A 144,084-nucleotide genomic window follows, 5' to 3' on the forward strand; every position below is an offset into this window, starting at 1 on the left:
AAAGAAACGCACCAAAATCATCTCTCCCACGCTGCTGCCAATTATACCTGCACAGTCTGGATGCAAGCACACCCTACAGATGATCTCCTCCACTGCAGTGTCGTTTCCAAACAGAATTTGCTCATGGATTCACTAGATGTGTCATTTCAGAAGCCACAGTTCACTGGAGAATGGGTGTGAATAAAGACAGGGAAATGATTATTTCATGAAAATGTACGGGTTCATCCTTTTTGCCCATCCCATGGTTAGCTGTCCCCAAATCCTCTCAATGCACCTAAATATCTTTCAAAGTTGTACCCTTTCCATAGGGAATGTAGTGGGTTGAATAGTGTCCCCTCAAAATTCATATCCACCCAAAACCTCAGAATGTGACCTTATTTGGAAAGAGGGTCTTTGCAGATGGAGATAGTTAAGATGAAGTCATACTGGATTAGGATGGGCCCTAAATCCCATAACTGGCATCCTTATAAGAAGAGGCGAAGACATGAAGAGACACACACAGAGAAAAAGTCACGTAAACATGGAGGCAGAGATTGGAGTGATGCAGTTACAGGGCAAGGAATGCCGGGGATTTCTGGGAGCTGGAAGAAACAAGGAAGGATCCTACCCCAGAGCTTCAGGAGAGAGAGCAGTCCTGCCAACACCTTCATTTCAGACTTCTCCGGAACTGTGAGAGAATCAATTTCTGTTGCTTTAAGGCATCCAGTTTGTGGTCATTTGTTACAGCAGTTCTAGGAAACTAATATAGGAACTACCACATACAATTTGGCCCAAGCCCTCATCATCTTTTGCAGGGATTCGTTTTAGTGAATTAATAGCAATAAAAAATTGGAAGAAATTCAAATGACCAAATGTTGGAAAATGGTTGAATAAATTATGGTATATTCATATAGGTGAACATTATGCAGCCATTAACATTATGTTTTTGAATTAACTATGTGTGAAAATAACTGGGATATAATACGCTACCTGTTAAAGAAGATAAATAACTCTGTATAATATAATTTCAGTTTTGTTTTAAACATATTTGTATAGAGAAAAGATTAGAAAAAAATGTATCATTTGGTTCTCTCTTAGGAGTCACAACAGGATTTTTATCTGATCTTTTCATATATCCTCATGTTTCTATAATGATAATGTATTATGTTCATAATAAAAAAATAAGCAATATAGCTTACTTGAAAAATTCAGAAGACTTCCAGTTCAGTGGTTTTCAAGCTATTTTGACCTCATCTCCTAGTAACAAATATGGTTTGCATTTTGACTATAGTAGACTGAGTAATGCCACTCCCTCCAAAGATGTCTATACCCTAATCTCCAGAAGCTGTGAATGTCACTGTTGGCAAAAGAAAAAAGTTCATTCTACCCTTTCTAGGTTCTTCTGGCTGGTGAGAATTAAACTGACATAAGACACTTTAACAGGAAAAAATCAAATTTAATTATGTATATACAGGGACCCCATAAGAAAAATGAGGGCCATGGACAAGTTAGTAATTGAGGCTTATATGCCATCTGAGAGAAGGAGAAGGGGGTAGGGGTTTGGGAACCTCAAAGGGGAGAACGGAAATTCATAAGGAGATGGAAAAACAAATGTTTGGTAAACAAACGTTTGCTATGCCATGCAAAGGCAATGGGACCCAGAGAGAACTTTGGTCTTAAGGCCCTGCTGAGTCCCCCTACCACACCTATAACCCATATTCTTTGTAGATATCTCTGGTGATGGTGCTCTTCCGGGACCAGTATCTAAATTCTCTTAGGCAGCTTAAGGGAGAGGCTAAAAAAAAAAAAGACTTCCTGAGTCTTCTGTTTCTTAAAGACAATCAACCTAAAATAATCCTCATGCCAAAGAGTAACATTTTAGGGTGGCAAATTTTGCTTCCCTACAGTTATGCCTTTGAAACTTCCCCAAGAAGTTTCACAGTCCCAAAGTTGAGTTGGTAGATTGTTCTATCTCACTGAACCAGATTCTTAGCCCTGACAATAGGTCACTTTGGCTAAACTCATTTCAGGAGGTGGTGATGCAGGTGAGCTCCCAGAGTCAGGACTATGGTGCAAGCAATCAGGTGTTTAATAAGAGGCACTTCTGTGGAAACAAAGTAGAATAACGGCTAGTGATTGGAGCAAAACATAATCCCAGCTTCTGAGTTCTGAGGGTACCCAGTAAATATTTCTAGATGTCTGGCTCAAAGCGTTTTCAGATAGAGTGAGGGCAGGTAGTGGCAAACTGACAAATTTTCCTAGTTTGCAGTTTGAATGTCTCTTGTGATCTTTCTGAGTGGCTTATATGGCAACAGATATGAAGACTATATATGAGCTATCATGGTGATTTCTCTGAAGTTTATATCAGGTTGTCCAATTTTAGCTTGCATGGCTTCAGAAAAAGGACAGTTTTAGTTCTTAATGATTTCAAGCCAAAAGGGTGGGAGAGAAAATTAGAAATGTCAGCTTGGAGAGTTGTAGCCAAATATTGGAGGAAACTGGAAGAATTCAGGATCCAACCCAGTTTATAGGTAGAAAACAAACCTCAAAGACAAGGGACAGTATTACAATCTACAGCCACAAGTATATTACTAAAACATAATTTTTCTCTCTAAAATCATCCTAATTTTTACCAAAGGTAGACAAATTAGGACTAATTTGTTTGCAAAACAAATCTAGTTTCAAAAAACTTGGCCTGTTTATATAAGTGTAGCAAGAATAGCAATTGACCATGTAACTCTTTTAATCTGCTTTGTTGGAACTTTTCTTAAGAAATTTCAGATTGGACTTTTAAATGCCTCTTCAGGCCAGGAAGCCAAGCTAAGGACTTGCCATCAGACTCACGTGCAATACCTACACATTTCAGTGAATTCTTCTCTTCTCAAGGTCCCCCAAATACCTTGAGGTTCCTGTACCTTCCAGGAAGTGACCATCCTTACACACCTGGTAAGGCTGCCAGGAACCCTGTAAGTGAAGTACCTAGAAGGAATATGTCATGGGGTTGGGGGTTATGTGTTGTTTTACAGAGTACCTCATTACATGGAAATTTTCTTGAGGTTGGCAGGTGATCTAGTGTTGATCTAACCCATTCCGTGACCAACTTATCCTCTCATGGGTGCCTTTTTGAGGTGGCAAGCACCCTAATGGCTCTTAATTGCTCGATCCATGTCAACCAATTTTGTGGCTTTGGCTTCCAAGATGTCCCTTAGCAAGAGCTTTTACCTCATGTGCCTATTAATCCACAGCAAAGTTTGTCTAAACAGATGGCAGTCTGCTGAGAACTGTGAACTCACTAGTCTTTGAGGCTCAAACTGCAGGTTCTAGGGCCCTATACAGCCTATGCCTCTGTAATTATTCTGTGGTTTTTCCTCCTTACGACAAACATAAAAGACAAGGACAAAGAAAAAACACTGACTGTCTCTGGGAGGAAATGGATCATTAAAGCCATTTGGTAAATACCAAATTGACCAGAGTCACTAAGTCCAAGGTATTGTAGTTCCACAGATATTTTCTCCTACTAATCTATATTTAGAAAGAGAGAGTGAAAACATTCACACCACTTTTGCTCTACCAAATCCCACAGACAGAGATTCTGGAAGGCTGATGTAATAGGAAATCTTACCTTCTGCCAGCTTTTATCAGATGTCCCAGGATCTCTTTATCTGCAGTGGTCTTCTGGAAAGCAGTTTTTCCAGCCAGTGAAGGATCCTGCTGGATACACCACCTATTTAAAAAAAAAAAATTTCCTCATACTTTTTCTAGGATCTTCTAGCTTGTCTAAAAATTAAATTGACCTGAGACAGATGAACAGGAGAAGATCAAATTTAATTACATACTTACAAGGGCCCCATGAGAAAAATGAGACTCAAGAGACACACTTTGGGGTGGCAAATTTTGCCTCCCTACACCCTGGATTATCTGTTGGATTATCTGTTGGGCCCACTATAAGAGAGAGACAGAAGGATCAGAACGATTAGTAGGAGATGTGAGAATGGAAGCAATGCTTGGAGTGATGCAAGTACAGGGCCAGGAGACAAAGAATGTGGGCAGCTTCTAGAAGATGAAAAAGGCAAAGAATCATATTCTCCCCGAATCCTCCAGAAGGAATGCAGCCCTGCTGAAACCTTGATTTTAGACTTCCAACTTCAGAACTATAAGACAGTAAGTTTGAGTTGTTTTCAGCCACTAAACTGTGGTAATTCGTTACAGTACCAACAGGAAACTAATGCCATGACACATATGTACACACACTGACACAGTTTCATAACACATGATATACTCTGATGTTTTCTTTCCCATCTTCATGGATTTAATTATGTCCCCTCAAAAAGATATGTTGAATTCCTCAACCCCCACCCCCCGGTACCTCAGAATGCAGCCTTATTTGGAAATAGGGTCTTCACAGAGGTAATAAGTTAAATGAGGTCATTAGGCTGGCCCTAATCCAATATGACTGGTGCTCTTATAAAAAAGGGGAGCATCCTATGAAGACCAAGGCAGAGATTAGAATTATGATGCCATAAGCCAAGGAGTGCCTGGGGCTACCAGAAGCTGGAAAAGGCAAGGAAGAATCCTCCTACTACAGTGGGAATGCGGCCCTGCAGACACCTTTATTTCAGACTTGAAGGCTGCAGAACTGCGAGACAACAAATTTCTACCGTTTATAGCCACCCAGTTTTGGGTACTTTGTTATAGCAGTCCTGGCAAACACATGCTCTCCTGTTCTGTTCTATTCTATCCTATTTCATTAAGAAAACTGATTTTCCAGTCTACTAATTCTGAATGTCATCAGACTTCATTCAAGCTTTTCCCACACCAATTTTTACCCTCCATTTAGCCAACCTCTGATCCATCCCAAATGCATCCAGTAGCTCCAAACAGTCAGTCATTCCCAGAACATAGCATCAATTCACAGACGGCATGCTATGTGCTTGTGCTATACCCTTTCCCCTCAATGTCTATTCATTATTTTTTTGTTGTTTTTTTTGCGGTACGCGGGCCTCTCACTGTTGTGGCCTCTCCCGTTTCGGAGCACAGGCTCCGGACGGACGCACAGGCTCAGCGGCCACGGCTCACGGGCCCAGCAGCTCCGCGGCATGTGGGATCCTCCCGGACTGGGAAACGAACCCATGTCCCCTGCATCGACAGGCGGACTCTCAACCACTGCGCCACCAGGGAAGCCCAATGTCTACTCATTTTTAATGCCCAGCTTCATGTCACCTCCTCTGAGGGGTTTTCCCTGGCTCCTATGCAGAGTCAGTTGGTTCTCTGTTCCTACAGCGATTTTAATAGGCCTCAATGATAGTACTTAGCATTTAAGTGTCAATTAAAGGATCAATTTAAGTGCCTCCCTCCACCTGCCCCCCCAGCTAAACTCCAAGTTTCTTAAAGACTGGTAAACAACAAGGGTCTGCTGTATAGCACAGGGACCTATATTCAATATCCTGAGATAAACTATAATGGAAAAGAATATAAAAAAGAATATATATATGTATAACTGAATCACTTTGCTGTATAGCAGAAATTAACACAACATTGTTAATCAACTATACTTCAGTAAAGTATCCTGGGACTGGAGCTTACTGGGAAAAAGGGAAGTGGCTGCAGACCAGGGGCTGGAGACCAGCTCTCCCTGCATCACCACATCCAGGTGCAGATCATCAAGGAGTTTGTATCTGGCCTTGCAGGTCATTACAAAGGTATATTTGTCAAGGTAGGAAGGTTGCACCTATTTTATTTAATAGTTTGTTAAGGGTGGTCTGATTTGGTCTTAAAGGAAAATTTTTTCCCACCAATAAATTTTTCTCCATAAAAAGATAAGTGTGTAGAATGTACTTCCTTGCATAGTGTATGATGGCAGATAGCAATGGCTGCAGCCACCCAGCACACACTCTGGGCCAGATGACTTACATTTAGTGTCCACCACAACCCAGTAAAGTAAGTATTTATGAGAAAACTGAGACTCAGTGACATTAAGCAATTTGTTCCAGATCCGAAAGTTAATGCTACAGTTAGCCTTAGTGGCATAACAAACTCCCCCAAACTGAAGTGGCTTAAAACAACAGTGATTTTTTTTTTCCTTGATTGGTGGGCTGCCCAGGCTGTTCCACTGCTGGTTTCACCTGGGCTGGCTCATGCAGCTGCACTCTGCTGCAGGGTGGGCTGAGCTGGAAGGTCCCAATGGCTTCTCTCACCAGTCTCCCAGTTGGTGCTCCTGTCTCTGGGATGACTCGGTTCCCCTGCACATGACCTCTCACTCTTCAGGAGCCACACCTGCTTCTTGTCATGGTGGTCCCAAGGCAGCTGTCTCAGAGCAGAAGCTGCAAGGCCTTTTGATTCCTGGGATAGAAGTGGCACTTGCTCACATTCTAATGGTCAAAACATGACACAAAGCCAGTCCTGATTCAAGGGGAGGGAAGAGAGACTTCACCTGTTGATGGGACGAACAGCCAAGTCACCCTGCAAAGGAGCATGGTGACGTTGTTTTGGCCACCTTTAAAAACAATGGATCAGAGCTAGTAGCTAAATAGCAGAGCCAGGATTCAAAGCCAAGTGGCCTAGCTGGGATGCTCTAATAACTGTGCCTTTTCTGAACCACGGGACCTGTTGGGGACTTAGACATGGGAATGATGACACTCCTGTATTTTGTCTTATCCCCTTGCTCTTGCAATCTCCTTACCTATTTAGTCTTAAAAAACAAAATTCAATCAAGTAAATTTGAAGATCTAATTGGCTTTGTTAAGTCGTGAACTGGGTAGAATCCCATCTGAATCTCATCTAGCAAATAGAAAGGAGTCCCAAAAAGCTGCAGAAAAGGAAAAGTTTTTAAAGGCAGTGGTGGGGGTGGGATAGGAAGTCATAAATGGAAAAAAAAAGAATTATTTTAGGCCATTTCAGGCAACTTCGCCTTCTTTTGGAGGACAAAGGGTCCATCACGTGAATTACCTCACTGGTGCTGACCAGGAAATTTCAGACTGACTGGTTAAGATTATGTTAATAGGGAAGGCTGGAATTGCAATCAGGTTAGGTATTACGTCTTGGTTTGGTGACAGGGGCTGAGCACAAGAGACCCCATTTTGGGTCTGTTGTTTCTTTTTTTTTAAACAAGTCTCTGTCTTCCTCCAGTGTCTGGCTTAGTGGCCAGCACCTGGTGGTGGTTAATACTACCTACTCAGGTAGGTCACTTATAAGAGATGACCCTGAATGGGCTCCTTAATCTCTCTAAGTCCCAGTTTCCCGCCTGCAAAGTGAGGATAGTTATAGCACAGAACACATCGGGTTGCTCTAACATCCCGATGCAGTAAGGCAGAGAACGCACTGGACACAGTACTGGCTCTCAGTGTGTCCCCAGTGTTAGCGCCATTACCATGTGTAATAACTATCCAGGAATGCATGTGGGCCTTTTAAACAGGGGGAGTAAAACCCCACTCTGCTTCCAGGTGCAAACACCAGGCTTGCAAGCACGGGCGTGGGGACATTATTTCAAAATACGGTGGAAATTCTAAGATAGCAGCTTCAAAAAAGCAGGCGAGGACTTCCCTGGTGGCGCAGTGGTTGAGAGTCCGCCTGGCGATGCAGGGGACACGGGTTCGTGCCCTGGTCCGGGAAGATCCCACATGCCGCGGAGCGCCTGGGCCCGTGAGCCATGGCCGCTGAGTCTGCGCGTCCGAAGCCTGTGCTCCGCAACAGGAGAGGCCACAACAGTGAGAGGCCCGCGTACCGCAAAAAAAAAAAAAAAAAAAAAAGCAGGCGAGAAAGTCAAAAGGAACACAAAGGAACAAACAAACCAAATGGAGCTGCACCGTGGTCAGTCTTTCTCTGTTCATTTTTAAGATTTCACTCTAAGACTGCTGGCTTTTTCCACGACGGAAAGCGCTGACCGGGCGCGGCCAGGTCGCGGGGAGAAATAGGTGGGGACTTACCTTTGGCTCCGTAGGTGTAGGTCACGTGGGTCTCCTCCTCCTGAGAGAAGCACTCAAAAACTCGCGGTCTGCAGGGTACGCGTGACTGCGAGGGGCGACGAAGGGAGACCGCCTCACTCTTTCCGGACTCGGTCCCCGCGCACCGCGAGGCAGGGAGGAGCGCCGTGTGCCCTGCGTAAGTGCGCGGCTCCGCGGGGATTTCTGGGCCCCGGACGCACGGAGCGTAAGGAGGGCGGTCTCAGAAGCCTTCAGCACCGTAGAGAAAGCAAGTCCGGTGAGGTGAGATTGGGGTCAGGTGGTTTGGGCCGGCTAGTAGTTTCCAAATCGGAGTCCTGGTATTCTGCTCTGTGTGCGCCCAGCCCGGAACGTGCTCCCGAAGGCTTCTGGCACAATCTGAGTAGGTCGCCTCCGGGCTTCTTCCAGGCCAGGCGCCCCTCCAGGGAAGCGCGAAGCTGTGTGGTCCGCCATAACTCTCAGTGCGAGGGGTGGGCGTCGGACACGACCTCCTTCTCCTTCACCGAGTCCCTTTGGGATGTTTTATTTCGTGGGTGCTATGGAGGAAAGCGGAAAATGCTTTTAATTAGTGCGTGTCCCGCAAAAGGAGACTTGGCTTGAGTGAAGGAAGGCACACGAAAAGGCTGTTTTTCCCGGAATGTAGGATTAGAAGAAAACCAGGGGCATGGCACAGGTGGAAGCAACTTTCTGCCAAGTGGATTAGGTCCTTGCAGGGGAATTCATAGGAGCCAGAGGGACACGTAGAGATGTGTGTAAATGGACACATCCAGTGTCTTTCACGTAAGCTTGGTGTCCTGAAAAAAAAGCTACTTTGGCATATGTATGGATTTGAATCCTAGCTCTGCCTTTGGCGAGTTGGTGACCTTGAACAAATTATTTAAGCTTACTAAGCTTCAGTCTCCGCATTTGAAAGATACTTGTACAACTGCTTTTTACTTTTTTTGGTGAGGGATGAGGAAGAACAGAGATGTAAGGAGAAAAAAAAAATCCAAGGAGCATTTTAGTAACTTGAAAAATAACTTTCAAGAAAGCTGTTCAAAATAGGAATTGGAATGCTTTTGGAAAAGTAGATTGCACTGGCTTTGCTGGCATATGAAAGTCTGAAAAGTTGTCAAAACCCCTTAGCTGATTGGGCTTTCTAGAATTGTACTGCAGGCTAATCTAAGTCCAGTGGAAACCCTTTATAATGTGATGCAAGTGTTCTTAGCAAGAAGCTGTTTTATTCTTCTTTTATAGGAGTCGGTTCTTTTGGAGGGACGTAATTGGCCCAACACTACCTATGAATCCAGCTTATAAACCAGTTTACAATGGGGTTCTATTAGACTGATTTTATAGTCTGAGAAATAAGTGGGCTTTGACTGACAGGCAGTTCAAATGACTTAGAAGAGTGTTTAGGAAGTCCACTGGGCTTATCAGTTCACTGCCCTTGGGGGGAGAAAAAAATGCAAACAGCATAACAGTATTTTGTTAATGACTGTTTTTGTTTTGGAAAGTGTATGATTTGTTAGAAGAAAAATTGTGTTGAATATTACCCTGGTGTGCATGAAACTAAGACAGTAAGAGAGGAAGAGCTTAGTTACTGCCCCAGCTAACACCAGATACCCCTTTATCTTTTCCCAAATACCCAAGGTAAATAGGTAATGACCCATTCTTAATAGGAAGTATAGTTCATTTTAAAGAGCAAACATGATTATTTTTGTTTAACATTCCCAGCGGTTTAGAAGAAGAACTTAAGAAGGACAAGTTTCCCATAATTAGAAAGGTTCCTCTAGAATTTGTTCTAGCAGAACAAATCATTAATATCTATATTGATTCGGGAGAGGGGTAACCTGGACAGAGGGCTAAGAACTGTACTTGGTCAAAACAAGTGATGGAGTTTGAACTTTCATGCTACATAGTTGCAAGTTCAAAGCTTTAAGCAATAGACTCAGTTCACAGGACAGTGATCAGGTGCTTTCTTCATAAAACCTATGCTCCTGAGTATAACTGAACCAAAGAAGATATTGCAGGTACTACCTTGGACATGAAACCACATGCTTTTCTTTTACTGCTTTAACCTTAGAATCTGGGGAGCAAGATCGGGGTGGTGGTAATAAGTCTTGATGTCCTTAGATCCATTAGCCTGAAAAAGCAAATTCTTAGCATCACATCTTTCCAGTATCCTTAGGTCTTACCTCTTAACCTTCTCTTTGTGTTCTGATTCTAGTTAGTGGCTGTCTTTAAATTGCTAAGGTTGCTTACTGGCCAAAATATTTATTTAGGCATCTAGGGGCTAGCTCTTCCTCCTTTCCCTTTTGCGACTCCATATTCTGTTACTCATCTTTCAGAAAGACCCCTTGACATATCTTCTTGTACCTGTATCTGGGGAGGATAACCCACCTCCCAAGAGATTCATTCTTTCATCCTAAATGGACTAATATTTTTACTGATGTTTGATTTTGAAAATTTTCAAACATTCAGAAGAGTTGAAAGAATTTTACAGTGTACTGTATACTCCCACCTAAATTCTATTATCATTCAACTGATATTGATTTAGTGCTTACTATTTGCCTGGAGGTAAAAACATAGAAGGCAGAGTAAAGTTGGGGAACACAAAAGGGTTTGATTTGGCTGGAACATAGCGTTTATGAAGGGGTCGTATCACTTTGCTCTGGAAAGTTATGCCAGAGTCACATTGTGGAAGACATTGAATTACATGGCAGGAAGTTTATACTTTATTCTGGTTGCAGTTGGGAACCACTGAAGGCATTTGAGGAGGGGAGTGTCTTGCGCTTTAGAAAGCTCACTTCAGCATCAGTGTTAGGCTGAATGGGTGTGGAGAGGACCTGAGGTCTGAGAGACAAGTTAGGAGGCTTTGCAAATGTCCCCAGGGCAAGTGAGGGTTGACTTATGAACCAAAAGGGAAAAAAAAAAAGAAGAGAGGTGGGATTTTGTGAATGACTTAACATGAGCCTTGGGTGTCATTAGGAATCAGGAAGTTAGAGGAGGGGGAAGTTCAGGGGGGATGTTGATGTTTTGTTATAAGACTCGATGGGTTTGAAGAACCAACTGGGTACCCATGCAAAGGAGCCTTCTGAGTGTGGGGAGCCCCACAGCAAGGTCAGGAACAAAATTCTGGACTAGCAGTTAGTGATCAAGGGATGGTTGAATGAGAATGTACAGAAGGAGAGAAAAAGGGCAGGACCTTGAGGAAAATCTGAATATATAGAGTACTTGAAACAGAAAAAAAAAATACGTGTTAATTGTCAGTTTGTATATTAATGATGGTTCTATCTACGGCATTATTGAAGCCACAGTTCTCCTTGATAACTTATAACAAACTAAAAAATGTACCCATGTGAATGGAGTGGAGTCTTTCCTACTCCCCCTGTAGGAGGCACAGGGGGAGGGTGTGAAAAGAGGATGGAGAATAAGGTGGCAGAGGGCAGGAAAGAGGGAAACTGAAATATTTTTTATCTTGGACTTTTAGAGTACACAGAGCTTTATCCATGTCAACCAAATATCAGGAAGCCAGGTAATTTAATGAATTTGTCTATCTTTTCAGAAGGCAGTGCCTACTTAATCTGGGAACCATAACAACCTGATGGTGGCCATATTTTCCGAATGAAACCTCAGGTGGGACACATTCTGAATGCATGGTCACCAAGCCTTTATCCAAATATTTAGCAACTAAAACTCCCCTCTCCCTTTTTATATTAATATTTTCATATATGCTCTATGTGTTGAATAAATATTCAGGTCTGTAAACCCATCTTATTATAATAATTCACTGACAAGGCAAAGGAAATTAGATTTAATTAGCATCTCTTCTGTGGTCAGGGACTGTTCTAAGGTCTCAGAAGGTGAGGGCAGGGACTGTCTTTCATCTCTCTGCTATACCCGGTATGAGTTTATGTATGTACGATATCATTGTCACCATAACAATGAGTGGTAGTGTGGGTCCACTCAGTATACCAGTACTTTGTCTAGTGGTACAGAGTTTTTAAGTGACAGAGCCACATTTGAAGCTGTGTCTAAATTCTTTCTGCTCCTCCCATTGGACTGTATTACCTTCCCAAATACTTGCTGACTGTGTGCCAGGCATTATATCTGGTGTTTGCACATGTGGGTTCCTTCATTTCATCCCTCTGGTTTGGTAGGTAATTCCAAGGAAGGCTCAAACCAAAATTGCTCAATTGGTTATTATTGGTGGGGTATCTACCCTCTTGCCCTATTTTATTTTCATTCAACTTCTTTTTTTAAAATTTATTTTATTGAAATATAGTTGGTTTACAATGTTGTGTTAATTTCTGCTGTACAGCAAAGTGATTCAGTTATGCATATATATATGCATTCTTTTTCATATTTTCCATTATGGCTTATCACAGGATGTTGAATGTAGTTCCCTGTGCTATACAGTTGGACCTTGTTGTTTATCCATTCTATATATATTAGTTTGCATTTGCTAATCCCCCAATCCATCCCTCTCCCAACCCCCCTTACTCTTGGCAACCACAAGTTTGTTCTCTATGTCTGTGTCACTCAACTTCTTTAACTCTGCAGGAAGAGTCACACCCTCTCAGAAATGCCACCCGCTAAGGCTGAGTTTAACAATCACTTCATTAATTCTCCTGAAGATCACACCTTCAGTCCTCTGCTGATTTCTTTTTAAAGTGAGCTAGAGAAAAGCTCTCTTTTTTATTTGTTTACTTGCTTGTTTCACTCCATCAATCTTCTGCTTTTCCCATTGTCCCACTTGTTTACATATTATGTTCCTCTTTTTCCTTACACGAGCCCGGAACTCTCTTCTCCCTAGATAGTCACTTGAAATTCTCTAATACCTTCAGATCCTCTCACCTGTCACCACCTCAGAGGGGCCTTCCCTGACCACCCAATCTAAAATAATATCGCTCCTGGGCTTCCCTGGTGGCGCAGTGGTTGAGAGTCCGCCTGCCGATGCAGGGGACACAGGTTCGTGCCCTGGTCCGGGAAGATCCCGCATGCCGCAGAGTGGCTAGGCCTGTGAGCCATGGCCGCTGAGGCTGCGCGGCCGGAGCCTGTGCTCCGCAACAGGAGAGGCCACAACAGTGAGAGGCCCGCGTACTGCAAAAAATAAAATAAATAAAATAAAATAATATCGCTTCTTGACCCCATCCCTCTGTAACCGTTCACCCTGCTTTGATGTTCTTTATAGGTTTCCTCTCTCTTGTCTCCATTGTATGGGAAGCTTCATGAAGGCAGACACTTTGTCTCTCTTGTTTTCTGTGCCTGCATTGGAGTCTAGCACATAGTAGGAGCTAAAATATATTTGTTTATCAAATGAATAACTGGTCCAGTGAACTTGGAATCTGTCCCAGCTCTGCTACTGACTAGAGTGTCATTACCTGGGACGTTGCTCCATCCACCTGGGCCTCTGTTGAAGAGCTGCATTAACTCCTTTCAAGAGTGGTGGTGAAGATCCAATGAGACTATGTGTAGAGAAGAGATGTGGGAAGTACTGGAATAATCTAAGGGAGTGTTGCATGGAGATTACTCCCAATGACAACATTATCTCTTTTGGAATCAAGGAGTTACCTGTCACCTGGGTAAGGTGACAACATGGAGTGATTTCCCAGGATCATCCTCATATAAAATATTCTTATCCATTATACCCAGTCTTATCCTTGTATTTGCCACACTGTGTATCCTGATTTTTTGTATGGAAAATTTAGTCATAGTAGATAGCAAAAAGGAGGATCGTTTTAAAAAGAATAGGGCTACATTTACTTCAGCAAAAATAAGGAATTTCTCAGTGGAAGACATTTCTTTTGCCATGAGGATTGAGGGCTTCATCCATCCCCTCAAATTATTTTCAAAACAGAAGGAAGCTAGATATTCATTTTGAAGCAATCTCTGGTCATGTGAGTTTCACTTCTTTGCAAATAAACGTGCCCTTAAATCACTTGCAATTTCAGCACCTATAAATTTTGCAAATGGCATGCCAAGGTAATCCAGTTTACCCAGAATTCTGCTTTTGTCAAAATTTGCACGGAGGCAGATTTTGTTGTGTTATGTCATTTATATAACGATATATGAAAAATACATGGACTTTGGAATCATCTAGATCTGGCTTCAAATTCGAGCTTTACTATCTAGTGGTTGAGTCGGGGGCTTGAGAACATTAAACCTAGTGCTTGAGAAACTAGTCAACCTAGGATTTAGTTTCCTCATCTAAGTATGTCTTATATAAATCTCGGAACTTAGGGCCTAAGGATAGTGACACAGTCAAATAAACACATGCTATCCAGTAGCAAGTGAAAGGCTCGGAAATGTTCATTCTGTAACCAAGAAACCCGTTTAAGTTTGTTTAGCCCAGATTTTCCCAAAGTTTTGTTCTTATAAAATCTAATTATATATTGCTGAACTAGTATTCCATAAAGGATTCTGTGGGAAATCCTGGCTTACCAGAATGCCAGACATGTCTTAAATACAAACTCAATTTAGCTTCCCTTTCCCATTTTACTGTTGACCTCTCAGAATTTTCGCTTAATAATAACTTAAAGTAGAACTGTTTAAGTTCCACTCTTTGTAATCCCCTCCACCTTGACTCCTTCCACAGTCTTCCCAGCTATCCATGTATTAGTTTTCTAGGGCTGCTATAGCAAAGTACCGCAAACCGGGTGGCTTAAAACATCACAAATTTATTGTCTCAGATTTCTGCAGGCTGGAAGTCCAAAATCAATGTGTTGGTGGGACCATGTTCCCTCTGAAACATGGGGGAAGAATCTTCTCTCATCCTCATTTACCTTCTGGCAAAAATTTTATTTTTGTGTATTGTATTTCCAAACTTACCTGAATAGGGAGATAAGCCCCTGGCACACATAGCACATTTTGGGAGATGCTGATATGGGACTATAGAATGGTCTTTGAAAATTGATTGGTACTGGCCTCAATTCGTTGCTCTACTGCTTTCTAGCTGTGTGACCCTGGGCAAGTAACTTAAATTCTCTGAGGATCAATTTCTCATCTGTAAAATGGGGTGATAATAGTACCTACCTGGTAAAGATTAGAAATAAAAATAGAAAGCAGTTAGCACAGTTCATGTACCTGGAGTGCATTGAATAATTGGTAGCTTTTACTGGTATCGTTCTCATGAGGATGTCCTGGATCATGGGGATGGTCTTTCTGTTTCAAAGCTGGTATTAACATTTTGGGACATGTCTACTTTGTACTTCCTACCCCCATGCCAATTTTCCTTCTGGTTGGAGTGAGATTTCAAGGTAAGCTCCCTACTATAGTGTCAGATAGTATTATTTCCTCCTCTTCCTGATTCTTTTTATTCTCTACCTGCCACGTAACTCGAGTTTGTTTCCCTTTCCTGTGAGCCCAAGGATATGGTGGCAGAGATAGGGATGACTAATTCAACTAGCAAGATTAGACACCACTGTCTGATGCCGGAGGGGTGGCCTGTGGAAAGGAGATAGGCATGTAAGTCTCAGTGATGCTTCAGCAAAAGGTTGCCCATCACCTTGTGTCATGTACTAGTCCTTTCTGGGAAAAGAGTGCTTCAAATATCAATTTTAGAAATGAAAATGATGTCCAAAGGAAAATGAATACTGGATCCTTTGAAATAAAGGTTTTCTTTTACCATTTGTTTGCATGGAAATCCTTTAACAAAAATAGCTAGACTTGGGATTTGGGTTGGTATTTAATTCAGGGTTGCACAATAGCCCTTCATTACAGGATTCAAATGCTTTGGATATACCTGAATAATCTTGTGAGGTGACTGAGTCTTATTTGAATAGAGGGATCACTTTCTTTTCCCTTTCTTTAATTACAGATTTCATGGAAACGTCTGTTACTAGTTGGCCTGTTTTTTGTTTGTTTGTCCAGGGGAATGTTTTTCTTATGTTGGGAGCTATTAAAGCCAGTTAAATATGTGAGGGAACTCCAAATAATTGTTTTAATTGCAGCTATGACATTTATTACATGAACGATGTTTATCCTTTGTTTGGAATAATCTATAATGTAAAATGGAGACATGGGAAGGAGAGAAGAGGAAAACATAGGGCTGCTTGACACGTTTGCTGTTTGTTTCTTTGTCCTCATTCTGGAGTTTTTGTTTCTGATTCTTTTTTTTCCGTGGTAGAACACACACTTTCCAGTGGCTTTTTCAGGTTTCTTTTCTCTAAGCCTTGCCTATCTGGGCGTGTTACTGGTTGCTTCTACACACGGATGACAACTTGCCAGATTTTCCCCTTTTGTCTCTTCTGATCATTTCCATTAGATTGGGGTGTGAGTTGATGGAACGTAGTTTCCAGCTCATTTTTCAAATAAGGAACCTGAGACTCACATGAGCAGGTAAATGTTGAACATCTAGTTCCCTGGGGTAGGGTGGGCAGGGGAAGCCCTGATTTGTGGTGTCTCTGATTTCTATGGTGTAAATACTCCCACTGTGGCTGATTTCAAGCTACGAGATGTTACTGAACAGCAAGTTGGAAAGGAATGCACAGTAGCAAACCATTATATAATCTGTCCATTAGACAAAATGAGAAATATAACTCCAGAGCATAGATGATGGTAAAATGTAGTAAAATAGTTAAGAAGTGATGAGTTTTGAGTATTTATTACTTATGTTTTTAATATAACTTATTTAATGGTAAGCTTTTATAGTTTAATTTTAAACAATGGCTGTGTTGAACAGCTGGCTCTCACAGTTCCTGGAAATCTAACCATTGGTTTTAACACATTGACCGGGACCCAGAAAAGTCAGTGTCCTGCCCAAGGTTCAGTGAATGAGTCGTGTTAGAACCTGAATTAGTACAAATCATTTCTAAAACCCAAATTTCTCTAGAAAGACTTACTTATTAATGTTTCTGTATATTCATTTGTTTATTTTTTTACTGCATGCTCTAATGATCTAATGAAAGGGGTTTAGGACTATAACAGACTGTTACTATCTACTGAGACAATAAGAGTCAAAATATTTGAATATATATAATCATAACCAAAGATGGGAGAGTGGAAAGCAGATTAGATTTAGAGCCATAAGTGAGTCCTGGCTTTGAGTCTTGGTCCTACTGCTCACCAGTGGTGTAATCTTACTTATAAGTTACTTGCTTACTTCTCTAGTTGTTCAGTTGTCTAGTCTGTGAGATGAAGGAATTGAACCATACGAGCATGTACTATCGCCCATATGTCTAACATACCATGATTCACTATTTAGACCCACCAATTCAACACATATTTGCTTAGTACCAATTATATGCACATTCGTTATGGACTCCACTCCAGGCAGAACTAAATATAAATATAATAAGAGTAATTATTATTAGAACAACATCTCACATTAGTGTAGAGCCTTCTAATTCACCAAAGACAGACTTTACTTTGAGTCTCTGAGGTTCTATGGTTTTAGGAGATCAGGACACATCTTCACAGAATGTCAGAGCAGAACTTATTCTAAAAGAACAGACAGAACTCTTACTCCTAGGAAACGCGAGAGGTCATAACCAGGTAGTAATAAGGAATAAGGAACAAGCCATGCCTACCAGTTGCTTCACTGTGTGATAAAAAAGCAAAACCGAAAATAATTTTCTTCTAATTATAAGGTTAATTATTATAGAAAATTTAGAAATTCTTAAGTGTATTAAATAAGGAGAAAATACCATACATCTATTTTAGTAGTCTGCTTTTCTTTACCTAATATTTTAGTATATTTTCCAAAACATTCTTCAGTAGTCATATTAATTGCTGTATATAATTCCATCTTTTTGATGTACAGTAACTTACTTACCTTAAATTGTTTACAGTGTTGACAGTTTTTATTATTCTAAATAACACTTTGATAAATAACTTTGTTTATATCAAAAAAAATTTACATTAGACACATGATTTCCAATGGTAATATTTAAGGCTTAGTAAGACAGTTTTAGTGAATCACATGGTTTTGACCTTTAGCTTATTTGAGTCTGCCAATATTGTTTTGTATCTGCCTAGATTTTATTCGGTTTCTGAACATTTATTAAGAGGAACAGTTTGCCTGAATCCTTCAGTAGGATGTATTTGAACTGGAAATAGCACGCATGTTTTCATATCACTTCAAGTAGACACGTGATACAGTATAGGGTTAATAATTTTTTTTTTCACTCTCTGTGGGCAATAACTTCCAGTACAGGGTTTATTAGTTTAGAAAGTACTCAATAAATATTCAATAAATAAAAAGATTCTGGCTAATTTAGGATAGGCAAAAACATTTGTAAAAGATGTTTAAAAAAAAAGAAACACTTCTCCGTTCATGATATGGCTTTCGTTTTCATTAGGAGAGATGACAGCTAAGCACAGTTCAGGAATTCTGACCATTAAATGAAACAGTGAAATGAAGTATGTTGTTGCTTTAATTCACCTACATGGGAAACCATGACTCTAATAGTTATTTGATTAAATGTCAATGGGAGCTCCTAAATTGACCCAACTCTTACTTTTATGTGTTAGATTTATGTCAGTTAAAACGAGACTGGTTTTACCTTTCTGTGTTTAACATCTTTGAGTCAACATCTGCTTACAGAAGAAGTGCTGTAACTACCCTAGTTATTTTAATATTAATGACTTCCATTAACGGGGGCTGGATGTTTGCAGCAGAAAGATTGAGAAATTAGGTGGTATGATTAGTTTCTTGTTTCTGCCCACGGGAAAAAACCTCTTAATGGAAGAGCTTCTTCCAATATGTTTCTAATACCACAGATTTTTTTTTTCCCTGCGAACCTGTTAGTAAGATTGTTGATTCAAGCATTCCTTGAAAGTAGCTGTTAGTAAAACGTTAGCGTAACAAGTTCTCATAATTTAAAAAAATGTATTATCAGTGCCATAGTGATCATTAAATTACCCTTGGGCTTCTTGGGAACCTAAATTTAGTTTCTAAATTCATTTTGTTCCTTATTATAGTAAATAATAGAGAAAAGCATTTTTTAGCTACATAGTCTATTTGGTTGGGCTTGTTTACATTAAGTCTGGAGGGTTCTATTAAGTTAACCATGAAAGACTTGACAAGGATTATGTATTCAATCAAATTATAAACTTTTATTTTATTGGGGAAATGTGGCTGAAAAGCTTTTAAAATTTTCTACAAGCAATATTTTCCTATTATGCCAAGTTGGGTTGTGATAAGCATGTGATTAATAGATTTCTACACATTTTGAGTTTTTAAGGTATTTTAGTGGCTTTGTATTTTAAAGCACTAAACAGTCAAAAGCGGACATTATATTTGCAGAAATTGTATATTTCTTTTTGTATCCAGAAATCTGAGTGAGCAGAGTATTTAACTAGCAGCAGTGCAGAGTAATGTAATAGCACTGATGTAGGCATTATAATACTTAGCAGAGTCAGGATTAAGGGGAAGCAAGTGAGGTGCCTGCCTTGGATATAAAATTTAAGAGTGCCAAAAAACTCAGTAATCAAGATAAATAGTATTTTAATGCAATACTTGAAAAAATCAAAAATAGTACAAAAAAACCCCACGATAGACAAAGTCTCAAAATTTAAAAAAAGACGAGTTCCCACCCCGCATCTGCACCAGACTCACCTTACCCGGGTCCCGGCCCTGATTGCATACTAGTTCCTATTTCTCTACTTTGATGTCCATGGATAAGGCACTCCTTTGAGTCAAGTTTTCTTTGTCTAAGATTGATGATAATAATCCTTGCTTTCCTGCTTGATTTATTAGGATGTTCAAATCAGCTAAAAATACATGGGAAAGCCCATTGTAAATACAATTCATGTGTTTACAAGTTTAGAGAAATCACCGTAAAATTTTACGCCATTATTATTATCAGCTCAGATGAATAAGCAAACATCAGAGTGGAAGATCCTTGGAAAGCTTTGTGTTAATAAAGTGTGAAGTCTAACTCTTGAGTTCATTTGTCAGCTAGCTATAGGGGCAGGGGCCTGAAAATTGTTGTAGGACCCTCCCTGTCTCTTTCTTTTTTGTTCTTGGATGCAAAGTTTAGTGATTTGTAAGAGATAGAAACGTGACCAGAAATCACATGCAAAATGCCCAGGGACAGCTCAGGTCTCACCTTTTCTCAAGCTGTGCCTCCCACCAATGATGCTTCCCCATTTCTTCTGCCTAGCTGAATTCCACCCACCTTTTATTCACCTCCGACCTTGGTAAGGCCTTCCTAGGTTCTCTTGGCCTGAAATGTGTTCTCAGTCCTCTGCCTGTAGCAGATGACTGTCTCTCCCACTCATTTCATGATCTATTTACAGAGTCCCTGTTGTCTTGATGCTTCATGTAATCCTTCATCAAATTTACTTTCCAGACCACAGTTTTAGAAATATAAATCGTTTCTTTAGTTGCATTGTAAATCCCTTGAATAGCCTTCCATTAGGCTGTTAATTTCAGGGTGAGCAAGGATTGGGTCTTTCTTATTTAGGTTGTATCTAAGGTACTTAGCAAAGAGCTTTATATATATTTTTCTTTGAGTAACTAAATGAATGTCTTGCGTGTAAAGGGGATTGGTAAATTTTTACTCTGTATTTATTTGTGGAATGTTATTGTTTCCATCCTAGGTCTAGACAGAACGGTTGGTGCCATGTGGAAGGCGCTTGCTTTGCTGGCCCTGTTGGTGCTCAGCCCTGGTGGTGATGGGCTGTTTCGCTCCTTATACAGAAACGCCCATGTTTCCACACCACATAAAGGAGATCCAGGACAGCCATTATTTCTAACTCCTTATATTGAAGCTGGGAAGTTTGCAGAAGGTAAGTTTAAATCAGAAACTTACCTTCTGGTATAGTTTCAACAGTTGGTTTTTTTTTTAGCAGTTGTCTCACAGGATCCAAAATACATTCTAGTATTTTACTCAATTGTTTTATTTCAAATATTAATGATTTGGTGTCATATAGTATCAGAGTTTAGAGCTAAAATGAAAGTTCATCAGGGTCAGATTAACCAGTGGTTGAGTCCCTGCATATCTATTTATAAAACTAATATAGGGCCTGTCTACAATTGGTTACTACATGTCAGTTACTGCTTCCATGCATTTGATATAAAAATCATTTTAGCATCGCAGCGAGCCAGGAAGTGCATCTGTTTTACACACAAGAAAACTAAAGCAGAAGGAGATGAAGTTACTTGCCAGAGTCATACAGACACCAGCTGGTAGATGCAGGATTCACACCCCGATAGCTTCATTCCAAAGCCTAGGCTCACAGCCACTGTGCTGGGCCCCTTTGCCTGGTAAGTTGACTTAACATCCTAGGACTCAGTTTCCTCATTAATAAGATGGAGAAAAAACAACCCACCCAAGTCTCAGGGATGTTAAAAGAATCATATGAGGAAATGCATGTGAAAACTCTTTATAACCTGTAAATTGCTCTTTAAATATTAGTGTTTGCTGATGGCTTTTATTTAGAGTTTGTGGGTTTTTCTATTATTAATACAAAAAAAAGTGTCTTCTGATGTCATCAGAGACTAAAAATTATGACGTGCCTCTGCCCTTAATGCTTCTTCATGCTTAGGTAAATCACTGTGTAGGATCAATTATGTAATCTTTCTGGACCTCAGGACACTCCTGAACTATAAACCGGTATATAGGCAGAGCTGTTTGTAAAAGGGAGCAGAGAAATGGGGTGGTGGCTGGAGGGAGTTATGGAGTCAGGAAGGGTCAGGAAGAGAGTTACGGAAATAACTCTCAATAGTGATGGAAATAGTCCAGTAGAGAGGGGAAAGTAGATTGGGGTGGGACGTCTGTTGTGGAACATTTTCTTGAAGGAGATGAGAATCCATGGATGGAGATCTTGGTGTTTGCTTCGGAGTTTATCCCTAGTCGCAGGTGGGAAGGCAGAGTTAATGCTTGTGAGGCTGATAAGTTGGTAGATTTCATGGGAATGTGGAGCTGAAACTGGAAATTTTAGGGAAATGATCATTTTAAAGATCTAAAATAAATGTACATACTCCGTATGGAAGTTTAAAATAAAGCAACTTTTCTTTAGTTCTCATAGTCAATAGGCTGTCATCATTTTTGTCTTTGGTTTGATTTAAAACCAAAATATTCTCCCCCCCCCTTTTTTTTTTTTTTTTTTTTGGCGGTACGCGGGCCTCTCACTGTTGTGACCTCTCCCGTTGCGGAGCACAGGCTCCAGACGCGCAGGCTCAGCAGCCATGGCTCACGGGCCCAGCCACTCCGCGGCATGTGGGATCTTCCCGGACTGGGGCACCAACCCATGTCCCCTGCATCGGCAGGCGGACTCTCAACCACTGCGCCACCAGGGAAGCCCTATTCTCCCCTCTTAAGGGTGCATTGGAGTCCTGCTCATATATCTTTGTCTGAAATATACATTGGCTCCATGTTTCACCATCTCTTTTCTAAGAAAAGATGAAAAACTTTGATAATATAGTCAGTGATAATGTAGTGAGGCTGTGTAGTCTTTTTTTTTTAAGACTCGTTTTTGCTTGATGTAGAAAAGTCATGAAAAGATGGCAGCCCAATGGCATAGGCTGATATCACTAGGCATAAATGAAGAGGCAAAATATCATTAACCCAAATCCACCAAACTGGATCATATGCCTTCCTTTTGGCTTCCATGGATACTGATGACTTAGATTATGTTTATTCACAGTAAATCAAAGCAAATCATTTCGTTTGGAACTGAAAAGGAGTTAAATACTCATAACCAAACCCTGCCAATTCACAGATGAGGAATTTGAGACTCAAATATTTTACATGACTTGCCCAAGGGGACATAGGTAATAGTAGTAGAGATGAGTCTAAGACCCAAATTTTCTGACTTGCGCTCTGTAATTCACCTGCTATAATTTATTTTCCTTTGTTTAAGAAGCTTGTCCTCTTTTGGAGTGACCAGATGCACACACGTGAAACAATTAAGGCATCAGGCAATGCATACTAAAGTTCTAAAGTATTACATTTGAGGAAGGCGTGCTGGAAATTTTTAGAAGGAAGCTATCCCTGTTGGTTGGCATAATCCAGATAGAAAGTAGTAGCAGTAGTAGTAGTAGTGGTAGTAGTAGTAGTAGTAAGAATAATATCAATAAATAGCTAACATTTAGTAGTAATTGTATCCCGAGTACCTGGCACAGCGGCTGTATGTAATAGGCACTCAATAAATATTTGTAGAATTTAAATTTGAGACCTATGTTTCAGACGTTATGCTTTATACAAATTAGCTCTTTTAATCCTTATAGCAACTCTAATGAAAAATGAATACTTATTGTTCCCATTTTACGAATGAGAAAACTAAAGCCCAGAGAAATTAGGTGTCTTGCCCAGGACCATTTAAAGGTAGTAAGTGGCAGATCTGGAATTAAAACCTATTTCTGCTGACTCCAGAGCCTGAGGTATGAACCGCTGTACTATGTAACCAGACTTGAGGGTGTAGGGTAAGATTTGGGCAAATAAGAAAGGGCCTGTGCATACTGAGTAAGACAGCTTAAACAGAGCATTAAGGCAACGTGGCCATGGTGTCTCTGAATCGTACATCTGGTAGAACAAGTGCAAAGAATACAGAGAAATCTGCCTGAGAGGTTGTCCACATCCCTCCCATTCCTGGATTTCTCGCCTACAAGCATTTCACGGTCATGGGTGTCAGCAGTAGTAAAGAAAGATTCTGAGGGAGATAGTTTTATCTTCTGTCCTTTTTTGTGCTAAGCCTGATAGATCACCATCTGATGGGTGACAACATTTAAAATATTAAATCTGGTGTAATGTCACTTTCTAAAGTTCTGTCAAAAATCTTTGAACAGAATTTTGAATGACTAATCCAAAATCAGGTACATCTGGGTATTCAACTGCAGTGCTGACAACACAATTAAGGATAATTGTATTCATCCGCTTTACTGAAAGTTCAGGAAGCTCTGGACAGATGGTCAGCTCACTCCGCTGAATCCCTTTTGTTTATCAAGTCTGTCAGAATCTTAGGAACATGAGTCTTAATATCGTAATGGAACATTTTTGAGATAAACAGTAATTGACAAAAAGACAAGGGAAATTTTAATTTTTTAAAAAATCTCCAACATAAACTAACTGGCTTAGTTTTATGTAACTGTAATTGCATGTTTGCTTTCTCTGCAGCTAGAATAAATCCTCACTCTCTGAAACAAAATGAATGCAGGAGGCCAGTTTTAGCATGTTTCCAGACATTGCCTTTTCACCAACTTTAAAGAATATTTTGCTATTAGGTCTTAATTTATTATTACTTATGGCCTGGTAGTGTCCTGTCCATCCTGATGATGATGCAAGTCTTTGCAAATATGAAGTACCTGATTAACTGGTTCAAGCCCTTCTTTGGTCATACTCTAATCTTTTTGAAAGTGTTTCTATCACAAGCACAGTAAATAACAAGTAGGAAGTGAAGTCGCTTCAAAGAAAACCTTTTTCCTTTTTTCAACTGTTTTCAACATTTGTATTATGAGTCACGGTTCCAGGAAGAAAGAAACTCCTCCATCTTAGGAGTTTATTTTCCACATTCCATTAATAGATTCTAGAAGGATGAACGGGGACATTTGAAAATGCAAAAAATCAATTTAGTTGAAAAAGCTTTTATTTTACTGGGGTTTAGTTAAAGGAAATTTAAAACAGGATGAAACACTTTTTTGTGGGGCAGAGAAAAGTCTTTCTAAATTTCTTGAGATCTTAATAAGGCCTGCCTGCCTTAGGAGGTTTTTGTAGAAGTAAGCTAATCCTAGTGCATTGCCAGTGTGTCATGTTTTAGTTCATTCATTCACATTTATTCATTAAAAAATGTGTATCGAATGTCTTAAGTGTATAAACCAGCATACTGTGTCCCTGGGGGTACAAAGATAAACAAGACAAATTCCCTGCTTCCCAACAGCCCCTGATCCAGGAGGGAAGGTAGAAAGTAAACCCCAGTCAGTACAAGGCAGCAGAGAAACAGCTTTACAACGCTCAGAAAGGAAGGACTGGGTAAGCATCTGAGTCATTTTCAGAGCAGGCCAGCGGACCTTGTGTTGTGCTGGTCTCAGAGAGATAGATAGATTCAATCACCCCATCTCCCACAGTCCATTCCCTCCAGCTCCTTTCTGTTATATGTTTTCTCTTTTTCTCATTCTACTTTGACCTTTCTCATTTTTCTCTGTCTTTCTCAAGTGCTCACTTAGCCCTCTGGGATTCACATCTCACTCATTCCCAATGCTTGAGCCTTTGGTTCTCTGCCCTCCTCGTTGGGGGGGGATCTCTGTTGGATTTTGAGAAGATTAATAGTTTTGTGAAAAATATTTCAAAAGTGTTTTAGGTACAAACTACCAGCTACAAAAGACATAAGTTCCAGGGATGTAATGCACAGCATGGTAACTGTAGTTAATAATACTGTCTTGCTATTTGAAAGTTGCTAAGAGAGTAGAGCTTAAAAGTCCTCATCACAAGAAAAAAATTTGTAGCTGTGTGTGATGAGAGATGTTAACTGGATTTATTGTGGTGATCATTTCACAACATATACAAATATTCAATCATGTTATATATATCTGAAACTAATGTCATGTTGTATGTCAATTACACCTCAATTAAAAAAAAAAAAAAAGGCCAAAAGAAGTGTTTTAAAGGCTGCCCAGCCCTGGAGGTGATCTTTCTGTGGGCTAATTGAGAGTGGAAGCAAAGATGGGAAGAGGGAAGGGTGGGGGATGGGAAGGGCAGGCACATACCACTTTCCCCAAAACATCTCCCTTTTCTTTTCCTTAAAATCTTTCTTTGTTCTTTGCCTTTTTTTTTTGGTGGGGAGGGATAGATCTCATTGGGAAGAGAATGGCGAAGAGGTTAAGAGGTTGGAATAAACAATCTTTCCTGGGGGAACTGGACTGAGCCCCAAAAAGGCAAAGTCTTCTAGGCTATTCTTGGGGTGGCCCACAGGCTAATGAGAATCATCCCTCTCTTTGCCTAAGCCCTTATGTTATGTCCATCTCTGTGCTCAAGGGTCATATGCATGTTTTCATTTGATCCTCACACAAAGCCCAGGGTGGACAAATCAGCATCCACATTGACACCATGGCTTCCTGCATCCTGTCTGTGCTGTCACTGAACGCCGAGTTGGGAAGAGATGTCAATTAGCACTCCAGGGCCCATGGGCTCTGGTACCCCACTGAAGACATCTTTAGTTGGTGGCACATGAGTAGGATCGAGCTTCCCTACCTACTGTCTACTAAACAGTCTCCAACTTAATAAGTCTCAGACTTAAGTAGCTTTTCTTGAACAATTTTGTTTTTATTGGGGACACTTACTTTGTTCCCCCTAAAGGACTCTTCTTCACCCAGACTTCCCCACCACACCCTGCTTCCTACCTGTTTACTGTCCCTTCTCCACTCCTTTCCTAATCACTGCTTCCCCCTCCATTCCCTGCTTCTCATACCTTTTGACTAACTCTCTAGCTGAGATGCAGTGTAGCAGGGTAGGGGCAGGGGCTAACTCCGCAGCTCGACTTCTGGGTTTAAATCCCAGCTCTCCGTTGCTAGGTGTGTGACCTCGGGCAAGTTACTTAACCTTTCTGTGCTTCAGCTTTCTCATCTGTAAAATGGAGATAATAATTATACCTACCACGTAATGTAAAGCCCTTGGTATAGTGGCCTTGTAGGTGTTCCCAGTTCTATTGATAGTAGTATTGTTTACTCCTGGGCGCTTCACCTCTCTGAGCATTCCCTCTTTCCTCCTCCCTGTCCCTGTCCTTTTGCTGCCCTTAGAAAACCAGGACCTCTGCCCTCTCCAGCTGCCCCTTGTCCTATTTGGCTCCTTCTGAGTAGCCACGTGATCACCCATAGTCTCACTGCCTGCCTCTCCCCACCCTCCCCAGCCGGCACCAGTCATTCTTACTCCCCACATGCCTGGTCCGTTTCCCTTAGTGGAAGTGGCATGCCCTTTGCTTTCACCACAAGAAGAGTGTGGAGAACACAGGCCTCCCCCAGGCTGAGAGCTCCTTAGCTGTTATTTCTCTTTCACTCCCCCACCCCGCCCCACCTTTTGGGGTTAGGTGACTTTATCCTGCCTTGGCCTTCCAGGTGGCCCCATGTGAACACCTTGGTTTACTCTTTAGAGTGGAGCTAAGGATAGGTGATTTTCTTTTCTTCTTAAAAAAATTCTTATTATAGTTCATAAGGTATGAACCAAAAAAAAAAAGTTTAAAATGTCACTTGCCCTTGGCTAAATGGTGAATTTTGAATATGTGGAACTGGCCAGGGCAGGCTGGAAGTTGCTACCAGTAAACACCTTTATACCAATCCCCTTGTAGCCTTTCTGATCACTTCATTCCAGACCTGGCCCCTGGGAGAAGTCTGGCCAAGATGGAATGGCTCACCCCGTATTTATTATTTGTCTAATCCTCGGGTAAATTTTTTCCCCCCCTAGGAAGACGGTTGAGCTCGGTGGCTCCTTTCCCAGGATGGAATTTGACGAGTTATTCCGGCTACATCACTGTGAATAAGACTTACAACAGCAACCTTTTCTTCTGGTTCTTTCCAGCTCAGGTAGGCCCGCAACAGCGCCCTCACAGGACACTGATGCTCAAGAGCTGACTCTGTTGCTTCAGGTAGAAACATTGGTCTTCAACCAACCTAAGGGTGCTTTTCTTTTCTTTTAAATCTTTTCGATTTTTTTTTCTAAAAATAAGTGCAGTGACTCTGCGTGGTGTTCCTGTTTATGTGCAGGAAACAAACGTTAGTGGGGGAGGTCCGGCTTTTAAATTCCTTGCAGCCTTGTTCAGAATATTAATGCTGCCACCTTCTTCCTGCCACAGTCTTCTTCCTATCTTTTTGTTGTTTTGTTCTAAAAATACTTGAGGGCAGGGTTGGGCCTTGGGGAGCCAAGGAAGGACAAGGAGTGGGGAGATTCCTGAAGTTCACAGGTGATGCATGTCTAAGCCTGTTTAAATTTAGTCAATTGTAGTCTTATTTGGCTGCTCTGTCTATGGATTTTGCTGTGCCAATTATCATTCTTACACTCACTCCTTCATGCATCCAATACCCATTTACTGAGTAGTGCTCTGTGGGGATGCAGAGGAGAGAGAATTGAACTCACTCTGTGGGCCTTTAGGGGAGGGGTGGGGAGGACCAGTGACCCAGGATGGCTTCCTGGATGAGGGGGCTATTTACCTTCTCACATCCATACAGACACAGTTCGTATATGCTTGTACTTTAGCAATTCTGTTTAGCTCACGTCAAGGTCACACAATTCTTCAGCAGGAACAAACTACTTTAGGCTTATGGATACTATTGGGGTTATTGTAAGAGGTAGTGAGATGCATAAACAAATTTTATCCCAACACGGGGTAGTTTTCTGTTTTTATTTTCCAAATTGAATTTGCGTTAGAAGCCAGAGAAAACAAAAAAATGTTTACCCTCCTATGGAGGGTAGTATTTATATTTGCATGTGATTTGCATATAACAGCATTGCATATGTAATGACTGGGTAAATTGCTTGAACTAAATTGCTTCTCTTGGTACTGTTGGATCATATTTTCTTGATTTTTCATTTCTACTTTTTCAACCATAGCCTCTGACAGTTCACCAGGTAGTTGTGGGTGGAAGGAGGCATATAAGAAATGGGGAGGAATTCTAGATACTTTATAGTTGGAGCTCATAGCCGGTTTCAGGCTGTCACCCACTCTGGGAAGGCTTCTCCTGGACCCCTTACATATTTCTTCCTCATTGTTACTGTTGAGTGAGGCAAGTAAGGTGCCTAGAGCACAAAATTTAAGGAGAGACTCACTCTCAGGGTTGTACAAGTGCAAGGCTGGTACCTGAGTGACCTCTAGACTCTCCTGCTGGCACCTCCCATTGGGGGAACCCAGCTGGAAAACAAAGGGCAAGGGAGTCTGGTCCATAGAGATCTGCCTACCAGGGCACAGAGCAGAGTAGAGACTGGATCTTCAGAAGCAACCAAGTTAATATCCCAATATCCAGCACAGCTATCTTGAGATAAATTAAGCCTAGAAAGATGACCTGTTTCTAACAGGTGGAAATTTTCTTCATGTTCTTGGAAGTCCCTTAAACTCCATGCCTTTCAGAAACCATACTGTATGGTTTGTGATATCACATCTATCCATATCATTGAATACAGGCATTTATCATGAATACAGGCATTTATCATGAATAGAAGTTATATTAGTTTTCTATTGCTGTTGTACAAATTTGCACAAATTTAGTGGCTTAAACAACACAGATTTTTTATTTCACAGTTCTGGAGGTTAGAAGTCCAACACTGGTCTCACTGGCCTAAAATCAAGGTGTCAGCCGGGCTGTGGTCCTTCTGGAGGCTCCAGGGGAGAATGCATGTCTTTGCCTTTTGCAGTTTCTAGAGGCTGCTGGCATTCCTTGGCTAATGGCTCCTTTTTCTATCTCCAAAGCCAGCATCAGTGAGTTGAATCCTTCTTACATTGCATCACTCTGGCCGACTCCATACTCATATAACCTTCCGTGCCTCTTGTCTTTTGCCTCCCTCTTCATTTAAGGACCCTTGGGATTACTTTGGGCCCACTTGGATAATCCAGGATACTCTCCCTGTTTTAATGTCGGTTGACTAGCAACCTTAATTCCATCTGCAACCTTAATTCCCCTTTACCGCGTAGCTTAACGTATTCACGCATTCTGGGGTTTTGGATGTGACATCTTTGGAGGCCATTATTCTGTGCAAAATGGATACTTGAAAATTTTACCTGGATTAGTGATTTGCCGTATGTTCTCTCTCAGTGATCCTCACATTTTATTGTACTTAGGAATGATTTTCACGTTCCCCCAGAGATTCTGACTTGTAAACTGGGAGAGGCCAGCAAGTTGTAGAATTAGCAGGTAGACCACACTTGAGAAACCATCACTCTAGCCTACAGGCTACCACCCTGGATTCAGTGCTCCTGGCCCCAAAGTGGCCCACAGTTCTTTTATTGGAAACACCTAGAGCAGGCAAACCCCAATAGAGGCGGTACGTTGTCCCACTCATCCGCCTAGGATGAGGGCTAGAATGGAGGACTGAGGTGGCGAGTGCAGCCTGTGGGGTCAGCACTCCTAATCCTGCTTCCTATTCCTCTAAGTCCTACCGGGGCTCCACCTCCGCTGCACCCTCTGCCTCTCCCACCTCCACCCCAGCCCTGCCAAACCTGATTCCTTACTCTCTCTTCTGCTTCGGTGGCTGGTTATGATACCAGTAAGTTCGCCATTGACTTCTACATGGTGACTTTTTTTTTGTAATGATCCAGATTTGTGAAAACAGCAATTAATGTTGAGGGAAGTGATCAAATGAAAACCAAACAAAGACCCAGTCTTTTCCCTTTTAGGTTGCCTCTGAGAGGTGAACAGCTTTATCTAGGATATTGGTGATTCTCTGGGACTATAAAGCTAGTCAGGGAAGTGGGCTTAGGGTCTGCTGTACCCACTCCTGGTTTCCAGACTGAAACCCCCTGCAGTAAACAATAACTGTGCTACTGGGGCCCCCCTTTTAATTAAATGAAGACCTACCTATGTACCCCCTGACCAGATTATGTTCTTCTGGGCCCAGAATTATAGCCCTAAATACGTCCTAAGATGATCCCAGAAGACATAAAAACCACACCACCACAGCAGGAAAGAAGATGCTTAAGCACATAGTATTCTGTTGGAAGTGATAGACTGAGCTTCAGGAAGAGGCAGAGATGAAAAGATGGTACCATTGACAGCTGTCACCACAGACAGTACTAGGTGTCACCACATGGCAGCTGGGATAGATTTTTCCAAGACCTCCTTACAGGGAAGCCCACACGCACAGTTAGGTCTCCAAGGCCTCAAGGCAACCATTCCTGCGGAGCCAGTCAGGCTGTAAATTATGGACCAGGCAAGTTTCGGTGAAGGAGATAAAGCATGCGAGAAGGAGAAGCAGTGGTCACCGAGATGGGAGAGAGTTCCTTTCATTTGGCAGAAATACTAGTTCGTTGCCTGTCACAGGGAAGCAGCTGATATGATCATCAGGAGAGAAGTGACCCCTTAAAAAAACTGAAGGTAGAGAAGATGAAAAACCCAAGAAGGATGCCACACTTGTCATATCCTCTGAGTATTTTTTTGGACTGCTGTTTCTGAAATTAATTTTCTTTTCCTGTTATTTCTGTGAGGCTCCCTTGTGATTATATACGAATCACTGCATAATGGGTTCCAGAACTTGAAATCGGCCTGCAGTTAGGGACGCTATCTACAAGAGAAATGAATAGGCATTTTGCATGGAATAAAAAATACAATGAAGGGCTTCCCTGGTGGCTCAGTGGTTAAGAATCCACCTGTCAATGCAGGGGACACCGGTTCAATCCCCGGTCCAGGAAGATCCCACATGCCTCGGAGCAGCTAAGCCCACGCACCACAACTACTGAGCCTGTGCTCTAGAACCCACGAGCCACAACAACTGAAGCCCGCATGCCTAGAGCCCATGCTCTGCAACAAGAGAAGTCACCACAATGAGAAGCCCACGCACCACAATGAAGAGTAGCCCCTGCTCGCCACAACTAGAGAAAGCCTGCGTGCAGCAACAAAGACCTAACTCAGCCAAAAATAAATAAATAAATTTATTAAAAAAAAAGTACAATGAAGCCAATAAAAATGTTAGCAATTAAAATAGCTGTTCCTAACTGAATGTTGACTATGTGCTAATAAAGCACTGTGCATTTTCTTCTTAAGACCGTACTAAAGCCACATGAGGAGGGAATTACTGTCCTCATTTTACAGATGAAGAGGATTACAGAGATTAGATAATTAGCCCCAAGTTACTCAACTAGAAATGGGCAGAATTAGATTTTAAAATGAGGTCTCTGGTGGAGAAATCTTTGCTCTTGATCATCCCATGTTGATCCTGAGAAAACTAGTCATGAAAGGCAATAGATAACAGCTGTGAAAAGTATAGCTCTTGAGTTAGTCAGGCTTGGATAAAACCTTGGCTCCACTCCTTATGCCAAATGTGACCTTCCTTGGGCACATTCTTAACTTCTCTGAGCATTGGTTTCCTTGTTTTAAAATGAGAATCAAAATACCTTCTGAACAATGGCTTTGAGAGAAATGAGATAATATGATAAAGTCTCAGAATGGTGTCAGGTACATAGTAAGTAGAGTTGCTATTAGATACATAGTAAGAGAGAAAGAAGAACGAAAAAACCCCAAAGTTAGCAGAAGGAAAGAAATCATAAAGATCAGATCAGAAATAAATGAAAAAGAAATGAAGGAAATGATAGCAAAGGTCAACAAAACTAAAAGCTGGTTCTTTAGAAGATAAACAAAATTGATAAATCAATAGCCAGACTCATCAAGAAAAAAAGAGAGAAGACTCAGATCAATAGAATTAGAAATGAAAAAAGAGAAGTAACAACTGACACTACAGAAATACAAAAGATCATGAGAGATTACTACAAGCAACTCTATGCCAATAAAATGGACAACCTGGAAGAAATGGACAAATTCTTAGAAATGCACAACCTGCCAAGACTGAATCAGGAAGAAATAGAAAATATGAACAGACCAATCACAAGCACTGAAATTGAAACTGTGATTAAAAATCTTCGAACAAACAAAAGCCCAGGACCAGATGGCTTCACAGGCGAATTCTGTCAAACATTTAGAGAAGAGCTAACACCTATCCTTCTCAAACTCTTCCAAAATATAGCAGAGGGAGGAACACTCCCAAACTCATTCTACGAGGCCACCATCACCTTGATACCAAAACCAGACAAGGATGTCACAAAGAAAGAAAACTACAGGCCAATATTACCGATGAACATAGATGCAAAAATCCTCAACAAAATACTAGCAAACAGAATCCAACAGCACATTAAAAGGATCATACACCATGATCAAGTGGTGTTTATTCCAGGAATGCAAGGATTCTTCAATATATGCAAATCAGTCAATGTGATACACCATATTAACAAATTGAAGGAGAAAAACCATATGATCATCTCAATAGATGCAGAGAAAGCTTTTGACAAAATTCAACACCCATTTATGTTAAAAACCCTGCAGAAAGTAGGCATAGAGGGAACTTTCCTCAACATAATAAAGGCCATATATGACAAACCCACAGCCAACATCGTCCTCAATGGTGAAAAACTGAAAGAAAGCATTTCCACTAAGATCAGGAACAAGACAAGGTTGCCCACTCTCACCACTCTTCTTCAACATAGTTTTGGAAGTTTTAGCCACAGCAATCAGAGAAGAAAAAGAAATAAAAGGAATCCAAATTGGAAAAGAAGAAGTAAAGCTGTCACTATTTGCAGATGACATGATACTATACATAGAGAATCCTAAAGATGCTACGAGAAAACTACTAGAGCTAATCAATGAATTTGGTAAAGTGGCAGGATACAAAATTAATGCACAGAAATCTCTGGCATTCCTATACACTAATGATGAAAAATCTGAAAGTGAAATCAAGAAAACATTCCCATTTACCATTGCAACAAAAAGAACAAAATATCTAGGAATAAACCTACCTAAGGAGATAAAAGACCTCTATGCAGAAAATTATAAGACACTGATGAAAGAAATTAAAGATGATACAAACAGATGGAGAGATATACCATGTTCTTGGATTGGAAGAATCAACATTGTGAAAATGACTCTACTACCCAAAACAATCTACAGATTCAATGCAATCCCTATCAAACTACCACTGGCATTTTTCATAGAACTAGAACAAAAAACTTCACAATTTGTATGGAAACACAAAAGACCCCGAATACCCAAAGCAATCTTGAGATCGAAAAACGGAGCTGGAGGAATCAGGCGCCCTGACTTAAGGCTATACTACAAAGCTACAGTAATCAAGACAGTATGGTACTGGCACAAAAACAGAAATATGTGTCAATGGAACAGGATAGAAAGCCCAGAGATAAACCCACGCACATATGGTCACCTTATCTTTGATAAAGGAGGCAGGAATGTACAGTGGAGAAAGGACAGCCTCTTCAATATGTGGTGCTGGGCAAACTGGACAGCTATATGTAAAAGTATGAGATTAGATCACTCCCTAACACCATACACAAAAATAAGCTCAAAATGGATTAAAGACCTAAATGTAAGGCTAGAAGCTATCAAACTCTTAGAGGAAAACATAGGCAGAACACTCTATGACATAAATCACGGCAAGATCCTTTTTGACCCACCTCCTAGAGAAATGGAAATAAAAACAAAAATAAGCAAATGGGTCCTAATGAAACTTCAAAGCTTTTGCACAGCAAAGGAAACCATAAAAAAGACTAAAAGGCAACCCTCAGAATGGGAGAAAATATTTTCAACTGAAGCAACTGACAAAGGATTAATCTCCAAAATTTATAAGCAGCTCATGCAGGTCAATAACAAAAAAAACAAACAACCCAATCCAAAAATGGGCAGAAGACCTAAATAGACATTTCTCCAAAGAAGATATACAGACTGCCAACAAACACATGAAAGAATGCTCAACATCATTAATCGTTAGAGAAATGCAAATCAAAACTACAATGAGATATCATCTCACACCAGTCAGAATGGCCATCATCAAAAAACCTAGAAACAATAAATGCTGGAGAGGGTGTGGAGAAAAGGGAACCCTCTTGCACTGCTGGTGGGAATGTGAATTGGTACAGCCACTATGGAGAACAGTATGGAGGTTCCTTAAAAAACTACAAATAGAACTACCATATGACCCAGCAATCCCACTACTGGGCATATACCCTGAGAAAACCGTAATTCAAAAAGAGTCATGTACCAAAATGTTCGTTGCAGCTCTATTTACAATAGCCAGGAGATGGAAACAACTTAAGTGTCCATCATCGGATGAGTGGATAAAGAAGATGTGGCACATATATACAATGGAATATTACTCAGCCATAAAAAGAAATGAAATTGAGCTATTTGTAGTGAGGTGGATGGACCTAGAGTCTGTCATACAGAGTGAAGTAAGTCAGAAAGAGAAAGACAAATACCGTATGGTAACACATATATATGGAATTTAAGAAAAAAAATGTCATGAAGAACCTAGGGGTAAGACAGGAATAAAGACACAGACCTACTAGAGAATGGACTTGAGGATATGGGGAGGGGGAAGGGTAAGCTGTGACAAAGCGAGAGAGTGGCATGGACATATATACACTACCAAACGTAAAATAGATAGCTGGTGGGAAGCAGCCGCATAGGACAGGGAGATCAGCTCGGTGCTTTGTGACCACCTGGAGGGGTGGTATAGGGAGGGTGGGATAGGGAGGGTGGGAGGGAGAGAGATGCAAGAGGGAAGAGATATGGGAACATATGTATATGTATAACTGATTCACTTTGTTATAAAGCAGAAACTAACACACCATTGTAAAGCAATTATACTCCAATAAAGATGTAAAAAAATATTAATAAAATAAAAATAGATACATAGTAAGTAGAGTGGCTGTTATTATGTCATTATCATCATCATCATCATTATTGTTAGTTTTCCTCGTATTAACACAAATACTCTACAGAACAAAATCAGACACAATTGGGGAGGTTAAAGAAGCAAGAGATAAGGAGCAATTCCAAATTGGAAGGAGTTGGATGCCAGCCAAGAATGTGGATTAATTGTTACTGGGTAAGGAAATTACAAAGTGAAATTGGGATTTTTCTTGTTCACGAATATAAAAAGACATATGGATTATTATTTTTTGATATTAGCATCCTTTTCATTGGAAAAAGATATCCAGCAACGCGGTCCAGGTCCACAAATCCACAGTGCGGTGTAGGGGCAGTGAGCCACTCTGATGCACATGGCCAAAGCAGAAGGCATTCTCTCTGGGAGCAGGAGAGCAGGTCCCCAAGGGTCCCTGGAAGCCAGTAGAAAAGCCCACCCAGGGAGTGCAGACATGGAATCAGGCTCCACGGGGCCTCTGCACAAACTGAGTTCACTCCCTCCTCTGGGTGTCTGGACTGCTTCAGTAACAGTCAGGGTGGTAGAGAGCAGTAGTTCCCAAATTTGCTACAGCTCGTCAGACATACCTGTGGAGCTTTACAAATATGATAGATTCCCCAGCTCAGTGTGCAGTCTCTCCCAGCAGAGATTCTGTTTCATTTGACCTGGAGAGGGCCCAGGGATCAGTATTTCTATCAAGCTCCACAGTGATTCCAGTGCAGTTGTCCGTGCACTTGAATTTAGGAAGAGAGAACTAGAGGTCAGGAAACTGGGATTCTAGTTGCAGGTCTGCGGTTCCTCACTATATAACTTGGGACAGGGCATTTATACTCTCTGAGCCCCCGTTTTCTCATAGAGAAATAAAGATGTTAAAGTTGATTCCTAAGGTCCCTTCCCAGTCTTACATTCTATGGTATCTACAGTTTTAGTCGGCTTGCCTACAAAACATCCCTTAATGTGCAACCAAAGTTATAAAAGCATCCGAGAACTCTGGTTTGTGAATGAACTCTTGAATTTGTGGCCTCTGTGGTAACTGGCCTTCAAGAGAGTCCCCAGTGATCTTCATTTCTTGGTATGTGTTCTCCTGTGTAGTCCCCTTCCATACTGAATCAAGGCTGGCCTTAGTGACCCACACATTAATAGCAGAAATGATGGTGTGTGACTTCCAAGCCTGGACCATTAAGAACAATGCTGCTTCTGCCTTGGTGTTTTGGACCACTCACTCTGAGGAAAGCCAGATGCCATGCTGGAAGGATGCTAAAACAGCCATATGGACAAACTCTTCTGGAGAGGAAGTGAGGCCTCCACCCTCCAGTCAACATTGGAGTCAGGCCTTCAGACAACTTGCAGCCCTGGTTGATATCTTGACTACAACCTCATGAGAGACCCTGAGCCATAACTGTCCAGCCAGATAGCCCCAAATTCCTGTCCCACAGAAAGCAAGAGAGATAATAAGTGATTATTATTGTCTTCAGCCCCTAAATTTTAGAGACGTGTTATGCAGCGTTAGATAGCTCATAGAGCCTCTTGTCATGTACTTTTGGGCTATGTTTGTGATATCTTGTGACATCTAGAACTTCTGGAGTGGTGACTACTGTACCAGTTTTCTTTTGGTTGTGTGTGTGTTTGTGTGCGCGCTTTTGTGTTTTTTGTACTTTTTTTTTGTTTTTTGTGTTTTTTGCCTCTCGGCTCCAATTCTACCCTCTTACCTGCTCCACAGTACTAGAGTTTTAAATATTTTTCCTGTTCAGCAAACACGATATTTTTTTTAAGACAAAAGCAAATTTATTTACATATTAAATCATAATGTAAAAGCAAGAATACAAATGCTGTCAAAATGTTCACCATGATTTTAGGCTAGGAGGATTAAAAAAACTTGTTTTTTCTGTCTGTTTTATGCTTTCCAGATTGGTTTCTACGAACAAGTATAATCTATTATAAATTTTTAAACAACTTTATTAAACACACCAGATTCCTTATGGACTAGTTCCTGCATTTTTCTCTAATGTAATCTCCAAACGTATTTTCTTATACTCCCTATGTTCAAATAATAACTGATCAACTTAACGTGTATTGAATTTTCAGTGAACACGATATTAAGCTTTGACAGTAGAGGGTGCTGGAGGGACATTGCAGGAGGAAATTGGCTTCTTTTCCTGGCCCCTTGTCCTGCGTTTTGCTTTCTCTTGGACCTGCTGCTCAGTCTGTCAGCAGTGTGTGTGGAGGGACAACCAGTGGCGCTCTGCCTTAGCTGGGCACCCAGACCGCGAAGACCCTCAGCAAGCTTACAGTCTGGACTCTGTCCCAGTGACCACCTGACCATGGCCCTCGCAAGATAGACACCATTCATCCCAGGTCTTGCCAGCGAGCAGGCTTCCTACAGCCCAGCTTTCTCTGGCACCCTCTCACCAGCCTGGACCACCTGCATCCCGGAGAGTGGCTTCCCACAGCCCTCCTGACGTGGACACCGTGCACTCCTGGTTTTGTGCCTTCGTTCAAGCAAGGAGGCTCCCAACATCCTGACTTCCTCTGCACTCCCGGCCCTGCCACCACAGCCCACTATCCAGGAGGCCTTTCCTACTTGCCCAGGGGTTGTTGGCCAGCTTTGCCTGGGCACCTCAATGAACTTCTCAGCTACCCAACAAGGTCTGGACCGTAGCCTTGGGAAGGGCCGCGCCCCACCTTATGAGTTTGTCCATCCGTGGACATTCTCCCTCAGCCCAGAATACACTTTAGAGTTCTCTTTATATATTTATGGTTATTCTCCCATTATAATGAATACCCCTTTATGTTAAAATCTCCCTGTTCCTTGGTGGACAGGAAGCCTACCTAGCATGCTGGCATTTGGTGAACACTGAGGAAGTGGCTCAGGGGGGAGCAGACCCCTCTGGCATTCTGCCCCTACTCTTGCCCTGGGCTGGATATGATACTCATGGCTGATGGGGGCCAGGGCAAACACTAGAACTTGTAACAGAATTGAAGGTCAGTGTTTCCAGGTTGAAAAAATAATAGTTAAAAAAATAGAAAAATTTACTGTGTGTTTGTTGAGAAGGCGTCAGGAGCCAGGGCAGCCAGTCTTTCTGTCTCAGCCTTATTCTGTCAAGACCAATGGATCACTCATCTGTGCTTCATTGCAGATTAATGTGCTTTGCTTCTACAGGCATTTGGCAGAAGATGGCTACCTACAGTTTCCAAGCCTATCTGTCCTTGGATTGTACAATCAACAGAGTAACTAGCACTTCTCCTGGGGGCAAAGTGTGATTGGCCCAGTTTGGGTCAGGTGTTCTTTCTTGGTCCAATCAGCTGAGGCTGAGGTTGCTGGGTCATGTGATAATAAACATGGCTAATGGGCTCTTTCCATTGGTGAATGGAGAATCAATTCTTAGAGAAGGGAATATGGTCTGGACAGATCTCTTAAAATATGCCTACCACGGATGGCTACAAATCCACTAGTAACAGTAAAGCTGTGGAAGTCACAGACATTTATCTTCTTAACTTTCACTGTTTATCTTCTCTTTGCTATGTACTAATGGCATCAGAGACCTAGAAAAGTAGAAGGTAGGTGGAGTGAGACAAATCAAAAAGAAAGTAGCTACAAAAGATAAATTACAGATTATCCCATCCATAGATATATTCAATCTTTGAAGAAACCTTTGCGTGCCTGATTCCCTTTGAGAAATGAAATTTTTTTTTTTTTTCTTTTTTGGGTTCGCGGGCCTCTCACTGTTGCGGCCTCTCCTGTTGCGGAGCACAGGCTCCAGATGCGCAGGCTCAGCGGCCATGGCTCACGGGCCCAGCCGCTCCGCGGCATGTGGGATCTTCCCGGACCGGGGCACGAACCCACGTCTCCTGCATCGGCAGGCGGACTGTCAACCACTGCGCCACCAGGGAAGCCCTGAGAAATGAAATTTTAACATGGAGAAGAAAGCAACCTTTTCAGCAATTTCTTTCTATGCATTAAGAAAGGAAAGTCAGGCCTTTTCTCTAACACCCTCCCCCCATTCCTTCTACTGTCCAGCTTTCTTGAAGGAGGCACAGAGAAGCCAGATTTACCTCATGAAGGAATGAGAGCCAGGTAGAAAGGTTAATGAGGAGAAAGGTAAAGAGAATTCTAGTGGGATGTGAGTTGGCTCAAATTAATGAGACAATTCAAAGCTTGTTGAGAGTCAATGGGAGCTTGGGAGTGATATAAGGAGGCTTCAGAAACAGAAAAAAGTTTGGAAAAGTTAGTTGCCTATATGATAGTGCAGTGGCAACAGTCATTGTGTAGGAAGTTTTAAGTGAGTGGCCGAAACCAACCTCTGTAAGTAAAATTCCCCTGAAAAGCACTGAATGTCTTAAGCAAGTTGTTTGCATGTGTTGGGAGTATGTATGTAGAATTTAAATGTTATTAGGGAGACTTCTCTGGTGGCGCAGTGGTTAAGAATCCACCTGCCAACGCAGGGGACACGGGTTCAATCCCTGGTCCGGGAAGATCCCACATGCTGCGGAGCAACCAAGCCCGTGCACCACAACTACTGAGCCTGCGTGCCACAACTACTGAAGCCCACGTGCCTAGAGCCTGTGCTCTGCAACAAGAGAAGCCACTGCAATGAGAAGCCCGTGCACCCCAACGAAGAGTAGACCCTGCTCGACACAACTAGAGAAAGCCCGCGTGCAACAATGGAGACCGAAAACAACCAAAAATAAATAAATTAATTTAAAAATACTGTTAAAAAATTTTGTTAGGTACCTAGGCAATTCTAGGCAAAAAACCAATTGCTTTAAATAAAAAGCTGTGTCTTGATTAATACCATTAGTGTAGCAGCTGAACTGGGATCTGTGTGGCAAAATGCGAGTCCATTCAAACATACTCGGGGGAATTTCAAAACATTTACTTGGGGTACTAATGACTTCCATTATGACAGAACACATTGCTTAAACCAAAAATGATCAGCCTCTGCATATAGAAGTGTGAAGGGAGCCTTAATTAATTTACTAATTGTACTTCTTATTTTAAGTGGTACATTGATTTGAGTCTATAGTGGTTAAGTTGCTGTTTTCTCTTACGAAGTGTGGTGTTCCTTGTTGGGGGTTCAGGAAGAGGGTGGCTAGAATATGTACCCAGCCCTAGGCATTGGCAGAAAATATTGCCCCAATACTTGTTGGGTACCTAAGATTCCCTAGAGTTGCTCCAGCAAGTCCTCTGTGTAAAGTACAATGTTTTTACCTGAGAGTACTGAAATCGGCAAGTCTTTAGTGCTCCCCTGGCCCTGATGTATGAATGTACTACTTCAGTGATTATGTGTAAGGCCCGAGTAGAAGGTTATCTCTACCACGTGATGTAGAGGAGGGCCTGGGAGGACGGAACGAAGATGGGTATGGTTTGATGGGGAGCAGGGATGAAAAGGAAGACTCAGAACATAAGGGGATGCTACCCACGTGGGAAGCAGTAGGGCAGGAGGGTTGAGTACTGGTTTCATTTCATTAGTGTTCCCATATTGAGTCTCCTCTACGCTCACTTAGAAGCAAGGAGAAAGGAAAAAGCTGGGTGTTTCTAAGAATCTCTTTAAGTATAGAATGTTAAACCAAATAAATGTTTTACTTACTTCGAATGACAATCTATTAAGGCATAGGGTAGATTTTTTCACTATCATAGTGAATAAATAATGGAATCCACTAATGTGAGAGACTGAAATTTACTTCAGTAGGGATCTAAAAAACAGTAGATAACCTGCCTCCTTCTGGGCTGTTCCTTTAGGAACAAACCCTGAGGGAGGAATGTCCAAGTTCTTGAATTGGCCACCAGGGGTCACCAGAAGAATTGAAAGGACTTCTGAGGCAAAGCCATAGTTTCTTGCTCACCAAGAAGAGGGCAGATTTGTGGGACCTGCGTGCCCGCCCTTCTGTTGTTAGAAAGACTTCTCACTTAACTATTTATGATTCCTTTGTCCCTTCTTTTATATTTAGAATTTCCTTGTCCCTTCTTTTTGATCATCGGTTCTTGCTACACTACTCTGACCTATATGTCATTAGTAGAGATTTTATTTTCTTTTTAATTAAATATATAAATTTTTATCAATAGGGGATTACTCACCTTTCCGGTCTCAGCTCAAATGTTAGCCCATCACCAGAGGACTTCTTTACCTGTTCAATCTAACGTCTTTCCATTGCTCTTTCATATCACCCGCTTATTTATTTATTACCTGTCTTCCCACCCTACCAGAAAAGTAATCAGAGCTAACACTTAAGTAGACATGTCAGGAGCTGTTCAATTGCTGGGCGTATATTAACTCTGAATCTGCACAGCAATCCTGTACGATAGACATTATTATTATTATTTTCAAGCAGAAGACACTGAGACACAGAGACATTAAGTAACTTGCCCAAGGTCACACAGCTCTAAAATTACATAATTAGAATTCATACCCTGGCAGTCTGGTGCCAAAACCTATGCTCTTAATCATTAAGTATCCTTCCTGTCCATGAGTGGAGCTGGTCTGAATCCCCAGCCCTAGAATAATGCCTGTTCATGTTATATGTTAAATGAATTAATACATTGTTGTAAATTCAGAGTGTCGGACTATTCAGCCAAATGATAATATGTACTGATACGAAGACATTTCCACAACATGTTGTTAAGTGAATACAGCAAATACAGAATATTATGTATAGCCTGATTCTATTTTTGAAAAAAAAAAGTGCTTGTGTATATCGCATATGTAACATCTGTAAGATACGTGTATATGTACATGTGGGGAGGTGAGGTGGAGTATAGAGAAAAATCTGGAAGACTAAATATTTCTATGATCATCTCTAGGGAATAGGATTGGTGGGGCAAGGGGGAATTTTTTTATACCCTCTTTGGAAAAAAATTAAGAATAAGTACTTTCTTTATAATATGAAAAGCTTTAAGTAAAATTTTTCAAAATTTGGACAAAAATAAACACATTCTCTCTCTTGTTTCATACAGTCTTGAATTATAGTTTCAAAATAATAAGTACTTTAAAAGTCCTGAATTTTGTAAATCTGTAAATGAAGTAAAGCAGTTGTTTCTTACTTCATTTGATCCTAAGTTTTGCAGTGTGGTTTTGTTCAGGCTGTCTTCATTTACTTTTATTCTTTCCTAAATGGGGGTTAGCGAGTGGGAGAAGGGTTTCATTCTCACAACTGAGAGCTGAATATATCACCCAAGGAATTATCACATAATAACTTTATGCCATTATTATTGACATAATTATTGTTATATGTCATGACATTGTGATGTCACAGCATATTACAGAAGTCCGCAGGCTGTGTTATAACTAACTTTTTGCGATGTACACGTGAACCTTTCTTTTCCAGCATCTGACTTTTGCATTTCATTCCAGATATGGGTAGTATTAGTTCACAGGTTCGTTGGCTCATCAGAGTAAGAAGATGTGTGCGTGGAGTTTTCTTTTAAAAAATGAGCTTCTTCAGAGGTTGTTGAGCTCATTCACCTCCTTCAGGAAAGTAAATTTGAGGAGCAGGGTCAGCTGAGGTTGGAGGGGTGTGTGCAGATCTCCTATTATTTAAGCATTCCAAGAATTCAGTGTCCTGTGCTTCAAAGTCGCATAATAAAGATGTTTGGCACTGAGGTGTTAGACTTGACTTTGTAGTGTGGCCTCTCAGGGTCAGCCTATTTTTCTGAGAGCCCGGAGGTCCCATCATTGTGCCAGGTCACAGGAAGGGACATGAAAAGCAGGGGAGGATAGGGTGGAGATCAGAGGGCCCCGGGCACCCAAGAGGGCAAACTCTCTATCACCCTCACAGATTTTTCAGCCCTGCCTGTACATTTAACGACCTGGGAGCTTTTAAAACAGACGGGTGCCTGCCTCACCCCAGACCAGTTGAATTGGAATCTCTGGGATTTGGGCCTAAGCAGTAGTTTTTTAAAAAAAAAAAAAAGCTCTCCGAGTTATTTTAATGGGTGTCCAAGGTTGAGAACCACTGGCTCATGGGTAGCTCTCCAGGGCTTCTAGAAGCTAATGTGCACGATAGGAAGGAAGTGGGGGGCTGGAGGTCCACTGGAATGGATGGACTCACAGTATCTCACACGCCCGGGAGGCAGGAACTACTTCCATCTAGATTCCATCCTGTCTCCACCTCTAATACTCTCCTACTGCTGAGTGAATACAAGTGGAAGGTGGTCCTGGGGAGTGATATTGAATAGCAAGATAGCGGATTGGAGGGGAGATAAAAATCACTTGTTCAAACAAAACACACAGTTGGGGCCAGGCAGTCTAGGGCAGAGGTAGTTATATTTATTCAGCACAGTAGAGTTGACAGTATCATTTCATGATACGTTTTCTCATTAGGGTCCTTGGGCAAGCCTGTGAGGTGAGCATTTATTGCCCTTTGATGGACGAGGCAGCAGAGGGCTGGAAGAATCTGAGGCCCAGGATTACGCAGCTATTACGTGGCCAAGTAGAACCAGCACCTGTCTGGCTACCAGTTCCAGGGTCACTCTGCTTCCCTACAGTGGCTTTAAAAGTCCAGCTTTGATGTTAATTTTTTCTCCCTCAACTTATAAGTTCCTGGTTCTCTTGAATTCTTTATAGACATTTGCAACACTTGAGGCAAGAGAACCAACTAGCGAAAAACTGACCAGGGAAGATGTCCAAAGGAGCAAGAATAAACAGCAAACGACCCACTTTTCCTATTCTCTCATTTATAGATGTTTTACATGAAAACTGTCTATAAATTCCTAGTATTTTTCTATTATGTTGAGTTGGCCAAAAAGTTCCTTTGGGTTTTTCCATGAGATGGTACAGAAAAACCCGAACTAACTCTTTTGGCCAACCCAGTAGCAATAGCTAACATCTGTAGAACAGGCACTATATGCCACTCACTGGGTTTTATGAAAATTAATTTATTTAGTCCTCCCAACCACCACATGGCATAGGTACTATCATTGATCCCCATTTTACAGGTGGGGAAACTGAGGTCCACAGGACTTAGGCAACTTGCCTAAAGTCACACAGCTAGTGGCCCAGATTGGAATCCAGTTTGGAACAGGAGCTCACAAGACTTATCCATTACACTGTGCTGACACTTGGAGCTACAGCCCTGATCTGAGTTCCCAGTCTGACTCTGGGCTCCAACTTTTTCTACCTGCTTCCTTAGTTATAATAATCATTCGTGCTTAATGTGCTTTTTATCATGCATTAGGTTTTGCTCCAAGGGCTTTACAAATATTATATTATCTCATTTAATTCCTTAACACTGGAGAGTGGATCCCAGGTGGCCCCTCCTAGGCAGGCTTTTCTCCAGCTCACAGCTGTTCTGACCGCTGCCACTCTTTCAGCCCGCTCCCTTGACCCCTCCCTAAAGCTGCCAAAGGACTCTGTAGATATTTGGTGACTAGATAAGAGAAATCCCTCTGTCCCTGCTGTTTTCATGGTTAGAACCCTGTAGAATCAGCTCTTCCAGGTTCTTGGCTGTGGGTGCCAGATCCCCTCCCCTTGAGTTCGTCTTGCCTTCTGCCCACGGCCTTCTCACATCATCCAGATGGATGAGCCAATCCACTTTGACCTTCTAATGCAACACTGATTTGTCTCTGTGTGACTGGGCTAAGTAAGAGGTTGCAGGATTTCATTTTGGGCTGAAGCAGTAGGATCCTTTCTTGCCAGACCTGACTGACTGCACATCAGATGAGCCATGACATCCAATGAGGACTCACTATCAGGTTCTGCTTTGAGCCTTGTGGAGACCAAGTGGAGCTTCTTTCAGATTGCTCCCAAGGCTTCACGTAGGGCCAGGCAACCTCCATGCTCACTGCTCTCCCACCCAGTTCTTCTCTGTCTTGAGGATTTCTTCCATCTACAGTATCATTCGCTGGCTCTCCTTGTGGCTGGATCCTTCTCAGCTTCTACGTCTCAATTTCACTCTCAGGATCTCACTGAGAACTTCCCTGATCACTGTGTCCAAAGGAAATGCCTCTTTCTTTGCCCTCACTCGCTCTTTTAACATCACCCTTATTTCCTCTCCACACTCTTTAATCCTCGTATTTATTCATTCATTTACTGTCAGTATTTCCAATGAAATGTCAGCTTGAAGAGGGCAAGGAATTGTCTTTTTCACTCACTGCTCTGCTAGGACCTCCTCCTAGCGTGGTGCCGACCCCCGCGAGGTGCTGCGTGAAAGAAGTAAAGACCACTCTGTCATCAGGGGTGACGGTGTTGACCACTACCAGTGGCTCATTTCCAGCATCCCAACCCTGCCAGTGACCTTTCCTTATTTACATCAGCCACATCTCCTAAATAAATCCATACCTCGTTCAGGGTTTTGTTGCTATTGTTTGCATGGACTAGATGACTCAGGGCCTCTCTCTGTTCTTCTCAGTTTCATCATGTTGAATGAAGTTCCTGTTATCTCCGTGGTCACCTTCTCTGTAAATAAAATCAGAAAGGCAATTTGGGCTCTCAGTGAAAGGGGAAAATTGTCACTGAGGAGGATGGATTCTTTGTTGTGCCTCTTTGGGAATATGTTGGTCAAATGGAAGAGTCCCCAGAAAGTTTAAAGAGCTTTAAAAAAATCTAACCGTGCCCTAGACAGTATGCTGGGTGTCTAGGGGCACACAAAGGCTAAGCTTCTACAATCTGTGGCTTTTATGGCCATTAGTGAGAAAAGACTTAACTGCACAAGATAGATACCGGCATATGAAACAAATACTAAATCAAAACAACAAGAGATGACAGTGGAGAGTGGTCACTGGGGTCTGAGAAGGCTTGATGAGACTTAGATGAGTCAAGGCTGTGAGAGACGGAGGGTTGGGGTAAATTTGCTTGGATGTATTCTGCAGCCTTAGCACTCTATTTAGTCACTGGGTTCTTTGTCCCTTCTAGATAGATCCGTGGAATGCTCCAGTCGTCCTCTGGCTGCAGGGAGGGCCGGGAGGCTCATCCATGTTTGGACTCTTTGTGGAACACGGACCTTATATTGTCACAAGAAACATGACCGGTAAGTGCTGCTTGGACTCTGTTTTCCCATGGGGAGTTTTTCATTTGAACCTTATATCTGCTCTAGAAATAACTTAGAGTGAACAGTGAGCCACTAGTAATAGCTTTACAGTTCCAGATTATAAAAACATAACTTTCTGGCAACGTTTGTCCAAGAAGGAGGAGCCACCAGGGTGCGTGTCCTGGCTGGGCTGCTTTCTCCCTTAAAATTTGGGTGAAAGGTTCCAAGCTTTGTTCTGCCAGTCTCCTACTGACTCAAGCAATCCGGGCTTGTGAAAACAGTTGGTATTTATTAGTATTTGGGTAAGCCCTTTTGCGTAGGACAAATGGGTGGAATTATATCCCTAGTTATTCACATGAACTGAACACTGTACGGTTCAGTCACATGAATGATCGGATATCTTGGAAGCAAGATACTGAGGGCTGGGGCTGGCATGAAGGAAGGAATGGAGAAGGAACCACACCCAGCTCTAACCCAGGTTTACCTCCATCTCATTTTTTTGGTGGGGAGGGGAGACTGTTTACTTTCCCTGGGTCAGAATGTGGAGGGTGAACCAGTTTGTGACTCAGTATATTCACACAATTCTGTTGAAGTTGTGGTTCTCTTCAGCATTGGATGAGAGGAAGCAGATTCTGGAGAATTGGACATTAAGGATGATTCACCCAACTGGGCAGATGGGTTTATTCCATCCCTGGTTGATGGGTGTTTCTGCATGAACCAGTTGCACGGGGTTTTGTTTCCAAAGTTCATCTTAGATGTAGAAACTCTCTGGTTCTGGGAAAAGTAAAGGAGAGGAGGGGAGAAGAAAAAGGTGCCGGTATCTGTTCCCTACTATGAGAGTATAATGCAACGTCAGAGGGACACCAAGGGTTCGCTCACCAGAAGAGGACAGGTAGGCATGTTGGGCTCCTAACCAGAGCTAGGCATTAGATGGGATGTTTTATTAATGACCCAGTCTAAAACCTCTTCTCTGCTTTGCTAGTGCGTGCCAGAGACTTTCCTTGGACCACTATATTTTCCATGCTCTACATTGATAATCCAGTGAGTATCCCCAGGCTCCTGTGAAATGGCAGTGTTGGTCCCTCTTGTCTTTTTTCTTTCATTAAGTACATTTAAGAAATAGAAAAAAATACAGATTTAATTTTTTTCTTTTTAAAATATAATTGTCTATTTAAAGAACACATTTGAAATTTAACTTTTCTAACATGTATCATTACATCCAAGTTTGGGAATTTTAGTTGCTGCCTTCTCTCCTTGCCTCATTTCTAATCTTATAAAATGTCCTGATCACTGAATTATACCATCCAAGATAAGGGATTAGTTTCTTTCTCCTGATGATATGGGTTTCGCTATAGCATGGGTTATTATATAGTATGGGAAGTCCTAATCTTTCAAACTGAGTTCTAGATATAAAAAGTCAACACTGGCCCCCGTCACTTATCACAGTGAACAGAATGCCTCATCTCAGGGGGAGCAAAAGGTGGAATTCTCCTTGGGAAGTTCTTATGAAATTAAATCCTAGAAACTGCAGTATAGGAAAGTAACTTTAGGGTCAGCTTCTGCAGATTGGGAGTATCTTCTTTGTCCTCTAACTAATTCCTCTAACTTCTTTCATTTCCCAGTTGGTTCAAAGATAAAACAGAAAAATAGGGAGAAAAAAGTCCAACATTCTTGCCCTCCCCCATGTTTTGTCAACCATCCTTTTTCCTAGTCTATAATACCATATTTAAATAAAAGTTTAATTAAATGTCCTGTTCTCTTGGGTGTTTGGAGAAAAAACAAAAGCAAAAATATTTACAACTGGTGTGTGTGGAGGGGGTGCATTCCTTATGTATATTATTGACCCAAAATAAGTAGTAGCTTCTTCTATTGATTTACAGCTCAGTTGTCCATGAACTTCTAGGTATAAGGAAATATTAGTTTAAAGCTAATCTTTATTTTAAAGCCCCTTGTCTGCTGAAGGTGAAGGGGCTTAGTGGCCATATTTCCCATAAATAAAGAAATGGGAAAAAATAACTACACACACACACACAACTATCTTTTATCTCCAGCCTAAGTTCCTTCTTAGCAGGCAGAGCAGTGCACCCTCCAGGTTTCAGAGAGGAGACAACTTGGGGTCTTTTGATACTGTAGCAGGAGCCAGGAAAGGTGAATTTCTTGTTCTTAAAGCAACATCTGGCAGGGTCCCCGCTGCAGGATCAGCACAGCTCAGTCACTGACTTCAGGGCAGAGCTTTGCGCTGCTCTTTTGTTTGGGCTTGGAGGAGGGAAGGGGGACCTAGGTGACATGCAGCATCCTCCTGTGAGGACGGCTGAGTGCATGTGGGTGATGGCAAAAATCTGAGGTCAAAGTCATGGCCTTTGGAATAAGATTGATTTCCTTCCCAGGTGGTATCTCTCAGCAGGACATGTGTTTCTCTATGTTTATACCTGCTTATTTATTTCACCTTCAGGTGGGCACAGGCTTCAGTTTTACTGAACATCTCCAGGGATATGCAGTGGATGAGGACGATGTGGCACGAGACTTATACAGGTAAAAGGCCCTGACTCTTTCAGCCTTCTTCAGACCAAACGTTTTTCTATTTCAACAGGAAAATTCTTCCAGTAGTAGAAGTATTATTATTATTATTATTTTTTTTTTTTGCGGTACGCGGGCCTCTCACTGTTGTGGCCTCTCCCGTTGCGGAGCACAGGCTCAGCGGCCATGGCTCACGGGTCCAGCCGCTCCGCAGCATGTGGGATCTTCCCGGACCGGGGCACGAACCCGTGTCCCTTGCATCGGCAGGCGGACTCTCAACCACTGAGCCACCAGGGAAGCCCTAGAAGTATTATTGATTGGTCTTCATAGTCCATTTCCTGAAGATCTTTTAAGAATACTTCTATGTGAGGTGTGTGTGTGCACGCACACGCACACGGCCTATTTTCCACTTTATTACATTATCATTGATAAGTATGAAAGTAGAGAAAGTAGCAAGAAGAACTGACATCTTAAGGCATAATTTTAATTTTGTAAACATAGCTTTTGAAAAACAATGGAAACAGAGCAGAATTGTTCAACCAAAGATGATTTTCCAACCTTTCACCTAGATGCCTAAGAGGTTTCTGCTTGCTTTCCAACATTATATTGAACTCCGCTCTTGCCAGGAAACAACATCTTGGATGTTTGTTTGTTTTCTTTCCCAGGATTCCTCCTTTTGTGGCCTTCACAAAATGCAGTTTTTTACTCTTGTGTTTCTCCTTCATGCCTTTTCCAGGCTGAAAGCTCAGCTTGTTAGCAAGTCTCTTTTCCCTTCATATTACAAAATTATTCTTTTACTAAAAAAGAAATTAAGAAAAATGTGACGTTGTAAGCCTGATCAAACAGTATACGTATAATGTCTTCCTTTCTTTTTCTTACATTCATTATAGCTATTTTTTAGTACTTGTTTTTAAAGTAAGTGACCTTTCTTATTCGGTCACATTTTTTTTTTCAGTCTGTAAATTATTACTAGAGACCAAGTCCTGGATTCTTTCAGATCACTAGGGCACCCCTTTACGCATTGTAATAATTTACTAAAAGAATCCTAGTGGCCAGGAAGAGTTAACTAGCTCCTTTACCCTGCCCCCCACTTTTACCAAACACTCATTCTGCTAATTACTTGGTGAGCAAACCCAACCAATCCCCAAAGTGAAAGTGAATCTAATAGGAGTCAGAGTTTTTTGATCTCTGACAAAAGCTTTCCGTTTTATTCTTCTTTCTCCCCAAGGCCAATGGCTGGGAGGGGTGGGAGTGGGGGAGAGGAAGGAAGAACTTCCGGCCTCTCTCCCAGAGATTTTTCTCTCTTCTCTGCTGCCCCAGAAAATGATATGGTTGTTGTCTGTCTTGCACACTTTCATCTGCCACATGTCCCATTATTTTAACACTTGCATTCAGTTTCTAGGCGGGCTGGATAGGACGCACACTTCTGCTTGCAGATACAATGAATGGGTCCTGGGGGCAGATTAGCCAGATCCTGACAGGAGTCTCTTGCCTGCCCGCAGCTCAGGCACCTCCTTTTCCCCGCCACAGACATAATCCTGCCGGCTGTCTTTTACAAGTTTACTCAAGCGGCATGTCTTTCTCATTTAGCACTGACTGTGAGCTCTCATTTTTCAGATCGAAACCTACTCCCCCATACCCTCCTCCTACTCCAACCCTCTTTTGGCTTAAATCCAAACAACCTCAGTTGTTTAACTAGCAAACACCCTGAGGGCGGAGGGTCTGTATTAAAGAAATGCATCAGCCCCTCTAAGCCCGAGCCTTGCACCCTTGCCCTTCCTTTTCTGGCTCTCTTGCCCCTCCCCCAGAGATGGTCACAGCTTCCAGTTGACCCTCTGAGTGGATATTTACTGCTGACATGTGGTTCATCTCCTCTTGCAAGACATGTAAAGAGAACCTATTTCAAAGCATCCATTGTTTATAGCTGTTTTAGTTCTTTTTGCTTCAGGCTCTTAGAACTGGAAAGTAGTTAATCAAGAGTAGTGCAGAAAACTGATTTCAGCTGTTTCCTTTATGGTTTGCACTATTTGTTTCCCTTTGTGACTAGAGTCTTCTCTCCAGCTGTCCAGATGGGTGTTTGGAATAAGAAGGTCGCTTTGAAACCTATAAATTGTCTACTATTGGTTTAAAGAGTAGAACATTCTTTTTCTCCCTTTGAAAACCATCTTTCTTTTTTTCTGAAAATCCAATTCCTTTTCACTATTATTAGTGCACGGCTGTAAGGAGACTCCTAAAGACATTTGACATTCACATTTAGGCTGCTTTTCTTTGTGTTTGGAAGTGAAACTTTTTCACTAACAAGATGTTTAAATTTTTTTTTTTTCTATTTGGAATGTGTTTAGGACCACAATGCCTCTCTGGTTTAGAAAAATATATAAATTTCCTAAAGAATAATAAATTTTCTAACTGGAGTAGAGCAGCTGGTGCCACTCTCCCTCTACCACTTTTTTTTTTTTTTTTTTTGTGGTACGCGGGCCTCTCACTGTTGTGGCCTCTCCCGTTGCAGAGCACAGCCTCCAGACGCGCAGGCTCAGCAGCTGTGGCTCATGGGCCCAGCCACTCCATGGCATGTACCACTATTTTTTGATTGCCTACTATGTGCCCGACATGGTTCCTAGTGCTGCTGATACAGTAGTACGCAAGCTCCCCAGTCCCCACTCTCCCAGTGTACCTGAAGTTGTCTTCTTAGCAGCCAGACGGAAATGCTGCTATTCTATTCCACGTATTGGTTTGCATGGGAGATAGTATGTATTGCTAAACAAAGCTTCATGGCAATATGACTATGAAACAGTTTCATATATTTAATTAGAACAATACTGCGTGATGGGTGCAGGCAGAGATCATGGCCTGGCCATACTAGAAGTGGAATGAATGAATGCAGAGGATGGCTCCTGATCTGATGCAACAGAACGAAACCACCGAGATTCTTGTTGCTGTGCTGCTTTCAGCCTGTCAGCAACAAAAGCTATACCTTGTTTGGCTTTTGTTGGTACGGAGCTTCTGCTGAGATTATTTTAACCTCAGTTCTCCTGGATGTCTTGTATTTACTATGACCCTGACTCCACTAGAGCTGACCAAAGTCCAAGGTTGTCTTTGGATCTCTAATGCGTTATCATTTACGTCTATCTTCTCTGCCCTGAACCCATCTTCCTTTTTAAAAAAATTATCTGAGGAGTATTTTCTCCTACTCATTCACCCTTGCAATCTGTGTTTCATCCTATTGTCCTTTAATGTACCTTTCTGCCACCAGGTAGCCTTTGACTAAGATTTGACTCAAATTGACAAGGCCTTGGCGCAATGCCAGCAAGGTCGTCAAATGGAAACACCTGGAAGAGGCATGCCTTGTGTGCCATGTGGCGCTTGTGCCTGAGTAAATGCATGGAGTGCACGGGACACACACGTGCATGTATTATGCCTTATGTATTTTGGCATTTCTACTTCTAAAATTTGCAATTTTATGTGAGCATTATTCTAGATATTATTTTGAAACAACCCTTCACCACATAATGGTATAGTCCTTGATGAAAACACAGTTCAATGAGCAAATGATATATGTATGTGCAACTTACTAAATTTATCTATTTTATTCTTCGTTCCCATTTAAGAAAGACTTACTAAGGCCTTGCTATGATTAGCCAAATTTTTGTTCATATCCTACTGTGAAATTAAATCTCTGTGATAGCTTCCTCAAGTGGGACCTTGCCTTGGAAACTTCAGCTAGATAATCCTGCTTTTTCAGGCTGGAAGCAACCTAGGAGATTATCTCCTTCAGCTAAGATTGTCGGATAAAATACAGAGTGCCCAGTTAAATTTGAATTTCAGATGAACAACGAATAATGTTTTAATCTATGTATGTCGCATGAAATATTTGGAACATATTAATACTGAAACATTATTTGTTGTTTATCTGAAACTCAAATTTAATTGTACATCTTTTGTTTTTATTTGCTAAATCTAGCAGCCCTGACAATCCTCCAACAAATTCTTTAAGGAAATAAGCTTTAAGCTGAAGCACAAGGCTTAGTTCAGATTTACTATATTAAAATGTCTATTGCCATTCCAACTAGCAGGCAGAGAGAAAGGCAAGCAGTTTTTAGCCTGAAGTTTGGAGAGGGAAGGCTGGAGAATAAACTCCTATTTTTATATCAGCTCTAAAGCTAGCTCATTGCCAGCACAAACATGGACGCTGTATAATGCAGCTTCCCAGATTTAGTTGCTACAAAGATTTTAGTTACTATAAATAATAAACAGAGAAATAAACTGAAACTCTACAGTAGAGTTTAATGGTGGGTTTTTATGAAGCCTTTGAAAATTAAGTATTTCCAGGATCACAGTGATTGTAATGACCCAGTTTTGCCTCTGGGTGACCCTTGAACTTTCTCTTTCTCCTGGTTTTGCAGGGCCTCCTTGCCTTTCATGTTCACTGGCTGGTTTACGGCTTTTAGTCCCTCAGCAGGAAACTGGAACAGAAACCCTGCCTAGCTTCTCAGGCATTGCAATCTGGGTCAAAACATTCATAAAGCTTCTGAGTTTCACAAGTTTTTGTTTCCTTTCTGAAAGATTTTGTTCAAGTAGAGAATGATTCAATAATCCACCCTTTTCTTGCTTATTATAAAATAATTTCTGGAGGCTGTTTAAATCTATTTCAGCTTGCCAAGGTGGCTGTTGGCATTCTTTCCTAAATGTGATTCTTTTGACCCTGGAGGCCACTGTGCATTTACTTCAATGTCTGTGACCATTTGGTGGTTTTCCCTTAGACTACAGTCATTTTACACCTTTTCTGTTCTTTGGTTATTAAAACACTGAAATGCTGGGAGCCCCGTTAGAATATAGAAATGTTCAGCTTCCCCACAGAGAGAGGTTGGTAAGCAACTAAGGTTCCCATTACCTCACCGCAACCCGAGATTAATGGGGTCATAAGGTTTGCAGAACTAACTCCACAAATTGCTAAGTAATAGGTGAAAGCCTGTAGCACTTTGCTCAAGGGTCCCCTCAACAGGTGGGTGATCCAAGTTGGTAACCCAGGGAATTGGAAACCTTCCCAGAGTGTTGATGTTCACTTGTCTCAACTTTGAGTATCACAAAGTAAGCCCACAAGTATTCTTCTAACCATCCACAGAGTATGGAGTGTTATGCACATGAGACGTTGAAAAAATGTCTACAGGAACTTATAGCATAATAGTATCTTAACTCAAATGTGAAGCCTATTGTCCAAGGGTGAAATTGTGTAGCATAGCATGATTCCGTGTGATTTTTATTGTTGTTCTTCTTTTTGCAGTGCACTTACTCAGTTTTTCCAGTTGTTCTCTGACTATAAAGACAATGACTTTTATGCCACTGGGGAGGTGAGTTGAAGTCATGTTTTCTTGCATGCTTCCAACATCTTCAGGACTGAAATATATTATGACACTTGTGGTTTATTCATTCAGTATACACACACACACACATCAATATTAATTCAACCCATATAAAAAATTCTCCAATTATCCCGCAGATGTCCTCCATAGCATAGATTTAAAAATTCAGTGCCCAATAAAGATTCATATATCACAGTGGGTTGTCATGTCTCAGTACCATGTCTTTGTTGGTGTTGTTGTCAGTTGTGATGATGGTTATCCAGAGTCTAGACAAGGTGCCTTGTAGAATGTCCCATTTCTGACTTTGTCTGACTCTTTTCCAATGCTTAGATTCACTGAAAACATTTGGCAAGAACACTACATAGAGGATGTTGTTTACTTTCTATTCAATCACATCAGAAGGCATATAACATCTTTGTTCCATTACTGGTCACTTAGTCAAGATGGTATCTGCCAGATCTCACCATTGAAAAGGTACCATTTTCCCTTTGAAATTAATAAATAATCTGAGACCATGTGAACATCTGTTTCCCCCAACACACACACCAAATATGTCACCAAGTAGTTCTAGCATCCACTGATGATTCCTGTCTGAATCAGTTATTATACTGGGGGTTATAAAATGGTGATTTTTCTGATCTATCTTCCTTTAGATATCATCTGGCATTCTTCTGTAGAGAACATCTTTCCTTCTTCCTCTTCTCTGATATGTACTTTAAAAATATCACTGGGGACTCATGGATTGTAAATTCTGTTTGCTGTGTTAAATTTTATTGATATCATTATTGTTTTTGATGCTTGTATTTTCCTATATTTGGTCAATGGGAACCCTTCAGGCTGGCTCCTGTGTCCTTTTGACACATTGTCCCCGTTTGTCCCCGTTATCCTTTGAGCATTTCCTTGCTCTTTGGCACAAATTAGTTATAAGTTATAGGATTATCTTGTACTTTCCCTGCCCTAGCAGGGAATTAATTCTGGTTTTTTCCAGGGTGATTATGTTACAATTTAATGAACAGTTCATTTGCATATGTTGGTTTCAATCTTAAGGTTTGCTATTTTTCATCCTTTTAAATTTAAGGTTATTTTAAAAATGTATAGCAGCCAATATTTTGAGAACACAAAAATTCTTAGGTGCTAGGAGTACAGTTGTGAACAAAACAGAAAAATTCCCTGCATTCGTACATTCCAGAGGTGAAAGCAGTGATAATGAAAGAAATAAATATGTACCAGATGGTCAGGCAGCGATATGTCTGAAAAAAGATGTCATGAAAAAGATAAGCAGGGTGAGGGCTGGAGAGTGATGGAAGTGTTATTTTGGATAAGATTGTCAGAGAAAGTCTCTTCGGTAAGGAGACAATTGAGCAGATTCCTGAGTGACGTAGTGGAGTGGTCTCTGCAATATCTGTGAGAAGAGCTTTCCTGGAAGAAGGAACAGCAAATGCAAAGACTCTGAGGTAGGGACGGGCTTGGTGCACTCAAGGAGAAGCATTGAGCCACTGTAGAAGGAGCTTAGATGGGAGAGGCAGGCTGATCGTGTAGGGCCCTGTTGCTCATGGCAGAGTGGTTAGACTTTATTCTAAGTGTAATGGGAAACCATTGAAGGGTTCAGTGTTCCCTGAAACAGTATTGAGAATCAAATTCAATTCAGTTCAACACACATATATTGAGTATGTACTATGTCTGAGGCTTTGGACAAGTATTAGAAAGTCAATGATTCAGACATTAACTCTACTGTAAATCTGAGTCTAACCATACAGAATGAAGAGTACAGTTGGAGAAGTAGCTGTAAAGACAAATAGTGTAAGGTGAGCAAATAGCTACCTCTCAATATGGGATCCTCAGGAAAAGTCAAACAGAGGAGACAGCAATTAAATTGGATTTTGAAGGATAAACATGGGTGTATTAGTCACGGCTCTTTTGCTTGCAAGTGACAGAAACCCTATTCAAAGTGTCTTAAGTAAAACAGGGGATTGAATTGTTGGCATCAGGTGTGGCTGGATCTGGTTGCTCAAACCTTATCAGGATCTTGTCTCACGTTCTCTCCATCTATTCACTTGGCTTTGCACTTCACTGATTTCATTCTCAGATAAGTTCTTTTCACCTGTGCCCTTGACTCTCCAACCCACTCCAGGGCTCTAGGTATAGCCTATCAGCTCAACTTCTCTTTCCCAATAATTCCACCATGTACCTGAATCTCATTATCCATTTGAATCCCATGGCCATTCTAGAACTAATAACTGGAGTCAGGGGGATGGAGGAAGTGACACTCCTGTCATTTTGGTAGCAACCCTGGAAAACACCCGGTTCTCCACCACCAACAAAAGAGTGATCTGCTTAGTGTGTAATTCCTCGTCTTGCAAATAATGTGACAATGTTGTTAACCATCATGTTGAACTTTCGGCAAAGCTACCAAATACCAAATGAAAAATTTGACTTGTCTATCTCATGTCTGCCTGGTGGTTTCATGCATGTAGTTTCTGAATGTGTGTGGCAAAGGACAATTTTCTTTTTATATTCTCTGCTGCCAGGATGAATACTTTTAAGGAAACCTGTGCCTTCCAAGTGATGAAGGAAGATGGGAATGAGGGCAGGCAGAGCCTGGGATGGAGATGCACTTGCCAGGCAGCAGCATCTTCATGAGAACTACACAAGATACATTAAATCTGGGGGCACATCTTTTTCTAAAAGGTAGAGCACTAAATAATGCCTTGATGGTTTATTATTGGCAGAATGCTGTGTTTCTCTAGTCTGCTTTGTCCCACCTGGTCTTTCTGTTTTAAGGCTAGAAGGCAGAATGGAGAAGTGGAAGGAATTTTGGATTAATAATCAGGACACCTGAGGTTCATTGCTGGCTTTGCCTCTCTCTGGATGATTCCAGACAAGTTCTGTGACCTCTCTGGGCCTCTGCTTTTCATCTTACAATCAGAAGGGTTGGTTTTTAAATTAGATCACTTCCGGGGATATTTTACTTTACTGGATACTCAACTGTAGTTACCTAGACGTACTCTTAAAGCATCTGTATACAATTGCAGTTTTAACATAATACCAACCCACCCTCCCTGTGTCCGCCACCATAAAAAATGTTGTAATAGATTTTTCAAGAAAAGGAAATCTTTTCTCTTGTGAACTCTTAATTTCCTGAACAAATAATGCCGCTAGATTTGTAGAATTGTTCTTGGAAAACAAATGCATAAACTCAGAAATGGTTTTCTGCTTTTGATTGCAAAGGTACTAGACCTAAATATCCTCCACATTTGTGTGCTATGAATGAGGGTAGCCTGGTGCTCAAAGGGGCTGGAACAGCTGTTCAGCGCCCTAACTTTGGTGTAAGGGAGTCTGGAAGTAATAACAGTACCTACTGCATGGGGTTGTTTTGAGCATTTAATTAGATAATCCTCCTCAAATATTTAGCAGAGTGACTGGCTGTGGTGAGTACCCAGCATATGATGACTATTATTACCATTCATGTTGAAAAGCTGGATTAAAATGTTATGGCTCCAAAGCATATGGCCTAATGCATGTAAACAGGGGCTGAGATGTTTACAAGGCTCTGCTCACTTGTTCTTGGGGTATGGCATTGTCTCCCCTCTTATTTTGAAATCATCTTTAAAAGAAATTGTTTGCTCCATCAGAAAATGATGGTGGAGCTTAGAAGTTTTGGATGGTAGCAAAATGTGTGGGGACCGATCCAGGCCCTTCGCCCCTGCCGTGTGGACCACGCGAGGCCACAGCAAGGCATAGTGCAGACCTGCAGTTGGGGCAGCGGAGAAGGAAGAACTGCTTTGTCTCCTTCCCTTCTCTCCATTTCTGCCCAGAATACCAACTGGAATTAATTTTCTCTAAAGAGAGACAAATGTGTCTATAAATCACCCTCCTCAAGGCATGAAAAAAATGTACTTCAAAAAGAGGAACAAGCTGCATTTCATTCATATCATTAACTTTCTTCCTAAGTGTCATCCTTCCCGAGCCAGTAACTATTAGTGAGATTGCTCTTTTTCTTGAGGTACAGACACTCTTTAGGATCCACTCAAGTGTATGTGGGCCCAGCTAAAACTTAAAGCACAACAGCCCTGGCGCTGGAAGGCAGGGAGGTGACGGTAGGGAGGGGTCTGCCCACTGGCCTCTGAGCCTGTGGCTTTCTGTCCACTCATGGGAAAGATTTAGCGTGTAGAGGCGTTTGTGCCAATGGGTGGGAGCGCTTCCAAACTGGCAGGGCATGTGGTTAAAACTGGGCATCTCCCGATCAGCAGGAGAGGCCTACTTTCCTTAGAAGCAGTTTTGCAACCATGATTAATTCGAAGGCTGAATCTGAGGCAAAACGTTGAAGCTATTTAAAAATTAGTGAGCTTAATAGGATACTTTATCTTCATCTGCATGAGTGAAGTCCTGCCGGGCTCACAGAGTCTGATTTCTTTATTGAAATCGTCACGGTCCTGGGTTCTGGTGCAGGCTCCCAGGAGGTGAGAGCCAGGTTTGTTTCATTTGTTTCATACAATACCAGGCACAGTGTTGAATGGATGTTATAGAGTGGCTTCACACAAGGCATTTGCCAGATCAAATAAAAATATCAATGAGATTTCTCTTTGGCTGTTTTACATCTCTTTTCATGGCTCTTCTCTCCCTGTACTGCACCCCAGGCCCTGGGAACCTCCTTTCTACTCCCTTATTTTCCAGGGTCATCCAGTGCCCTGCCTGCCACCCAAGGCCTTCCTTTCCTTGGCTGTGCTGTGCTCAGGTCCTATTTCTCCCATGCTTCTTCCATCCCCATCATGATTGTACTGTTTCTCTCCCCCATTCTGACTTGTTACCAGCTCACTATCCATTAGAGAGAATCTGATCAATTAAATGTACTTCCAACATACTTGTCCTTGAATAGAGGACAGAGCCTAAGCCATAGAAAGATACTTGTGATAGGGGAACTTCACGCACTGACATACCTGTGAAGGGGTGGGAAGGGAGAACTACCCTAACTATAGGCCTATAATTGTTTTATGTAGGCCATGCCTTTATCTTATTAGTCCAGGCTTATGATCATTAAATTTGGTGATTAGAAGGATGCCTTCAAACGTATCTAGTCCCCTTGTTTTATTTGTAGATCTTATTTGAGAATGTTTATTGAGAGTGGATCATATGACAGGCATGATGCTAAGCAGTGTTTCGTGCATTACCTTGTTTAATCGTCACAGCTGCCTTATGAAGCGGGCACTGTTATTGTCATCCCCATTTTACAGTTGAGATGACTGAGGCTTAGAGAGGTCATGTAGGCTTTACAAGCTCACCCAGCCAAGATTGGAACCTAAGCAGCCAGACTCCATCACCCAAAGACTGTAGTCACAGGATGGGCTAAGGATGGTAACCCGCTTCGTGAAGATGCTCTCTGGAGCCTGGCTTCTCAAAACTGCACTGTTTCCAAGACTTGCCTTTTCCCACAGAATAGATCCACTGTCTGTACAAGGGAGTCGGACATCCCTTACATATTTTGTACAGAATCTCTAAGGGTTACTAACCTTATACAAACAGAAAAGAAGTTCTCTAGCTTCTTGGATATTTCTGTCTTTTGATCATCAAGTTTTATGGAGTAAATGGAAGTTTCAAGTGATATAAAGGCTTGAAGTCCTTGACATGTAATTCTTTCTCCAAGCTTGGAACTTGCTGAATATGACTAGATGACATTTGAGCTGGTTTAACTCTTGAGCTCATGACAGATGTCTATTTTCAGTTATGTTCCTCTGACTTGCCAATATTTTCTTTTAGAATTGAAAACGGATTTGTGACTATTTAATGAATTTAATATTAGAAAAGTCAAGGTTTATGCTGCAACCTGGAGAACTGAACAGGGGCATATGGAAATGTTTGCAAAATTGGGCCTCGGGCTTTTGGATAGCGTATCTAAGTCAAATCAACACATATTTGCTGATTCTCTGGTTACGTGGAAAAGACTATGAGTAAATCAGACATCAATATAAGCTTTGTCTGAAGTGAGCTACTATGCTAGACCAAGTGGCATGGCGACACAAATAGTACCCAATTGGATGAGATGTCTAGGCTGGGGACCAGAAATGCTAAATTATATCTATTACGCAGCTTCAACCTTCTGAGTTCTATCTGTAGTGAGCAAGTGAAGGACTCAGTTTGTTGACTGTGGCCCAGTATATTCACACTCTTTATTTAAAAGTCAAATTAACTGTAATCTCTAAACAAAAGGGTTTATTCATCTGTTCAAGTCACCTGGCTTCAAGCTGGGTATGAATTTCTCCAAAACTGGCACTGAAGTTAGAGTTGGGGGGAGGCAAGGTACATCCTTTTCACGTATGTTTGTCACTGATGGAATTAATTTTTAAAGAAGCATCATCTCAAAACGAAATAAGAACATATTTGAAAGGCCGTACATACTTTTGCATAAATTTATGTGTATTCCTGTAGATTCTACATTTCTTTTTAAGCTCATAGTCAAGAGAAATAGATGTTTAGATAAAGTCATATTCTCGTTAGAAGCCTTTTTTTTTTTTTAAATCACAGCAGTGTGGTCTTGAAATTAGATGACGCATGGTCTAGCAATGTCTAAGAAGTTGTAGAGATTACCACAATACCAAAGCTCCAGTTTTCTCCATTCATTAATTTTCTGAACTGGCCGTGTTAAGGCCACACCTCTTCTCTCCTCAGAAGCAATAATGGTGCCAAGTGAAGTAAGATTCTACCAAGGCTAGATGAAGTCAGGGTCACCCTAGCTTAATCCTGTCCTCTTAGCTGCTGTGTCCTGTGTGACTCCGTTAAACTTAGGCTTTTCACCAAGTTTTGTAGTTTTCAATGTGTGTATAAAATTCTCTTCAAAGCATATCCCCCTATTCACTCTGGCCACCCCTGTACATGGGGCTGGTTCCACCATAGTCTGTGTTTGGGGACAGCTAGAGGACATGACACCGATGTGACTCTCTCCAGAAGGGCAGCCCACCTGGTTTCCTCCCGGAAGACATGGAAGAGTTCTCACCAGCCCCGAAGTGAACTCTTCAGAGACATTCATTCTAGCTGGAGTGGCTGGGGGTTTGGGGGCAGAGCAGGGAAAAGGGCATAGAATGACCCTGACCATCCTTGACATGCCATTGCCTAGGATGACAACTCCCTTTTTCCACTTCCAGGCAGAGGTGAGGGCCAATGAATAGTGACACTTGGTAACCAGGTTCAAAGGCCATTGCTCATTATCACTGATAAAGGTTCTGCGAGTTTTACCATAAAAGGTATATTTAGAAGCAAGTCAGAGAGTGAATGTAGCTGCATCTACTTTTTTTTTTTTTTTAAACTAAACTTCAGTAAGAAATGCAGACGACTAAGAGTAGCTTAAACAATAGTAACTGCTAACATATGTGATATTTCTGTAAGAGGACATTGTTTCCATTATAATATTATTCTCTGACACGGTTTTGTTTCTTCTGGAGGAGCTGATTGAAGCTTGATTTTCGATATGGATTTTTTGACTCCCTTAAAAGTAATCGGGTGGCAGGGGTACAGTAAGTCGGCTGTGAATGTTGTTGAAACATGTAAGAAGGGAGAGATTCAGATGGAATACACAATTACAAGTTTCTTTAAGTCCAGTTTCATTTTGCTTTTACACATCTGGATAATTAACCAAGTATTACATTCTCTCTAGACTATTTTTACAAGTACAATATGCTCCTAACGTGATTTCCATTAGGCTGTTCCAAACATCATGTAAGAACACAGAAAGATTGCAAACCAAGATTCAAAAACACTATTCAACTCTGATGTTGAGACCTTCTTTCTCTCATGGGGGAAATAAAAGTTTGAGAGCTGAATTCTGAGATCCTTCTGATGTCAGAGGAAAACTGGAGGTTGACTGCTTCTTTAAGCTCCAAATACAAGCACATACAAACATACCCTAATGGCTCTGGCCCTTCTTGTCAGAGGTGAGCTCAAAATACGGTCACCGTGGGGCAAAGGAGCCATACAAGAATAGTGTTGGAAATTGCAGCTTCTTTAAATATTGGAAAGGAATAATTACTAAGGGCAAACTAAAATCCTGACGTGTTGATTGCTAATCTAGTTTGAATTATTATGTTAGTAATAATTATGTTAGTATAATAATAAAATATATTTGTCTGACTGAGTTCCTCATTTGAAGGTCACTGCTGAATTCTAAAATTGTATGTGTTCAAACAGTTTCTGGACACACTTTTCCTCTTTCCTTTTATAATTGCTTTGATGCTGTTCAGAGCTTGTTTGAGGCCAGTGTCTGAGCTGAGGGTAGAAGGTTAGCGTTAATTCACAGACTTCAGGAACTTCGTTGGCCAGCTGCTGACCACATTGGTGAACCCCAGCCAGAGATCAGAGAAACCACAGGGCTGATAGTTGTGGTTGTCATTGCTTTAGTTGTTGTTATGGGCAGAACTCAGAACAAAAGAAACAAGAGTTCATAAAATTACAGGATCACAATTATAAGTCCTAAGGGCCATTTAGTCCATTTCTGATCCATCAGACAACCACACCTAACTTCTCCCCCCAGAGTCTGACATTCTATTCTATTTAAAACATATCCGGAAAAGGGAAAACTGGGTAAAATCAAACACACTTGATTTATTGTCTGGTTGTCTTTTAAAGTGCTTGTGGTGGTCAGAGAATCATTAAATCGAGAAACAAATGGTTCAGGAAGAATAAACAAATCTGATCTTGAAGAAAAAAGAAATGTGTCTCAACAAGGAGAGTGAAAATAATTGAAATTTCATTGTAATGTTTCGGTGTCTGTTTTCCATAAAATAATCCTATAATTGTCTACTGTGTGACAGCCTGAGTCGCTCAACCAGTGGAATGATTAATGAAAACGGCAGTGAAGGATTTGTCACACTGACACAGGGCAAGGAAGTGTGTGATAGTCATTAGAAAGCCAAAACCAAGGTAAACATCATCACTGTTAGGTTAGTAGATGTAGACTGAACATTGAGGAATCTGTTTTGAATGTGGTTATAGAACTACCCATCTCACTGTCTCATTTTCCTAAATGGTCCACTTAGCAAGTGTGCAGTGGATAAATCCAAGGGTGGGTCCCAGGTTGGGGGACCAGAGATCCATAGTCTGTCCAGGACCCTTGACTGAAATGTGATTTGATATGAGAAATGGGAAGCGTGGAGGCAGCCAAGCCCGGACAGAATTCCAGGTGGGCATGTGAAACACACAGACCTTTGTTTTCATCATTTTAAAATATAGGAAGATAATGTTAACTTTACATTGGCTCGAATTAAAGTAGATGAAATAATCTGTTGATGGTGGATGCTCAGATTGAGTGGGTGTTCCTTTTTAATCTCCTGCCTGAATCCCGGATACATATGATGGTCGCAAGGGGAAAGGTGCCGTAAAAATGTGACTGTTTTAGCCCAAGTTTGTCATCACTACCTATAAAGTACATACCCTTCTATCTCTGAAAAAGTCAAGGGAGGTGTTTTGTTGCTAGGTCTTATAACAAGACACGTTGAGTGCTAGCATCACTGGAAGGTGTACTTTTTTAGCATTTGTACTGATTTCCAGTAGAGAAAACATGTTTAGAAATAATGTCAGATTAGTCATTCATTTATCAGCTATGTTTTTATGTACCTACTATGTGCTGGCTGTTGTACACATTGTGGAAATAATAAGCCATGAAATGGTAGACTCTGCCTTATCACATTTGAGTCAAGTTTTCCATAATGTATTTTTAAAAGATATTGTGATCTTTACGAGTTTTGTGCTTTATTCATTTTTGTGTCTACTCAAGTATCTGTTATGATACCTTTGACAGAAGAGTTGCCCAATAAACCATCATTGAATGAAGATTATATAATACATCTGTACCAGTGAAATGATTAGTCAAGAGAATTTGCTTTTTTGGTCAATTTACAGAAATTTTACTTGATAAATGTTCACGTACTGTCCCTAAAAGGAGAATATAGCAAAGTTATACAGCAAAGCAAATTTCAGACATGGAAGCTAAAAAGTAGTCATGAGGGCTTCCCTGGTGGCGCAGTGGTTGGGAGTCCGCCTGCCGATGCAGGGGACACGGGTTTGTTCCCCGGTCCGGGAGGATCCCACATGCCGTGGAGCGGCTGGGCCTGTGAGCCATGGCTGCTGAGCCTGCGCGTCCGCAACGGGGGAGGCCACAGCACTGAGAGGCCCGCGTACCGCAAAAAATAAAAAATAAAAAGTAGTCATGAGTATGAATGGATAAGCTGCTTTGATTTAATACTTTGCCGAAATAATTATTATTTCACAAGAGGAGTGCATCAGTGAAGGGATCTTGTGTGAGTTATGTCAATTAAGTTCTTCCATCATAGTTTGGAAGGGGTTTAGGATTTGGAGTAGGTCAGACCAGGTTTAATTCTGACTCTATCACTTAACCTCTCTGAGCCCCAGTGTCCTTACGTTGAAATGGGAATAATGATAACTGCAGCATATGATTATGGCATGGAAAAAATGAGAGCTCTCCAGAATTCCCAGTCTTTGAACTTCAGGGCCCTGGAGAGCCTTGGACATATTGTAAAAGTTCTGCAGATCCATATGTACCCACATGATGTATCTAGTCTATCTAGAATATATGTGCATTGCTGTTTTTCAAATGCATGTAGGCTAATTCAAGATTCATTCATTGAGCAGTTGTTTATTGAGCAATAACAAACAGCATCAGGTACAGGGGATACACTAATAAACAAAACAGACAGATATCCCTGTGTCTGTGGATCTTCTATTCTAGTGTGGGTAGGGGAATAACAATACACAAGGTAAAAAGTAAAAGTTTGTTGGAGAGTGATAAAGATTAAGACGAAAGAGGAGAGAAGGGGAATATAAAATATCAAAAAAGGGGTGTTAAAATTTTTGATAGGGTGGCCATGGAGGGCAACCCTCAGAAAGCCTCACTGAAGGAAGTGAGGGAGTTAACCATATGGATATCTGGGGAAGAACATTCCAGGGACAGAAAGAGCTAATGCAAGGGGAGGAACAGTACAGATCACAATTATGATTTGGTCTGAGAGAGGCTGGAGAGGAATGAGCGAGAGGATAGTAGGGGGTAATGTGAGTGAAGTGACCAGATCATGTCAGCCCTTATGCCCCAGAAAAAGCACTTCACTTTTTCTTTGAGAGAGATGGGAAGTCATTAGAGGATTTGAGCAGAGGAGTGGCATGATCTAATTTAACAGACCACTGTCTTGAAATTAGACTGGATGACGGTAAGAGCAAAAACAGAGGCCCATTGAGGAGGCTGCTGCAAGAATCCAGGCGAGAGATGACGGTACCTGGAGCAAGGTGACAAAGGGGGTGTGTGCAAAGACACTGGATTCCGGATGTGTTTTGATAGAATAGGTAGAGTTGATGAGATTCACTAATGGACTTTTCACGAGGTGTGAGTCAAAGAGATAAACGGTGGCACCAGGATTTTGGGCCTGAGCAGTTAGAACAGAGTTTACATTCATGGAAATGGAGGCTGCAAGAAGGGCTTGGGGACTGGAGCTTCGTTTTGAACATAGGAAGTTTAATATTAGACATACAAGTGGAGATGTCAGGAAGGCAACTTTTTAACGGAAGAAACACAGAACTATTTTTGAATATTACTGAACCAATAGTGGCTCTTGTCAGCATAATCTAAAAGCAGTATTATCATGTTTGTGTCAGCAAACTATTTTGAAATTGAAAAAGAGCCTTGTATTGGAAAAGGTTGGAAACAGAGGTAAGTTCAAGTGACCATTTTAGTGGCCAATAAATATTATTTATCCTTTTCCTCTTCCTTTAATCCATGTTGATTTCAAATTTTGGCATCATTGTACAGATTTTGAAATCTTAATTTTGGCCTTGGGATTTTTTTTTTTTTAAATAAAGCTTGCAATGGAACTTTCTGGTAAGGAAAACCCTAAGGGTGGCAGAATTCTGTTCACTGGTGTCCATGTTCTTTCTTTTGGAAGGAAATTAGAATGTTCACTTAGGACACGTTCACTTATTATTTTTTTGCCCTCCTAACCTGTGACCTGCATGTCACTCCATGCTATTTGGGATGACAAAAGAAGGAAGGGACAGAGCTCCATGCTATTGTCAAATTTGCAATGCGAGGTTAAGAAATACATGTGTCTTGTGAAAATACTGACTGTTTTATTGTGATTTTAATTTGCATAAACACCTCATTTTAGTAGCATTGATTTGTGATGGTTCATTTTAACGTCTACCCTTCTCAGTCTTACGCGGGGAAATACGTGCCAGCCATCGCCCACCACATCCACATGCTTAACCCCGTGATGACCACGAAGATTAACCTGAAGGGAATTGCTCTTGGAGACGCATATTCTGATCCCGAGTCAGTAGGTGACTCTTTTTTCCTTTCCATTTTGTTCCTTAAGGAGAGTAAATACCCTTTAATCAGATGGACGCTCCTCTTACCCTACAGACCTAACTTCGTCAAGGGAAATACTGTTGCTCAGTTGACTTTCTAATGATTTAAATCTTCTAATTTTTACCAGATGTTTTACAGTGTCAACTTACTATATGTCAGCCTACGTTGGCTGTGAGTGCAAGTGTCAGTGTGTGTATGTACAAGTGTGTGTACCTGTGCTTGGTGTGTTTGTGTGTATTTTGTGTACATGTGTGTTGTATGAGTGTTTGTGTGGTTATGTGGTGTGTGTGTATGTTTTGTGTATATGTGTTTGTATGGTGTATTTGTGTGTTATACACAAATTGTGTGTGTGGTGTGTGTGTGTTTGTGTATGTGTGTGTGTATGTGTGTGTCGTGTGTATGTCTTATGTATGTGTGTTTGTGTGGTGTATTTTGTGTTGTGTATGCATTGTGTGTGTTGTACGTCTATGTTTGTGCGGGGTGTGTGTGTATATGTGTGTGTGTTGTCCTGCTCCGCTAATTGAGAAGTTACAAAGGGTTATTTCACAAGCAGATGGGCTTCCCTCACATCCCTCTCTCTCCATGCAGCATCTGTGTTTGCTTCTTTTCTCCTCAGATCATACAGGGCTATGCACCATTCCTGTTCCAAATTGGCTTGTTGGATGAGAAGCAGAGAAACTACTTCCAGAAGCAGTGCGATCAGTGCGTGAAATACATCCAGGAGGAGAAGTGGTCTCAGGCCTTTGAAGTGAGTTCTGTGGCCTGCGCTGCCCTGGCGCAATGAGCACCATCTGAGAAGGTCCCGGAAGCACTGCGGTGCCTGGCCTGGCTCTTTGTTGTTAGCAAAGGTGTTTCCTTGGTGCCGTCCCGAGATCAGGAGGCGAGACAGTGGGCTCGTAAGGAAGAAAAGAGCCATCTGGGTTTCTTTGAATTTACTTTGACCATATTTTAAACCTGAGATCACCTCGGGGTGTTTATCTAACTGTGTCTTTCATTAACTGTTTAGATTTCTTGAAATGCTGTGTAGGCCCTCAAGGCATCCCTACCATAAAGAAATCAGAAGAAAGGCAACCTGGAAAGTGGATGCATATGCTTCCACATGTGCTCTAAACCCTTCAGAGGGTAATATCCACACACAGTGCTCCAGCTGGGGAAGTGGCCACAGTGTAACAAATGTCACATGTTCCTGTGTGTCAGGAACAAAGAGTATAAAGGGTGGTCGCTTGAAACTTTTACAGAGAGCCATTGGCATTTGTAAATATCGCCACATCGCTCTCCTAAAATTAAATTTGAGGACCAAGTAACATAGTTATATTCTTCAACCTTTATTTTTTTTTTTTGGTTGTTTAAAATGTAAGACTATACTAAGTATTAGGATGCAGGAGGGTCTTGTTTGTTGCTCATTTGGTTTTTGGCCAGTGCAGACAAAGATCATGTGTAAGCAATCTTCCTTGGGGGGTTTTGTCACCTTTGCCATAGAGCCTGTGTGTTTGACACATTAGTAAATGAGGTGAGGACTGAATTTTGAGACCTTTAATCTTGTTACTGGGAACACAGCCTGTCACAGTTTACCTAACAGCATTGTTATTATTAAGGCCGAGGCCTGGTATTAATAGTCTTTTAGGCGCTGTAGGTCAGCTGGTTCAGATCAAAACAGGAGACATACAAACTTATGGAGAAGGGTGGGGTAACAAAGTTGTGCTCCATTTTACAAATAGGGTGCCAGGGCAGTGACTGCCCTTGTTGTGAGTTCTGACGGCAGCAAGCTGTGTAAATAGGAGAACTCAGGAAGTCCCGAGCCACTCCGCAGCACCCTGGCGGACTCCCCTTTCTGTGCCGGGACACTTGATGCGGCTGCAGAGCGTGGATTCAGAATTTCTTGTGCAATTGTGAATGTGAAGGAAAGAAGAAGGATCTTATCAGGGACATGTTGGGTCATTCTTCAACTTGCAATCACAGTATTTTCAAGACCGGTTTTAGGCTGTCTGCTGTGGTAGGCAGAAAGGGTAGAAAGGACTAAGCGTTTAGAATTTAGAATTAGTATGAGATTTTACATTGCATGAGACCCATCTGCAAGCGAGACATTTGATGTGTTTCTGAAGAAGCATATGTCAAGAGCAAACGTAAGCAGTGTCAAGAGCAAGAATATTTGATAGACTCAAAGGGATAAAGAAAGCAGAAAGATGTCTGTGGTGCGTGATCCAGCAGCCTAAGCATCCACAGGATTAGTGAAACTGTTGAAAAGTTCAGATATTGTGTGTATTCAGAGATAACGACAAGATGACCCATGAGGTCTCTCCCAAACCAGATTCATCAAAAACTAGAGAAAGCCCCCACCCCTCCCCCCACAAAAAAACTCTTGAAGGTATGCAACGTCTCTGTGACCACTGGTCCAAAATCTTGTGTGATAAATGAAAAGACTTTTGCTTTTTCACAGGAAATAGATGAAATGATACTTAGGAAAGTAATCAAGTAGTGGTAAAATGTGTTTCACGTTATGCAATACAAGACTCCAAGAAATCCTGAAACCCAAGAGAATACAAATGTCAAAATCTCAAGCCTAAATAATAAAGCCTTTTTGATGTTCTGATCCCTTAAAATGATTTAGTTAATAAAAGAGCGGTAAGTCGGAGCTGAAAGGATCAGCTTCTCTCCCGACACACACCCCTGGCGTTCGCCTTCTCATTCTCTGAATATTTTGGCTCCTGCCTCAGTGTCACTTTCCAGCATTACTCTTGTCATCATTTCTGGTGACTGAAGTCTCCACATGGATGATCTTTTTAATGCTTGGTCCCTCAGTTTCTTAGTCTCCTCTCATTTAGTGATCTTGTTCTCTTTACCTTAGCTGCTTATTCCCATTACCCCCTGCAAAAAAGCCAGCAATCACTCCACAATCTCAGATTCAACAGATTCAAACGTCTTCCCCCAGCTGCCACCTCCCTTCCTCCCAGCTCACTTCTCTGAATTACAGTCCTGCAACCCCATTGTCTTTCAGTCCATGGATCCTACTACCTCTTCATGGTCCCCTACCCCTGCAGGTCTTAATTTCTCTAATTACCCAACATAAACCCAAGCTCAGTCATTACATACATTCCCCACCTACGGCCCCCCTTTGCACCTCCTCCAACTCCTTTGGCCAAACCACAGTCCTGGCTAGATGCCCCTCTCTACCACTCCATGCCTGCCTTTGTGCAGCTCAACATGACCTGAGAAAAGCACACAAGTATGCTGACTGCTCTCACCTTCAGCTGATGACCAGGTTTTCAATGTTAGCAGTCCAAAGATAACTTCCACCAGTTCCAAGCGCCTGGGTGTATGTCCATATCCTCTGCCCTGTCTCCTTGTACATGGGTGAGTGGTCAATGATCATGTTATGGTAACCCTTCCCCACAAGACTCACTCCCGCAGTCGGGGCCTTTGGGCTCACTGTTTCCTCTACTTGGAAAGTTCTTTTCCTAGATGTCTTCCGGGCTTGCTTCCTTCCTTCCAACAGGTCTTTACTCAAATGCCACCTTCTAAGTGAGACCCGTTTCCTCCTCTCTGCAGTGTCCCCCACACCCACCACCCAGGCACACACACCCCACAGGCACCCGTGGCACTTCCTGTACCCTTCTCCTTGTTAGTTTTCTCCTTAGCCCTTATCATTCTCTAATACACTGCATATTTTACCTGTGAATGCTTGTTTATCGTACCCTCTAGAATATAAGCTCTATGAGGGAGCATTTTCGGCCTGCCTTGTTCACTGCTGTTTCCCCAATGCCTTGGACAGTGTCTATAGCGCAGAGAAGATGTGTGGGAAGTGGTTGTTGAATGAAACAGTTATTGAATAAATGAAATGACAAATGCCTGTATATTTTTACCCACCCTGATGTTTTCCTCCTTCCTTTCTCCCCTCTCTCCCAACCTAGTTACTGGATAAGCTGCTAGATGGTGAGTTAATAAGCGAGCCTTCCTACTTCCAGAATGTTACAGGATGTTCTAATTACTACAACCTTTTACAGTGCACGGTAATGACAACAATTTTAAAAAACATAATAGTGTTTACTTAAAACTTTTGGCAAAACCAAACTTCCTCCAATTTAAGAAATAGGAGAGCTGACTTTACACTAGACAAACATGTCCAAACTCTATTGCATTATTTGGTATACTAATCTATAGGATTTTTTACCCTGCCAGTGTTGTATACATTATAATCTGACCATTGAGAGTGCGTGATATTCCAGATAACTCAAAAAAAGTCTCCGATTAACACAGTTTCCCCCACTAGAGCTTGTTATACAGAAGTTCTTTTGTGAAGGAGACAGGCCAGGATTGCAGTTATGGGTATCAGGTCCCAGAGCTCCAATCCTGTAGTGAGTTTCTTGAAAATGCCCACATTATTTGTTCTGTACTTAAGACAGCTTGGATAACCCAAACTGCCAAAGCCTTTATGAAAATATTTGCTTTGTCTTACTTTTAACATAAGATGTTTCATGCATTCAGTACGGCCCTCACTTCAAGCCCTCTGGAATATTTCTCAAAGTATTCAAATAGTTTCTTTCATAAAAGTGGGCCAAAATTTGATGCCTTTTGGGTAGAATTAATCAAATAAGATAGAGGGAGCCAGACTGGGGATTTGGATTTGTATAACCATGTCTAGTGGATATGACAATACATTCTGTTTTTAAAATTGCCTTACTTATTAACTATTTTGTAAATAAAATATAAAGCTAATTTCAATGGAATTTGCCAACCCTGTGGTTTTGGATTTAGATTCTACCAAGAGAAAAACATACGCTAGGCAAGAAAGAAGCAAAATTTGTGATTAATTTTTTTTCTTTACAAAGAGAATGTATTCACAGTTAGCAAAAAATATTGATGATTCACAAAATTGTTGATTTCAAACTCTTTTTTTTATCCTTTTGTAACTTTTTAAAAACAGCATTTACTCCTTTTTTTTTTCTTTTAGCGTAATGAATCTTACAGAGACTTTTATGAAGTATTTTTAAAAAATAAGGCTCATGGACAACTTCTCTTTTGTCTTATGTCCTTCATAAGGTATCATCTGTTTTTACACTTGATATATTTTCCTCCTTAAATTATGGTCAGCTGATTATTTTGTGTGTGTGGTTTTAATAAACGGCAGAACATGAAAAAGAAATCCTCAGGTTTTAATCCACCTCATCACCTCCCTGGCCCCTTGTGGTCCATTTCACCTTCTTTTCCGAGAGCCTCCAACAAGGAGCAAATTGATTTTGATAATCTCGCCTCTTCATTTTTCCTATTTTTGCCTTGAATGGGGTTTTTAATTGGAGTTACAGATCACAAAAGTTTTGTTGTTACAAAAAGGAAAAATCCAGCATTTGCAAATTGGATACTGGCTCCAAGAGTATCAGGTCATCCAGATTTGCTTGGTAAAATTGAATTTCCCCAACCCTCCAAGTTAAAATATTCAGGGTAGAGACCAGTTAATAGTGGTGTCACATCTTGTTCATTGTGATATATCTTAGGAGAAATTTGAAGCTTTCCCCAGAGTACTGTTCCCACCACCCACTCGTTTTCCCTAATATTTTTCTGATGCCAGGAACCTGAGGACCAAAGTTACTACAGGAAATTTTTGTCCCTCCCACAAGTGAGACAAGCCATCCACGTGGGAAACCAGGCTTTTAGTGATGGATCCAAAGTTGAAAAGTACTTGCGAGAAGATACAGTAAAGTCAGTGAAACCATGGTTAACTGAAATCATGAATAATTATAAGGTAAGAGACTTAACTTTAGTTACTGTCTATTTTAGGAACTTTTCAGATCACCCAAAGCAGAAGTGACCTTCTTTTATTCTTAATTTGACTCCTGCCTTTTTTTACTTTTATGATATCTTACAAATATAAGTAACAACTGCTGCATTGTTTGATTTCTTTGAATTAAAAATTTTATTTTTTTCCTTCTAATTAAATCACTTTCCCCCGAAAGTTCCTAAAAATGAAATTCTCTTTGGCACATGACACCTCTCATCATTTCTTGAAAATAGACAGAGAGCAGAGCCGAGAAGATGACTGACCTTGTGTAAGCCAATTTTCCCTTATTGTTTGCTTTATTATGTTAATCCCAATGAAGTCAGGGGTAAATGAAATCAACTGGTTATTCCAAAAATGCTTTTTGCTTGATAATTGCATTCATTCACGTTGCTCAATCACAGTTTCTTCAGGGCCGCTTTAAGCCAAACGTTGTGCTAGTCTGTCAGGTTGAAGCATTGAATGAGACAATGTCCCTGTTTCGAGGCATGTAAAGTCAATCACTGTGTTATCTGACTGAGATGTTCTGCCTGATTTGCTGCTGGTGGTACCAGAGGTTCAAGCAAAGGAACTGTGGACCCTCGAATTCTCACTGTGAGGGAAGGACACCATGAGCAGGTGACAGGGAGACAGTCATCCTGTGCATTTCTTTCCCCTTTATTTCTCTTCTTACCTCCTCCTCTGATCCTCCAGGACTGTTAGCATATGTCCTAGGCATGGTCTGGGGGTAGCTCAACAGGATAAGTGTGTTATGATAGAGAAGATCACCACCAGAGGTGATCCACTTTCTCTCTGTTTCCTGCAGAGGCAAGAGTAATGTTTGGAATGAACAAAAAACAGGGCAACCAGTAACCAGCACATGAATCAGACAAAAGGCAACCTCTCCTCAAGATACTTTATTTCTATCTGTCCAAAAATTGTCCTAATATACTGCTTTTATTTGAACCAGACTCTTTACTGCCATTTTCTGACATAAGGAAAACACATTTCAGCAATGTCTAAGTTAGGAATAGTGTATCTTGGGATTGTTCAGTGCACAACCTTCAGTACTACCCAGAGAGCCCTTGACCTAATACACCCTTACTAGATTGTGTTTTAGAATATGCCCGACCTAGAAGACCTATTTTCTGATCCTGCCTCTAGTACACAGAGTTTGAATCCTAGACATACAATTTTTTTTTTTTTTTTTTGCGGTACACGGGCCTCTCACTGTTGTGGCCTCTCCCCTTGCGGAGCACAGGCTATGGACACGCAGGCTCAGCGGCCATGGCTCACGGGCCTAGCTGCTCTGCGGCATGTGGGGTCTTCCCGGACCGGGACACGAACCCACGTCCCCTGCATTGGCAGGTGGACTCTCAACCACTGCGCCACCAGGGAAGCCCTAGACATACAACTTTTATTCAAAATAATCTAAGGCCAATGGCATGCAGAGTCTACACACCCATTATATACCTGCAGAACTTCATGAAATACTTACTTTGTAGGCAAGAAAGGGCCTAACTAGATGAGGTCAGGATTTCAGCCACTCTTGTGTTTGGTTCTGTGAGGGAAATGTAGTGGCCCTTAGTGCTTGCCTGCTTGGAGCCTTCTCTGAGCACCTTCAGGTTGTCCTCTTCTCTGAGGTCTCAGACCATGTGCTCTCTACTGCTGTGGTCACACTTAGCACACTGTACTGCCATTGTGGGCTGTCAGTCATAGCACCAGCCTTGAGCAGATGTCAGTAACACATGAATGAATGAATGAATGAAAATTCAGTTCTATAAATTAGTGGTCTATCAAAAATATATCTAATAAACTTGTTCATAATCCATCAGGTATTTATTATCCACAAATTTATTAAACCAAAAAGAGCTTAGCACTTATGTTTTCAAGATGTAAACACTGGGCTATAATGTAACATTAAGGAATGCAAAATGTTTTTTTTGAGTGGAGAGCAGATAAGGAAGTTCCCATGTATATTTTTCTGTGCCCTTGCAAGATAGGTTTTCTCACTGTATAAATTTAACTAGAGTGTGATTGCTTTCTCAGCCAAGTGAGGATAGCGTGAGACATATAGTTCACCTGATGGTGTAAACTCTCCTGGTATTGGCTGATCGCCATACAGTGTCCACTTGCTTGATAAGGGAGAATATGCTGATTAAAAATGAGCCTGCACCTTGATATTTAAAGATATCTGTTTCTGTTTCCCATGTATCCTAAACCTATCAATGTGAATTCCAGTGAAATCAGAATGTTTTCTAAACTTTCAAACTCTGAATCAGTTGTCAGAAAAAGAGAATAGATTAGTGGTGCAGATAAACCATGTTTCCAGAAAGAAAGAGGATAAAGTATGCAGTCAGTCTGAGTGCAGACCAAAAAGTGGCTGTTGCTGAAACAGACCACATATGCATGGCTACAGCTGGCATAGCCCACAGGGCAGCGATTATCCTTGGCTTGTCTGTTAATGGTGGTGAACCTCAATGTGTATGCAGTGGAATCAGAACAATCTAGGTTGGCTTAAAACATTAGTACCCTCAAGGTTATATTTATGTAAGACTCAGTAGTAATTTGTCATAGAAAATAGTGCACATGCTTCTATTCATAGGAACATGGAAGTCTCTTTCTAGTACTAGATTCATTTTATGCAATGTGGGATATCTGATGGGCTGAGGAAGACCTTCATCAGTTTCTGGAAACTAATAGAACTAAAAGAACAAGGGTGTAGTACATCAGTTTCTGTACAGACTATGTGAAAACATAATCCTTTTCTTGTAAAGACCTACAGGGGATGTGTACTCAAAGTCATCCTCTTTTCAGTAATTTCAAATATTTAGGTGGTAAATTGAAATATCATTTTAGCAGTTTCCAGAACAACTAGAGTGAGAAATAATCTGTTGGACTATTGGAATTCATGATTAAATCAGATCATGGTTAAATATTATCACGATTTCTAGGAGTTACCTGGGTCCATGGCACATGGTGGTTATAAGCATGGGTTCTCACGTTAGATATTTTGAGTTTGAATTCTGTTTCCACTATTCACTGGCTATGTTCCTTTGGGGGAGGATACTTAAAACACTCTGTGCTTCAGCTTCCTCATCTGTGAAATGGGAATAATAATGGTACTTACAGGTGAGTTCTTATGAGGTTTAAATAGATTATGTAGATAAAACACTTAAAACAATGACTGGTGCTTAGAAAGTGCTTGAAAATATAAGCTATTACTGATGATGTTCAACACATTTCAGCAGAAGCCTTTAAACACCTGCTACATACAAAAGTTATACAAAAAACCATGGAAAACACAAAAGTAAAAAAGACTTGACAGACTTCTGGTTTCCAGTCTGGCATGTCAGGAACTTGGAAGTTACCATTCTGTCCTAACAACAAGTAAAAAGCTGAACAAACTGAAAAAGCAACAACTCCTCTTAGACCTGTGAGAGAAGTGAAGTCATCACAGGGCAAACTACTTCACAAACAGGAGAGACCGACAGGTGGGTACAGAGAATCACTTTTCTAAGCAGAAATCCATGAGCAGAAACCTCCACAAGAACCAGTGCCAGGATAGGAAAACCTGAGCTGTAATTCATGAATTACTGGAGGCTCAGTGGGGATAAGCCTGAGCCTTAAAAACTCCAGGGGAATCCAGTCATGGGAGGAAGCCCCCACTTTTGTAGTTTTATCTCCAGGAGTCCTGCAATGTCTTCACAGTGAATACTGGTGAAAAATTCCTTCTGCTTATGGCAGGAGGAGGTAAAAGTAACCACCTTGAAATACACCAGAGCATTTTGTTTTCTGTAACAAGGCCTGCCCTCAGAAAGCTATTTTACCACAGCCTAACCCACTGAGGGGTTATCAGAGCCTGATCTACCTGTGGGAAGGGAAATACTCAACTTCAGCTCTAGACTTCCATGTGAGGGAAAGGAAACACCCAATTCCAGCTGCCTTTAGCTATGCTGTCCCACCTAAGAGGTGAGGGGGAGCAACTGCAAAGCACTGGTGAGGTTCGCTGTCCAGGGTCATAGGCTCCTAAAAGACTGAGACCTAATCCTAGGACTCTAGTATGCTTCCCATCCCCCACATCTTACCACCATGTTACAAAAGGGTTATTTACCACAGTACCCTGTATCCATCCAGTGCATCATGTACATCTTTCAACAAAAAATTACCAGGCATACTAAAAGGCAAAAACCACACTTTAAAAAGACTGAACGAGCATTAGAACCAGAGTCAGATAGGACAGGGATGTTGAAATTATCAGACCAGGAATTTTTGCAAACTATGATTAATATGCTAAGGGCTTCAGTGGAAAAAGTAGGCAACATACAATAATAGATGGATAATGTAAGCAAAGATATGGAAATTCTAAGAAAGAATGACAAAGGAAATGCTAGAAATCAAAAACTGTAACAGAAATGAAGAATGCCTTTGATGGGCTCTTTAGTAGACTACATGGCTGAGGAAAGAATTGCTGATCTTGAGGATATGACAGTAGAAACTTCCAAAACTGAAAAGCAAAGGGAACAGAGACTGAACAAAACCAGAAAATCCAAAAACTGTGGAACAACTATAAAAGATGTAACATATGCATAATGGGAATACCAGAAAGAAAAGAGAGAAAGGAACAGAAACAAAATCTGAAGAAATAATGATTGAGAATTTTCCCAAGTTAATGTCAGACACCAAACCACAGATCCAGGAAGCTCAGAGAACACCAAACAAACAAATGCCAAAAAACGACACCTAGGTATATCATATGTAAACTTTAGAAAATCAGACATAAAGAAAAAAACCTTGAAAGAAGCCAGAGAGGGGAAAAAACACCTTACCTATAAAGAAGCAAAGGTACGAATTACATCTGACTTCTCCTCAGAAACCATGGAAGCGAAAAGAGAATGAAATATCTGAAGAGTTGAGAGAAGAAAAATCACCAACCTAGGATTCTGTGTCCTATGAAACTGTCCCTCAGAAATGGGGCAGAAATAAAGATGTTTTCAGACAATTACAAATTGAAGGAATTTATTGCCAGTAGACCTACCTTGCAAATTATGTTAAAAGAAGTTCTTCACAGGGAAGGATAATGTTATAGATCGGAAACTCAGCTCTATATAAAGAAAATAAAAGTATTGGAGAATGAATAAGTGAAGATGGCATGATTGTCTATGTAGAAAATCTGAAAGAATCAATAGAAAAGCTCCTGGAACTAATAAGTGATTATAGCAAAGTTGCAAGATACAGAGTTAATATACAAACACCAATCACTTTTCAATATACCAGCAATGAACAAGTGGAATTTGAAATTAAAAATCCAAAACCATTTACATCAGTACCAAAACTATTGAAATACTTAGGCATAAATACAACAAATTATGTACAAACCTATATGCAGAAAACTACAAAAGTTTGATGAATGAAATCAAAGAACTAAATAAATAGAGAGATATTCCATGTTCATGAATAGGAAGGCTTAATATTATCAAAATGTCAGTTCTTCCCAACTTGATCTACACGTTCAATGAAATCTCAACCAAAATCTCAGCAAGTTATTTTATGGGTATTGGCAAACTAATTCTAAAGTTTATATGGAAAGGCAGAGACTCAGAATAGCCAACTCAGTATTGAAGGAGAAGAACAAAGTCAGATGAATGACACTTCTTGACTTGGAAACTTAATATAAAACTGCAATAATTAAGACAGTATAGGGCTTCCCTGGTGGCGCAGTGGTTGAGAGTCCGCCTGCTGATGCAGGGGACACGGGTTCGTGCCCCGGTCCGGGAAGATCCCACATGCCACAGAGCGGCTGGGCCCGTGAGCCGTGGCCACAGAGCCTGTGTGACCAGAGCCTGTGCTCCGCAACGGGAGAGGCCACAACAGTGAGAGGCCCGCGTACCACACACACAAAAAAAGACAGTATAGTATTGACTGGAGAACAGACAAATAGATAAATGGAAGAGAATAGAGAGCCCAGAAATAGACTCACATAAATATAGTCAGCTGATCATTGACAAAGGAGCAAAGGCAATACAATGAGCAACGTCACTTATGAGCATATATGTACAAATCCTAAACAGAATATTAATACAACCTAATCCACCAGTGAATAAAAAAGATCAGGTTGGGTTGATCCTATGAATGCAAGGATATTTTTGTATTAGAAGTTCTATCATGTAATTTACCACCTAAAATGTTAAAAGAGAAAAATTTTCTATCTTAATAGATGCAAAAAAGTGGATTTGATAAAATTAAAACCCACTTAGGATAAAAATTTTTAGCAAACGAGGAATAGTATCTGTATTAATTTCATATGCTTGCTCTAATTGATTACCACAAACTTGATGGCATAAACTACAGAAATTTATTTTCTCGCAGTTCTGGAGGTTAGAAATCCAAAGTCACTTTCACTGGGCTGAAACCAAGGTGTCAATAGGGTGGCTGTAATGGGATAATCCATTCCAGCTTCTGGTGGCTGTTGGCCTTCCTTGGCTTGTGGCCATATTATTCTAACATCTGCCTCTGTGGTCACATTGCCCTCTCCTCTTCTGTGGTCAAATATCATCTGCCTCCCTCTTAGAAGAATACATGAGATTGCATTTAAGGACCTCCTAGATAATCTCCCCATCTCAAGATGCTTAAGTTAATCACACATGCAAAGTCTCTATTTTTTAATTAATTAATTAATTTATTTATTTATTTATTCTGCATAAGGTAACATTCACTGGTTCCAGGGATTAGGACTAGATATGTTGTGACAGGGCATTATTTAGCCTACCATAGTATGAGACTTTCTTGACCTAATAAAAATCTACCAGTAAGCATTATTCTGTTCTATAAAACATAATATGCATTCCCTTTAAAGTCAGAGTTCATGATGATGTAAACAAATAAAAAATGAATGGGAGAAAAATCCAATTAATAAATGTGTAAGAAATAATGGAATAGAAAATCATTATTTGACAAATAGAACAGTAATAATTGCTTCAGGAAAGAATCATCAGTGGATACTAACATCAGTTAGTGAAAGTATGATGAGAATCAGAATGTTTACATAGCCTCAAAGTATCCTCCTTCAAAATATTTATGATGAAGGGGAAAATAGTAGCTTTATAGTGGAGAAGTCTAGCATATGAACCAAAGGATCTAAGTTAACATCACCAGTAATGGGACAAATCAACATTTGTGCCTCCTGATATGTTGCACTGAGAAGGACACAACAACACTAATGTGTGTTGCCAAAAATGAATGAATTTGATCATGAGGCAACAGCAGACGAACTCAAATTAGGGGACAAATTTAGCCACAAAATAACTGGCTGGTACTTGTCAAAGGACATGAATGACACACACATACCTACACACACACAAACACTGAGGGATTAAGGAGACTTTACAACTAAATATATATAACATGTGACCTTTTATTACATCCAGGATCAGAAAAAGGTTATTAAGGGACAAGTGGAAATTTTTTAATAAAATCTGTAGCAAGAAAATATCACTGTTAATTTTCTGGTTTTGATGATTGCATGGTGGTTATTTAAAACGTTAATATTTTGAAGGCTACATAAAGAGTATGCAGGATTTCTTTATACTATTTCTTTAGCAGCTTGATTGAAGATATAATTCACATAATACAGAATTCACCCATTTAAAATGTTCAAGTCTGTAGTTTTTTGTTTGTTTGTTTTTTGTTTTTTGTGGTACGCGGGCCTCTCACTGTTGTGGCCTCTCCCGTTGTGGAGCACAGGCTCCGGACATGCAGGCTCATGGGCCTAGCCGCTCTGCGGCATGCGGGATCTTCCCGGACCGGGGCACGAACCCATGTCCCCTGCATCGGCAGGTGGACTCTCAACCACTGCGCCACCAGGGAAGCCCCAAGTCTGTAGTTTTTTAAATATGCACAAATTTTTGCAACCATCATCACTGTTTAATTTTAGAATATTTTTGTCATGTTCTCCCCACACCCCTTATGCTTTAGCAGTAATTCCCATTTTCTCCCTCCCTCCACCCCCTGGAAACCACTAATCTACTGTATGTGTGGATTTGCCTGTTTTGGATATTGCCTATAAATGGAATAGTATTATATAGTGGTTCTCTCTGTGGGGTAGACAGACGGGGGTGGGGATAGGGGAGAAGTTCACTGGGTAGATTCAGTGATATTGGTACTATACTAGTTCTTAAGGTGGCTGGTGCATCTGTGAATGTATATTTATTCTTATACTTCCTAACCTACGGATATGTTATAATACATTCTTTGGTGTATATATAATATATACAATAAAATTTTGAAGGAGGTAGACTGTGATTAGTGCTTTGCAGAGATTTAATTGACCATGTTGTGAGCATGTGGGCTGCTTAGTATGGCCATGACTTTAAAGTCCCTCAGCATACTTCAGAGAATTATGAGGCATTGTGGTGGAGGCAAGGACACTGATCTGCTCTCACAGAGAATTCCATCAGTTTTCCTCGCTGGTAGACATTGATTACATAATCCAAAATAACAGGTAATTAAAATAATCTTTTTCTACCTGGCTCTCTATGCTCATTGGTGGGTAGCCAATTTACTTGCAAATTATGTTACAACTCCCTGATGGTGATGTTAAAATATGTTCGGTGTCAGAAGTCAAGCTGCCTGGAATTGAAGTTCTCCCTTTCACTTCCTAATCTGTAAAATTCTATCTCATAGACAACAAACCGTGTAAGGGCAGCCATCTTACCTTCTTGTTCACCACTCTGTACCCAGGGCCTACCACTGTGCCTGGCACATAGTAGGCACTCAACAAACGTTAATAATGAAAGAAGAATTGTCTTGGGAACAAAGGAAGTAATAAAAGGCTTCACAGAGAGTAGATGTTGCTTAGAACATTTTACTTCCCTTAATCTTCTGTTTTCCTACCATTCTTAAACTGTCCTTCCACTTCAGCTGTGGTTCACATTGCTCTCTTTGCATTAGAAGTGCCTGGGAAGCTTTAAACAATACTTAATTACGACCCCCTCCACCAAAGGTTCTGATTTAGTTGCCTAGTATAGCAACTAACACATAGTAGTGTGCCGTAAACTTTGAAGAAAGGAAGGAGGGATGGAAGGAAGGAAAGGGGTGGGGAAAGGACAGAATGACAGAAAGAAGACAGATGATCTGTTCATTTACATCATAAGCTGTCTTTATAGTAAACTTATTTGAATTTTAGTAAGTGCAAATAATTCACCACTCCAGTTACTATTGATTATATTATGCATGTTATATTCCTTCCTCTTTTAAGCAGCATTTTTTAAAAAACAAAAACAAATACACTGATTGTAAGATGTATCCTGATTTTCAAAGTAATAAAATATAGTAGCGGGTGGATAGATAGATAGATAGATAGATGGACAGATAGATAGGGATAGGGCATCTCTAAAATCTAAGAAATGCAGCCCATACCCCATAAAAGCTATTGGTTTTGAATCCCGTGTTCTTTGTAGAAGTCCCCCGGTCCTTAGTACTTTATGATAAAGAAGTTACATTTTCTTATGAAGATTCTTGCTAGAGATTCTGAATATGTTTCCAACCTCCATTTCTCTGTTTGGTTGCAGCTCTTGCCTTCCTAAAAATATATAAGCTATATTTTCAAAGACTAAGAGTACATGAGAGAGAGAATGTGAGTGTGTGTTTGTGAGTGTGTGTGTGTGTGTGTGTGTGTGTGTGGTGTATTTCCTGTATGAAACCATTATTTCAAAAAAACAGGAGCTACAGCTCTAGAGGCCATTTGGATCCAAAGCAAAATGTTGCCCTTGGATTGAGGTTGCCCTTGTTGCTAAGTTGTCTAGAAGGCCACTGATGTTTTAAGAGGTACCATCTCCAAAGGCTAATACCTCCATATGCTTTTGCTTTTAAAGGTTAAATTGCCCTTGGGTAGGGCTTAGTTTGCTGTGTTTAAAAGTTCATCTAGTCAGGAAATTGTAAATATAAAGTTACATTTCCCTGTCACTTATCATTCTGCAGCTCATTAAGTTTCAACTAATTGCATCTTCAGAATTCAGGATCTTAATGCTTCTCAGCTTCACCACCAGACTGAAATCTTAACACCCAGCTCGTCAAGAGTTTTATTTACTTATCCTAGGCTATCAAAAGCTCTTCTTTTAGAAATGGGCAATTCCTGGCTAATGGATGTGACTTAGAAGTTTGAAAGGTAAATTTTTCTAGTAAATCTAAGTCATTTTAGCAGTCATTTTAATTGCTTGTGGCATTTTCCTTCATAACATCTTCTGATGGCAAAATGTCAATGGTGATAGTGCCAGGAAACTAGATTTGATAAATGTCTAGCGTACCAATAAAAATTTAACACTTAATTGGGTCCGATTCAACTGCTAAGTTGGACTCTGAGCTTCCATCGGACCGTGATGGGAAAAGTCTAGCTTTGTTGACTATAATCTGATATGATCACTTTTCTTTCAAACCCTTTGAAGACCATAAAGAGAATGCCAGTACCATTCTGTGAAAAACTTCTGTGAGGAGGGAGTAGTTTTTAGGGAAGCATAACAGAAGAGAGGGAAGCTAATCCTGGGACATGTGTTTTATGTAATCATACTATCAATAAGCAATCATCACTTTGCAGGCAAATAAAAATAGTATGCATTTGAAAATCAGTTACACTGTCGAGTTCCTTGTGAATTACTTTTACCTATTTTAGTTATAATCCAAGTGCAAGAACAGCAGTAATTTTTTTTTTTTTTTGCGGTACGCGGGCCTCTCACTGTTGTGGCCTCTCTCGTTGCGGAGCACAGGCTCCAGACGCACAGGCTCAGCGGCCATGGCCCACGGGCCCAGCCGCTCCGCGGCACATGGGATCCTCCCGGACCAGGGCACGAACCCGTGTCCCCTGTATCGGCAGGCGGACTCTCAACCACTGCGCCACCAGGGAAGCCCAGCAGTAATTTTTTTTAATGAGGCATGCTTCTCCTGGGCTTCTTTGATTTTTAAGCATTTCAATGAATAAAAGGAAAAAAGCATACCCATAAGTTATTAAACAGATTTTGATTTCACCCCAAATTGCCATGCTATTGACGCCTTTTCTTGTTTGTCCTTTAAGCTGATGTTGGGATGAAATACTCAAATGAGAACCAGCATATATTTTTATTTACTCTTATTTCTTTAAGCCATTTGATAATATATTCTGCTGTGTGAATTGGTTTATTTCAAATTGCTTTGCTTGTTGATGATGTGTTGTTTGAAGGTACCTCATGCTCAAAACATTAGAAGGTACGTTTGTGATTTATGGCAACATAAAAGTAGAATTTAATCTGGAGCCACCCAAATACAGCAGAGTAAGGGTGTTACAAGAAGAAAGATATTAAGTGGTGATACCATTTGTTATGTAGATTCCAGGGACCTAAAAATCAACAAGCTAAGAAACGCACATTTAAATCCAGTTGCTATGAAATCCAGCTGGTATGAAACACAGGCAATTACATCAGTTGACTTTACTTTGAAAAGATAAATACGGAAAGCGTGAGAAGAGTATTGCTTTCTGGAAACAATGAGGAATATCTCTTGTGCAATCATGTCACCACGCTGCAGTAGCTTCTCAGTCTTTATTTCTTGTGTCTTAGTATAACAGAAGATGCAAAACAATGCCAACATGTTCTAAAAGATTGGATTGTTGGAAACCAGTGGTCTTCAAAGTAGCGTGTGCCAACCACCGTCCCCTGGGGTGTGGGGGGAAAATAGTGTACATTAATATTTTATTTTTTAAAAAAAGGAAATTAAGAAATAAGCTTTACTCGTGTTTAATGGATAGATTGGCACTAGGGCGCTTATTTGCTCTCTACGATAGTCGCATCAGATGTGACAGAGCCAGGGTTTGGGTTTGGGTTTGGGTTTGGGTTTGGGTTTGGGTTTGGGTTTTCCTAATCACAGTCATCATCATCACCATCATCATTTAAGTCTGTTTGCCACAGGATCTGCCTCCAGGCCCAGGGGTCTTTGCACTGCAGTTTCCTCTGCTTCCATCTGAATGTGGATGACTTAATTCCGTGGCTTTTGGCCCTGGCCTTGTAGTCCAGTAAGGAGAGCAGCGTTCACATACTTCCCACTGCCTAAGGAAGCCACATTCACAACTCTCGGGCTCTTCCTAGGGGCTTTTCCCTACTGGATTTGCCTGGCCTGCACTGTAGAAGTCGTCTAACCCTGCGCCCCCCACCCCCCCCAGTGGGGCAGCCTGTGCTATCTACTTACTTGTTATGAGCGGCTCTCTAGTGTTGTCACTGGGTAACAGCACCCGGCACAGTGTCCTTGTGCCGAATGGCATGTGACTAAATGAAAGCCAGAAGAACCTTCAACCAAGCTTTCGAAAGAATCGCTCTGGGCAGGAGCCCTTGACCGCCTCCGTCTTGATTTTCCTCACCTGGTGCTCCTTTCACTGCACCTTCAAGTCTGTTTCTTCAGCCCCCTGACAGTCCCCCTATTTGCTACAGGGATGTGTACAATCCTTTTGAGACCATTTGACGTTCTCTAGGAAGAAAAGGGAAAGGGATGCTTTCCTTACCAAATAAGGGGGAGTTGTGTTTGGGGGAGGAAAAAAACCACCAAAAAAACCCTAATTGCAGAGTAATGAGGGGACCTTGGTGAATATCACTATTGAGAGTATGGGGCAGAGAATCTTGCAACCTGACTGATACCAGGTTTTCCCATGTAGATGAAAACATAAAGAGGCCAGAGCACCACTTAGACTTTTAAAAAAAACTTTTTGATAAAGAAAAGTAAGCTGTACAACCAGCCACTTGCTTGCTTTTGTGAGATCAGCCTGGCTGGAAGCTTTTCACTGACTCTGCTACTCACCTGGAGATTGATAACAACAGGTAGGAATTAGACTTGTAGAGGTGACCTGTCTGGCTCTTTGGATGAGGGCCTACTTACTGTCACTCTAGTCCTCTCCTAAGAGAAAGGCAAAGTAATCTTCATCCACAGAGAACTAGAATTTTCCCAAGCTAGAAGGGAAGTTTATTATGGGAGAAGTGGGTCGCAAAGTGAGCTGCGCCTTGCTGCTTGGTGAGTGCTCTACAGCCTCTCTAAGGCCTCCCTTCCCACTGTTTATATTCCTTTGGGAGCTTCCAGGTTCCTCTAAATTAATGCTTTTTCCAGGTGGTTTAGCATTCCTCCTGCAACAAGACCACTCTGCTCTCAGCTGGCCCTCAGGATAACTTCAGCAGGGAGATCATTCCCTGTCTTGCCTGGGCACAATGGGTAGTAGGGCAGCAGTGACACTGTTTAGTGGCAGGGGCTCAGCTTTCAGGTTTTGTTCACCCTCAAAATCCTTGGTGAATCCATTCAATTTTATGGCGACAACTATTGTTTTTTTGAACTTGAGTGATGTTGATAATGTTGGGGAACAGGGAGCTGGCAGGGGGACTTGATGGCAAGGGGTTTTCCTGTAGCTCCTACCTATTCCTGTTGTAATGATTGAGACTGTAAGAGCATCTTCCACTCCTCCATAGGAAATTCTTTCTGATTTCCTTAATCCAGCTTCATGAACTGCAGATCACTCCTCTAAGAGTGGCTGTCCTTGGAAGTTACTGCTGTCATCTGGCAGCTGTTGACAAAGGGACCAGTTTTCTTTGCAGGATATACCAAATCCAAGGTATATGGCTGCTGTCCAGTAGAAATACAAGTCACATATAGAATGTTAAATTTTCTAGAAGGCACATTAAAAATATCAAAAGAAACGGATGAAATTAATTTAATAACATCTTTTCTTTAACCCAGTATATCCAATACGTTATCATACCAGCATTTAATCAATATTAAAAAATTATTGAGAGATTATACATTCTTTTCTTTGTATTAAGTCTTCACAATTCAATGTGTATCTTAGAGCACATCTCAGTTTGGACTAGCTACATTTCAAGAGCTCACTGGCCACGTGTGGCCAGTGGCTACTGTATTGATGAGTGTGAGTCAATTCCTATAGACTTAAATATTATAAATTATAGCAATTCTTGTTTGCTTTTTGGGGCTGTTTCTTGTTGGTTTGGTTTATGTGCAAATGTGTACTGATTAATTAAGTACATTTAATAATGTGGAAAGGTAAAGAAATTGGTTCCTCAGCCCACTTTTTTAGTAGAGTGATAACATTGGCAAGCATGGGGCAGTGTTTGGAGAGGACCCTTGGCATGACCTTGAAGCTGACATTCTGACAACCAGGGAGGACACTCCTCTCTGGAGAGACTTGTCTGGGGGAGAGGCAGGCCTGCTCCTGGAGCACTTTGAGTTCATTAAATCCAGTTACTGAGGATGGACAATAGGTGAGAGGTGATGGTTAGAGGTGAGGGGATCAGAAAAGGGCTATGAGAACAGACCCTGAAAAGAAGCAGAGCAAAGGACCCCCTAGAGTGGGCCCCCAGGACTCTTCTATTCAAATGGGAGGAAAATATTATTCTGGGTCATTATTAAAAGTCATGTTAATTATGCTGTTCTAGGTAGTTAAAATCTTTTCAAAGATCCCTGGGTTGGAGTGATGGCTCACTGGATTATTTTCAGGTTGGCTTTGCTTCTTGTTCCATTCTAAAAGCAACTAAATTATTTAGAGTTAAGTTGCAAGAAAGCAGGAATAATTTTCTTAGTGTAATCACTGGACACTCACTATTATTTGTGTAACCACTGGACACTCACTCAAACTCCCTGCCCCACTCTCATTTTTCTTTACTCATCTTGGCAAAACTGGCTGGTAGGGGAATGGCACGAACACGGGGGTGTTTATTCTAAGTCCATTTTCTCTCTTTGTCTTCCTTAAACTTGGAAGCAAAGTATGTCTCATTTGAAGAACGGCTTGGTTGCAGAAGTGACTACTGTTTCACTCAATGCTGGCATTATTTTTCTACCACAGTCTCCTCCAGGCAGGCCCAGGGGACTCAGGCTTCCTGAGTGTTATAGCCCTATATCCCTGCAAAGTCACCAGGAAGAAGTAGGGCCAAAAGTGCGAGCGACGGGCAACTGGGGCCCAGGCGTTGTCCCTGGAAGAATAACAACTCTGCCTCCAGTGGGGAAAATTGCTAAACGTTATACTATATAGCTGAAATTGTTTTTCTTTTGCAGCTGAGCTTTTGAGAAACCCTTGGGGATTGCCCTGGGTTGAGTTGGATATTAATGAAATTAATTCTCTTCTATTTGGGAGAAAGTTACTGGCGGGTCATGCTAATTGCTCTAGGCAGAGAGAACTCCTGGCTATGTTGGAGTTTGTAATAGAAGAATGATAGGTAAGGCAGCCAGAAGAGGAAGTGTGGGGGGCTGCTTTGTAGGAGTTTCATTGATTTAGCATCTGTAGGGAAGGCTTCTTTTAAAAAAAATTTTTTTTTTTTTGATTAGCGAACAGGAGAACATTCAAAACTAAGACAGACAGCAGCCAACTGGGAATGCTGTGCAGCCTGGAATAGCTTAGGCTGTTTCCCCAAACAGGAAACCACAAAATGTTAGAGATTAAGGTCGCTGGATCATTGGGAAAAGAGCATAACTTTGTCTGCAAAGTATTATGATGGATTGTAAATGGGCCAAAATATAAGCATAAATCTTTCGTCTAAAAACGCAACAACAAACATCCAGCCTTCTCACAAAAGCTTAGTTTGCTTTCCTGTTGTGCTGAGAGACCAAAGCCTCCTTCTGCGGCATCTCTGTAATTTTCCTAATAAGTAGGGGAGGTATCAGGGATTTAAAGAGAAATGCTTTGTGTTCTCCGTCAGCAACACGTGTGTTTCAGTTTGGATTTTTAAAAAGGTAAAGTTTAGACCAGAAAGTGGGCCTAATGTGATTTATTTTCAGGCTTATGCTTTAATACAGGCAACAATGAAAATATAACAAAATGCACATTTTTGCCCCAAACCCCTTCTTTCAAGTGTTCGCAGGCACCATCAAAAACACAGTTGTCTCTTTTCCCCTTTGAGTATCATCCCTTGTCCCCCAAACTTACTTGAAGTCAAAATCTGAGTTTAGAGGGTGTGGGATCTTCTTAGTTGAGTTGGCAGGTAAACTGGCGTGCAGCTATCTTTAGCGGACACAATTGGTTGCTTTATATCTGCCTGGAAAATATTTATCCTTCAGAAGCTTATACTGTGTAAAATAAGGGTTAATCATCATCTGATTCTTTTCACTAGGTCTTTCCTAGAGGGAGGTTTTCTTGCTGAGAGGGTGAAATCCATGAAAAAACTACTGATTTATGTACATCCAGAACCTGAAACGTTTATGGTTTGAAATGTTAAAATGATTTAGATTTTAGAAAGATTTAAGTGAAACTGACTTTTTTTAAGTCCTCTTTTTAAGGAAAACTTAGAGAACGAAAGAGTAAACTTGCTTTTCCTCTTTTGATTATACACTATATTGAAAAGTTAAAAAAATATCTGGAGTATAAGGAGGACAGGGTCACATCTTTTCATGTCTGTTCTCTTGGTGCCCATCCTTAGGCTCACCACGAAGATTTACTGTTGGATAAATAGAAATTTCACATGAGCAGATTAAACAAACAAATAAACACATTCCATGTATAAGTGAACAGGAACTCTTTTCTCCAGCTCAGACAAAAGGCCACTTCCTTTCCATTTCACATGGAAGTGAAACTTAGCTGAAGAAAATGAAATGAATGAGTAGAGTTGGATTGAGACCTATTGATCTTTCTTTCCTACCCGTGACAGAGACATAGATACAGAGGAATATGTTTCTCTTCTAAGAAGAACGATAGCATAAGCATCGAATAAATGACAGCTGCCCTTGCACCTCTGTTGGGGGTGAGGGAAGGACACTCAGGAAGGGGTAGGACTGTGTCTTAGGGAGATAACTATTGCACAGCCTGCACTCATCGTGGCCGAGTGGAAATATAGGCCTGGCGTGGTCAGATGTCTGGGTATTTAAATGACAGCATCTAATTGCAAAAACAATAACAACACCATGTAGACCTAGATGAATATATCTGCAAGCTAAATGCAGCCAAGTGAAAACGTTTGCACACCACTATAGAAATTTATTTTTCAGATTATTCTTAATAAAGAGTAACAAAAACAGTAATAAAACCTTGCTCTTCAGCTTATAGGATATTTTTATAACTAGTATCCCATGTAGTCCTCCCAAGAACTCTAGGATATAGATATTCCACTTCACAGAGGAGAAAATTAAGGCTCAGAGTGAGTAGATGACAGCTCCAAGGCACTCAGTAGCACAGGCCTTGGGAGACTGAGCCAGGGCTGGAGCTCAAGACTTCTGTCTGCAAGTGTCATACGACTTTTATAAGCCCCTGCCATTTGTTTTATGAAATTGATGACCTAGTGCAGTTACGTTAGAACTCTTGCCATCCTAAGCGTTATTCTAACTCTTACCTCCAAAATCACAATTGAAATCCACAGGTAACATCTCATTTGGAAATTGTGGAGCTATTTGAATAGCTATGTTGAATTATTCAAATGCAATAATAATAATAGCTAGTGTTAACTGAACACTTACTATGTGCCTGGGACACAAAGAGCTTACATGCATTATGTTATGTAATTCTCTTATATATGTTTCTCTTCTATCCATTTTGCAGATGAGGAAACTGACCTCTAGACAGGCTATGTAACTTAATCAAGATAATCCTGCTAGTAAGTGGCAGAGCTAGGTTCAAACCCAGCTACAGAGCCTGTGCTCTTAACTATAAACATGTATCCTTCATTCCAAAGAGTCATGCTTACATTTAAGTTTGCTCCTTGCATGTGTAATTACAAAGAATAAACCACCTGTTCAGTGTATTCTCTGGGCAGGGGAGCAGTGGAGGGAGCGGAATACACTGAGCAGTGTGGAAGAGGTGTTAGAAGCACACACTTTGGACTCAGGCAGATCTGAACTTGAATCTCTGTTACCAGCTGGCTCACCTCCCTGCATCTCTGTCCCTTTGTTCCTAAAATGGCATAAATAACACTTGCCTCTGGGGGTGTTGTAAAATCATGGATATAAAATGCTTAGCACAGTTCCTGCAACTTAATTAGAACAATGAGAGAGTTCTACTATTCCCAAATGTCCTTTTAAAAGCTATACTCTTAACCATACTTTTCTAGCATTTAGGTATGGGGAAATTCCTTGGGATGCTTCAAAATTACAAGTTCCTTTTAACGGGTAATTTATAGACTTATGGCTCTGAGTACCAAGAAAAGACTGCTGAGACACCATGCCCAATGTGTGTAAAATTAGTCATGAAAGGCATGCTATTTCATGCATTTGAGTACATAGAGTTCAGGTTTACCCTGGCTGGATTCCCTCCTACTGTTGGCCTTTGTCTAAAAGAGTGAGACTGACAACCAAGTATTTGACACAGAAAGACCATATGCATATTTTGGAGGTTTATTCTAGAAGAAGTTCTTTGTTGAGTCAGTCTTCCAAGTCATTATCACATTATCAACCTACTTGAAGAGGAGGACCATATTTACCTAACTCCCCCAATTTGTATCCAGTGCTGTGCTTAGAACCCTGTTCATATTTTCTCATTAATTCTCACTACAGTGAGATGTAGGTCTTACATCTACATGTTCAGGAAAGGCAACCACAACTCATGGAGGTTAAACCACATGTCCAAGAATTCCCAGTTACTGCATGCTGGGGCATGTGAGGCACTGGTCCAATGGTGTATGAGTTTGGATTTCATGCTTTTAGCAACAGCAGCAACTGTGGTTACTTGAAGCATGAAAGGAACTGGTCAGAAGACAGGATAGGTCACAGAATTCATGGACAAACTGAAGAACTAGAGTGAGGAAAGATAGGGACCAGGGAAAACTCTGGGGATCCAAGTAGCAAAACTAATGGGCAGACTCATCAGGGAACCCTGTGTCATTCTGTCCACAATCCAAATTCTAGGGAGAGAGCATTTGAGTGCCCTAGCTTAGGTCACATGCTCATCCCTTGCATAGAGGAGGAAGAACACTGATCGCCAGCCTCCGCTAGGGCTGTATCCATTGAGGGAATGGGAATACAGTTACCAGGGGAAGGGGGAGTGGACCTGGGCCAAACAAAAGGGTAATCACTATACAGCATTACAGAAAGCCTTTAAAGAGCACAATTGCCTGTACTCTACAAGTGTCCATATGTCTTATGGGGTGTCAGGCACCGTGCAAGGGCTGCAGGTGGAGTGAGGGCTAAGAGATCTCTCTTCTTCAGGAGTTGATGCTGTTCCACAGCTGCTTAATGAGGGCCAGTCCCTATAACAGAAGTCAGGCATCTGTTGCCAGCTGAGTAATGTCCTTGCACACATCCTGGTCCATAGAGCCAAAGTGAGGAATGAGAGATGTCTCCAGAGTTGGACAAACAGATGAGATTGTTTCTGAACCGGAGATGTGAACTATGTCTCCTTCTCCACCAACTCTCTGTTTCCTAAGGCTTGGAGTAGCACTTAAACATGTAGCTGTGGGGAGTCAGTAAATGCTTGCTGTTTGCAGGAATTTAGCTCCTTTCTTAAGGCGTTTTAGGAAGAAGTTTGGAAGTGTGGGATCTAGGATGCATTCTGACACCTCCCTGTGTCACGATTTCCTTTACAGTAAAGTGGAGGCGGGCCCTGTAATACGTCTCATCCCCACCCTGTGAAGCTGGATGTGAATAAAGCTATGTGTACATGAAAACACTTTGGAAAGTAAAGAACATTTAAAAAATGATTTTCTCGTCTCTTCCTTTTGAAAAGAAAAAGAGAGAGGGATGCTTGTAATCCAAATCGCCTAGTGCCATCTCTTGTAAATGCTTGAATTCTGGAATGAGTTTTTAAGATCATCTATGATTGAACTAAAGTTATGCTATTCACCTAGTTGTCATGAAAAAAAACTGAGAGCTGGTAATACTTGAGTTAGCACAAATTATTCCCCAATAAAAACCCATCTTTTGCCAAATTGAGGTGTCCAACCTCTTAGTGTTATTGTTCTTTTTATTATTTTTTCGTTTTGGAAGCATCCCAACATACCCCCAAAACTTAGAAAATAGCCAAGTTAAAACAAATCACCCATATTTTGACTACCTTAACTGCTAGTATTTTGATGTATTCTTTTCCCAAGTTTGAAGCATCCTTTTAAAATATAGTAATTATAGAGCATGAACAGTGGAATCATAGTTTTTCATTGATTTTTTTAATAAGTATTTTTCCATGTCTTCGCATCACCATCAGTTTCAACAAACTAACCAGTCAGACCTCTAAGTAGTAAAAGAAAAGAAAATTCTCTAAAAAGAGTGCCTCTGCTCTTTAACTGAGGCCTCACAGCTGGCCAGAAAGGAAAGTGAGGACACTGGTTGTTCAGGGGTGTTCAGGGGTGCTGCCTGCTGTGTCCCTGGAAACCTGCTCCAACCAGCGCTTTCCCTGCCCCTTGTTTTGTTAGAGTCACTCCTGACAAGGGAAGCGTAGCTAAAAGCTGCATTCATTTCTGTCTCCACCTCTCTATCTTTACACCCTGTTGCTTAAAATACCAGCAAGCCTCAGGGGAAGGTTTGCCCCAGACTGTCCCAGTTTTAGCCTGCAAGCCCTGCATCCTGGGAAACTCCTCCGTCCAGGGCAAACCGGGACAGATCACCCCACCAGGAAGAAGTGGGCGAATGTGTGCAGATCCTTCGTAAGTGGCCAACCCGTTGCGGTTTAAGCCTTGTCCTGGAACTTCTCTGTCACTCAGGATGTGGGTGGCCAACACGTGCCCTCCGGCTTCAGGACCACCCAGCCCTGTGCTACACCCACCTGGCTTCTCAGCTCACTGTCACCGGATCCTGGGATATCTCACCCACTCACCCAGCCCTGGAGGCACCCAACTGGGATATTCCTGTGGGGGCTGAAGAGAGTAAATGTGACATTTAGATAAAAATAGAAGCTCTGGAATTCTTATATTTAAGGCAGCCTTAAATGCCAGCTCTGAAATCACTTCGCTTGATCATTAACCTGATTTCTTTTTTTGTTGCATTTGACTTACGTGCCCTTTAGTAGTTAAAACTGTTTTCCTTGCTTTGCAAAGGAAGGATTTCCATTCGCCCCCAAAAGTAGGCTTTCTGCACATCACATGCACAAAGTTACGCAGTCCAGCCCTTCACTGCCTCATTCTGGAGTGTTAGTATTCTTGTTTATGATGTCTTGAAAAACAAGGGAAATGGCTCAGGGATGGGCTTCGTTTCAATTCGTTTCAACAAACGTGTACCCTAATGCTGTACATATCAGCCTGTTTTTGCTGTAACCTGTGGAGTTTGCTATCATCCCTCAAAGATGAAAATTCGAACCAGTTTCAGAATATCCTGATGACACTCAGAAAGATGCAAGCTTCATAGGGTAGCCACAAGGAAGAAAGATGGCTACATACACTTGTGTGTTTGCTAGTTAATCAGCATCTTTTCACTGAATTCTAGAAGAATTACTTTATAGATGATTATCTTCGTTAATCAGCTATAATCAGGCCTTCCTAGGATGGTGAAGTATTTAAGCCTTGTTTCCTGGTACAGATCATGTGTAATTGTTTCCATACTGTTGGCAAAACAGCTGTAGGAGTTTTGCATGGGCCATAAGTATTCAAGGTCTTTGAGGCAATTTCTTTGTATAAACAATGCACATTTTTATTGCTATAGTTGAGTTTTTTTTAAAAGGCTTTAAATCCATCAGGATTTTCTGTAAGGGGGGGTTCTTCATAGGAGAGTGGATGTGGTGATGAGGACTGAGTAACATGAAAGACCCTGTGTTCCTATAGGTGAGGCCCAGGGCTCTTTCATCTTAGGCTGAATCCTGGCCCACTGCTGCTTGAGGATTTGGAGTGTGTAAAAGTCCTGAGCTTTTTAATTATGTATAAGCCTTTTAAGAAGCCTGTACCAGGAGGGCAGAGATGGAAACATGCAGTGAAACATTTTATATCCAGTTTAAGGATTCAACCGAAGGTCTTCACTTGAGTCAAACCAGAGCTTCCAAATAGATCAAAGGTAGCATGGAGTTGAAGAAAATCTCTTTGTTGGTGGTGGAATGACAATACCTTATGAGAATCAACAAGTGTGAAAAATAGCCTAAGGAGAGTAGAAAACAAAGGGGAAAATTACTCAGATTTCCACCACCAAAATTAATCAACTCTATTCCTTTTTTTTAAAGTTTCATTCCATATATGTAAATAAGTATGTCAATTTTATATATCATAATTGGGATATATATTTGGCATTCAGCTTTCATACTTAACATTATGTGATAAGCATTTTCCACATTGCTTCGTGGTTTAGTCCAACAGTTTATTTATTTTTACAAGAAAAAAAAATTTTTTTATTTACAGAGAATAAATGAACCACAACTATTTTGTGAGAAAGCTGATGATGAACAATTTTTTAAAAAAATCAGAATTCTTCTTGTGGCATTATCATCCACTGAGTTTGCACTTATACTATAAACAGATATAAGATGGACATAGTATATGAGGCAATAATTTTCAGACTTTATCAACAGGCAGTAAAGAGCACGGATCCAAAGAGCAGGGCAGTGAGCCCCATAATGTGCACTTCTGGAATGAAAAATGGGATGAGGAACACAAGCTTAAGATAGCCATCTCCTGAGTTCAGGAGAAAGAGGCTGGACTTAAGGAGAATGAGGTGACAACTTTGTAGTCCACCAGTTTAAACGGCTTTGCAATATCTCATAGAATTTCTGTACCGTGGTTATTTAACCACTCACTAATATGGAACTTTTAGACTGTGTTCAAATTTGTCATTATAAAGTTTCAGTGAATATTGTTACATATATATATTTTTTATTTCTTTGGGCTCATTTTCATAGAGTTTATTCCACAAACTGGGATTACGGGGACAAAGTCTCAACATTATAAAGTCTTTGCATTAAAAAGTGATGGTTGCCTTCCTGAAGAATAATGCCATTCACACTGTCCCCAGTAGCTTCACAACTTCAGCAGCATTGGGTATTATCTGAATATCTTGAAAGCTGTTTGGGAAGAAAAGACCAGAGTTGCCTCAGAGTTTCTCCTATAGTACCCATCAACTTGGCTAAAAAAAAATGTATCTTAGGCATTTTGAAGGACATTCCTCATTTTTGACAAGTGGCTATCCTATTTAAGAAAAGAGGTCTTAGGAAGTGGCATAGCAGACATGTTTGCCTCCAACAAATAACAAATTTGAGGCACCTGCATCTATCTGTCTGCCTCAAAAAATTGTAGTTGTCACTGAAATGTAGGAGGGGAAAGCAACACGGATTACCAGCAGCCACGAGGGAATGCCCAGCTTGCCAGCTGCTGCAGGGCCTGAAAAGTGAAAATAATCAAATGCAGGCTTCATGACAATCCCAGTGTGTACCATTCCTTAGTTCCACTGAACTGTAACCACAGTCTTCTTCCTTAACATAGCCATACATCCAAGTAAAACCTATATTGCTGGGTAATACAGCACAAATGCTTTTGCAACAAGAGAGATGTTTGCAGATTCCTATGAAGAATCATACTTTTGGAAGAATGCAGTGGTTGAGACAAGGCTTGAGTTTATTTCAGGTTGTTGGTGTATGTAGCCAACTGGAAGAAAGTGACCCTACTGAGTTCCTGGGTTGGCGTCTCTGAGCAGCGCCCCAGAGCGGCTAACATTCCCTTTTGTCTCTTGTGTGCACTATCTGTACCTAGATACATTGACTGGCTTCCCCTGCTGAATCCTGCATTTGCTCACGGCTCAATTTCGTTTCAGGTTCTAATCTACAATGGCCAACTGGACATCATCGTGGCAGCTCCCCTGACAGAGCGCTCCTTGATGGCCATGAACTGGAAAGGATCCCAGGATTATAAGAAGGCAGAAAGAAAAGTTTGGAAGGTCCTTAAATCTGATCCTGAAGTGGCTGGTTATGTACGGCAAGTGGATAGCTTCTATCAGGTATGAAAATGCTTCCCGGCATGCAGGTTTTGAGAATGGGATGATGAGATTGAAACGAAAGCCCGAATACCCATAAGACATGGTCAGCCTTAAGCAAAGTCATACAACAACCAAAAGGTGTCTTCTGTTGCCCTCCTTTCCACAGGGAAGGGTGGTCTGAGTTCATATTAATATACAAATACTCAATGTTTGAGACAAAAGTTGACAGACAATAGTGTAGGTATTATTTAAGAGATAAGGTGACAATTAAAAAGATTAAAAAAAGGATAATACTCAACCCCAAAAGGTAAATCATTAATGAGAGAATTAGTCTATTTGGGGAACAAAAGAGAGCGTGAACAAATTACATGAGGAAGGTTCAATGTAATCTCCTCTGGCAAACCTATGATCACATTCACGTATTACACGTGGAACCCCAGGACAAAATCTATCTGATGCCCTAGTGTGACCTCTCCTTTAGGGGTCAGATGTTACTCTGGCCAACCCTGTCCACTGCTCCTCCAGTTTGCAGGTCTCAGCTCCTCGAAGATGAATAGGTCTTCCTTAATGTTTACGCAATGATTACACTGTTTACCTCCAGAAAGTTTCTGGAGAAATTAAGAAAGCCCCTTAGTTTTGCTTAGTTAGTCTCAAGAGGAAAAATGTATTCTTCTAGACTTGATTTTATTCCCCAATTTTTTATGTGAGGTAACACTGGGACCTCAATTCTGTACCTCCAAGTATTTGGAAGAATAGCTTTCTAATGCTTGAGTTTTCCTTTAGGCAAATCCATGCTCCAAACAGAAATTAATCACAGGAATACTACTTCAAAAGAACTTTGCTTTGGAACTGTAAATGAGAGATCACAAAGTATTTTATCAGCGGTCACTGGGTTATCACCTGAATTACTCATTTATGTTTAAAAAAATGATAGATCCAGCAGAAATTACGGGTATTCTAATGTGAAAAGGTAGCCTTCCTACCCTACCCCGGTCATTCTAACCATTAAATAACGTGAAATTTAACAGAAATTTAAATATTACACAAAATGTTAACTACCTTGGACAATGGAAACAGTTGAGAGACATATTTCTGGGCTCAAGTGAAGGTAAACTTTGAAAAGTTATAACGTTACAGTTTCTAAATCGAGATAAATTATACCAAAGAATTAACTACTGGTGGAATGGCAAACTAAATGTCTCAGAGAAGGAACAGTTCTGGCAGTATATATATGAAATCTGAAAATGGGACAGGGAAGGACAGAAAGAAGTGTCTGTTTACATGCAGAGAGATCTCAAGAGAGGATGGGAAGTGCCTTGTCAGCCCCATCTGCTTCTGTAAACTTGAGCGATCTTGAATCTGGTATTGAGTTGCGGACCACAATAAATAGTTAACTCTGAAGACAGATTCCAAAATATTGAAATTCCTGGACAAGTGGAGGCTCTTCAGTTGCAGAAAATAATCTGGACTTAATTTTGTTGTTTATTTGTCTCCTTTTAAGTAACACAAGTTATATAGCAATTCAAATATTTTTAAAAAAGAAAAAGTTCAACAATTTCAACATCTGAAATTGCATTTTAATTGATTCATATGTTCACAGGTACAGGTTTTTGCATAATTTTAACAGTGTAATATAAGGTTGATTCTACTTTGTTACTTACTGAGTTATAACATAATATGGAAAAGTGAACAAGTCACAAATATACAGGTAAATGAATTTTCACAAAGTGAACATACCCCTGTGACTATTACCTAAATAAAGAAAGAGAATAGAACCAGTGCCCCTCCCCCCCCGCCCCATAGTCACTACTCCCCTCCTCCCTGAAGTAACCACTGTCCTGACTTCTAATAGCCTAGATTACTTTTGCAAGTTTTTGAATTTTTATAAATGGACATATTCAGTATGTACTCTTGCCTGTGTGGTATGTTTGCTCAGCTTTGTGTTCATGAGATTTATTTCTTCTCTTTTTATATGGTAGTTGGGTACTTTTTCCTGATATGCTTAGAAATTTTCAGTTGAATGTCAGACATTAAACAGGTAAAATTATGGAGATAGTTTGAGTTTCTGGCTGATGGTATTTATCTTCAAAGAGATTTTGCTTTGCTTCTGTCAGGCAATTAGAATAGAGGCAAGCACCTTTATCAAGTCTGGAATTGAGTGACTTTAAATCTGTACTTTTTGTCTCCCAAAGCTCCATTCAAGTTTCCAGTCTCTTAACTACCACTTTGTGCTTGGTTTTGTAGCCTCTTGGCCGCTGAATCAACTATTGCTTTGATGTGGACAGGGTCAGAGAATGCCACACTCAGTTTGTTGCCCTCCCTTCAGTTTGCAAGCCTGGCCCCTTGTAGTGGGCAGAATAATGGGCCCCCAAAGAGACCTTCCCCCTAATCTCTGGAACCTGTCAATATGTTGTATCGTATGGAAAGAAGGAATCAAGGCTACATATGGAAATAAGGTTGTTAATCATCTGCCCTAGAGATGGGGACATTATTCTGGATTATCCAGATGGGCCAGTGTAATCACAAAGATCCTTATGAGTGAATGAGGGAAGCAGGTGAGTGAGAGTCAGAGAGGGTTTCAAAGATGCTCTGTTGCTGGCTTTGAAGACAGAGGAAGGACCATGAGCTAAGGAGTGCAGGCAGCCTCTAGAAATTAGGAATCACAAAGAAACAGATTCTCCCCTAGAGCCTCCAGAAGGAATGGAACTTTGCCAACATCTTAGTTAGCTTAGCCAGCATCTTTAGTCCAGTGGGACCATTTCTGACTTCTGACCTCCAGAATTATAAAATAAGAAATTATTGTTGTTTTAAAACACTTACATTTGTGGTGGTTTGTTATAGCAACAATAGGAAACTAATACACCCCTTATATCCTGGCTGGCTTGGGTGAGCCTCAGGATTTTCAGGTGGGTGTGTTCTGTATTTTGTCCAGCTTTTCTAGTTTTTCTTAGTAGGAGGATTGAGAGCAACAAGTGTCTCTGCCAGTACAGAACTAATACCATGTGTGTCAGTAGTCCTACTGATCTACATAAGCTATGCAAATAAATCAGGCAAAAGATAGATTATGATTTTTTGTGTGCAAAATAAATGAAGGAGAAGAGGCAAATAAAAGATCAGAGTTATAAGGGATGGGCTCACCTACCTATATTTCAGTTCAATGATGATAAAGATAGCTTTCGTTTGTTGAACACTAAATGCGTGCCGGCTGTTGTGATATAGGCACTTCATGGATATTAGAATAACCTCTGAAAATTGTATAATATAATTTCCAGTTTACTTACATATGAGGAAACAGACTCTGAGAAGGTAAACAGTTAATCCAGAGTCATCCAATGACAGCATTGGGATTCAAACTTTATTCAGTTTGTTCCCAGAGCCTGTGTGCCTATGTCTGTCAGATTGCCTCTGATACTTAATTGCCAGTAAGGTGGAGAATGTTAACTAAATAGAAGAGAAGAGGAGCACTCAGGAAAAAAACTTATTTATTTAATCTTTTCACATGTTTGAAAGACATTTGTTAGGCGTTCCTTAGGGGCAGTATAAAAAAAAGATATTTATCGGGCTTCCCTGGTGGCGCAGTGGTTGGGAGTCCGCCTGCCGATGCGGGAGACGCGGGTTCGTGCCCCCGTCCGGGAGGATGCCACGTGCCGTGGAGCAGCTGGGCCCGTGAGCTGTGGCCGCTGAGCCTGCGCGTCCGGAGCCTGTGCTCCGCAGCGAGAGAGGCCACGGCAGTGAGAGGCCCGCGTACCGCAAAAAAAAAAAAAAAAAGATATTTATCAATACTCATGAGGTTCTAAACTTACCTCCCATGATTAGAATACAGTAATGCTTTCCCTGTGGCTAGAAATGAAGAAATATTAGCTTAATAATGAAATGCCCACATTCTTTTATTTCTGATTGCATCCTCCCATTCACTGACTGGATGGTCTGGCTGCTATAAGATCAGCAGACTGAATATGATAATAAAGTCTACTCTATCAAGGGGATTTTACTCAAAGGAGGGAAGAAATAAAGGCAGAAAATAAGCAAATATAGACATTCACAAATCAGATAATGCCAGAAAATAAAACTGGAGGATGTGAAAGAGCTGGTACAGGGACTACTTCGGATGGTGGGTCCCAGAAGCCTCACTGAAGAGGTGAGACAGTAGGACATGAAGCAGCCTCCATGTGCAGATGTGGGCCAGCGTTTCCATGCAGAGAATGTCTAACTGTGCCAAGGGGCAGAAATAAGCTGGATGTGCCTGAGGAAAGGAAGGAGGGCCAGTGGATCTGAGGGAGGAATAGGGAAAGAGGGGAAGCAAGGATGGAGGATTGGCTGTGGCCATATCATACGGGACCTGGTGGGTCAGGGTAGAGTTTGTACTCAGAAAGTTAATCACATCCCATAGACAGAGCTCTAAACTGCTTGCTCTGGTTTGAGATCCCTTCCAGTGCAACTTCTGAGTATATTCATGCTATCCTCTTTGGTATCATGACCCTCTACACACACACTCTTAATTGAGTTCTTTTTTCCCACAAGGAAAAATTTGCTTGTAGACATCTTTCTGTTGGAGAGATTTTTTTTACCTCAACTGCTGACTAGTTTAGGAATGATCATTGTTACTGAATAAAACTGTATACAGTATTAGGTTATATGGATATGTGTTTGTATATGTGTGTTTTACATGTGTATACCTATAAAATATGTAGAGACTGTGTAACAGAGTGGTTAGAGACCACTATAGAGTGGCCTCTAATACTATAATAGACCATGATAGTGGTCTCAGTACTATAGTAGAGTATTACAGTGGTCTCAATACTATAATAGAGTGTTCTAGTGGCCTCCAATACTATAATAGAGTGTTACAGTGGCCTCCAATAGTATGGTACATTGTTACAGGGGCCTCCAACATTATACTACAGTGTTCCAGTGGCCTCCAATACTATAATAGAGTGTTCCAGTGTCCTCAGGACTGTAATAGAGTATTTGAGTCAGGAAGACCATGGTTTGCCTCCTTAATCTTCTACTTAATAGCTATGTGACCTTGGGCAAGTTTTTCACCTCTCTATACCATGACTTCATCTCCTATAAAATAGGGGTAGTAATAATATCTACCTGTTATGGACTGAATTGTGTCTCCCTAACTTAGGATGTTGAAGACCTAACTTAGGATGTGTCTGTATTTGGAGATATGGCCTCTAAGGAGGTAATTAAGGTTAAATGAGGTCATAAGGGCAGGGCCCTGATTCTATGGGATTAAGAAGAGACGGCAGAGAGATCGCTTGCCCTCTCTCTGTCTCGGCCATGTGAGGACACAGCAAGAAGGCAGCCATCTGCAAGCCAGGAAGAGAGCTCTCGTCAGAAACCCAGTCAGCTAGCACCTTGATCTTGGACTTCCCAGTTGCCAAAAACGTGAGAAATTTCTGTTCTTTAAGCCACTCAGTCTAGAGTATCCTCATAGGATTATTGAGGGGATTCAATAAGCTAATTAGCTTAGAGCAGTCCCTGACTCATAGGAAACATTTGCTATCATTTTTGTTACCATGGATCACTTATAAGAATATACACAAAAGAAAGGAAAATTATAAATGGTAAAAATCAAGATCAGGGAAAATGTTTGATTTTCCCTTAGAGGAAAGTTGGAGTATTAGTATTCAGACCATTAAGGGCAAACACGCATGCCGAGCTGCCAGGGAGCGATGGGCACATCCTTAACCCCCTGTCCGCCGCTCTGCTTTATGATGAGAATCCCACCAGTCGCATTCAGCCTATCCTCCAGATCCTTTGACGGCTGCCTCAGCCACCTGTTAGTCTATGTCCCATGGACCTTCCTTGTGAAACGCTCCAGTGCTTGGCATCACACGTGTCCTGCTCGGTGCTGGGCACGGAACACCCAGCTTGGGAGGCAAGATTGGGGCTGCAGGGCAGCCTGGGCCATAGAGGTGGGACAAGGGACTGACCACCGCTCAGAAGCTTGGGGCAAATGTCACACTGAGCCCGCTGACTCTTGTGGTGAATGCAAAACACATTGAGAGATGAAATGGCACTCCTGTGGCTGCCAAAAACCGGCTAACAAAAGAAGCGAGGCCCACATGTGTTTGTGATAGAAGTGTTTTACCACACAGCAGCGAGGGATCTGCATTTTATGTAGGTGATTTTACAGTGCTGGCGGCGCTCCTTCCCCTAATGCCTCAGCGTAGGATTGGGGGTGGTGTGTGGAGATTGGGGGGAGGGGCAGAGATGAAGGAGGGAAAGGAGCTCTGGTGTTCACAAAGGCATTCTCTGTGGATTAAGGATACTGTTCAGATGTCAGGCATCTGATAATGAAAGAAACGGGCCTCAACCATGGACTTGGCTTTTTAGCATTTGACACACAAAACAGAAGCATGTGTATGTGTCTGCCAAAAAAGAAAACTCACTCTCTGCCAAACTCCACAGCTCTTAATTTAAAAATCGAAACCAAAGTAGACTTGTCTCCGGATGGTTCCCTGAAATGTCCACTTAAAGGAATGACAGCTCTCCCGGGGGAGTGTCAAGGTACGGAGATGGGCAGCCATTTCTCCATCAGGGGAGGCCCAGGAAAACCAACCAGCTCCGTCAAGCCTTTGGAGATCAGATGAAGAATGAGTGCTCTTTGTTGCCCCTTGTTGGCCTGGCCTCCACAATCTGTGCCATTCTAAGACTTGCACCCTCCCTTGTTATATCATCTGGGAAGTCATGGGCTTTTCTGAGCTTCAGTTTGTTCATCTGTAAAATACTAGGTTTGAACTGAGTTATCACTAAGATATCTTCAAAGAAAGATCTGAAATATATTTTTCATTAATGTCCGGAGGGGCTCAGTTTGCAAGCAACATAGAATAGATAGTTGCCGTCAGAGTGTGATGTGTGTGTTTGTATGACTCAGTAGTGTTGCAGTATAGAACAAAGGTCTAATCCTCTCTCTCCCGCTAGCTGGTGGCAACCCATGTGCATCACTGTCGAGGCCACCCTGCTGCTCCTTTTGGGGTCTTTCTCTGCCTTTCTCCAAATGTCACAGTTGCTGTTCATGATCTGTTTTGATGTTGCCACTGCTTTTGAAATACAGGACATTTTGTTCTTACATCACTGAATTGTCATTTCAACCCCAAAGACTTTTTGATGCCACATTTAATATAAAATTTAATCAGAGTATAAAATTTTAATCAGAATAATAACACTGATGAATTTCTTTAAAAACATCTTTCTAGAAAAAAGCTTCATGAAGCTAAATTTTCTGAAAACATTTTTTCTATCTTGATTTCAATGAAAATATTCTAACGGAGATTACTTATTTTCCATGTAAACATTAAAAGGAAGACTTGAGTCCCTGGTCAATTTTCATTCCTATGCAATCATACTGGGTGTAGCTTCTTCTACCATGAGTTTTGCATTGTTTCCAACAACTCTCTTTTCCTGATTGCAGTTTGAGTCATCATTAATTTTATTTTATGTTTTCATTATCAATATCAGCTTAGGTTATTCAATAATTACAGGATGGATTATCTCCATATTCTAGGTAGCATTTTCCAGTTGAAACAAATTTTAAATCTCATTTTCCAGGTGGGGAAACTGAAGCCCAGAGGTTAAGTGACTGTTCCAAAGTGTCCTACCCATTTTATGTCTGAGCTGAGATTAGATTCTAGGCCCCCTGTCTTCCAGCCCAGAGGTTTTCTACTTCACAAGGGCACCCACGTCTGGAATGATGGATTGGCAGTAGTAAACTAGTACAGTTAAAATTGGAACCTGCATACATATCTGCCATAATTAAGGCAGGCCTGAGAAATAATGTATTTTACTTCCAGTGTTAGCTGTTCAGTTACATGCATGTGCCCTTCTATAGTCAGACAGAGTATTGGGATTTTTAAAAAGGTGCTAGAGCTCAGTAAGTGGTGAGGCAAGGGTCATGCAGTGTTAAGAAAGGTTATAGCTTTACCTGGGAATTTCTAATGTTAGTAAAAGAACAGACGCTGAAATTGGCTAAAATGAACAGAGGAAACTGGTGGGCAGAGCCTCAGAATGAGAGCGTACAGGGCAGGGTGAGGCTGTTTTCTAAAGAAAAGCAGAGTGCTTACAGGGAGTAGGAGGATGGGGATAAGCCCGGCATGCAGACAGAAAACAGTTAACAACTACGGCTTCTTAATTGTGCTTTTCTAAAATTAACATCAACCATTTTGTTTCTTTGACTACACACAACTGAAAAAGGGAGAAAAGAATAACCACAGTCCTTCGAGTGGAAGGGAAGGTCAGGCTAGGATTTCATGATGTCCACAGATAATGCAGAGAGAATGACCGAGCTGGCCACCTGCCTCTCTTGAACTTTCTGATAATTCTTTTTTTCTTTTAATTTAGAATTTTAAACATCTTAGGGAGCATTAGAAACTATTTCTGAAGAAACCAACAGTTCTAGAAAGGTCTTCAGCAAGTCCTTGTTTGCACTGACAAAATCAGAGTAAGCAAAGAGCAATAAATGTAACTATTGCATTCAACTAATTGATAGGGCATGAGAAATTAAAACAGTATTTAATGGAGGAAAGTAACTGTTAAACAGATTTGAGACAGTGATTACCAAATGCAGCTAATTCCTGGGAAAATGTTTTGGTTTTGTTACAGAAATTGTTAAACAGAATCTTCATCTCTCTCCCAGCTCTTGATTTTTACCAAGAGGGATGGCCTGATTCATGGGTTCTTTGTCTCCATCTTCCAGACCTGGGGAAAGTTCTTCTGTCCACTCTTGGGAATCAGACTGTGGACAGAAAATCAGACATAGCAATCAAAACATACCCCTGCCCTCAATATAAAACTTGCCGTCAAGAGCTTCACGGATTCTCCAGAAGCAGGCATTGAGGCAAAGTTTGGAGTGCAAGATGTTTATTAGGGATTAACACCTGAGAAAGGAAGGGGTAGGAAGCAGAATTGGCAGAGGAGAAAACCAAACTATGATAGAGGCCTGACAAACCTTGGCCAACCTGCAAGGGAGCTCCAGAGAGAGTAGTTTCCATCAGAGCATCTTACATCAGACAAAAATGATCAGGCCTTTATATCCCCCGCCTCACTTAGTCACCAAATGTGGGATGCCCCAGGAAGGGCATCATTTTGGGGAAAGGCTGTGCTCTGCAGCTGAGGCAGACCCCGAAGGAGCTGGAGGCCGTCTGCTGACTGGACTTCCCACAGCTGGGCCGCAAGTCCATCCTTGAAAGGGGATCTGATGATGCATCTGTCTACCACAAAGGCCACCAAGACAATGCAGTTGCAAGCTCTCAGGGTTTGTGTGGGGGTGGGTGAATAGACAGCAGCAGGAGTTGGTGGTTTGCCTAAGGCCACATGGGGTATTGGTCTTCCTTTGTTTGCATAATGTAAGCTTTCACTTGAGCTCTTAGGGTCATTATGTCTTCTATCTGCATTAGAAAGATGGATCCAGCCTTGCTTTTCAGTTCACATCAAGATTCCAAGATAGGAACAACAGATCTCTCAGGGAAAAGAATCAAGAATTGTCAAGAAATATTTCCCTTTTTCAGTTATTTATTACAGAATAAGAAATCGCTCCAAAACTTACTGGCTTACCACAACAATAATTTATTATTTCTCACAATTATGTGGGTGGAATGGGCTCAGTAGAGTGGTTCTTCTGATTGGGGTAGGCCGAGGTCGCACACGCAGCTGCATTCAGCTGAGAGTTTGGCTAAAGCTGGGTAAGGTAGTCTCCTAGGTAGTCTCCAAGGGAATCTCCTGTCCTGCAGCGCTCTCTCCATATGACCCCTAACCATGTAGTGTCCTGGCCTGGACTTCACAGCATAGCAGCAGGTCTCCCAACCTGAGAAGCAAAAGATGTCCATCCTTTTAAGGCCAGGGTTCAAAAGCCCCAGACTGTTATTTCCATTGCATTCTTTTGGTCAAAGCAAATCACAGAGTAAGGCCATATTCCTCCTGATGGCAAGAATGGCAAAGAATTTGGAACCATCCTTGTCCACTACATTTTCCTAAGCCATTGTGTCTCAACCCTTGCAAATATAGATTCCCAAGGCCTATTTCCAGATATTCTAACTTTACTGGTCTGGGGTAAGACCTGAGCATCAATATTTAGACTTCTTAGGGAATTTAATATGCATCTGGTTTTGGGGAACCCTAAACTGTGATGATATCTTTTGTTCCTCTATTGATAAGGAAATGGCTTCCATCTTGCAGGAATCCTGTGTGGCTTACGTTTGGAGAAACTTCTGTTCCGATGCCTAAAGGGTGCTCTAAATCCTGACCTATTTTACTTACTTACAGGCCAACCGGAAACCTGAGAACATAGATTTACTCTTAACAAACCAGCCATTGATCTGAAGCATCACATTTAGAAAAGTGTCCTCTAGTCAACAGTATTTACTGGTATGGCTCTGGTTCTCTGAAATCCTCAGCCAAAACCTTAAACTAAATTTTAAACCTCAGTTCCCTGCCATGCATTGTAGGTTTACAAGTGATCTTTGTTCTCTCAAAATACTGATAGACCATTGGTAATTTAGACTCGTAGAAGAACTCTTTTATTTACTCAAAACATTAGCTTCCTTTTCCCAGCAGCATTCTGTCTCATGCTGAAATGATGTGATCCTCATGTGCAAAGTCTTCTGTTACTTTGCAGCAAAGATACAACTAGATCAAGCAGGGTCTCCTGTAAACATCATCCAGAGGAGTTCTCAGCACAGATGTTGCCCACCAGTCACAGTGTGTTTCTGGATATTAATTGTTGATCAAACACTATTGATATCATAGATTGATACAATTAGTTCCATGCCAAAGCAAAAATAAAAATGCTATGATTTAGACTGAAGCCTTATCAGGAGTAAACTTAGCACTTCCATTAGGTGATCGTTAGGTTATTTAATAGATTCCTAACCTGGGGTAAGGGTTTGTGGTTAGGATTCAAGGGGTCAGTGAACTTAGAAGGGAAAGAAATTGCATCCTTATTTTCACTAACCTCTAACTGAAACATCATTTCCTTCCATTATGAATGTAGGCAACAAACCACAGCAGTATTAGCAGTGCCTTTGACTTTGTCACCATAGAAAGCAGAGATATTTTCATATCAAATACAGATGCTGTTGCAAATAGCTAGAAACAATGCTTATGACCATCACTACTTTAAAGTTACAGGAGTTATCAGACCCACAGGTTGCTCTTCTATATGTGTTCATATAGAAGGTTGTATGTTGATGTATCACAAATTCATGTTTAGCTGTTTTGATCATTTCAATGTAATGGCTTCATTTGTAATCTATAATATATATGTATATATATTATGATATGTATCATAATATATATATGAGTGAATCATGTATTTAAAAACATTATTCTGGGGCTTCCCTGGTGGCGCAGTGGTTGAGAGTCCGCCTGCTGATGCGGGGGACGGGGGTTCGTGCCCCGGTCCGGGAGGATCCCACATGCCACGGAGCGGCTGGGCCTGTGGGCCATGCCCACTGAGCCTGCACGTCCGGAGCCTGTGCTCCGCAATGGGAGAGGCCACAGCAGTGAGAGGCCCGCGTACCGGAAAAAAAAAACAAAAAAAACCCACACATTATTCTGAGAGGTATCTATAGGCTACACTAAATAGCCATAGGGGTCCAAGGCACACAAAAGACAAAGAACCCATGGATTAGACTATTGGAATTGTTGAAAATAATTCATAGACTCTCCCCAACCCAAACCATGGACTACCTTTGGTGACCTCAGATTGAGAAGTTATGAGCTTGAATTTTATTTATTTTTTATTACCTTGGCGATTCTCACTACTTCTATTATCATCATACTCAAGTGACATTATAGTTTAGGGATTAAGATAATGAATACTGTGTTAGACCTGGATTAGCTTCCAGCTCTACCACTTACTAGCTGTGTGACCTTGGGCAAGTTACTTAACCTCTCCAGGAGGTCCCTCATCTGTAAACTGGGGTTGATATTAATACCTACCTCTCTTGCAGAAGGATTCATTATTAGAATTAATTAAGATAATGCTCGTTTATTACTTGACACTCTGTCTGGCATCTAGTAAGCATGTAATAAATATTTATTTTATTGTCTTTGTTGACCTCTCCTAGCATGAATCTGTTTTCACAGGGCAAGACGCTTCCCCCAACCCCATCTAACAGGGTCCTTAAGAGATATTGTGTCTTAAAGGCTCAGATGATGAAATGGGCTGAGTATTATTCATCAGATAGGACTAGAAATATGGCAGTTGTATCCAGTTTTCCCTTCACCATAACAAGGAAACTGTCTTGATGAGAGATGGAAGAAGTAGAGGGGACTGGGGAGGTGTTCCATGTTTTGCTGCATGGCAGTCTAACAAAAGTATATGAAAATCACTAAATTTAGTGATGAGATGTTTCTAAAGCATTGAGTCCCTTCTAGTTTAACAATAATCTGAAACATCCCTGTTGACAATAAATGAAGCATCCAGCCTTAATGCTTTTGTTCTGGTTTTGTTTTGTTTTGTTTTTTTTCATTTGTACTGAGCTTCTAACATATAGAAACAGGGAAGAAGGGGAATATAGGAGCTTAGATTTAGAGAGTAAAAAATAATCTAGCAAAAACAAAAAACCAAATGTTTGGCAACTTCTTGCTCTTCTGCTGTCCAGCATGGAGATGTGGGTGTTATTTTTGTTCCTCTATTTATTTTTTTATGCAGCAACCGGAGTCCCAAGGTTTCTATTCTGGCACCAGCTCTGTCTTCTTGGAGCTACTTGCCAGAGGGGGACTTCCCACTTTTGCCTTTGTTTCCTTCAATTGCTTCTCTGTATCCTCCCCACTTATTGTTTTTAGTTATAGGGTTCATCTCATCATCCCTGTGTTGGGCAGAAGGAAAAAGCACAACAGAGAACACGTTAAATTTCTTCAAGATTCATTTTTGTGAGTTTGGCAGCATCAGTAGGTGGGTTTTTTCTTTTCTTTTTTAGTTAAAAATTGAATAATATCCAAAAATACGTATCATACTTGTGTAAGATAAAGCAATGATAAATGAATACCCTTGTGCTTACCAGTCATTTAGGAAATGCAGCATTACCAGCAGCCCATCCCTGTCCCTCACTGGCCCTGGAGGTAAACCACTGCCCTGGATTTTTTTATCACCCTTTTCCTTTTTTTAAAAAATTAATAGTTTTACTGCAGATATACATCTCCATAAATTATATTTTACTTTTCATGTTTAATTTTATATAAAAGGAATTATTCTGTATGCTTTTGCAATATACTTTTGCTCTTCAGTACTTTGAGAGTCATCATGTTGATACATGCAAAATTGTGCTTCGTTCCTTTACATTGCTGCATAGTATTCCATTGTGTGATTATATCATTTGTCCATTCCACTGCTGATGGGCATTTGGGTTGTTTCCAGCTTTTTGCTACTATAAATATTGCTGCTGTACACAGTCTTGCAAATGTCTCCTTGGGCCTGCGTGCAAGACTTTCTCTAAGAATAATTCCTAGAGGTGGAATGGATGAGTTCACAGGGTTTGAGCATCTTCAACTTCCTTAGGTAATGCCAAACTGTTTTCCAAATTCATTGTATTCTTTCCGGTAATGTACAAGGGTTCTGGTTATTCCACTATCTCGCCAACTCTTGGACTTGTCTCTAGGCATCTTTCAGCTGGGCTTGTTAAGTGGAAGGGGGCACTTAATGTCTTTTCCCATGTCTAATAAACATGGTCTGTCTTCTTTTTCTCTTGCTCTCTTTCCCATCTTCTTCTCTGGCTACCATCAGTTGAAGGACTGTAGCATCCACACCCAGTGAAAGGGTGGAGTGGACATGTCATATCCAAGTCTTGGTACTGCTTTGGTTGTGTGGATGCACTTTTCTTTCTGGATGGCCTGGGCTGATGCTGGCTATCAAAATAACCAGCTTTAAAAAAAATTAGAAATTTATTCCTTCAACACCTTATCACTTCAGCTTACCAACAGTGGCTCAGTATAAGAAGCAACTAATAAAATAGGCATTTCAACTTAAGCCTGGATTTGCGGACAAGGCCTAGACCACAGGGAGAACCTGAATCTTTTTTCTAACACAGCACAAATCCCCTCACTTCCATCACTTTTCCATTGAAACGACAAGGAAGTGAAGTTTTTTAGCCAGTCGCTTTGCTGTGGGTCTTACCAGAAAATTAAGAAGAATAGTAATTGGCAAATACTACTCACCCAGTTCTTTAGCTAGCCTTTCTCACATCTGCTTTATAGGATCCTTCTCACTGACCTGATTTACTCACTTCCTACTGCTTGACACAGAAACCACAAAGAACTACTTCAAAAGAAAAACACTGATTTTATACAAACCAATAAAAAAACGTACAGCATTTTAGGGGACATAAAAAAACAATGGCTACCCTACATTATAAATTCTAGAATGAAACAGTTTTTGCCTTGTGGTGTTTTAAGAAAAGCCACAAATTTTAAAAGATGCTATTCAAGAACACTCTGAATATGTGTTTTTAAGTTGTTTAAACTTTTTCCCTTTTACAATAGCCTCATTAACTGGTCTTAACTAGTCTCCTTTCTCTCCAACCTACCTTTCTTTCTGTGCTTTTTCCAAAATGCAAGTCCGATCCTGTTTTTCCTTGTTTAAAATCCCTCACTAACTCCCTGATACCTGAAGAATAAAGTCTGAACTCTTTACATAGAAGAGTAAAGATGTTTGGTCTGGCTTCTGCTTCCTTCCTCAACCTGGACTCTCACTCTCCCTCCTTCTTAACTAGAATCCTGAAAAACAAAACAAAACACCTTATAATTCCCCAAGCACACCTTACTGTTCTGTCAGCCAGTAATTCCCATGGATTCCCTCTGCTTTTCTTATGAGGCCTTTCCTACTCCTCTGACTGCCTGGAAAACCCCCATTTGCCTTTCAGAGCTAAGTTCCAGCATCACCTCTAGGAAGCCCTTCTCCCAGAATTCCTCCTTCTCTGCATCTCTCTCTATGTACATCTCCTGTTGCATGTACCACACTGGGTTTTCATTTGCCTCTTCAATTGCCTTCTTCCTCTATTTGACGCTGAGCTCCTTGAGGACAGGAATAATGTACGATTTATGATTGTAGCAAACCCCTTAGCACAGTTCCTGGCACTCAGTAAATGTTCAGCGAATTAGAATTAAAATCAAATTGTCCCCTACCTTATACCCACACCCCTGTCATTTGTGTGTATATTCAAATACTACAATTCTCAAGGAATGCAAGTACACACCAGAATGTCTTCTAGGAAATAGACTAGACATGCTGAGATGATGAATAGTTCAAAACAATGCCCATCAAATGAAAGGATGCATTGTTTATGTCCACTGAAGACTATTTCCTTTCTGTGTTACATAAGAGAAAAAAGGAGAAATATTCTGGGAAAAAAATTTATGGAAGGGGTTGTAGAAGTTTCATTATCTCACTGGCTGACTAGTGTGTCCTGTCCTTTAAAAAAAATTGAATTCTCAGTATTTGAGGGTTTTTTTCCCCTTTTCTGAAAAAAACATACAGCTTGCTTCTTGAAAACAAAGGCAATAATAAACAATAGCAACTCCCAATTTTACTCTGATTATTTGCCAAGAGTCGTTTTAGTTCAGGTGGTTCTATTTCATGAAAGAGGACTGATGAGCTTAAAAAGAAGGCTACTAAATTAAGCTACCCAAATATGCACTTAGTTAATACTCAGGGGGCTAATCTATTGTATTATTTAAACTATAAATTGGATGGCAGATCTATTTGCTGAGGTATAACAGCTCAGCAATGATGCATAATTTTCTCTTAGCTATTGAGTTGTTTTCAATAATCTATTGAAATTTAACCAAGAACCATTTCATTATGGGAAGTGAATAAATACTAAGAAGGCTAACATTTAAAGTATAATCTGCACATGGAGAACAGGTTTTAAAAATTAATGTTATTGAGGAACAAAGAGGAATGGGGGGTTACCTTTTAAACAATAACTTCGTTGTTTCAATTTGAAGCATAACCAGATTTACAAAGTTGTTTGTGGGAATAGTAAATGGAGCCAGTAAACAAACAAGGTAGAGCGTGGAGTTGGGTAGAGAAGTGGGCAGCATGAAGGAACAAAATAAAGTTGTGTTGCAGTATTGCTACGTTGTCAGCTGGACTAAGGGCATTATTTTTGCCTTGCACTCTTTCGTTTAGCAGTAAAGACAGTGTGCCTTGTTCTGTTTCAACAAATGGCATCATTGAAAATGTTCCACCGTTTGCCATATTTTGTCTTCTAAATTCCTGGAACCTGGGGGCATTTGCGGGTCTGGGGTCCCCTTAGGCTGTGTGTCAGGAACACAGTTGAATGTAGATACCCTCTCTGGTCAGGAGTGGCCCCAAAAAGACCACCTTTGGAGTGTCTTAGGGGCTCTGATACACAGAAGGATCCTGACAACTTGGTGGTGTGGTCTTGAAACTATTACTGCCAGTAATACTAGAACTCAGTGGGGACAGGCAGGAACGGAAGCAGGCAACAGGACCTTCTTACCTTCCTGCAAATATTTGAAACCCAGACCATCTGATATCCTGCGCCAAAGTTTCAGAGAAGATAATTTACCCATTTGAACGGATATTTCTTTGATTTATTTTGGGAAAGGGGAAGAATGCCTTAATGTCTCATGTTTCCCCAGGAACATCAAAATGTCAGAGAACCAGTGGTCTGAGAGTAAACCAGCTTGGGAGGGAGGGGAGCCACTGATCTGTAGTGTTTGCCAATTTCCGTGGTGTAAATCCTCCCACCATGGCTGATTTCAGGCTACCAACATGATGTCACCAAATGTGGAGTGGGGCAGCCACGTGCATAATCCAATCTCCTAAACCAGTGGGAAAGAATTCCAGCACACCACTGCTGGAGCTAGCCTGCACTACTGTTTGCAGGAAGCAAAATTTTGGCAAGCTGGCTGGCTCTTGTTTCCATGTTAGCCAGAAGACAGTGAGCCAGGATCTAAGTCCTCACAACACTCCTGGCAGAGAGCATTTGCTGCTATAACCTCTGCCCTCTCCTCCCCCATTCTCATTCTCTCTTCCCAAAGAAAACTACAAATGTGGATCATAAAGCTAGATATTGAGTAAGGGTAGTTAATGAACTGGATTGTGCTTTTTATCCTCTTGTGGATATCTAATACACAAACTGGACATGGAGGGAGTAAAGTTTTGATTACTTTTTGATTGCATGAAACCCTATGTTTTAAAGTGGGTTCTTAAAAGGGAAAAAGGACACAACAGCTTTTGCCATTCTGCTGAGACAAGTAAGGTCTTGCTTGCTTGACATTTCTGTGTGGGGAGAAGAGGGTGTTTGGCATTGCATGAGGTGAAAGGGGGTGGAAAGAATGGCATGGATCCTGGTGTTGTCAGGCTTAAGGGATACAATTCACTCTAGACAGTTAAGCCTATTGACAGAGGTTTGATTTCTTATTTAAGTTGCTTTCTTACTTTAACTGGAATATTCTTTCCCATGGGAAGGAAAGATTCATAGCACGGAAATAAAAGAAGCCTGGAAGAGAAATATTTCCCCTCCTAAAGAAAATATTATAATCTATCTTTCCCCTTCTAAAGAAAATATTATAACCTATCTTTCTGAAGAAGTATAGTAAGGAAGTTTACAGTTCCTAGTAACTTCTAATCTTTCTCTGCTCTTAAAGGGAAAACATATTCCTTTGACCATAAAAATTCAGATAATAATAGTATGATGACCTTTGGTTGAGTGCTTATTATTTACCTGTATGATACGTGGTGCAAGCTTAATACATATCTGTGGACCAAGTGCCATGTAACATTTTATATGCATTATTTCTATGAATTCTCACAGAAAGTTAAATATTCTTAACATGACTAACCATTCCAGATCGCCTGGCACTTTTTCAGTGTTAGCACTAAAAGTTTTATGTTTGCAGTAACTCCTCAGTCCTGGGCAAACTGGGACAACTGGTCACCCTAATTCTTATCTCCATTTTACAGATGGGAAAATAGAGTTAGTTAAGTCATTGTGCCCAGGTCATGGAGCTGGGCTCCAACCCAGATCTGCTAAATCCTGAGTCCATGCCTTTAAGCTTTTATTGTTGTTCTTAATAGAGTGGGGTTGGTTTGACCCATGCTATTATTGTGTCATAATCAAAAGTGGAAATCCGAAATTATGATATTGTTGCAACTGATTAAGTTAGATGGTGCACCTAGAGAGCCTCTTGGGAACTGTAAGGTAGCATCAAAGCTCTATATTGACTACTCTAGAAACGATGCCACTGCAATGGCTACATTTAGGTCAGCTAAAGCACCCTTTCCCCTCAATAATTATTTGCTACCCTAGAACTTACAGTGGTGAATCTGAAGGCATTTTCCCTGAGTGTTGTGGGAGCAGCCCTGAGCCTTGACCTTCACTTTGTTTTTTCTTTGAAAGTGACTTGCCTCACTCTTCGTTAGGAGGTGGCTGCTAACAAGCTTTGGCTTATTTTTTATTCTCATTACCAAGTACCCTTTCTTTTTAGTGTATTTTTTATTTGAGTACATATTTATTTTATTTCTACTCAGGGTTAGTGTCTGAAAACAAAAAGGTAAGAGTTTGTAAATGTGGAATGGAATAAAAATAATAAAAGAAATTTAGTGTAAATCAGCAACTAACAAACAAGATTCTCTTGAGTGTCTGTATCAACCTGTAGTAGAAAACAAGGACTATAAACTATCCTGTATCACCTGCCTCCCAAATCTGCTTCTGCCATGTGCCTCTCTTCTTCTTTCTTGGTTAATAACATCACTTCTTGCAAAGCTGCACATGTCAGAAGCCTGAAATGGGGAGGATGTTTGTGTGTTGGAGGGTGGGGGGTGCTTTCACTTAAACTTTGTGTCTGAGTAATCACTAATTTTATTATTTCTACCCCAGCATCTCTCTTCCCTTCCCCTTCTCACCATCTGTCACATGAGCGTACATCATCTCTCACCTGGAGATCTAGTCTCCTCATTTGCCTCGTTACTCCAGTATCACTTCCTTCCAAATCAGCCCCCTCGTTACATATTAAGTCATCTTTCTACAATGCAGATCTGAGCGTATCACTACTCTGCTTAAAACCCTCGAGAATATATCCAGAATAGGCAAACCCATAGAGACAGAAAGTAGATTAGTGATTGCCAGGGACTGGCAGGAAGAAGGGAATGGAAAGTGATTGCTAATGAGTATAGGGTTTCCTCTGGGGTGATGAAAACGTTCTGCAACTAGATAGTGGTGATGGTTGCACAACACTGTGAATATACTAAATGCTACTGAATTGTTCACTGTAAAATGGTTAGAATGATAATTTTATATTATGTGTATTTTAACACACACACGCATACACACACACACACACACAAATCCTATAGGATAAGGTCCATGCATCCCAGCAGCATGTCATATGGGGTTTACCTGTTCAACGGTCCCTTCTGCTTTCCCACTAACTCTTTACAATTGGAACCTCTTTTGAATTACTGCACGTGCCATGCAGTTTCATGCCCCACAGTTTTTTGCTTTTGTTTTTTTTTTAATTTATTTATTTTTGGCTGCGTTGGGTCCTCGTTGCTATGCGCGGTCTCCTTCCAGTTGCGGCAAGCAGGGGCTACCCTCCGCTGCTGCGTGCGGGTCTCTCACTGTTGTGGCCTCTCCTGCCGCGGAGCATGGGCTCCAGGCGCGCAGGCTTCAGTAGTTGTGGCATGTGGGCTCAGTAGTTGTGGCTCGCGGGCTCCAGAGCCCAGGCTCAGTAGTTGTGGCACACGGGCTTAGTTGCTCCTTGGCACGTGGGATCTTCCTGGACCAGGGCTCGAACCCGCGTCCCCCACATTGGCAGGAGGATTCTCAACCACTGCCACCAGGGAAGCCCTCCCCACTGTTTTTGAACTCACAGTTTCCTTTGTCTTTAGTGTATCCCTTTCCCCCTCCCCACCCACCATTGTCCGGTGATCTGCTCCTCCAAGACTCCCAGGAAGTCTCCCCTGACACATCTATGTCAACACACCCATTGTGAATTTCCCTCTATATTTCATCTCAAAAGGCACAACTGAGAAACCTTTATTGCCACGTCCACGTTTCTAGTTGCAGGGAGCATTGTATTGTTTTCTAAAACGTAAAGTGGAATGAAGCTTTAAAGTGTTTTGTATAACCCTTTGAAAATTCATGACATCTGGAACACATGAGTTTAGGGGTTTCAGTTCTAGTGTGAAAGCACCCAAAAAATACCGTTTCTGGTGATGAGACCATTTCTATCCAGGAGGCCTTGAGATTAATCTTGTCACATTTAAATATGTAATCATGACCCTGTCACATTTTTTTACACAGCTCTAAAAACTCTGTAGTGATTTGTGTTCTTGATTCGTGAGTGGTGAGTGGCTTGGCTATAAACAGCAGAGTGGGTTTTTTTTCAGCACTCATAAATTTATTTCTGAGGTTAACTTCAGTAAAATGCTGTATGGGAATCTGATAGAGAACATCGAGAATTTTGTGGTATGTGAAAAAGACTTTGTTCCTAAATGAGCTTTTCTTTCCAATCTTAATGACATCATTTATGATGTCATTTGGTCATTACATATGGCAGCTCAGAATTGGACCAGGGATCAGGCAACTCACTGTGAATAAGAATTATAACACCTAACCCCTGTCATCTCTTCTTTACCACTTGTTTATCATGGATGTAGAAGGTGGATGTATGTATGCGAGAGACTGTGTGTGTGTGTGCGTGTGTGTGTGTGTGTGTATAAACACCAGGAGAGCAGATGATCAGGAAAAAATACACTAAGGTGAGGTCATGAGTAGATGTTAACCAAATTTCTCTTTGTATTCTCCCTTGATGTAAAAACAGAACTGCCTGGTTTCTCACAAAATAGAAAGTTGGTTTAAATAGCAGTTCTCAAAGCGTAGTCTTTGGACCAACAGCACCAACGTTACTTTGGAACTGTTTGAAACACAAATTCTTAGGGGCCTCCCTGGTGGCGCAGTGGTTAAGAATCTGCCTGCCAATGCAGGGGGCACAGCAGTCTGCTTTAACAAGCTCAGGTACTTTTATGCACGTTTGTTTGAGAACTACTGTGTTAACTCGCTTAAACCAAGATTTTTCCATGCTAATGTAGGAACACAATGTTCTAGGTTGGTTAGGTTGATGCAAGCATTTTGATCTTGGAATTTGAATACAGATAATTACTGGAAGAATAATTACAACGGCTGATATTTCTTAAGTACCATCCCAGGCCAGGCACTGTGCCAAGTATTCCAATATTATTCCATTAATTCCTTATACAACTATCCCAGGACATAATATTTTATTCTCTGTTGTACAGTTAAGGAAACAGAAACTCAGAGACATGAAGTTAATTGCCCAAGGTCACACAGCTTGCTGTGCCTCTGGTCGTGCTCCTGCACTTTGACTCCCGAGCCCAGGCCATCAAGCACTGTGCTATTCCCCCATTAGTGGCAGCTCTGGTCTGGAGGACAGGATGACCTTTAGCTCCTGAGTACTCAGTTTATTACTGTTCTGGATGGTTGCCACCAAACTCATTTCCAGCTTAAGCAGCTGGGTTTTGTCATAAACATGACTTCGTCAAATGTCCTCGGCTGAGCTGAAGCTGCATAGAAATCGCTCATCGGATTCCTGCCAAGGCCGGAGAATTGGATGAGAAGCTACAGGAAGAGAATTCTAGCCTGGGATAGTGGGGGCAGCAGAAGTTTCCCTCCAGAGCCACATGCACGGGCTCTTGTCACAGATGTGTTTTCTTTCAGTCTGTGACAAAAAGTGGGACATGGGGGGTTTCCAGATGCAAGCTGGAACACAAATGGTAGATGGACGCCACTGTCAGAGCAGCAAGGCACAGGCGACGGCTGATGGAGGGTAGCATAGAGCAGATGTCTCCAGTGGTATATGAGGGGTAAGGGCCAATCTCATTCCTCACCTACCTCAGAGGGCTGTTCAGAGGCGAGTGAAACGTTCTGGGACTAAGCCGTAAAGTTCTGTTCAAAGTAAGGAATTATTGTGTAAGTAATTTGATTAAAAACACTGGTGTTTGCATTAGAAGCCAGGGTTCTAGCTGCTTCCTCCACTTACAATTGTATGACCTGGACAAGCCCCCTTATAGCTCCAAACAGTCTCCTCGACGCTGCTGTGAAGGGTGCTCTCTGCCGTTGTTCAGGGCACAGCTTCTACAGCTGTAAGCTGCAAAATAAAATTCATCTAATAACGTTGATCCACTTATCTCACAGCAAGGTTGGAAGATGGTGGGTGTTGGGGGGAGGTGGTAATATAATCAACACACTATGCAAATATACATATATATATATTTTTTTTTTTTCTGCTTCAGGTCTTTTCAGATTGATGCAGGTACAAGGTCGGCCGCTAATAAAGGGACTTTTTAAAAGTAGCCTTTAATTCTTGATTGTGATTCAGCAGCTAGAAGTCACTGAATGTGATTGCTTTACTGCATGTGTTCACTTACATCAGCCACTACTAACTCCTGTCCGTTCTCCACATGTGCAACAGGACCCCTCAGGCCACAGGGATCTCTCCTGCATGCGGCCTCCCAGCACTCAGTGTCGGTTCTTTCCCTTTTTGAATCATGAAGGCCTGCCCTTGTTGTAGAGAGGTCCTTGGGACATTGGCTGAAGCCAGACTTTCCGAGTGCAGAGCCTGGCGTTAAGGGTGGCCCCTTGTAGGCTCTTGTGTGAGTCTGAACTCACCTCAACTACAGAAGTTTTAAGGATGCTTTATATATCCTGAGAAGTGACAGAGGGGTCCATTGTTATCCAAACTTGTTGAGTTTACCCCTAAGACTAGTGGATTCCGTTATATGTAAATTATACACAGAATTTGGGGAGAAGTATACTGATACCCCCATTTTACTTTGAAATGTGTCAAAAAGATAAGGTGGATTAATAGATGAATAGTGAGATCCATCTGTAAGAAGAAAAGTGAGTGTTAATGAGAATATCTAAATGGTGCATATATGAAATTCTTTCAAATTTGCTGTGTTTGAAAATGTTTCATAATAAAATGTCAGGAGAAATAGAATGTTCTAACTCTTTGCTGCTCAAAAATGGGCTCTTAAAATTTCAACTATCAAGGATTTCTCTTTTGTTATTGTTTTAATTTTTTGGAGGATCAAAATATCTCCTTTATTAATGGTACAGGCTAAGGCGGAAGGTATAGCTTAGTGTGACAGCCAAGTGGACCAGCTAACTGAAGGGTGGAATTAGGCAGATTCCTCCACCCAGTTGCAGGCAGAGCTGGTCTGGGGTAGGTCTCCCCACCTTAGTGCCATAACCGGGTGAGAATTACAGCACAGCACGGAGGCGCAGACAGCTTCGTCCCAAGAGGAAAAAGACAAGGAGGAATTTTCCAGTTCTATACATGTCAAAGATGAACGCAACTTGGTATAAAATTGAATAACTACACAATCTTAAAACTTTCTTACCTTAAGGTACCTATTATTAATGCTATCAAAAGCAGACAATCAACATATCCAAAGGCATGGATTGATATAATATGTTCTTTATTTCATGTAAGCTTTAAGAATACTTAAATCCAAATTAAAACTTGCCATTTATCTGGAATATCCGATTCTCTAGATTTCAGTTTTTCTTCTGTTTTTCTTCTTTAAGGTAATTGTTCGAGGTGGAGGCCACATTTTGCCCTATGATCAGCCTTTGAGATCTTTTGACATGATTAAACGATTCATTTTTGAAAGAGGATGGGATCCTTATTGATGGATCAGCTACTTTCCTAAAAGAGAACGTCAGGGATTTTAATCTTTGAAAAGAAAATTTTCAAAACAGAAAATGTCACATAAATAGGAAAATTATCTTTTTAAATCTGCAAAATGTTTCTCATCAATAAAAATTATCCTTGAAACGAGTGAGGTTCTGTTTTGGAGGATCACTACAAAATTAACTGTAAGAAGGTGCTGTGCGTGAGTTAGAATCACATCTTTTAACTTCAGGGATGGAAAGGATGGATTCTGAGACACCGATTCAGATGGAAATGGATAAATAAATGGGATATTGGGGCCTTGAATAGGAACTTTAAATTCCTTCTAAAATGATGTGAAAAGTGCAGTAAATGAATAAAGTTGTAACTACATCTTGTTCTACAAATAACAGAAAAGTTTATCATACCATATGCATCTGAAGGTGTTTGGTAAATATCCGGTAAGAACATCTGACATCATTCCAGAGGAATGGGTGACCTTATAGTAGTGGTGAGGAAGAGACTTTGGAATGTAGAAAGTCTTAGCAAGAAAGGTAGCTTGGAATTCTTTGAATTAGAAATCTTATATGTAAAAGAAATGATGTACTGATTGACGATAAGCAGAGGATCTTAACCAGAGAACATACTAAATCTTTGCCTTTTCTTTCTTCTTTTTGTTTTGTTTTTTTTAGTTTGTCGGTTCATTTGAAATATACACATTTATCAGACAGCCTGCAGGCCACATTAGTTATGAGACATTTTTAATTGGGGTTTTAAATTCTGTACTTCTTTTAGCCAAATAAAGAATAACCTAATTTTGTATAATAATTGTTGGAATATCAAAAAAATTTGAGATCATCTTGCATCAAGATATATACATCTATAAATATGCATACATGAGTAATTTTCCAACTAAAATATCACATCTCGGCACATCTTTCCTATTTATGCATCACATGCTCACATCTCTAATTCTACAGCACATTTGGCTTTTTCCACATCATTTCCCCCTCATATTACCCATCTATGAATTGGCTCACTGGGGAACTAAATTTAAAAAGTCAAAGCCTCTTGCTGAAGATATTTTATTGAGTTCTTTTAATTTCTCATTTGGTTCCTGATTTCATTCAGGGTTGAGATTTTCCTTTTTTTTTATACATGTTGTTCATTGTGCCCATATACTGTGAGACCTCAAATTGAACATTCTGATCAAAAGCAAATTTTAATTATTGCAGAGAATAAACTGGGGGAAGTGTGCACAAAGCTTTGCATATAGCCCCACATGCAAATTAAATAGTTGCATTTGGTCCCAATAATATGTAGTGGAAAGAGCACCAACTGTGGCTGGGAGACCTGGGATTTGGTCCCAGGTGTGTCGCACATGCACTGGATGTTTTGGATAAGTCGTCTCACTGTACTGGCCTCCCAAAGTCTCAAAGAAGATAGCCAGAAGAGATTTCTGAGGTTCCTTCCAGCTCATATATCATTGTCATAGTTGACAAGGAACCATGTTTGTTTCACCAAGGAACCATGAGACGATATAGGCAAGCCTCACTATTAGTGGATTCCATATTTGCATCCCCTACTGATTAAAATTGACTTGTAATCCCCAAATCAATACTTGCTCACTTTGTGGTCATTTGTGAACATGCACAGAGTGATGACGAATTTGAGTTACCCAATGTGCACATTCTCAGCTGAGGTCAAACGAGGCAACACTGCCTTCTTGTTTCAGCTCTCCTAATGTAAACAAGCATCCTTTTGGCAGTCTACTTAGTGCCACATTTTCTGCATCTTTGTGCTTTTGCTATTTAAAAGGACTCCCAAGCATAGTGCTGAAGTGCTAGTGTTCTTGAGCACAAGAAGGCTGTGATGTGCCTTATGGCGAAAAGATGTGTGTTAGATAAGGTTCGTTTAGGCGTGAGTTATATGCTGTTGGCTATGAGGTCAATATTATTGAAGCAACGATATATGTTAAATAAGGTTTCTTTAACACACATAAAACAAGGTTATGTTTTGATTGGATGACCAAAATGTTGTGACCAAAGGCTAGTAGGAACCAAATCCTGGATTTCCCTGGGAGCAGTGTTTCAGAACTCTAATTCAGTGTTTAGGGAGGTGTTATAGAAAATATCTACAGTGAACAGGCAGAATGGAGTGTTCTTATGGAACACTTAGAGTAGGAATCAACACAAAATCAGAGCTCAATAAGTAGAAGTGGTAGATGTTGTCATTATTTTAGATGTTGTCATTTTTATCATCTCCCTGTCCCAGGCACTAGGCCAGTGGGGACTGTTGGGGACAACATGCCAGGCCTTCCCAGAGCAACCCTAGCCAAGTCCCTTGAGGCTACAGTCCTATGGAGACTGAATCTGGCAGGAATTTTACATTAAAAGAAGGGAGGGGAGGGTAGTTCAGAGACTAAAGAAAAGCAAAATTTTGAATTTAATTGGAGAGAGTCCTTTGTGGAGAGACTCTCCCAGTTGGGTAGGCATCCTCCATGAGACACACCAGTCCATTAAGGTGCCCTCCCTTAGTCCAGACAAGAGACAGGCAGAAAGTGTCACATGACTGCCGTTACTGCAAGCAGACAACTTATATAAACAAGGGGAATTATAGTGAGGACAGGTGAGGCATCTTCTCAAGCTTCTGGGTCCAGCATACTGCCCGTGACTGCGACGTACACGCCTGTAGGATGTTATCATTGTGGTTCATTTCATAAAAACAAAGTCTTCAAATAGTAGGATCTCTATAACTCTTTGCCATGCGATGGGAAATGGCCGGGTCAGTCTCTCGTACCACATGGGCTATCTCAGGGCAGTGTATTTAAAGGAGCTGTAGAACCTGAGAATGGGTCCTGCATTCTTTCTTTCTTTGACAGAAAGACGAGGCTTGCAGATGAGTGAGTGGCTATTGTTAGTATGTCATCTAGCAGATATTTTTTAAAAAAGTAAACACATAATCTGCCCTTTCAAGGTAGAAGTGATACTTTAAAAATTAGTGAGAATGTAATTTCTTTTCAAAAGAAATTTAATCTATGGCAAGAGCATTTTGAAAACAGATGTTTGGAAATATTTCCATTTACTGTGTGTGCATTACCAAAAAAAAAAAAATCCTTAACTCAGGAAAAATTTCAACAAATGTCTTTACATAAAAGATGGGATTGAAAAATGCATGTTGGGAGTTAATCAAGCTCATCTAATGAGGTATTGCTTCCATTTGGATCTACATCTCTGGAATGTGTCTTTTTCAGCTCTGATGGACTTGGAGACCAAGTGTCAAAATAAACTGAACATATAACCAGACATTTGAATGTTATCTCACAAAAGGGTAATCCAAGATTTTCAAACATGACAAAGCATATTCAACACATTGCTCCTATTAAAAATACTAACAGTAATATTTTAGAAAGTATAAATATTTTGTACTACTAAAAATCAATTTTTAAGAATTAAGTATTTAAAATGTCATCCTTTATCATTTTAAAGTTTCCATTTTAATTAATATTTCATAGTATAAATGTTCTTAGTATAGTAGTGGCATGGTTATACTTTATAAATGAGTGAATAATTATACATATTTTGGTATGCCTTCAGCAATTTTTTAACAAAAGGGGTGACATAGCATAAAGGTTTGGAGAACACTGAGAGGACAGAAAAAGTCTACATTTAACAGTGGCCTTAAACTATGCACTGATTTTGTTAAGTTAAAAAAAGCAAGGCATCTAAAAATATAGTATGTTTCATTTATAAGAAAGGAAGGGAGAAAGGAAGGAAGGGAAATAAAATCAAACAAATAAATAAATAAGGGAGGGAGAGAGACACACAGAACTTTTGTAAGGAATAGAGCCTCTGGAAAGATAAACAAGGAACCAATAACGGTAGGGGAGGAAGTGTCGACAATGTGTTACTGGGCATGGGTGTGAAAGAGACAATTTTTTAAGTATATTTTGATTTTTATACCATTTGTGCTTATGTTATATATGTAAATATTAAAAATCTGGCCCCAGGCTCTCGAAAGAATTGCCTTTTGGGTCATGTTTCTGTGGAAGCAGAGCCCTGAGGATAGGTCCATGGCTAAGTCTGCTCAGCAGAAGGCCAGAGGAAGAGTGTTTGGGTTCCCTGGGCGGCCTGACAGTGGAGAGGAGATGCTGCAAAAAATTCAAGAAAAGGTGGGGTTTGAGGAGGTGAAAGAGGGAGACCCTGGCAACATGTCTGCTGAGATCAGAGAAGTGAAGAGTTCTGCAGAATCTGGAATGAGAAGCAGTGTTAGCCCTGCCCTCCCCACCCCCACTAGACACAAAGTAGGGCAGGGGGAGCTTGCTGAATGCTGTCGTTGCATTGTGCTGCGGGGTGGGGTGGGGAGTGACTTGATTTGACCTTTGGGTTGCAATTGTAAAGAGGCAGAAAAGCATTTCTGTTGCAGTGGAAGTCTATTGGGAGGCCCATGAGTAGGTCTGGAAGGCCCAGCCTCAACCTCTAAGAGGTTGTTACCACGAGGCGAAATAGGCCTTCCCTGGGGATTCATTTCAGCTGTAGACACCTAATTCTGTGAATCAGAAGTAATAATAACAGCTATTCTTTTTAGGCCCCTAAAATGTGCCAGATGTTCACCAAGACATCACCAGGTAGATGGTTTTCCCATTTCACAGAGGAGGTCATGGAACTTCATTGATACAGAGAGACCTGCCTGAGGTTCCTACAGCCAATGGCAGAGCCAGTCCAGATTCAAACTCATGTGTCTCTCCTTAAACTCCATCCTTTTTCCACAGAGAAGGAACCCTGCCTCCTGATCCTGAAGCTTTCTCACCTGATGACATCAATGGGTAAGTGTCAGGTGACCCCATTTGGGGTTACAGTGTATACCAGAATTTAAAATGGGCTTTATTTTTAAATATTACATACACCAGATTATAGGAAACTAGATGTTGTCCAAGAGGAACTAGTTTAAATTGGAATCCTGATTCTCTGGAAAGTACTAAGAGCTTTCATTTAATTACTTATGTATATGAAGTTCTTTAGCCATCTTTTCTCATGCTACCAGAAACGTGGTAGATAAGGCCAGAAACCAAAGACAGATCCTGGAATAAACTGCTTGACTTGAGCCCTGATTTGTCTGGGAAAGTCTGGCATTCCCTTTCTATCTTCCTGTGAATGACAAGACCCCTCCTCTTACTGCTGATGGTATGTGGGCATGGCCGTATCGATATTTATGCCATGTAAGCCCCTGGTTCTAAGTTCAGAAACCATTTCATTCTTCATGCTGAGCACTTTCGGGGTTGCTCTCTGGTCCATGGGACTAGCTGCAAAGATGAGTGATGGGGGCCCATTCAACTCCACCATCACAAAGGAAGTTTGTACCCTGGGATGAAATACAACTACCTGCTCAGATTACCTTTTCTTGCATACTGTAATGGTTATTGCTATTATAATTTGGAAGATTTAAAAAACATTCAGAAAACAAACCTGAGAGTGATTGATTTTGCTGCCCCTAAGACACCGAGTTAGGAATTGAAAGCAGACCATTGTGATTTATATCTGCTCGACCCCAAGGAAGGACATCTGTTGGATCATTTTAAAGGGAATTTTGGCAACTTCAGGAGTGTGACGTGGGCTGTCTGCATTCCCCTGGGCTCTGCAATTGAGTAGAAGAGGCCAGGCCTGTGGTTGCTGTTCAAACGGATTTAACAGGAAAATTCGTTGCATCTAGCCAGATCTTTTGGGTCAATATTACTCTTTTTCTTAAATCTTTAATTTGCAAATTGTTTATTGCAAAAGTTAAGTAAAAACATCCCCTCCCCAACTCCACACCATACCAGTGGTAACCACTGATAACTCATCCCAGGCTAAGGGAGGGTGGGCTACCTTGAACTCAGTACCACTAAGACTGCACCCAATGGAGGAAGACAATTACCGCCCCACCGAAAAAAATCAAAACAAGGTGTTGTTACTAGAAGAAAGGAAGCCCGGATGCCAGGCAGCCCAGAGCCAAAAAACGTCCACCATATGCAGAAGTCAAAGCTCAGTAGAAAGAGTAAAGCCAACTCTACCTTTTGACATACAGTGGGAATACACACTGTTAATCTTCCTTATTTCCCAATGAATATTTATAATCAAAACTCACATGTACATCTAGGAATCTTTGCTGATACTTAAAATTTTCTTACATGAATCCAAGGGGAGAAGGGAAGTGAGTGCCTGACAGAATTGTGGAGGGGGAAGGGGGAGCATTGTTGGAAGAGAACAGGAAAACTAGATACATCAACATTATGAATAGAGATTCTCCTGGATCCCTGGCCCCATCATGGCTGCCATCATGGTTGCACTAGGATGTGCCATATTAAACCTCATAGGTGACAGGACCTGTTCTGGGTGCTAAAGATACAGAGACAATTTTTGCCAACACTCCCCTGCCTCTGAGACCCTCTAACTGGGGAGAGGGGAGCATGGGAGAGGGAAGGTGGGTAACCACTGCACAAATAACCATAGTCCCAGAGTGCTAAGTGCTTTCGTAGAGGAAGGTACAAAGCGCTCTGAGAGCAGAGAATAGGGAGTGATGAATTATTCCTGGGGAGGAGAAGTTTTCCAAACTGAGGGGTGGAGGAAGGCTGGAGGTCCAGAGGTCAAGAGTAGCATTGACCTTGCCTAAAGCATGAGCGCAAGTGTGCTGGGGAAATGGTGAGGCTCTGGGCACCCCTGCCTTCTCTCCTCCTGTTTTTATCCTCCCACCCCTGATAGTTCAATTATTTTGTTACAAAATCTAAATTCTCAAAGAACTATACTCTAAACTTCTGTGATGGAAAAAGTAGAAGGACTGATTCCCATATTCAACTGATTTGAGTAAACCCCTAACGACCATGCTTTCGTTTTTCCATCTTGTCTCTATAGAGTTGGGGAAAGATTTCGAAGGCTATCTGCCTGTAAGTCCATCCATCAAGTGGCTTTGGTGGCATGTGAAATGGCATTTCTTTATTGAAATCCCCACACACTGTACAGTAACATATTGGGACAGGCTGTCTTATACCAATTTCCCATCTCCCCGGGGAAGAGAAACATCCTGTAAGGAGGTCATTTTGAGATGGTCCTAGAGTGTGACTCACTGGAGGGAAATGCCAAAAGCTTTGGGGCAAAAATAAACAAAAGTGAAAAAAATACATCAATTCTATCCAAAAAAAAAAGACTGGGAGTGGTGTTGCACTGGAAAATTGAAGCTGATCTTGGGCAGGACAGAGGGAATAGTGGAGAGGGATTTTGTTTAGTAAATTGTTTGTTCAGGGTGAAGTTTCACCAGCATATACTTTCCTGGGTAGCGCTGTGAGGGACAGAGGGAAAGGGATCTCTAATAAGACACGGCTCCCTCGAATGAGCTCCTTCTACCCCTGAAAAACCTTAACATTTGTTAGCCTAGAACCTAACAGGTTCTAAGGATATTTAAGAGTTCTAGTTCTAAGGTCTTTAAGAGTTCTAGTTTCTTATGCACTGAGAGATGTAGTTCTCTTTTGGCCTCTTAAATAAACCAAACTCCATGTAGCTTTGCTTCTAGATCATATTCTTCCCTTGCTGGGTGGTCAGAGAGTAAAAAGATGCACCAGCCCAGGGAGCATGTGATTTTGAACCCCTATTCCAAATTTTCTGGGATTTTCAACTCCTTAGTGGAATTTTTTCTCCCTGGGCTTAAGTAGAGTAAAAGGAGTTGTTAGTCACATATTCAATTTGGAAACATTACAAAGACAAGAAAAAGAATTCAATAAACTTGAGTTATTAGCATACCCCCAGTTATGAAAACTGGAATTGGGTGGTTTAAAAACACTAGTGCCAATCATTAAAGAAATGCAAGTTAAAACCACAATGAGATATCACCTCACACTGGTCAGAATGGCCATCATCAAAAAGTCTACAAACAGTAAACGCTGGAGAGGGTGTGGAGAAAAGGGAACCCTCCTGCACTGTTGGTGGGAATGTAAATTATTATTATTATTATTTCCTGCTTCTCACTCCACACAAATCCCTAAATTCCCAACAGAGGTACCATCAAATAAAAACAAGAGATCAGATCTAGAGAGATAGGGGAGGCATGCTTGGAAAAGACCAAAAGGAGGTACATAGGGGTGGGTCCTGAACCACCAGGGTAGCATGTGGTGCCCTCCCCAGACAGTGAGATGGATTTTAGGGTCCCCCTTTCTCCCCTGCTCCCCTTTTCGATGCAACAGTGGCCTGGAAGGCCCAAGTACCACCGGTCTTCATGATGAGCTCTTTCTCCCCTCTGCCCAAAGCCACCGAGTAAAGAAAACAACTTGGTATTAGGAGTGGAGGGGAGGTGATGATGGGCTTCCCTGGGGACAGATGTTCAACACTGGGAAAGACAGCAGAGGAGTTGGGAATGTTGGCAATGAATAGTTGCTACTTTTCCATGTTTATGATGTTGAAGGATTCTGGCATCTTAATAAATTCCCCAAAACAAATTCCTAATGAAAGGCATAACAATATGTAAAAAAAACTGTCTAGCAGAAAACAAAGAGAGTGATAAAACTAATATATGCCTCAAAATGGATATACAATGTCAAGGCTATTCCTTCTCACATCTTCCTGAATAGTTTTCATAAAACCACTATAAAAGGATTCTATATTTATTGGAGAGAAAAACTACATGGGTCTGCCCTGCTGTTCCTCAGGAGTTGACTGTATGTTCACCACAGCAGTTGTTTCAAACTGTGCCTGGGCTCAAGTTCCAAATGACACACTGACTGCTCTCCTTACTCTCAGCGAGTGGCCTTGCCTCCTAGTCTACTGAGACAATCAAAAAGATCCGACAGTGTATCCCTGTTTTGTTCCTTCACCCCAACATGCTGCTGCAACATCACTGCCCATATTCCCTTTCTACCATGGCAAAGTCATGACCTCTCTTCAGAGCCTCTCACCCACAACTCCAACTCTCCGGATGGAAACTCAGATTTAACATGTCCAGACTGGTCCTCTTTCCCTCCAAACCAGAAGCTCCTCTTAGTTTTTCTTTGTCTGCTGAGAACACACCCATTCTTGCAATCACCATCCTTCTCCTGCCTTGCTCTCCGATTCAACCAGTGGTCAAATCCTGTTTACTCTACTTCAGCAATGTCTTTTGCATCTCTGTTCTCCTTTTCCCTTGAGGAAGAGAACTTCAATTCAACAATATTTATTGAGTGCCCACTATGTGACAGGCACTGTTCTAGATGGACAGAGATATAGCAATGAGCAAGCCTGGAGACCTCTCCTCCAAGGCATTACATTCTGGTGGCAGGTCAGCGTTCAAGTGCACACATACCTACAGAGATACATATTGACAAATGCCATAAAGAAAATCAAAGCACGACGCGGAATCCGGTGTGGTGGGAGGTGAGGGCATGATTACATCGGGTGGTCCGGAAAGCCCTCCTGATGTGCTGACATCCGAGCTGGGTCTGAAGGAAGGGCAGGAGGGAGCCTCGCCCATACCTGAGAGAGTATACTACCAACACTGCAGGACCAGCTGGGAGTCCTGGGCCTGTGAAGGGAATAAAAGCTCAGGATCTCATCCTGGAGGAGGGGCCGGTGCTGTCAGACTCACGGAGGCAGTAGTTCAAGGTAAAGCCCTGGAACGTGCTCAGCTTTGCTCCCTCCACCGGGTGCCACGCACTGTGTGTGCTCAGGAAGTATTTAACTGAAGGGGGGGTGTCCAAGCATCAAGCACCGCTGTTTATGCCACGTTGAGAAGTAATAGATAACACATAAAAATACGAATAAATATAGGATGTAAAAACGATCCATAAGCTCGTAGCCCAGATATAACGAATTTTAAACTTTTAATACTGGTCCTTCTAGTCATTTATTATTTGTAGATCCTATTTCTTTTTGCATTTGAGACAACAGTATGTCCTGTTGTCTTCACTTAATCCTACCGCGATTTTTAATATCATCCACTAACTCACTGAAGATACTTAAGTGATACTTAAGTGTATCTCTAACCGGTTGCAGCAGCTTGGACAGAGTGGTCACAAAGCGGCTGATTCTTTCTTAAGGGCCACAGGAGGTGCTCAGAAGCCAGTGAATTTTATGAGGAGGGGGATCTACGGGCCACCAAACCTGTAGACTGAGACAGAGTGACAGCATGGATCTCCTGGCTGCAGGATGCCCACTGCTCTCTAATACAGGGAATGCCTCGGCTTCCCTGTGCAGAGGGTGTGGTCATCATTAGCGAGATGGTGCCTGTGACTTCTCCCCCTGTCCCTCTGGTCTTGAGGCATTGGAACATTTCCTAGAGGGTCATTTTGTTCTTCTTGGGTCTCTGTTTTACCTCTAGTAACTGCTCCCACCTGTTCCTAATGCTCTCGCTGGATAAATGATTCAGCTCAATTCAGTGTCTACAACTTGTGGCTTCCTAAAAGACCCGACCATTTTGTAACACAAGGAAACATAGCTCAAACCAAGTCAAAACACCTAAGAGAAAATGTATTTATTTTCAATGTCCAGGATTATAAACTCTTCAGCTATTTAAATAAACATGTGCATGGGTTTAAAAAAAAAATCAGGAAGACTTAACAGAAATCAAGCCTAAGCTCTTCTCTGATGCCGCCTCCTATCCTTCCATCTGCTTTCGGGACAGCTCTTTCTGGAAGAACTGTAGGACCTGTGCTGAGGTGTCCTCTTAGCCCCCGGAGAAATATAATGGGTGTGTTCATGGCCCAAAAGGAAGACACCATTAGGTTTGAGTAGAGTAAATGCAGATTTTTACAGGTGAATCAACATTGTTATAGCTTGAGGATGTTTTGGGCTGGTTGTTGAAGCCACTTTTTTGCCCATGAGCAACAAATTAATTTATTCAAGACTTGCATTACTAAAAGGAAAACAAAACTAAGGCAGGACAAAATTAATGAGAAACTTAAGAAAAGAAAATCACAGCCACCAACAGACAACCCTAAGTTTGGCTGAGATGATTAGAGCCAGATGGAGGGGGGAGCCCAAGTGACCAGATGGTTGGGACGTGTCTAAGGACAGAAGCGGCTATACATCCCCCAGCACAGTCCCAAACCTTCAAATCACTTGCAGTAGCAGAGAAGTATTTCCTATCTTCCTCTTTCTCCTCCTCTTTCCTTTTTCAGCAATGGGGACGTTCAAGGTTGGAGCTCTTTTAAATGAGAAGGCACAGTGGGATGGAGCTGGGTACCAAAACTGAGGAGTGGGGTGGGTGGACTAGAGCAAAGCATCTAGGACTTCAGTCATGATCACTCTCCCAAAATTCTGGATTTCAAAATAAGACTCCCTTCTCAGAGATAATAAAAGGTACATTTGGCTGCTCTAAGGCTGTCCTACAATCAATTCCTGGTGGGTTGTTAGACATTTTAAGCTTAACCAGACCTGTACAGATCCTCTGTCTAATTCTATCATGTGGCTTCTAATGCCTTCGTATGTAGCCTCTGGCAACAAAGCCATTTTCCAATTGCTAATATCCTCTCCCTTCAGCACTCATCCTGCCAGAATCATTTACAGCTCCGTGTCTGAACCTCCCCAGAAAAGAGACTTTTTTCTCTTCAGCGAGATAGTTTCCGGAAAACAACCCTTTGCACGGGACAAATGAATATAGAAGTTCTGTTCATTACAATTAGCACAACAGTGAAGAAGTTCAGGGACCTCGGTGCTACATAAAGGAAAAGAATGTCGCAGAAGTTCTTTAGGTAGTATTTTTAAATTTAGGATTCTTATCACATTTGCGACTTCACCCATTTAGTGAAGAACACTAGTTCGTTCATCATATCAACGCTTTGTTAATGTTTCAATTCACTCCAGAAGCCCTTACGAGAAGCTTGCGTGAGCTCTATAGAGACAGGGACTTTGGTCTCTTGTGTTCAACCCCGGACTCATACAGCTTCTAACAGAGTAGCTGGCACTTCACAAGTGTTCATTAATATTTACTGTTGAATGAACCGAGGTATTTTCTAATGGGAAACTGAAAGTCTGGCCATCATTTGATTTGTGGTGTTTTGTGTGAAACAGAAGTGTTTCTCTAGCTTGAGGTTAAGAAGGGAAATTCTAGTTTCACTCTTAGGAAGCAACAAGGCTCTGAAAATAGATTTTTATCTAGCTTTCTTTAAAATTTCGATCTACCACTAGGTATTTAGAAAGTCAACCCTTTCTTCCATTACAAATAAAAACTCCATCTTCTGTCATAGCAGTACTCCTTTGTCAGCTACAAGCTAAGCCCTGTCTGTAATAACAACATATTCCTCACCCTATGTTATGCCTAACAAGAGGATTCTAGGCTCGGGTAGAAGGGACAGACTTCAAATTACATATGCTAAGATGACATTTTCTCAATTCTCTTCATCTCTGGGGAAACAAAACAAAAGTAGAATGTACAGTCCCAAAATACTCCATGTTGTTTTATTTTTAATCATTCTTAGCTATTTGATGCAGTGGTTGAGGATTTGAGAAAATACAAAATTTCCACCTCTTCTTTTCACTGTTAGAAGAAAGCTGATTTAATAGAACTCTAACAACTGTTGGCCAAATCCCAGATGAAGCTGTGCAGTGATTCTGAAGTGACTCTTTAAAAGTCTCTCTTATTTATAATGAAATTATAAACTAAAATCTAGACTGCTGTAGAATCTTTTCCCAGAAAGAAAAATCTGTTCCAAATGTGCTGACAGCTAAAGAGAAAACCAGTGGTGCTCCTGACAGGAAAACTGGGCTGGGATGAAAGAGGCAGAACTGAATCCTTTGACTGAAATTCAGATGGAGATCTAAGAGTTTTCTGGGTTTTCTTTGAATGGGAGCATAGGGAATACATACCAGCAAGAGGTAAAACCAATTCGTGTTGATGTCAGACCTGGTACTTCTAATAGCACCTTCCTCTGCTTCACAACTTGCATGTGGAATTCCCATGAAAAGAAAAGCACATGCATTAAGAGATCTCCAATGGGCCGTTGAGGATTTGCGGATGGAATTTCCATGTTCCTCCTGTTTTGATAGTTTTAAAACCAATTACCATGAAATGTGGATGTGATCCAGTTGTGGACTTAGCCTGTGGATGTGGCTATCGAGAAAATGAGCATATCAATGGACGATTTATCTTGGATAACTGCTGTTTAATCTATTAAATGTTCAGTATAAACTATTTTGTTAACTGTAGTAGAAGCGATCATAAATCACTGTTATGTGTGATTATTACTGAAATATAAAAAATGCCTTATCATGTTTTTGGACTATTTGGAAATATAATTAATGCATATCTTCTCAGATTCAGCCTCATAAACAGGAAATGTGATTTAACAGCATTTAAGCTTCTGAGAGTTAAATGGACTTGGCTGTTTACTTCTCCCTGCATTAGCTGGGTTATTAGAAGTGTATTTTGTTAATCTGACTGACAATGAGGTTGACAGTATAACAGCATTACCACCAAAAGCAGCTTTGATTGTTGCCTTTAATTAGAATTTTCATACCATAGCAGCTTAGATTTGCCAGGGATTCTTGCTTTAAAGGGATTATGTTGAAGATTATAAAAGTAGAACCCTCCTGGAAAAAGCCTGGATATTCATCTTAGGAACTGCAGCCCCACGTCCCTATTGGCCAAGTTGCTTGTGAATGTTTGAAGATTCCTGTCACACTATAAGTTGCTGTGAAAGTGTAGAGCAGCTAAAGAAAAATCCTCCCAAGGAAAAGGCTGATTGGGAGTTGGCATGGCAACTGTCAACAGGACCCAACCTTTCCCATTTTAGAAAATTCAAATCTAAGAGCTGGAAGTAGAATGCTAGAATGATCTGAATACCTAAAAGATGAGAAGATAGCAGAAGTGCTGTTTAATTAAAGAAGATACAATCAGAAAACAGAGTAGAAGGATGGTGTTAGCAAAGAGCTAAAGAGGCCTTCATTCTTTCGTCTAGCGGAAGCAGAATATCAGATGGCTGAGATGGGGACTGAGGCAGCCTCGTGGGGACGAGGGCATTGTGCTGGGCTGGGCAGCCTTCCAGCCCCGAGGTGGACCAAGGGGACAGGCCGCACAGGTGGAATCAGAGCACTGCCCACAAATCAATTTAAATATTTTATAATTAAGGGAAAATGGTTTCTAAGGAGCACTGCCTCCAGGAAAGGGATTTGGAGGAAGACCAATAATAAAATTAACTGGACCTCGATCTGAGCCACAACGCTATGTGGCAGTGTTAGCTGTGTCATCAGCTTCTTTCTCAAGAGAAAACCTGAGCCCCATTCGCATGAAGGCATGTAGGGCTCTTCCCAGACTGCCAATCAGATGACACATTCAGATGACATTAATCATAAGGGAAGAGGCACTACTAAAACTTCTCCCCACACCCCATTAACATATTCAAAAGGTGATATAAGATCCAGCCTCAAGGTGCTTGAAATTCATTTGGAAGAGATAAGACTAGGATATATGTGGACAGTACTTTAGAATATTTATTAAGCAATAAATAACTAGCTGCAGATGGACACTCTCTAGATTCTACAGTCTAGTTGAATCTCATAACAGTCATTTAGATCCCTGCATAAGAACTTTAGCAGGTATCGTTCCAGATTGAGGAAGAGACAAACATTGCCAAATATATGCCTTGACAATACTTTCCTAAAATGGAAATGTCTTTATTGCCCTTACTGATGAAGAAAGAAGATTGAGAGCAACTTAAGTATCCATTATCTGGGTCTTCTTACATAAATATGATGCCCTTTTTTTCTTTTTTTAAACTAGAGAATGAGGAAGCTGACTTTGTTCTGATACAGAAAGACCTCTGTAGCACTCGGTGTCCAAACAGGAGAGTAGAAACCACTATATATATTTCAAGCAGAGAAGGTTGCAGTGTAGGCAACTGGTTAAAAACTGCTGGAAGTGCTAGGAGCAGAGAAAGGAGGCAGCTGTAACCTAGAATGGGAAGCTGCCACTGTCCCTCGGCTGGATCCTATGAGTGGCTACTTACTGCCAGTGTTGCCGAAACCACCCCCAGGCTTGTGGAGCTTGTAGCACAAGCAGTCAAGCCCAGCTGCACAATCTTGCTGCTGCCAGTAGCCGGGGAAATGATTAATCTCTTTCTCTCACACTGGGACCTACTACCTATGCCTCCCATTGGAAGAACCTAACATGAAATTGGCCAGATGAGTGAGTCTGAAAGGGGGATGGAAAGTATCTAGAAGGATGAATTCGGACCTAACAGCCAAGAGACACAATCTGGTATATCCATTCTTTTGCTACTCAGATCCACACATTCCATTGTATCCATCCAACGTCATACCTCCACATCATATAAATGAATGTAGGCTCACTCTGTCCCCAAAAGGGGGGTAACACAGAGTGGCACCGCTATAAGGAGGCAGCCTCAGCCACTGTATTGAGCTCTGGGTGATGTCAGTTCTTCTCTTTTAGTCACCATAGCACCTTGGATATTCCTTAACCTAAAGACTAAGTTGTAAATTTAACCACCAACGACACTCAGTGTTATGCTTAACAAGCAAAGAAGAAATTGCAGAGTTGCAAAAGTTCTTGTTTTGGTAACTGGTAACAAAACTAGTTGATTGATAATGATAATAGTTGAATAATAATCGTTAATGAGCTTCTTCCAGTGTCTAACCCATGTTCCATTTGCCTTTAACCAACACTTCAGTTGTTTGGGGTTCCTTCCTGGCAAGATGATTTAAACCTTCCTTTCCAAGGAGTGTGACTATTCCAATAACGTTTTTTTCCACAATGGAAAGAGTTCAATGTAATAAACTTGCTACTAGGTGGCTGGCTGGTCCCCCTGGGGAATGATGCCGCATCAGGGCTCAGCATTAGTCTCTGCTGTCAGCAGCTTAGGCATCCAGCAGTGACAACAGCCAGAGCAGGCTTGCGGAGGGGAAGTCCATATTGTTGAGCCCACACGTGACTTGGCTTCCTGCCACAATGGCCACATCCTACGTGAGCCTACTGAGCAAGCCTCAGGGTGGCTGGGAAAGGGGCTGCCTGACATCCACAAAATGGGCATCCCGTCCAATTGGTTACTGAGAGCCTCATTCCGGATGCCCTACGGTGAGCATTCACATAGGAGGGTGCCCATATTTAGAGATTCATCTGCAAACGTCTTCCTCAGACTCCTGTGCCACCGATATACCAAACCACTAGTCACCCACGAATTGGCATATACCCCTACTCTGGCCATCTCTCCATCCAGACAAAGTGGACAACTGCTCAGGGTTCAGCCTTGAGAGAACTTCTCTTACCGCATTCCTGCTTTGGGCTATAATGCTTCTACAGTCCACATCTATCTGATGCCTTCAAATTGTAAGGGACCATCTGTGAACCTGGTCCAAACAGTTTCTTCCTCCACCATCTGTCAATCCCAAAAGGACAAAGGTGTGGGTTGAGGGAGACTTACAGTGCAGCAAGAGGAGATGCTATGGGAGTAGGAGCTGCCTGCTCACGGAGCTCACCTGCACGTTCAGGACCTGCTCAACTCCAGTCTGGTGTACACTGCCTACACTGGACGACAATTGCTGCCGTGTACGCCAACCGTATGGCTTGGTAGATCCGTGTATTGCTGCAAAACAAATTATCCCCAAACTTAGCAACAAGCATTCATTATCTCTCATGGTTTCTGAGAGTCAGGAATCCAGGAATAGCTTAGTTAGAAAGATCTGGGTCGGGGGTCTCTCACGAGGTTGCAGTTAAGCGTCAGCCAGCGCTTTACTCACCCCGAGGCTTACCTAGACATGCTGTAGGCCAGGGATTCTCAAGTGACAGCAGTTTTGCTCCCCCTAGGATATCTGGCTATGTCTGTAGAGATTTCTGGATGTCACAACCGGACGTAGAGGCCAGGGATGCTGCTAAACAACATCCTACCATTCGCAAATAGCCTCCCACATTGAAGAATTATTTGTCCCCCAAACGTCAACACTGCTGATGCTGAGAAACGTTGCTAGGGAGGCTTTTTCTGCTCTGGTCCCCACACAAAACTCGGCAGCTTTGTGGATCACTCAAATGTTGCTTTGAACAATACCCTCAGAAAGAGGCTATGTTATCTCAAAAATCGAGAGATATAGAACACTGTAGCTCTTTCTCAGTGGTAGGTGATACAAAGTATAGCAATTTGCCCTTCTATTTGGAGAGGAAATGCCCTCATTTCTCAGACCCCTGGACCCCTTAGAAACTTCACTGAGGTAGTAGGCCTTTGACTTTTCTTGGCGTTTCTCTCCCACCCTCTGGCCTACATATGTCTCATTAAGGCATCGAGAGTATGTGCTGCTTCCTGCTCGCCGTGTCAATAATGTAATGTATTAGCATGGTGTTCTGGGGAATATCAAGATGATCAAGGCCCCTGCAGACTGGATGTTGTCAGACAGCGGAAGAGTCACAGAGGTCTGAGGTAAGACAGGGAGGGTGTTTTGCTGATCCTGCTAATTGGGAGCAAACTCCACCTGGGGATCTTTGCTAATTTGGTGTTGAGGAAAAAAAGCAACCGCCAGATCAATGGTTGCCTTCAAAGTACCAGAAGCACTGTTGTGTTATCCAGTAAAGAGGCTACATCTGGTCCGGTACCTGAATGATTCCATAAGAATCCACAGTCATTCTCCAATAACCATCTTCCTTCTGTCATGCCAAACAGATAAGTTAAATGAGGATGTGGTGGAACAGCCCCTGTATTGTTCAAATAGTAGATGGAAATACTAATCTCTGCAATTCTCCCAGGGAAGTGGCCTTGCTTTTAGTTTACTCTTAGGTAAGAAGAGGAAATTCCAGGTGGCTTCTGCATGGTCCTGCCTACCATAATAAGGCTCATCACCCAGGTCAGGGAATCAATACAGGGGTTCTTCTAGTTGCTGAGGACACCTATTACAGCTCTATTCAGGGATGGGAAAGTAACCATAGTGGGGGTGAGTAGACCCACTGTGAGGCAGCCACACCCCAAAATTTCATTTATTATTTGATCACCACACGAGACCCCTACCCCCAACCCCTCTCCGTGGTCCAGAGGCATGTTGGAACTTTACAGATTAGCATCGACTCAGAACTAACGTCTAGAAATTTCCCAAAGGCCTAGACAGTCCCCCTTCCTCACTGCAGTTACCCTAGTTAATGGCTGCAGATCTTCCGGAGAAGACTTAAAGGAAGATTGACACTAGGTACTTACAGCAATGTTACAGGGTCCCTTCTAAGGCTTCCCAGCCTCTCCTTCTCTCAAGGTCAGAGTTCTCAGACCTTAGCATGCACAGGACTCAGCTGAAGTGCCTGCTAAAACGAAGACTGCTGGACCCTCCTCCAGAGTGTTTGCGTCCGTAGGGCTGGGGGAGAGTCTGGAAATTTGCATTTCTAACAAATTCCCAGGTGCCGTCACTGCTACTCCTCCTTGGACCCAGCTGCAAAATCAGTGATCCGGGCATTTCTATGTCTTTCAGCCGATTCAGATCTGAGACTTGGGTGATGAGCTATGACTCTACATTGAACTCAGGTTTCTAGTCACTGGATCTAGAGATTTCCCAGTTACATAAATCAAGTGATTCCTAGTAGAATTCCGATCTGTTTTGGTCCCAGGGCCACCATGGACAATGAACAAACATCAAAGATTCTCGTGTGCTGAAATACTCTGCTGCTGCAGACACTCTGCCCATTATAGTAACTGCACCCACCTTGCTGCTGGCTGTTAAGGGCTGCCACTTGGCTCTGCCCCTCCAGAAGCCTGTCACTGACGGAAATCCGGAAGTCTATTTTAACGAAAGTGTCTTCTTTCATCGGTGGGTTTCTGAAGGATCCCCACATAAGAGAGTTACCTTAAAATATCTGCCGAGTCTGGAGAAGACTGACCACAATAATATCAATCAGGAAAGATCTTTTCCATTCTTCTTACCACTCTGTCTCCCCAGATCTCCATCCTGGAGAAGCCAGAAACTGTGGTTAGCATAATAGGGTAACGAGGAGAAGCCCTGCTTGGACAAAAAGAGAAAAAGCTGATCACAACCCCACCCCTACTGCAGACTTAGAGGATGAGAAGCTTTATCTGCAAAGCAAGGTTTTAATTATTACATGGAATTTAATTACTAAAATGAGTGGGTTTTTGCGATTTAAAGTGACTGACTGCAGATCCATTTGTATTATTGAAGAGTCACCAGACAACTCAGGGGTCTGCCTGAATTTTCATCTAGGCGATGGTAAAGAAATATCCCATGGAATGGATTATAGAAGATACTTGGAAATACAAATAATGTTGCTTTGCAATTGAACCTTCTAAGACCTGCTTGTTCAATGTACCAGTTATGATGGCAAATGATGTGGAAACACATAGAGATGGTTATATCTCCACAGAGAAGGTAAGAGATAAGACGGCGTGCTCCCAGACACAGCCACAGCTTCCCAGGTCCCCAAAGGAGATAAGCAGCTGTGGGTGGTACTGTCTTGAGCACTGAGGGTTCCACTGTAGCCTAGAAGTACACTCGTGGGCTTTTATTCCCTCCTGGCCCTGCCTCACATCTGTCTGTTCCCGAGAGTCTGCTAACGTGCCTACACACTCATGGGGTGCAAAACAACCCCTGTGTTTCTGAGTGTTAACTAGGAGATTGGGTGAAATGAAATGCAATTTCACAGAGTATCACCCAGGAGGCTCAGACTTTAGATCTGCCTGCATTTCATTCCTGAATGTCCCAAAACCATTTCTTGGAAAGTATATCATTTCCCCCCTTTTCAGTAAATGCTAAAACAAGCATTTTAAATAAAGCATTTAAATACACAGATAAGTCCATTTCTAGATTCTGTTCTTTTCTTCCCTTAGATCCCTTAGCTTATGCCTGCACTGGCACCAGAAGAACAGCAAAAAGGCCAGTGGGACTAGAGCAGAGAGAGGAGCAGAGTAATAGGAGATGAGATCAGAGAGGAATGTTCTCAGGGGGTGGGGGGAGAGTCACATTCTGCCTTTAAACTCTGTGAGCCATGGAAAGGTTCTGAGCAGGGGGTGATGTGATTTGATAGGTAATAACAAGATCACTCTGGCTGCTGTGTTGTGCTATGGAGAACAGATGGTGGGGGGGGGCGAGAATGGAAGCGGGAAGTTATTGAAATAATCCAGGTGAGAGATGACAGCTGCCTGGACCGGGGTGTTGCAGGTGGAAGTGCCAAGACGTGGACAGAATCTGGATATATTCTGAAGGTAGAGCCAACAAGGTTTCCTAGTGGGTTGGATGTGATGTGTGAACAAGTGGAAGAAAGAAGTTTTAGGGAAATACCACACTTCAGACATGTCTAACTTGAGATCCCTCTGATATGCAAGTAGAGATATCAAGTAGGTGGTTCAACACACAAGTTTGTGTTTAGAAGAGAGATCCAGGCCAGATCCAACCAGACAATTTGAGGTCTTTGAGACAGACAAGGTATTTAATGCCATGTGGGTAGACTGGATTGCCAAAGGAGAGGCACAGACAGGGATGAGGTCCAAAGACTGGGACCTGGGGCACTCCAACATCAAGATGTCATGGAGGGACTTCCCTGGTGGCACAGTGGTTAAGAATCCGCCTGCCAGTGCAGGGGACACGGGTTCCATCCCTGGTCCGGGAAGATCCCACATGCTGTGGAGCAACTAAGCCCATGCACTACAACTACTGAGCCCATGCCCCTAGAGCCCGTGCTCTGCAACAAGAGAAGCCACCCCAATAAGTCTGCACACCACAACGAAGAGTAGCCCCCGCTCGCCACAACTAGAGAAAGCCCGCGCGCAGCAACGAAGACCCAATGCAGCCATAAATAAATAAACTTATTAAAAAAAAAGAAAGAAAAGACGTCATGGAGATGGGAAGAAACCAACAAAGGAAAGTGAGAAGGAGCAGTTTGTATGGTTGAAGGAGAGTGTGGCATCACTGAAGCCACGAGAAATGGTCCAAGAAAAACGGATGGATCAACCCTCTCAAATGCTGCTCACAAGCAGAGCAAGATGAAGACTAAGAATTCACCACTACTGAAGCAATGGTTATTGGCAACTTGCCGGAAGCAGTTTTGGTAAAGTGGTGAGGCTGAAAGTCCTAACTGGAGAAGATTCAAGAAGACAGGGAAGGGCTTCCCTGGTAGCGCAGTGATTGAGAGTCCGCCTGCCGATGCAGGGGATGCGGGTTCGTGCCCCGGTCCGGGAAGATCCCACATGCTGCGGAGCGGCTGGGCCGTGAGCCATGACCGCTGAGTCTGCACGTCCGGAGCCTGTGCTCCGCAACGGGAGAGGCCACGACAGTGAGAGGCCTGCGTACCACCAAAAAAAAAAAAAAAAAAAAGAAGACAGGGAAGAGAAGGATTAGAGACAGTAAGTGTAGACATCATTTTTCTAGTAGTTTTGCCACAAAAGGGAAGCAGACAAATGGGGCTGTAATGGACTGGGCAAGTGGGGCCAATAAATGGTTTTTTTCTTTTAAGATGCAAGAAACAACAGCATGTTCGTATTCCGACTGATCCAGTAGAGCGGGAGACACTAATGATAGAGTGAGGAATGAATTGCTAAAACGATGTATGGGCACCCATACAGGCAAACAGGCACCCTCAAACGCTTCTGGAGATACTGCATACTGGGTCAAGCGTTTTGAAGGGAAACATGGCATCATGTATCAAAATTATAGATGCCCATATTCTTGGACACAATGGTTTTATTTTCAAGATTCTATTCTGCAGATATTAGCATCTAGGTGCAAGGACACATATTCACATTTATTTCACATATTCACTGTCTATAATATCAAAAGCCTAGAAAAAAACCTTAAATGTATATGGATAGTGGATGGTTAAATCCATACCTGGAATACCATGCAGCATTGAAAATGAGCTTGATCTACATGTACTGTTCTGGGAAAACCTCCAAAATTACTTAAGTGAAAAACATCAGGGTACGGAAGAATACATGGTACCTGTGAAAAAAAGCAGAGAATAAGATGATGTGCAAAGATAGAGTTATAAATTGATATAAAACACGTGTTTGTATGTGCATGGAACACTTCTGAGAGATGTGGACCTACTTCCCACTGGATATCCTTTTCTAATGTTTCAGTTGTTTGTAAGAAGTGTATTTATTATTTTTCATTAAAAATTAATAAAAATAGAAAAAAATCTTTGCTAAAAGGAAAAATGTAAATTAAAAACTTCTGTCTCTTACTTTATTAATGTAAAGGAGATTTTCTTATATAATGTTTAAGGGAGAAATGCCATTATCTTCTAGGTTGTTTTGGAAGGAATGGGGAAAAAAATCCTTTTAAATTGATTTTTACTGAAACAGCAAGGTCTTTACTCAATATTTGCAACACTGGGATATAAATTCTCTTTATGTTTATCCAATATAAAAGATTTTTAGTTTCAAATATAATATTTTAAGTCAACTATAATTCAATCAATAAAAAAGATTTTTAGTTTCAAAGTGTATTTCTGCTGGGCACACAATAGGCATCCCATAAAAACGTTTTGGGTTGAATCAGATCACTAATTAGATGAATGTCAACCGTAAGCATTGGGAAATGGAATTTAAATACAAGACATCATTGAGGCTCCCTTCTTTTAAAGGTGAGTTTGTGGGACTTCCCTGGCGCTCCAGTGGTTAAGACTCTGCGCTTCCACTGCAGGGGGCGCAGGTTCAATCCTTAGTCAGGGAACTAAGGTCCCGCAAGCCGTGGCACTGCCAAAAAAAATAATAAAAAATATGTAAGGTTTTAAATAAATAAAGGTGAATTTGTAGGTGTGTATACATGTATGTGTACTTAACATAGATTAGCATTTTTTCTTTTTAGTTTATTGGATAGACCATAAGGGTGCTATGAACTAAACCAGAAAGTTATTTTGATATAATTTAGCAAACCAGTTAATTATGTCATTAATAATGAGGAAGTTATCAATTACGAACAGAAAGGAAAATGAGGTGACCAATCGGCAGTAGCAGAAATTATCCTTGAGGTTGGAGTTTAAAAACACACTTATACTGAATTCAGAGGATATTTTAAGCACAAAGGTTCTCATATTAATAGTTCTTAAAAATAAAGAACTATCCATTAGATACTTCTGAAAAGGGAAAGTGGAAATTCATCATTTTTAGTGTGTCAGCCTGGAATCTCTTATTCAGTACTTTCATGAGCCACATTCATATTGAAGACCACATTGATAATCTTGATGGATGACAAGACCTTCAAGTGCCTTCTGAAACATCAGGTAAGACTGCATTCCTTTCTATATTTTTAGTATTAAGCATAATTATTGTAATCAAATCTTTTGAAACCTAGCACTCTATGCCACAAAATAGCATCATATATAATAATCTTCTCATTTCCCAACCTTAAGAATATTTTAAGCATTAGGAATTCTCTGCTGTTTGTTTAAGCTTGCATGTTTTTTCTTTCCCTAGTTTACTGAATTATTTATTAGTTACACAGTATTCAGACTCCGTGCTAAATGCCACTTCTCTTTCAGTTGGAGTACAAGTACCTTATTCTGTTTCATTGTCAATTTTAAAGCTCACCTGAAGCTAAGGAAGTAATCATTCATTGTGATAGAATTGCTGGGATGGTAGTATAAATATTTGCAAAAACATTGGGATTTTGTTTTTAACACTGGGTCTATTTGCTGCTTTTTTGTTAATAGACAGTGATATACGGGCAATATATAAAAGGCTCACACTAAGGTGCAATTATTTGTAGGCAAAATCTGCACCCTGCCAGGCTTCCAAGATGAAAAAAAGCTGAAATTTGGTTTGCTGACAAAATGTTCATCTATTTGGATTTAAACAGGAATTGACTGATGAAGCATTCTTATACTTATATGAGAGTCTATGCAAGATGCCGTAAACCAGCATTTTTCAGATTTTATGGTGCGAAGGAATCAGCTGGGGATTTTGTTACCATACAAATTTGGGTTCACCAGTCTGGGATGGGACCAGAGATTCTGCATTTCTAACAAGCTGATGTTGTTGGTCCACAGACCTCACCTTGAACAGGAAGGTACAGAGTAGTCCTCAACCCTAGCTGCATGTTATGGGGGAATCTAAAAGAAATACAGATGTCCAGGTCCCACTTCAGATCAAGAGAATCAGGATCTCTGGGCATGAGACTCAAGCACTGCTAATTTTTTTTTTTAATGTTCCCAAGTGCTATGCACTGAATGTGGCCCCCCCAAACTCATATGTTGAAGCTGTAACCCCCAATGTGATAGTATTTGGAGATGGGGCCTTTGGGAGGTAATTGGGTTTGGATGAAGTGATGAGGTGGGGCCTTCATGGTGGCATTAGTGTCCTTATAAGAGGAGACACCAGAGAGCTTGCTCTCCCTCTCTGCCATGTGAGACACAGTGAGAAGGCAGCCATCTGAAAGCCAGGAAGAGAGGCCACACCAGAACCTGACTATGCTGGCATTCTAATCTTGAACTTCCAGCCTCCAGAAATGCGAGAAAATAAATCCCTGTTGTTTATGCCACACAGCCCCTGGTATTTTGT

The 144,084-nt window shown here is 41.2% G+C and overlaps 1 protein-coding gene and 1 long non-coding RNA gene across 2 annotated transcripts in view; one reads left to right on the forward strand and one right to left on the reverse strand.

Moving 5' to 3' along the window:
• Positions 1-20,516: 20,516 nt before the first annotated feature.
• CPVL (carboxypeptidase vitellogenic like) lies at positions 20,517-119,716 on the forward strand. Its single transcript, XM_060305477.1, is given in 8 exon segments — positions 20,517-20,630; positions 46,090-46,204; positions 47,187-47,245; positions 48,657-48,736; positions 54,000-54,066; positions 72,000-72,173; positions 95,832-96,014; positions 119,579-119,716. Coding segments are annotated over 8 exon segments (897 nt in total). The 3' UTR covers positions 119,684-119,716.
• An 18,504-nt stretch (positions 119,717-138,220) lies between these two features.
• The window catches only part of LOC115853783 (uncharacterized), a 24,833-nt gene continuing 18,969 nt past the window's right edge, over positions 138,221-144,084 (reverse strand). The window contains exons 3-4 of the long non-coding RNA XR_004039728.2: positions 141,413-141,523; positions 138,221-138,523 (exon numbers count right to left, since the gene is read on the reverse strand). This is a non-coding gene — a long non-coding RNA (uncharacterized lncRNA). The remainder of the gene's footprint in view (positions 138,524-141,412; positions 141,524-144,084) is intronic.

Source organism: Globicephala melas, chromosome 9 (assembly GCF_963455315.2).
Source record: "Globicephala melas chromosome 9, mGloMel1.2, whole genome shotgun sequence".
NCBI lineage: Eukaryota > Metazoa > Chordata > Mammalia > Artiodactyla > Delphinidae > Globicephala > Globicephala melas.